Source organism: Juglans microcarpa x Juglans regia, chromosome 7S (genome assembly GCF_004785595.1).
Source record: "Juglans microcarpa x Juglans regia isolate MS1-56 chromosome 7S, Jm3101_v1.0, whole genome shotgun sequence".
NCBI classification, from domain to species: Eukaryota; Viridiplantae; Streptophyta; class Magnoliopsida; order Fagales; family Juglandaceae; genus Juglans; species Juglans microcarpa x Juglans regia.
This window is the reverse complement of record NC_054607.1, coordinates 5,565,315-5,693,271: the sequence shown is the minus strand read 5'-3', so window position 1 is coordinate 5,693,271 and position 127,957 is coordinate 5,565,315. Positions and strand designations below refer to the sequence as shown.

At 34.7% G+C, this 127,957-nt stretch overlaps 10 protein-coding genes across 16 annotated transcripts; 5 read left to right on the top strand and 5 right to left on the bottom strand.

The window, feature by feature from the left end:
• Positions 1 to 27,991: 27,991 nt before the first annotated feature.
• On the top strand, positions 27,992 to 58,330 carry LOC121240488 (uncharacterized protein At5g39865-like). Its single transcript, XM_041137947.1, has 2 exons — positions 27,992 to 29,317; positions 58,303 to 58,330. Exon 1 carries the CDS (start codon positions 28,480 to 28,482, stop codon positions 29,269 to 29,271), a length of 792 nt encoding a protein of 263 aa, XP_040993881.1. The 5' UTR covers positions 27,992 to 28,479; the 3' UTR covers positions 29,272 to 29,317; positions 58,303 to 58,330.
• Positions 30,418 to 37,094, bottom strand: LOC121240486 (ubiquitin-activating enzyme E1 1-like). 3 transcript variants are annotated; one of them, XM_041137945.1, is made up of 7 exons: positions 36,918 to 37,094; positions 36,296 to 36,681; positions 35,315 to 35,532; positions 33,031 to 33,825; positions 31,920 to 32,788; positions 31,373 to 31,805; positions 30,418 to 31,179 (listed from the first exon to the last, which is right to left on the bottom strand). In XM_041137945.1, the coding sequence occupies exons 2-7, from the start codon at positions 36,663 to 36,665 to the stop codon at positions 30,583 to 30,585; spliced, it is 3,282 nt and encodes a 1,093-aa protein (XP_040993879.1). In that variant the 5' UTR covers positions 36,666 to 36,681; positions 36,918 to 37,094; the 3' UTR covers positions 30,418 to 30,582. The 3 variants fall into 3 exon arrangements, with proteins under 3 accessions (XP_040993879.1, XP_040993878.1, XP_040993877.1); XM_041137944.1 differs by having other exon boundaries at positions 36,296 to 36,678; XM_041137943.1 differs by lacking the exon at positions 36,918 to 37,094 and having other exon boundaries at positions 36,296 to 36,877.
• LOC121240487 (probable serine/threonine-protein kinase DDB_G0282895) lies at positions 44,892 to 48,774 on the bottom strand. The gene is made up of 3 exons (XM_041137946.1): positions 48,167 to 48,774; positions 46,822 to 47,896; positions 44,892 to 45,334 (listed from the first exon to the last, which is right to left on the bottom strand). The coding sequence occupies exons 1-3, from the start codon at positions 48,562 to 48,564 to the stop codon at positions 45,038 to 45,040; spliced, it is 1,770 nt and encodes a 589-aa protein (XP_040993880.1). The 5' UTR covers positions 48,565 to 48,774; the 3' UTR covers positions 44,892 to 45,037.
• A 10,463-nt stretch (positions 58,331 to 68,793) lies between the features above and the next one.
• LOC121240484 (protein LIGHT-DEPENDENT SHORT HYPOCOTYLS 6-like) lies at positions 68,794 to 70,061 on the top strand. The gene has a single exon (XM_041137940.1). The coding sequence runs from the start codon at positions 69,302 to 69,304 to the stop codon at positions 69,950 to 69,952; it is 651 nt and encodes a 216-aa protein (XP_040993874.1). The 5' UTR covers positions 68,794 to 69,301; the 3' UTR covers positions 69,953 to 70,061.
• Positions 70,062 to 76,837: 6,776 nt separating this feature from the next.
• Positions 76,838 to 79,998, bottom strand: LOC121240483 (phenylacetaldehyde reductase). Its single transcript, XM_041137939.1, has 6 exons — positions 79,728 to 79,998; positions 79,445 to 79,617; positions 79,121 to 79,306; positions 78,792 to 78,954; positions 78,218 to 78,404; positions 76,838 to 77,304 (listed from the first exon to the last, which is right to left on the bottom strand). The coding sequence occupies exons 1-6, from the start codon at positions 79,843 to 79,845 to the stop codon at positions 77,160 to 77,162; spliced, it is 972 nt and encodes a 323-aa protein (XP_040993873.1). The 5' UTR covers positions 79,846 to 79,998; the 3' UTR covers positions 76,838 to 77,159.
• Positions 79,999 to 82,992: 2,994 nt separating this feature from the next.
• On the bottom strand, positions 82,993 to 88,755 carry LOC121240485 (mitochondrial import inner membrane translocase subunit TIM22-4-like). Its single transcript, XM_041137941.1, has 4 exons — positions 88,417 to 88,755; positions 87,545 to 87,735; positions 87,388 to 87,460; positions 82,993 to 83,381 (listed from the first exon to the last, which is right to left on the bottom strand). Exons 1-4 carry the CDS (start codon positions 88,577 to 88,579, stop codon positions 83,296 to 83,298), a joined length of 513 nt encoding a protein of 170 aa, XP_040993875.1. The 5' UTR covers positions 88,580 to 88,755; the 3' UTR covers positions 82,993 to 83,295.
• Positions 88,756 to 98,824: 10,069 nt separating this feature from the next.
• On the top strand, positions 98,825 to 101,440 carry LOC121240481 (40S ribosomal protein S4-3). Its single transcript, XM_041137938.1, has 5 exons — positions 98,825 to 98,978; positions 99,617 to 99,694; positions 99,773 to 99,953; positions 100,126 to 100,223; positions 100,791 to 101,440. The coding sequence occupies exons 1-5, from the start codon at positions 98,976 to 98,978 to the stop codon at positions 101,223 to 101,225; spliced, it is 795 nt and encodes a 264-aa protein (XP_040993872.1). The 5' UTR covers positions 98,825 to 98,975; the 3' UTR covers positions 101,226 to 101,440.
• Positions 101,441 to 102,833: 1,393 nt separating this feature from the next.
• On the bottom strand, positions 102,834 to 105,728 carry LOC121240480 (ferritin-4, chloroplastic-like). Its single transcript, XM_041137937.1, has 8 exons — positions 105,249 to 105,728; positions 104,440 to 104,523; positions 104,296 to 104,356; positions 104,080 to 104,167; positions 103,542 to 103,603; positions 103,329 to 103,394; positions 103,148 to 103,211; positions 102,834 to 103,031 (listed from the first exon to the last, which is right to left on the bottom strand). The coding sequence occupies exons 1-8, from the start codon at positions 105,584 to 105,586 to the stop codon at positions 102,982 to 102,984; spliced, it is 813 nt and encodes a 270-aa protein (XP_040993871.1). The 5' UTR covers positions 105,587 to 105,728; the 3' UTR covers positions 102,834 to 102,981.
• Positions 105,729 to 107,513: 1,785 nt separating this feature from the next.
• Positions 107,514 to 111,239, top strand: LOC121240479 (glucan endo-1,3-beta-glucosidase 9). The gene is made up of 2 exons (XM_041137936.1): positions 107,514 to 107,964; positions 109,971 to 111,239. The coding sequence occupies exons 1-2, from the start codon at positions 107,618 to 107,620 to the stop codon at positions 111,079 to 111,081; spliced, it is 1,458 nt and encodes a 485-aa protein (XP_040993870.1). The 5' UTR covers positions 107,514 to 107,617; the 3' UTR covers positions 111,082 to 111,239.
• Positions 111,240 to 118,267: 7,028 nt separating this feature from the next.
• Positions 118,268 to 127,374, top strand: LOC121240414 (transcription initiation factor TFIID subunit 15b). Of its 5 annotated transcripts, none has more exons than XR_005935537.1 (8): positions 118,268 to 118,625; positions 118,733 to 118,853; positions 118,994 to 119,684; positions 120,448 to 120,598; positions 120,673 to 120,754; positions 124,612 to 124,815; positions 124,937 to 124,973; positions 127,126 to 127,374. XR_005935537.1 is itself a non-coding variant. In XM_041137862.1 (6 exons), the coding sequence occupies exons 1-6, from the start codon at positions 118,373 to 118,375 to the stop codon at positions 124,718 to 124,720; spliced, it is 1,407 nt and encodes a 468-aa protein (XP_040993796.1). In that variant the 5' UTR covers positions 118,268 to 118,372; the 3' UTR covers positions 124,721 to 125,045. The 5 variants fall into 5 exon arrangements, 1 of the variants encoding a protein (XP_040993796.1); XR_005935536.1 differs by lacking the exon at positions 127,126 to 127,374 and adding an exon at positions 126,316 to 126,899; XR_005935534.1 differs by lacking the exon at positions 127,126 to 127,374 and adding an exon at positions 126,316 to 126,628 and having other exon boundaries at positions 124,937 to 124,991.
• Positions 127,375 to 127,957: the final 583 nt, after the last annotated feature.

Here is a 127,957-nt window from a genome sequence, read left to right as displayed (position 1 = left end):
AGATGGTATACTCATTATCCATACATCACATATTTGGTAAAATAAAAAAATAAAAAATTATATATAATATGTGATGAGTGAAGATGATGAGTAGAATTTTTCAATCATAATAGTATCCTCTTCAATGAAAAATGGGACGGGAGAGATCTAGACGTATTTGCCTTCAATCATCAACAGAAAATGATAGGGATCCCGTTGGAGCTCCCGCTCAAAATTTTTATTTTATTTTTTAGTTTTTTACTTAATAATTAAGAAAGTGTTATTTAATAATATTGTAAATTTTATTTTTTTAATAAATATTTTAAAATGTTAAAAAAATGATGTAAAAAAAAAAAAAAAACTTAAGTTTGAGCAGGAGCTCTAACAGGATCCCTAGCATTACCCATCATTAATTATACTCTTATCTTATCTAAATGAGTTCAGTCATTTGCTCTTATCTTAGAGCACTCCCAATGGATGTTGTATAATATATTTTTCTCAAAAAATATAAAGAAATGCTCTCAAAACACTTTCTATTGGATCTTCTATTTTAAAGCCATTTTTACATTTTGCTACATGACATTGCTAGATGTAGAAGATTCTATTCATCAATGTAAACATATTTAATTAATTTCTCACTCCTCCTCCTTAGTACATTAGCATGTTGGAAATATTTATGTCCACCCTTGCATTTGAAAGAGATCCAAAGGTTCTCATTGTGATATACGTAATTATCGAAGGGAATTCATTTTAGCCCTAATCCAAAAGAGAATCTCATAACAAACATTAGCAACATTAAGAGCTCGGCCCTAACCTCTTCATTATAGCGGAGGAAGCACTTAGCAGGGGTTTATCTTATCTCTTCCAAAAAGAAGGACTTGTGGGATTTTACAAATGTGGAAGATCATCTCTCTCTCTCTTCCCTTTCCTTTAACACTATACTTGTTGTGTAATAGGATCTTTCAAATGGGTTTGATTGCAAAACAAAATAAAACAAGAATATTTCATTATATAATCTTTTTTTTAAATCAATTTATATTTTAATTTAGCTTATAAATTTAGATTAATTTAAAATATAATATAATTATATGACATTGTATATGGGAAGATATTACAAATATCAAAAGATATAAAGATATTATTGATAGTTAGAAAAAATATTTGAAATGAATAAAAAATATTAAAAAGTATAATATTTAAATGATATAAAGAAAAAATAGATAAGCTAATGTATGGTATATTGTAAAAATCAGTATGTAAAATAGAAAAAATGAGTTTTGATGATGTATTTTAAAGGATAAGATAAAGAAACCATTAAGAGTGCTCTTAGCATTGCATTTAGGAGACATTATATATATATATATATATATATATAGTAATTAAGAATTTAAATATGGATAAATAATGTCAATTCAATACAATAAAATAAGAGTGAACTAAAAAATAATTTATATAAATATTTGCATAACTATTTGCACAACTCAGATTTTCAAATCTCTAACTTTTTTTCAAATTATTTGCACACCTACTTCGTTTGAATGATTGACTCATCTTTACTTCTTTTAACTTATTATTATAATTTTTTTAAAATTTTAATATAAAATATAATAAATAATTTATTTTTTTAAATTTTAAAATAATAATAATATTTTAATAATATTTTAATAATATTTTATTAACTTAATTCAGCTCAACATCTAAACTCAATTCAAATTTACGCGAATCATTTTCTTAAATGGAATGATCCCGTAGATCATCCAAATGGCAAAGTTGATTTATGATTCCAGCAGCTGCACGTGCATTCATTAACCAGGTCCACGTACGTCCTATCAATGTAGGAACAGCGAAACCTCTTGAGTTTGTTGGATCCCTGCCGGCCGGCACAAGATAACCCCATTATAATAGGCACTAACAAATTACAGTACTGGATCTTGGTTACATTCGTCGATGGGTTAAAATGATTTATAAATAATAAAATAAAAATTAAATTATTTATTATATTTTGTATAAGAATTTGAAAAAATTATTTTAAAATTTTAAATTATTTATTATATTTTATGTGAGAATTTAAAAAAATTGTAATGATGAGATAAGATAAATTGAGATGAATTAAAGTGAGTTTTAAATTCAAACAAGACCTAATGTCACTTAGAACACAATGATCAGACCAAATATTTTTATGTTGGTTGAAATGGTAACAATTTGTACGTATATATATATATAATTTGTACGTGTATATATATAAATATCATGATAATCATATATTTTTAAAAAGAGAAATGCTTTAACAAATCCTATAAACTAAACTCACAAATCGACGTGAATTGATGTGGTATGTTAATTGTAAAGTAACTTTTATTATAAAATTAATCTAATATATTATATTAAATCATATCAGTTTGTGAGATATTTTGTCAGTGTAGCACTTCTCTTCAAAAATACATATATATCTCAAAACCAACTAATATAAATATGTGCCATGTGGACCGACATAAAAGATGAAGTTGGAGTAAACCAGTACATGAAAGGGATGCCCTCACGTATATAATGATAACTCGTGCGGATAATGGGGTCATCATAGGAGAGAAAATCATGGCGTGGAAGATAAGTATACTAATTAGGCTGGAGATGGATAACTATATTTCATCTGTATATATATTTTATATATGACCAAAGTTTGGTGCATTATGCATGGTATCTTATACATCACATTTGAGCCTTTTTTTATTTCTTAGGAAAACATATAGTAAGTCCAAATATCACATGATTAGTTAGTTGTTCTTTCCCTAATAATAATGATTAGGACATAGATTAGTACATGTATGTTTTGCATGTTACAATGACTCTGCATGTGATTTGTAGGGGTGCTACCCGCCCCCCGCCCATGCACGGGCAGAGGTTGGGATTTTTTCCCCGGGCTTTACTTTCGTCTATGCAAGGCGGGGTACACCGTCCGTTGATAGGGGTGCGGGAGTGGACCTCTGACCATCCGCCCCCTACTCCTCCAATCTCCACAGCAATTCAATAATTCACAGCACATTGAGCACACTCAAACAATTCACAAAACCACATGCACAATCAAATCCTCTACAATTCACAATCTCATCCTCCAATCTCCAACTACAAATAATAATAAAAAATTAAAAAATTGGAGGAGATTCAAGAAGATATTCGGAAGTAAGCAATTGAGCCCTATTTAAATTCGCCCGGCGCTGAGGCTGAGACGGCGATGGCAATCTGCGACGACGACGACGACTCGAGATGACGATGGTGATTGGTGAGGCAAATGGCAAATTGGAGATTACTGAGAATCGCAGAGAGAGAAGGGAGAAGAGGAATCGTGAGGAAAAAGAGAAACATGAGTTCGGGGTCTTCAACCGGGTATTAACCCATAATCAAAAAGTTATGGGCAGGGGTATTGAAAAAAATACCCAGGCACAAAACGACGTGCCTAGGTATTTTTTTCTATATAATATATATGATATAATATATATATATATATATTACAAACATGCGGGGTATATACGGGGTGGGGTCCCCCGCACCCCACAGTGGCAGACGAGGTAATTCGCCCCGCCTCATTGGGGTGGGGCAGGGCGGATGGGGGACGAGGCAGTCTGGGCGGGCCCCACTGCCCACCCCTAGTGATTTGTGATTTGCATTAGTTTAACTAGTGATGAAAGAGCTCATTTGTGAAGGGATAATGTTTCTCATAAAGAAATATATTTTTATTTATCTCATATTTTTTGTCTTCTTTAATCATAACACACGTCAATATGACATATTTAGATAGTTGTCCATTTAAGTGATAGACCATATAAAGCCACATCAGCAAATATGATTGAAATGATAAAAGTTTGGGTGAAAAATAATGTCATTAATCTTCCCACAAAAGAATGTATTTAGTTTCTAATAATCTCATTATAAGATGTGCCTGATAATTCATTATGCACACGCTTGAAAATTACAAATTTTTTTGGGATAGAATTTCTTTTCTTCAAGCAGAAAATGTTAATCTTGATTTGAAGACCTACATTTGATTGGATGATGATAAGAATAAGTGAGTTGGAATTGGTATGAGTAGGAGTAGGACAGTAGAAGTGCCAAGAAATCGACAGTCCACCCTACTTTGAATATATAAATATAGAACACTTTGTTTGTTTAGGTATGGCCTTAATGTGTGTATTCTAATACTTAACCGAATGCGGGGGCTTACTTTAGAGGTCGGACCCATGATCGGGCCAGACCAGAGCAGCACCATGTCACGGTCTGGACCAAAATCACTTGCTCTTGAATTTTTGCAGGTGTTGTTTTTAGGGACGAGTCAGACTCAAGACATGAAGTGGGGCTTGTTTGGTCTGGCTCGACAAAAGACATGGCAACCCCCAGAATTCAATAGAAAATGTAGTACGACCTATTCTAGCAGTGACGTTCAATGGCTTGCATACTAGTTTTATAAAGATTGAGGTGATCGATCTCTGAATTAATGGTATAAACTAATCAATTTTGAATCATCAATGGTACATATATACTTCGTGGGTTATTTATAAAAGTTGAGGTGACCTAATATGACAGGACTAATCCATAGATGACTCTCAATATCCAATTTTGGTATGTTACCTTCACTGATACGATTCGGCCGTTAATGGCGCCCATTCGGAGTGGATATCTTATTTGAGCTTATTTCAGAGATCCATATCTCGTTGGGATACAGTTAGTGAGGTTTTCATATAGTTTACGCTCTTCGAGAGTTTATCTTTATGAACTGGTCCTGACGTTAGAGGGATACAAGCGGTTGACTTTGTCCTTGAACTCATACGGTACATTTGACATAGCTGATCTTTTAACCGCCATCTGTCACACAAATCTCACAAGACCATACTTTTAATCGCCTGACGACTCTTTCTTCGCCTACCAGACATATTTATACCTAACAACTCGCATACTTATTTTGCATTGTATGACTCGAGTATAGTGATAATGGAAACACAAAAATTTAGCATGGTTCGGCACAATAATCTACATTTATTGTGAATGTGTTTTGAATACAAACTCTTAGCTCACTCTTATATTCTGTTACAAGGAGGGGAGCAGGAAGAAGATAAAAATTATGATGGAGAAGCCAAATCCTGATCTAATGTGTTGTTCTTTAACTCTTTTCTATAACTCGTCTCAATTTTCTTGTATCCATGAGACTTGTGTAGCTTATCTCATCAAAACTTTAATTAGCTGGCTTTAATTGCTGTTGAGTTCAAAGATAGGTCTTGTCTCCAACATTTTTTTTTCAAGCATATAATCATATATAAGTTATTTTATTTATTTTCATCAGCTTAAACTTTTAAGACAAGTAATAATTTTACTTTTTTTTTTTTTTTTTTGAATGCTTGGATGAGCTTCCTAGAATCTACAATATTGTAAATGCAAATGTCATTTACTATAAATTTTGTACTTAACATGAATTCGTGTTGGACAGTTTTACAAGACCATCCCCTTGATAAGAACTGTAATGCAGAGAGAAATCAGATTTAAGTATAAAATACGAAACCAAAATTACATTCTTGCCAACAAATCAAAATTAATTTAGAATATAAATATAGGATAGAAATAAAGAAAAACTACGAATTGCAATTTAGTTTCAAGGATTAAATAGTTAATATGGGATCAAGATTCGGCCTCAAGTGAGAGAGATATACATATATATATATATATATATATATATATTTCTTTTCTTTTTTTTGAGTGGGGATGGAGTTTCGAACTCCCGACCTTCATTTTGAAAGTTGGAAGTTATGTCAATCAAGTCATAGGCCTTTGACAGTGAGAGAGATATAGGCATAAAATGAGTAAGAGTGTTCAACCGGGTTTTGGACCGGATTTCCGGGTATACCCGGCCCGGAACCCGTGCTTCAAAACCGGGCCGAGTTTCGGCCCGGGTACACCCGGGTTATGACCCGGGCCGAAATCCGGATGAATCCGGGTTTAAGCAACCCGAAAATCCGGGTTCCGGCTTCAACCCGGTTTTTTTTTTTTTTTTTTTTTTAATAAAAGCCTAAAGTATCTAATTTTTTTCAGGAAAAAAAAATAATGCTGTGAAGTTGAGCACTGATTTCAAAAGTTAAATGATAACAAGGATTAATAGATCCATAAATGATAACATCCCATTTTCAGCAAAAATAGCCTGCAAAGCATTCAATCTGATTTTATTTCTACATATAAGTCAAATTACCACAGATATCTAATTCATCATCAACAAACACGTCAAGAAACACAAAGAAATATACAAAATTCTTGAAATAAACACGAGCCCTTCCACATCAATCAAAAAAACCCAGAAGATGTAATTCGAGATCACCAAATCTTAAAATGACCTGTAAATTTACAGACCCGTATTCATTTAAAAAAGTTCAAAGAAAAGTTTACATCAACCACATATAATGTGTCAAACAAACAGATGATACTAAAAAAATTAAAAATGTTAAATTAAATTACATTACATTACATTACAAAACACAATTATAATATATGAAAATTGCAAAATGCTTCAATTGAAAGTTTAAAACTACCATCTATTCAGCTGCTTTTGTGTCCTTAAAGTGTTTATTAATTGCATCTGCACATCATGAGAAACTAGAGAACCTGAAAAAACAAAATTTTTACTACTTACAAAATATAAATTGCTATGAACATAGTTTGCTGATGAACTTGTGAAGCTGAACCCAACAAGTGACTATGCCCCTGGTCTTGAGGATACCCTTATCTTGACCATGAAGGGTATTGCTGCAGGCTTGCAGAACACTGGTTAGACTTGTGCAATTCAATGTTTTCTCAATATCTCTTGGGAAATTTATTTAGTTTCATTTATTTTCTAGCATTGGAATAAGCTTGTTTGGAATGACTTGTCAATGGATGAAAAAATCTGGTTTTTTCGCTTCTTCTCTTTCCATGATTAGGTCAATGGATCTGTCTCATTTGAATTATAACAATGAGGAACTCTGTAGACTGTGATAAAGCACTAGTTTCAGAACAAAAGGTTCGGAAACATCATAACAGAGATAATGGATTGATAGAAAATGGCAAAGAGCCTATAAACCCAAGTCCAAGACCTTCATTTGTTTGAAACCTATTTATTTGTTCAGCACTATGTGGTTCCATGTTGAGCTAGTTTCAAGCAAGGGTGCCCAAGTTTAAAAGTTTTACATTTGTATGAAGTATGAAGCCTACTTATTTGATTTTTGTTTTTTAATTCAAACTGAAGTGTAATTTATATAAGCTTTTTATGAATAAATTTACCCATTTTCGTCATTGCCAAAGTTCCAAAACCTTTATATATTTTAACTATGATCATGGGGACAGTATTATGACATTGCATGGGAGCAAAGTTTAAAGCTTAAAGCCACTAGAGGCTAATGCAACAAGCCGAGAAAAAGAGACCTCAAAATCAAACGAATGGAGGACAGAATTTCTATTTAAATCTACCGTATGCAACCTAGTGACTTAAAACTCATATTTTACAGGAATCATCATCCATTAGACAACAAAAGATACTCAAATAATTTTCAACCCAAACCCAGATCAAACTCACGGAGAAACCCAGAAATCCAAACCCAAACCCAGATCTATTCGATATTTTTCTCTCTTGGAAATCCAAACCAAGAAATCCGAGAGAGAGAGAGAGAGAGAGAGAGAGAGAGAGAGAGAGAGAGAGAGAGAGAGAGAGAGAGAGATAGAAATCCAATGTGGCGACGAAGATACTGCGAGGAAGATATGGCGACGAAGAGGTGGCGGCTGCAATGGGGTCGCGGTGAAGAGGCATGGACTTAGGGTTTTACTTTCTTGCAAGCGTAACAAGAGAGAGCAAGAGTGAGACAGATTCGGGGGGGGGGTTCCTTTGAGGCGAAAAAAGACCTGGATACCGAGTTTAAAACCCGTATCTGGGCCGGAAAAGTCTGGATTTTTCAACCTGGGTTCCGGCCTGGATTTAATCTAGGTCGGAACCCGGAATCGGATTCTGGTTTTCTGGATTTCGGACCGAGCTGGAAAAAAAACCCGACCCAATTGAACAGTCTTAAAAATAAGTCTTATAATATTTAAATTGAATAGTATTAAATAAGCAATAAATATATACACAAGGAGAACGAGATTAGAGAAGACACGAGTGCTCAAAAGATTTTAGATAGTGATATGCAAATATTGAGACTGAAAAGCTTATATTCACTGCAAAATGGCTCTAGATCATCATATTGAGCACCCTACACATACAAAAGTTTAAGATGGGTGGGGATAATAATAAAGATTTTATCTAATTTTTATCTAAATTTAACGATTTAATTTGAAAAAAACAGATAGACATAATATTAAATGTTTATGTCAAATCAAATTACTTGAAATTCTAATGCATATAATATTAAAAATCAAAATTATTCTCATTCGTTAGTATTTATTACTTCAACTCCGTAAGAAATATCCTAACACTCTATAGTTAAAAAAAAAATTATAAATATAAAATATAAAAAATAAATATTAATTAATACATAAAATTCTACTATTAAAAATAAGAGAGAAATTAGAATATATTGATCACTTTTCAGTCAAAACGTGCATTAATTGATCTATCTGTCAAGGGCATTGATAATTTACAACAACTAATTTGGTTAGGTGTAATAATGGATACGACGTGAACGAGAAGGAGCACACTTAAATAGTACTGGTAAAAGTCACAGCATTTATCACATATTTGGGCCTACTCCATGTAGATATGACAGTTCCTGTCGGAAAATCCATTCTACAAACTCAACTAAATTATAGTTCACTGTGAGAGTGCCGGCCCAACACATGCCATTGCTGCATGTAATTAAGAGACTACGTACTAATCAGCCTACCTAAAGGGCTCATCCTTATTCTGCGGAATGCTGTGTATAGGTTTGAAATAATAAAACCATTTTGTCGCTTTATTCTTACCGCTTCAATTATCGCTGGTCCAATTTTTTTTTTTTATATTTAATAAATAAGAAAATAATTTTAAGTATATTAATATATTTTTTTTATTTTTTAAAAACATTTAAATATATTAAAAAAATATAAAAAAAAAGGACGGCATAGTAACCCCACTCCCTACTTTATATTTTGTCGAGAGATAGTGATAGGGTTACTATTCATTTACTGCTCATAGTTCATTTTAAATTTTTTATTTTTTTATCATTTTCTTTTAAATATTTTTTTAACATCCTTAATCATTAAGAAAAAATTTAAAAAATATATAATTTTATTAATAGTCACTTCCTTAACTACTAAATAAAATTAAAAAAATAAATATAAAATGAATAGTAAATAAATAGCAAGAGAGTAATAACTCTATTATTTTCCTTTGTCGAGTGCTGTCGTAGAAAGAAAATTGTTACATATTTTCAGACTAGGGATGGTGTTATTCTTGAATCTTAACTCACAACATGCAATGTAATTAAACATGCTTATATAACCATTGGTTTTGTTGGGTTTGTGAAGCTTGGTATATTTTTGTGACGATCTAATTTGATGATTCGATCTTACAAGAATTTGTTTATATTTTTTGGTAGAGTTTAAATGAGACTTGAACCATAGAGTGTAAACTTGGACTGATAGGCCCAAGTCAAAGCGAATATGGATAAGCTTTGTTGGGGTTCAGGGGTCAAGAAAATTCTTTATTTTTACCTGGTTCGTGACTCGAGAAACACTAAATAGAAAGCTCGAGCGACATTTCACTCGATACTCATTCAACATGTCACTCGAGCGAACATCGGACAGAGAGTTCGCTTACGGCTCACTCAACACCTAACATGATAATTGAAAAGTTAGGATTTCCGCTGTGTAACTTTATATATATGTTTATTATGAATAGTATTGATGGACATAAGCACGTTGCCGAACCATGTAATTTTTTGTGTCATATGATTAATTTCTTATTTTACTTTACTTTCTTATATTGATTTTCACAACAGGTTTTAATTAGCATGATATCTTATGAGAAAACGAAAGCACCATATGTTCTATTCTGGAAGTATTTAATAATTACCCACCACTCTACAGAGGCTGCAATGACTTCTCGGCTGCATGGGAGATTTGTTTATCTAGAAAAGCTTTTCTTGTTCATGAAGGGCGCAAGCATGCCTGAAATCTTTGGTGTTGCTATTCTTTAAATGGACATCTCTTTCACTGTGCCAGAAAAGAAGTGTTTTCCAGCTTGCTGGGCCATCTGTCTGCTTTATTGCTGCAGATTGAGGAGATGAAAACTACAGAATGCAGAGAAATCATTTTATATATTGACCGTTTAAACTTGAGTCCATAGAGTTTGAGTCTGTTTATGATGTATCAAATGTATCTGCAGGTTGTTGCAGAACCGACCACATAATCGTAAACAACAAAATAAAAGAGAGAGTATTTACTATGATTCGATCTACGTCTAAGGATCTGACGATAAATTTATTAGAAGACGAAGAAATTACAGGACTTATGGACTCACATCTCTCATTTATCGAACGGTGTCTTACTCATTGCGTGTCTTACTCATTGCTACCAATTCTCTGTTATAACGCATCTATCTCTAATTTTGTCTAAAAAACCTCTAACCTTGTGTAAAAAGAGGTGCTTGGAATAAGACTAATTACGAAAGAGAAATTATATTTATAGTCATAGAGTGCGTACTACTTTTGAAAAAAGTAAGTAAATAAGAGATCTACATAAAAAAAAAAAATTAATGATAAATTAACCTCCTCTTTTTCAAAATGAGTGCACAACTTTTACACAACTCATGACTATATCTATCATTACTCTTTATATATTTTTGTCTAAATAAATTGTCCTCATATGCAAGTCTTTTTCCACGTAAACAGTGACCATAATCACTAGAACATGAATAGAAGATAGGACGAGGGATTAAGTTAAGTCTTGCTTGATTTATAGATTAATAACCTTTTACATCGAGTTCTAATTCCAACAATAATATCTTGGCCCACGACGTTGAAATACTTTAGCCGAGCTTATTTTTCCAATAAGAAAAAATGATTTAAAAAGCTCCATTCTCGGAGACGGTCCGCAGCAACCCGCCCCACAAAGGAGAGACCTTGCCGCGTGACCACGTGCACGAGACTGTAAGGGCATATCTTCTCCTCTACCCGGTCCTGCCACTGCACGACAGAGCTACAAGCGGCCACCCAGTGGACCGCCGGTATTTTATGTCCCCGCCTGAACGCCTCCTTCACGCCCGGTCACACGGTGGCCAGCAGCGGCTTGAAGCCATGCACCATTTCACTAATTCCCGACTCCTCATTATTAATTACTAGCAAGGTAATCATATTAGCGACCATAAACGAAGTAATTATTAGATGATTTAATTTGAATATAGACAAACTATATATATTAATATACCATAATATGAAAAACTTGTAATTTTAATAATGCTAACTGCATCTTTCTTGTGATAAGACGAGTGCTTGATTCCAAATAGAAGTTGTAAGAGGCATGCATGGACGAACAAAACGTTAAGGGTAGTAGTTGAAAAATAGACGTAGCAACCACCAAAATTAATTAAAACTCTGGCTGACCTCCACTTTATGCTACGATATATATGCCACATAATTGTTGTATATTTATTGCCTTTTTAAAAGGAAAAATACATAGAAATTAAAGCTCAAATTACCAAACAAGTTGTATTATCCTTCCTAACTTTTTAATTCCGAAAATCGTGTGCTCCCAAACCTACCAAAAAGTTGCAATCTACAATCCAAAAAAAAAAAAAACAAAAGCTTTCAAAATTAGTTAATATTACAGCTGTAGTTAATTTTCTAGTTTTTCTAGTTTGTAAGTAATAAGAGTACTACTGATATTTATCAAAATTTTATTCTTCGAATAAGCTGAAAAACGTGTATAGTTTTTGTAATAAGTCTTATCTTTTTTTTTAAAAAAAAAAAGAATTTGCAGGCTCTGAGTTTATATCTGGTATTATTCAATTTAAAAATATGTATATTATTTTTATTAACAAAAACGATATATATATTCATATACATTTCCATTTTTTAAGAAAAAAGAAATATATTTTAGTGATGAAAAGATATAAAAAAAAAAAAAAAAAAAAAAAACATTAGATATTTTAAGAGGCAAAACCTAAAACTCGAGAACATCTCAAAGTATAGCATGTGTTATTAATTATGTTACAGCAAAGAATTTGTGTGATTTTCATTACTTGAAAAATTGTTATTACATGAGATTCTTTTATAGACATAGGTTACAACGAATGGAATATTCTAGAGCTAACGCTACGGATTCATTGGCAGAGGTAAAGAGGCACAACGCATGCACTGCACATTTGTTGTAGAGTTTGTTACATGGAATTGCTCAAGTCCTTGTGCTATGATGGGTGCAGGCTGAAGATCTTTGCAAGGACAACTTTGTCCTTAACATACCCCTTCAAGTCGAGAGGCAAAGCTTGGAGACAAAGACTTGAACAAAGTGATGTAAATCAAGTTGCTGAAAGAGGTTTTGTAAGGAGGTCTGCCATCTGGTCTTTACCAGAGATGAAAGCAACACACAGGGATTTATTTTGAACTCGGTTACACACGAAATGAAAGTCAATTTCAAGATGTTTAGTTCGTGCATGAAAAATAGGATTAGATGAGAGGTATGTAAGAACCATATTATCACAGTAAAGAAGAGTAGCCTCGTGTAAATTGATCCCAAGATCTCTGCATAGATGCTGAAGCCAAATAACTTCAATTGTTGTATTTGCGACAGCTTTAATTCGGCCTCAATTGATGAACGTGCAATGGTTGGTTGTCTCTTGGAGGACCATGAAATGAGATTATAACCAAGAAATATACAGTAACCACTTGTTGATCTTCGATCATCTGGACACTCTGCCCAATCGGCGTCAGAAAATGCAGTGATTTTGGAACTGGGCGAGGATGACAGTTGCAGGCCAACAATAAAGGTATGTTTGAGATACCTGAGAATGCGCTTTACTGCTTGCCAATGAGGCACCTGAGGAGTATGCATGAATTGGCATACTTTTCCAACAGCAAAAACAAGATCCGATTGTGTGAATGAGAAATATTGCAAGGAACCAACGGTGCTGTAATACAAGGTGGGATCTTCAAAAAGATGCCCAGTAAAAGCACTAAGCTTTTCAAAAGTAGACATAAGAGATTTTACAGGCCTCACAAGCTGCATGTTGGTTCGATGGAGCAAGTCATTTATGTATGTATGCTATGTGAGGAACAATCCTTTAGAGTTGAAGGTGGCCTCGACACCCAACAAGTGGTACAAATTGCCCAGGTTAGTGATAGGGAAGTCACTGCGTAGAGCAGAAAGCAGCTAAGAAATGTACTGCATAGAAGAGCTCGTGACCAATAAGTCATCAACATAGACTAACACAAAGGTTGTGACTCCTGTAGATTTATTGATAAAAAGAGAAGGGTCTACAGAGGAGATGACAAAGCCCAGATCAAGTAAGCAAGAACTAAGGCGTGGATACCATGCATGGGGTGACTGCCAAAGCCCATAAATTGTTTTGTTTAACCTGCAAACTTGAGAAAGATATTGAGGACGTGAGAACCCAGGGGGTTGAGACATAAAAATAGTTTCATGAAGTGGTCCATGCAGAAATGTGTTTTGCATATCATATTGCCAAATGGTCCAGTGTTGAGACACAACAAGTGCAAGAACAGTGCGAACTGTTGTAGCCTTAACCACGGGGCTAAAAGTCTCTTCAAAATCAATCCCAGATTGCTAGAGGAACCCTCTGGCAACCAAGCGTGCTTTGCAACGTTCAATCAATCCGTCGGCAAGTAGTTTTGTCCGGAACACCCATTTGCAGGTGATAGTGTTCGGAGCTTGAAAAGCTGGTACTAAAGATCAAGTCTGGTTTGCAAGTAGAGCATGAAACTGCCACTCAGAGTACTGATTTGCAATTGTGAAACTTGCTAGAGTCTCAGGAACAAGGCTTAAATCAGTGGCAAAGGCACGGGATAAACGCCATTTGATGGTGCCATCATGAAACTTACTTGGGCGTAGGGAGTGGGTACGTGACCGAGTAACCATCTAGTGTGCATGTTGCTGAGAAGGTGGGGAAGGTGTGTTGTGTGTGGGTGACGATGAAAATCGTGGTGAAGATGGAGGAGGACCAATAATAGATGAAGAAGAAGAAGAAGTTGTTTGCTGAAGATGGGTTGGACTCAAAATGAGGTAAGATAACATGAGTGGGCTCTGTATTGGACGTGGACTTGGGAAGAGTTGAGTAAGGGAAGCTGGACTCATTGAAGCGGACATCTTTGGAGATGAAGTTTCGGCCTGTGGAAATTTGATGACAAATAAAACCTTTGTGAGATGGGCTTAAACCCAAAAACACACAAGATAGTGAATGGAAGGAAAATTTGTGAGGATTATAAGGAGTAGTTAAAGGCCAGCACTCAGAGCCAAAAACCCGTAAGGTAGAGTAATCAGGATGAGTGTTATAGAGTAAAAAATAAGATGAAGAGTTGTGTAATGTATAAGATAGAAGCATGTATATTAAATAAACTGTATGCAGAAATGCATTGGGCCAAAAATGGAATGGGATAGAGGAGTGTGCAAGGAAGACAAGGCCTGTGTCGACAATGTGACAGTGTTTTCATTCAACGATGTCGTTTTGCATGTGAGTTTAATGACATGTAATCCTATGGATATACCACACAAGTTTAAGTAGTTAGAAAATGGCCGAAATTCTTCCCCCCCCCCCCAATTGAATTCGAATTGCTTTATTTTTATGTTAAATTAAAGTTTAATATTGGTTTTAAATTTAACAAATGTATCGAAGGCTTGAGACTTTTTAAAGGAAATAACCAAGTGTACTGAGAATAGTCTACTACAAATGTAATATAAAATCTGTAATTATCAGTAGACACATGAAGGGAAGGACCCCATAAATACAAGAAAATAAGCTGAAAATGGATAGTAGATTTATGTAATCGTTTGTAAGCAGGAAATCTATGATATTTTGCCTGTGCACAAGCATTACAAAAAAGAATTATAGTATTCTCATAGGGAAGATTATGATGCTGAAGGATAGATTGCACAAGCTTGAGAGAGGGGTGGCCAAGTCTATTGTGCCATAAAGGAACCGAGAGATGAGTGTTGAGAGCAGATGGAGATGAAGCCGATTGTGGTGGGATGGAGTAGAGGTGGTTACTGATTGTCCCTTGAAGAAGAAGCTTCCTCGATTTGCATTCCTTAACAGAAAAATAGTCAGCAAAAAATTGAAAGAAAGCATCATTATCAATGCAGAATTGTCGTACTGATAGAAGGTTCTTTTGAAAAGAAGGAACACAAAGCATGTTATTGAGTATAAATTTAGATGAAGAAGATGAGAAAGAGGTTGAACCCAAGTGTGAGATAGGCACTGTGGAGCCATTGACTCGGTCTCAAATGTGCTTCCAGGTGTAGAAGTGTCAAGTTGTATCAAGGATAAGTCCAGGATCATATTCCACAGGGACAAAGGATTATCAAAGCATTGTGAAATTTAATTGGAAAGTATGATGATGTATGAGAAATGTGAAGAAGTAAAATGAGGTATAAAACTCTTTCTTTTTTTGTTTTTTATGTATGTATAAACAATGAGCAAAAAGGATTTTAATATATTTCTTTGAAAATGATTTAAGAAGATAAAAAAATATATATGAATTTAATTCCCGTAAAAATTAAATCAAAACTGAAATTAAAATTTCTAATCAAAAAGGCAAATTAACAAACACTTGAGTTAGGTATGGAACTCTCCTTGTTTCGGTTTCTAGAATATTTTCTCGATTAACAATCTAGTCAAGGCATTGATAAAACGAAGATAAAAAGTTATGCTCAAGTTTTTACAATATTTTCCTAAGGGATTCACAACTTTACTAACTAAACGCACATTAACAATCAACTGAGAGAAGCCTTGATAATTTTCAAGCATTTGTTGTGCCTTACGTCAACAACAAATCAAGCGCAAGAGCCGCACTGTATTTTCAATTCAAATCTAACTAGCAACAAGTGAAATTAATATTCATCAACAAAATATTGCATTAAACTAGAATCCAAAACAAGTCAAGTCTCATTCCACAACCCAAGCTTCAGAAATTAGCTACACATGATATTTCTAACAGTAAAAATTAATCTAAATAAAGTCATCACAAAATCTGAGAGCAAAATAAACCCAAATGAATTAAACCCTAGAATGCATAGATTAGCTTTTCCAAGAAAACGCTTGGCCAAAATGACCAAGAAAAACATAGATCCAAACCGTGAAAACCCACTGTCCGAAAAGAACCAAAAATAAAAACAACTGAAAATCAATACTAATGTGCTGAAGAAGAGACCAGAAAAATAAAAGTAAACTCAACCAATGCTATCCAAAAAAAAAAATTGAAAAAGGGAGGAGAACAAAAAGAACTGCCAAAAAAACCCCAAACATAAAACCAGCAAAATAAAAATAATGAGAAGAAGCTTTCCCCATTTTTCCTTTTTCCTTTTTCCTTTTGTGTCTCTCCTTCAACATTTGTGCGTTCCACTCCCAAATCCCCACTGTTGCAGGTCGGCATGCTCATTTTATTCGCTCCACTTCACTCGCGCACGTCCCACTTCATCAGCGCAGCAGCTCCATTTCACTCCAGCTACAGAATGCGTTCCTCTCCTACTGCACGTTCATTCCCAAAAAGCAGCCATCAGACCACGTGGTCTTCCCTTAGGCCTTAGTTTAATCTTCACTCTTCAAGTCTAGAGTCCCTCACGGACTTCACTCTCCAAACTCTCCAATGGGCCAAGATTGTACATGGGCCTCCTTGAGACCATTTATCATAAGCTAAAAAGCCGCCTGAACAATTGCAACATGCAAAAGAGTATTATCTTATTAAAATAATCATTTCACATGCCAAAACCCAATTAACTCATATTATCTTATTAATACTCTTATTTTAATAACTAAAACTCATTTAACCCAAGATATTAAGAGTATTAATAAAGCATAATTGACCATTTATCAGCCATCACCAACACGAAGCTGCTTACCACCACGATACTCATTAGCATGCAAATTGAGGTTACTCAGATCATTAGTTATATGGTTGGTTGCAATGGTGTCTGGATACCAGTTTATGTCCAAGGGATAACTTGAAGAAAAGAAGTTTGCAGTCATGGGTGAGGTAGTAGTATAGGCTTGATTGATAAAGGCAAGTGAGTGTCGAGTGGCCCCATTGATTGTAGACCTGACAAACCAAACTTTGGTCAGTAGGTGAAAAGGAATTGCTACCATTGTTTCTTGTGTAACTGCTGCGACCCCCGAGTAGAACAACCACCATTACGACCTCAATAGAAGTTGCAACCACCACCACGAGGCCCTCAGCCAAGTGAGTTAGCAGGAGATTTTGCTGTATAATTTACAAAATGTTCCATAGGAAAGGTGCTCACGTCAGAATGGCGAAGCAACCTTGCTTCATGGGCCAATAAGTGCCTGAGCAGCTCCTCATGAGAAATAGGTTCAAGGTTAGTGGAGATGGAAGTAACAATAGCATCATAATCAGAGCCAAGGCCGACAAGAATATAAGGAACAAATTCTACAAGTGATAAGGGACGACCAGCTGCTGCCATGGTGTCAACAAGAGTTTTAGCTTTGTGAAAGTAAGATGAAATGGGGTCTGAACCTTTCTTAAGGTAGGCTAATTGAAGCTGAGTTTGTAGAAGACGGGTTTGGGAAACTAAGGTTGATTCAAGAGAGAGCCATACAACTCTAGCAGAGGTACATCCAACAACATGTGCTATGAGTGGCTCAGAAAGAGAGGAGATAAGGGCGGACATGCTTAATTGATCTTGTTGATGCCAAAGGTCGTGGGCTAGATTTGGAGTGTTATCATCGAGTTTTGGTTTTGGTGGAGGGCAAGAGCCATCAACATACTTATACAAACATTGGCCACGAAGGTAAGGAACCAATTGAACCTTCCATAACAAGTAGTTATCGGGGGTGAGCTTGACAGAGATTGTATGAGAAATATTGGGTTGAGGGAGGGTGGGAGAATAAGAGGAATCAAGCGAGGAAGCCATGGACGTTTAGTCCTTTAGAGCTCTGGTACCATGTTACAATAAAGAATTTGTGTGACTTTCATTACTTGAAAAATTGTTATTACATGAGATCCTTTTATACAAATAGGTTACAATGAATGGAATATTCTAGAGCTAATGCTACAAATTCATTTGCAGAGGTAGAGAGGCACGATGCATGCACTGCACATTTGTTGCTGAGTTTGTTACATGGAATTGCTGAAGTCCTTGTGTTGTGAAGGTCTTTGCAAGGGAAACTTTGTCCTTAACAAATTCTCATAGTCGATAATCAAAATTAAAAGCCTAACCCAAGATTGCGTAAGGCTTAGAGGCTTTCAGGAATTTGAATTATTGATTCGTATATGATATTGTCTGAATGACTAAAAAAAAAAAAAGAAAATGGTCTTGAAGGCAATCAAATCCCTAGAGTTTTACTAATTTTTTTTAAAATATAAAAAAAAATTAATTTTGTGACAGCAACATTAACTGTATAGAGTTCACAACAATGTCTTTAAACATTTTTTTACATTTTATTTCTCTGTTCATATTTATCCCAACTAATTCTTTGGACACACAAACTGACATTTTACATTTGAGTTATACTAGATATTGAAAATTTTGTACACTCATTTTGAAAAATAGTAACTAAACTCTAAACATTTTCTTTTAAAACAAGTGAAGTCTATGATTAAAAAATTAATTTTTTTATAGATAAATTACAAATTTATTGTTTTTCAAAAACAAAAGCAAATTTAGACACCCTAATATTTTCTAAACAAAACTTTTATGTGCAGTTATCTTTACATTCTTTTTGTGAACATGATTGAATCCAAATTAAACCAACCAATTTAAGTAGGTAAAGAATACACATTTGTTTTGTAAATAGCAAAACTTTCTAATAGTAGGCAGAAGCACAGTGGATCCTTTAATGTCAGTATAATGACGTCAACAATAAAGATAAGAAAAGACAATGGTAATTTGATTCAACCAAGAAGGCCAACAACAGTTGGATAAAAAAAAAAATCCGTGCTAAGGGAAGTTGAAACACACAGGTTTCCTCTTGAGTCTGGAGAATTCTAGCAAGGTGGAAGAACTCCTTCACTTTCAGTGGAAGGTGCCTTTGCCTAAAGCAAGACTAACTAGTGTTTCCTATTTTGTTACTAAGTATTAAACAAGCTTGGTGAGAGTGCTTCTAGATACTACATTGCTGAAGAATTATCAAAATTGTGGAATAAATTCTCTCTAACTGAGGAGGAAATGTATGAGATAGTAATTACGGGTTCGGAAGTAAAAGAGACTATGGAAAGAGGGAAACTATGTCTAGTGGGGAAGGTGATAGCTGACAAGAGGACTAACAAAGATGTTTTTAAAAACACGATGCTTACGGTGTTGAAATTCTGTGTTGGTATCAAAATAATTGAAGTGGGAGAAAACCTTTATGTCTTTAAATTTCAATCTGAGACTGATTTAAATAGAATATGGAGGGACAACCTTGGTTGTTTGACATGAATCCGGTGTGCTTAAAAACTTTTGATGGCTTCACTCCTTCGACAGAATTGGGCTTTACTCATATCACTTTGTGGATTCAAATTCACAACTTACCTTTGGGATGCATGACTAAGAAAGTTGAAACAATGATTGGATCCTTTATTGGTATAGTTTTAGAGGTTGAAGCAGATTATAATGAAAATTGTTGGGGCAAATGGGTTAGAGCTCTCATAGAAGTAGACTTGATGAAAATTTTGGCAAGAGGAAAGGTTGTGGAAGTGTTAGGCCATAGAGGCTTTGTACAATTTAAATATGAAAGGCTCCCTAGATTTTGTTTTACCTGTGAGGTTATTAAGCATGGTCTATCTGGATGTGCTGGTCAGAACATTCAACTAGAATTGACTAAAGAGACTAGTACTCAATAGTATGGGTCATGGTTAAGGGTTCCTAGCACAACAACAGGTTCTAGTTATGGTAGTACTTCAAGGCATCTAAATGCAAGTATTTCTAAGTATGGGAGGTTTGAAGGGCAGGATAATAGTAATAGGACCCTCAATCAATCTGTCGAAAGTCTTGTGGTAGAAGGAGGGAAGTTGATGTTGCAGAATATAACAAAAGAAGACACAAAAGAAAGCAAGGTGGGAAATCAAGAAATAAGTGTTTTACCTTTGTTAACTTTGGAAGTAGAACCAAAAGAATTATCAAGGCACAAACCAAATGATTCATTGGACCAATCAGAGCTGAAATCAACAGCTGTCATAGAAAGCACTTCTCAGGATGAAAGGCATGTGCTATTGCAAGATCAATATACTACTAGCATACCACAGATTGCTCCTGAATCCAGTAGCAATAAATGGAAGAGGAGGGCAAGGGGACAAAACAATATTGAATTCATACCTTCTTCTCATTATGCTACAAGGAAAAGGAAGAATGAAGAAGATAATGTTCTGTTTGCTATGGAAAATAATCAAAAGGCTAGGGGTAAAAACAGGCAATGGCATCTGATTTGGATATATTGGCGGAGGCTGTTAACTAGCCCCGCCGGGAGAAATGAGGCTCCTAAGTTGAAACTGCTGAGAGCTTGGAAACTCTCGATCAGTTAGAGACCTTAGCCATTTGGTTGAGGTTCACAAGCCTAACATTTTGTTTCTTATAGAAACAAAAATGCATAAAAAACAATTAGATGCTATAAAACAAAGGTTGGGTTTTAATTGTATGTTTTCAGTTGAAGGAGTTGGTAAAGGTGGAGGACTGGCTTTGTTTTAGGAAGAGGACGTCAAGCTCAGAATTAATACTTACTCACATAGGCATATAAATTCATGGGTGGATCAGAAAAAGTCATCTTGGATGCTAACTTGCTTTTATGGAAATCCTGAAACTGAAAAAAAGCAGGAATGTTGGAGTATATTGAGACATCTTAAACTTCTTAATCCAAAAAGATGGCTTCGCATAGGAAATTTTAATGAGATATTACATCACAGTGAGAAGTATGGAAGGCTAGAAGGGATGAAAAACAAATGGAAAATTTCATAAATGTGTTACAATTCGGCAACCTAAAGGATCTGGGGTTCATCAAAGGCAAGTACACGTGGTCTAATCTAAAAAATGACCATTATTTTACTAAAGAAAAGCTAGATAGAGCCACAGCCACTTTTGAGTGGTGTGAAGAATTTGGTAGAGGAGAGGTCCAAGTACTGGCTTCCTCTACATCAGATCAATGCCCTATCTTACTGTTAGTAGGTCAAAAGAATGAATGGTCAAGAAAAACATCTTTTGTGTGCAGATATGAAGACAGGTGGTCACTTTTTACAGATTGTGAGGAAGTTATTGGCAAGGTTTAGCGTCAATCTGGAATCAATAATGCAGGACTAACAACTGTCAAGAGGAAATTTGCTTGAAGACTTTAAAACAATGGAGTTACAGAAAAGAATTTCAGTCTAGAGCCAATTTAGTTCAAAAAACAAGTATATTGCAAGATTTGCAACAGTCTGCTATAGCAGATTCAATGCAGCAACTCAAAGGTCTACAAATGAAAATTGATGACCTGCTTGAAAGGGATCATATGAAGTGGAAACAAATGGCTAAAGTAACATTGCTACAATAGGGAGACAGAAACACAAAATACTACCACTTATGTGCAAGTCAAAAAAGGAAGATGAATACTATCTCTAAGGTAATTGATGACACTAGGAATACCTTTTCAGAACCCAAACAGGTTGGGGAAGCTTTTACAAAATACTATAGAAGGTTATTTGCAACCTCAAAACCTTGTAATATGGAAGCTTCTCTCAATGCAATTGCTAAAAAGGTTACTCAGCAGATGAATGAGGTTCTTGTATCACCTTTCACAAGAAAGGAGATTAAGGAGGCTATCTTCCAAATGGGCCCACACAAAGCACCTGGTCCAGATAGGTATGGGGCCTGTTTCTATCAGAAATATTGGTCTGTAGTGGGAGATGAGGTAACTGATGCAATTCTGCCTTTTTTAAATTTTGACCAGGACATGGAACCTATCAACTTTACATATCTAGTGATGATTCCAAAATGCAATAATCCAGTGAACATTACTGAATATAGATCCATAAGTCTTTGTAATGTTCTATACAAGATTATCACTAAATTGTTGGCCAATCGACTAAAATAGATTCTTCCCTCTATTATTTTCCAAAATCGATGTGGCGTTGTTACAGGAAGGCTAATATCTGATAACATATTGGTTGCCTATGAAACTCTTCATACAATGAGAACTAAGATACATGGATGAAAGGGTTATATGGCATTGAAATTAGATATGAACAAGACTTATGATCAAATAGAATGGAATTTTCTCAAAGAAGGCATGTTAAAAATGGGGTTTGATACAAAGTGGACTGATCTAATTCTGAGATGCATAACATCCTATTTCTTTTCTGTCCTACTCAATGGGGTTCCTCAAGAGGTTTTCAAGCCTACAAGGGGACTTAGACAAGGCTGCCCATGATCACCCTTTTTATTCATTATTTGTTCTGAGATGTTAACAATAAACCTTCAGATGGCAGAACAAAGAGGGTTAATTTTAGGGGTTCCATTAGCAAATGGACATATTAGAATTAGTCATTTGTTGTTTACTGATGATAGCCTATTATTTTGTAGAGCAAATTTGAATGAATGGGTGTCCTTAAATCAAATCCTCAAATGTTATGAGCAGGCTTCAGAGTAAAGACTTAATAGGAAGAAGACTTCTTTGTTTTGCAGCAACAATACCAAGCAAGTTACAAAGGACTACATCATGCAAGTAGCTGGACTGAGAGCATCATCTAATATGGAAAAGTATTTGGGGCTACCATCTATTATAGGAAGGTCAAAAATCAGAGCTTTCCAAAGCATTGTCGAAAAGGTGAGCAAAAAGATTGAGAATTGGAAAACTAAGTTTACATCACAAGCTAGCAAGGACATTTTGATTAAAGCAGTTATTCAGGCCATCCCAACATATAGTATGAGTGTGTTCCAATTACCAAAACTCCTATGCAACAAGCTTAACTCAATGATGGCTAATTTTTGGTGGGGTTTTCAAGATAAATCAACTAAACTTCATTGGAAAGGTTGGGACAGCTTGAGCAATAGTAAATCAAATGGTGGACTTGGATTTAGAGATTTACTCAGTTTCAATTCTGCTTTCTTGGCAAAACAAGTTTGGAATATGCTTACTAATCCTACCACTCTTGCAGCAAGAATTCTCAAGGCCATTTACTTTCCTAATACTTCTATTTTACAAGCTAGAATTGGATCAAGGACTTCCTTCACATGGAGAAGTATTTGCTCAGCCATCAATATAGTTAAGGAAGGTATAATTTGGAGAATGGGCAATGAGGAAAATATAATGGTTTGGAAAACAAGTGGATGCCAACTAAGGGATCAGGCTTTATTCAGACTCCTGTGAAGATATTACCAGCAATGCTAAGCGAGCTAACTTGATTGATCCTCAATCTGGGTGGTGGAATTTACAGCTACTTAAAGATATTTTTTGGGAAGATGGGGTGAAAGAAATTATAAAACTACATGTTACACAGACTAATGCAGAGGATAAGTTGGTCTAGAAACATACTGTAAATGATAGTTTTTCAGTTAATAGTGCCTATCATCTTTGTAATCAAATGCATGATCACAATAAAGGGGAATCCTCATCAAAGGGAGAGGATTGTGAATTGTGGAAACAGATATGGCAAATGTAAACCATAAATCCAATGAAAGTTTTCATGTGGCGTGCATGAAATGATGCTCTACCTACTAGGTTGAATTTATACAAAAGGAAAATTCTCACAGACCCTTTATGTCCAATTTGCAAGCAAATAGAAGAAACATCAGGCCACATTTTATGGACTTGTCCATCTACATAGGATGTATAGCTTCTAGACAGTAGGCAGCTTCAAAAAGCTTCAGTTACTGAGGAAGACTTCGGCTGGATTTTCATGCAAATACTTCAAAGAATTGGCAAGTCAGATATTAGTCTATTTGTAGTGATTGCAAGATCACTATGAACTAGAAGAAATAAAATGTTATTTAAGGACAACTTTCTACCTCTATCAATATTGTTTAATTGAGCTATAGAGGCACATAAATAGTATCAACAAATTCAAAGAAGGCAGGTCAGCTCAAGACTAGTTTCTAACCAACAGGTCAGCACACTATGGGAAGCTCCACTTGCAAATTGGATCAAAATTAACTGGGACATAGCAGTTAGAGAAACATGTAACAGAATTGGTGTGGGAATGGCTTTTCGAGATAGTGGAGGTGAAATACTGGCTACTTTGATGCAGCCACTGTGTTTTTGTTCACAACCTACTATAGCAAAAGCAAGAATATTAGTATTTGCTACAATTTTGTATACAAAGCTAGGACTCAATGCAGGTTGTGAAGGCAATGAGACAACACACACAGAACCATGGGTTGCTGAGTTGCCTAGTGCAAGATGTCAAGACCATCTTGGCCGATACAAACTAGGCTATCAAACATGTCAAGAGGGATGCAAATAGAGTGGCACATCGATTGGCACAACAAGTTATTATTTTGAGTACCGAAATGATAAACATTGATAACATCAACCCATGTATTGAGCCTCTAGTTATGGCTGAATATAATAGATTTAGTATAGGGACTCATGTAATGGTTGAAAGCCATAGTACAGTTTAATACAATGAAGTACCAACTTCTCAACAACAACAAAAAAAACTGTTGGATAAAAAACAAAAAAGATTGCAGATTGCAGCCGTAATAAAAGTAAGGAAAATCGTAGCCTCTGTGCCTACTACACGTCACTATTCACTATTCATATTTTTTATTTTTTTATAATTAAAAAAGCGAGTATTAATACATTTATATATTTTGTTAATATTTTTTAAATGATTAGGAATGTTTAAAAAATGTTTAAAAGAAAAAAAAAAATATGGAGTGCACATTTGGAGTATATTTAGAGTGCACATTTGGTGTATACCATAACATTATCCTAAAAGTAAAGAGTCCAATTCTCTTGCTAGCTACTCCAACTCTCTTTTATGCAAAAGAGAAATGATCTATACGAATTTCAAATAAGCAAGTCTCGCGCCATCTTTTAGAGAAACAGTCATAAAACATCTTTCCTCATCTTGTGTAAATCACTCCTCAAGAGTCAAGTGTTTAATATCAAGAGCACACAGATCTGGTAATCTACTGAGTGCATATTACTTATTCAAGTCGTCTCTTCTTTTACCTTAAACTAGAAAAGCATGGGTCTCTAATTAGGAAGAGAAAGATCTACTGAACTTAAGAGCTTTAGTAGTGGACTCAATTTAGTCAAATTTTGGCCAAAGTTTAGCTAGGTTGTACAAAAATCTACTATAATGGACTCAATAAATTAGTAGTAATTTTAGCCCAAGATTTAGTCACTGGCAATGGGCTGGCTAAATATTATTTTCATCATAAACAATTATCTTTCCACTACCTGCTATTCCTCCCGCAAAAGTAGAAAAGATAAAGAAAAAATCATCTTACTCCCGCGCAAGAAAAGAAAGACGAAGGAACAACAACTTCAATTAATGTGCTTTATGCCAAGAGTTGAGAAAGACGAAGGAACATCAGCTTTAGACGAAGGAACAGCAATCGTTGACATCTCCCACAATTGAAAGAATATGACTGTTGTAAAAAAAAAAAAAATACCGATAGAAAATTATATCCGTTAGGAATAATATGAATGTTAGAAAATTAATATGTACTTTTTTAATAACTAATAAATATTCAAATAATTAAAATAAATGAAAAGGTTAAAATCAATACTTCAATAGAATAATGATAGATTTTGAGAGTCTATTATTCGGTGTTGTTGGAAAATAGCTAGCTAAATTTATAAAAGTGAATTCTCTAGCCAAATTTTAACCAAACTTTGTTGAGTCCACTACTAATGCTCGATTCCACAAGAATTTGGCACCTGAAACTAATGAGCTCAATACAGAGAATTTTAAGTTATTGGAAGATAAACTATTATTCTTTTAGATGGATGCATGCCACGTTTTTTTTCCCTGAATGTGAAAGATTGGGTTTGGTGGGAAAATATGCAAATTTGGTGAGTTGTAAACAATTGAAAAGTCACCATTTGCAACTGCATATATGATTGTTTGAGGAATGCATAGTTGGATAGCAGCCATAGATTGAGCTACATCAACGATTTATGGAGGGAGGCAAAGATGGAATCTTTGTAGGGCTTCGAATTGTCCACTGCTGCTGTAGCATTATAACCATTAATGTTACTGTTATAAATTAAATTAATTGTACGATTAGAGACTTATAATGGGATTTTAGAGGAAAGGTAGCCTGCCTTCTAATGTCCTGGTAGTACTAGGGAGATTCTTCATGGGATGAGCAAGAAACAACCTCTTTATGATTGTTTTGAGTTCTCATAGGATGGCTCAAGTCTTTTATTAACACACTTAATATACCACTTTACTTGTGTGAAAGGTGCTAGACTTTAAACTTTACCAAGAAATTACTCAAGGAACTAGGCATTTATTGGTCAAAGTCCAGTGATCTAGCCAAGACTTTTAATATTATTGAGCAGAAATTATATTTACAGTCTTAAAATATATAAATTTCACTCATTCTTTTTAAAAAAATAGATAAATTTGAGATCATATAAAAATAATAATTTTTTTAATGATAAATCTTATTTTTTTAAAAAAAATGGGCAGAAATTACGTATTTAATTTGAATCTAACATTGTCAAAAGGCCTATAACTTTATTCGCATAACTCTCAAATTTAAAAAAAGAGGTTGAAATTCGAAATTACCAATAAAAAAAAAAAAAACACCGTTGAATGTATCGTTACTCTACAAAAAGCAACAAAAATAACATTGCAGCTCCGGCCAGATGTCATGTGCAGGTCAACTAACATCCTGAGCCAATCTGTAATCCCAATAGAAGTTAGACTTTGTGAGTAGTGAGACACGCAGATTTTGACAGCGCTCAACTTAGACTCATAGGTGTCGACAGAGAAATATAACAATTGTGGTTCACACACATGAATGAATAATAAGATGCCAGACCTCTTCTATGTTCAATCAATCAGTCGAGCATGTGTATTTTATCACCATTTTAGTGTTTTTTTTACTCTTCAGTGCCTCCCTGTTAAACTTTCAGGATCCACCCACTTCGACTTTAACCTTTTAACTTTCGGAAATAGACAACTTATTCAGAACTACCACCCACGCCTTGTCTCATCCTCCTACAGTAATCATACATTAAAATGGTCCAAGAATACACATTTTGCAGCTCCCTCTCTCTCTCTCTCTCTCTCTCTCTCTCTCTTCCTTTTTCTTCACCTTTATTCTTTAATCTTCTTGCCATGGAGCTTAGGATGCCTAATTTGTTTTCCGTGTGGTAGTGAAAGCAGGTGAAAAGGGTTGAATACAGAAGTCAATGAGCCATTGATGGGAAGTTAGAAACCATCACATCCTCCATCCAATTTATGACCTGCGTGAATATAATAACAATCTGTCACATACAGGAGGAGCCCGAGCCCGAGCAGAATTGCAACTGAAGTACGAAGAATTGTGATTCAAGTTTGCCAAAAACAGAGATACTCACGAGTCACTTCCTTTTTCTTCATTTCACCATGAAAATGCACTTCCCTTGGGTTTGTTTGCTTTAAATTCACTAGTCTATGACCAGAGACCATTTTAATTTGGGTTGTTTTAAGGCATTTAAACCTATAAGATAGTTCTGCCAATGCAATAACAGCAGCATTGCACTTTCCTGCCAGCAGCAGCAAGCATTGCAGATATATTATGTCCTCATTGAAGACCAATGCAAATATATATAGATATATATAAATTATATCATGAGCCCCTCTCATAGGTAACATACAAAACTCTGCATTGACCTGGTCCAAATCCAACCCAAAAAAGAAACCCAACAAAAAAGAAATGAAAAAATAAAGAAGAAAAGAAGAATCCATGGTAATTTTAGGGTAAATCATCCCATCCATACACTAAACAGTAAACAGGACATGTCATCTATAATTAGGCTCAAATCATCCCATGCATCTGTGTAATCACAGCCTCTCTCACCCTTTTTCTCTCGTAAAACCCATTAAAGCGAAAACACAAAGACAACGTCAACTACCTTAACCAACCGACTTAGCCCCCAAACCTCCTCCCTAACCCTTTCCTTTCCCCCCACAATCTCAATTCTCACAGCTCAAAGGAAAATATATAAACGGATAAATAAATAAGGGAGAAAAGATTGAGCTTCCATTTCCAAACCCTGCAAGCCCAACCTTGCTTTCCTCCTCCTATCATCAAATCCTTCGCTTTTAAGCAGCAATCAAAACAGAAACGCAAACCCATTTTCTGTGTCTATTTTGTTTTTGTTTCGTTTCCCGGTTCGTTTCTCTTTGTTTCGAGGTCTTCGAATCCGAATTCCGATCCCTACCCTCGATGAGGCGGCAGTTGGGCAAATCAACCGTTCGGATTCACAACACGTCATCTCCGCCCACCCTCTTCTCTTTCAAGGACGTCCAAGAGCTCTGCGCCGAGGAGCCCCCTCAACACACCGCCAAGAAACCGTCTATATTCCACCGGGTACGAGTCGCCAACTCGATCATCCGTGCCTGGTCAACTCGCCCACCGACTCACCCACCCGCAGACTCACCCGAGTCCAGTCCAAATGTAGCCGCCGTCTCGGACCAATCGGGCAGCGACCCACTTGCGACAACGCAATCCAAACCGTCGATTCGGATCCCCGGCACCGAGAAGCGCATTGTGGTGTACTTCACGAGCCTCCGGGTAGTGAGGTCCACGTTCGAGGATTGCAGGGCCGTACAATCCATTCTACGTGGGTTTCGTGTCTCGCTCGACGAAAGAGATCTCTCCATGGACTCGGCGTTCCTAACCGAGCTGCAGGAGATCCTGGGCGGTCAAAACAAAAGCAAGTTAAGCTTGCCGAGGGTTTTCATTGGTGGGAGGTACGTGGGCGGGGCGGAAGAGATTCGGCAGCTGCACGAGGCTGGAGAGCTCAAGAAGCTTGTGGAAGGCTTGCCCGCAGCGGAACCGGGCGTGTGTGACTCGTGCGGCGGCTACAGATTCATTCTGTGCGGCGAGTGTTACGGTAGCCATAAACTGTTCACGGAAAAAAGCGGGTTCAAGAGCTGTACGTCGTGCAACGAGAACGGTATGATCAGGTGCCCTTCTTGTCACTCCGCGCCTCTCTCAGCCGTCCGATTAGACTAAAAGTAGATTTTTATTTTTACTTTTTACTTTTTACTTTTTACTTTTTCGAAAAAAAAGGTTTTGGATAAGTTAATGTTGTAGCTTTATTACGTTATAAAGTTTATTTGGGAGCGTGAACATAGGATGTGCCACTGCCACTTTCCTAAAAGAACAGAAAAATAATAACATTCTTCAGCTAAATTCATTCTATCAAAATTATGGCATCTTATTCTTACCTTTGTTTTTTCATCAGCTTAACCTTGCTAGGTGCAAACGGTTTAACGCACTGTATTAACATGACTTTTTTTATTAAAAAGAAAAATTTTAAGAAAAGAAAAAGTCATCTATTTTATAAAAATTATTTTGGATATCTTACGTATCATTATCGCTGCATGCTTTAGTGCCCCAATTCGCTTGTAAAAAGATTTTTCACTTGTAAAACTCAATTTTATCATTTTTGTGCTTCCAATCAGAATGGGACTTTCGGCAATTCTCACGAGGTCCAGGGGAGAGAGACCATATGAGAAAACAAGAGGTTACAAGGGGATTTGAGATGGACCATTAATTAGGTCCCAAACCATATGGTTAGATATGGTGACTGCAATAGTTCTTACCCTTTTTTGTAAAAGAAAAATACTTTAATTAATAAATAAATTTCCAAATTAACATAACTTGATATAAATATAATTCGTTAAATTGTAAACCTATTTTTATTATAAAATAACTATAACATATAATGTCAAAACATATCAATTTATAAATTTATTTTTGTAAATAAATCGTTGGGTGAATGATTGCTTCGGAGAATGCTGCAAAAGCCCTACATCACCCAGCCTATCAGGATGGTTCATCCCATCCTCTCCTAGTCGTGTTTAAAAAGGCATTTCACAATCATCAAGAGATATTGAAGAATTCATTGACAAAGTCCGACCATCATAATTAATTACTTTTACGATGGATTTAGAAAGAGCAGTAATGCCTTTCGAGTCACGAAATTATTCAACCCTGTAAGGAAGGAAGACCGGCAATGATAATGATATGGGAACACGATTCAAGCAAGAGCAACCACAGATACGAAATTTTGAGAGTACCTTCCTAGACATTGATGGTAAAAATAGAAATACCACTGGAATAAAGCAATCATAGGGAAAATTATTACAGCACATGGAATCAAAGTTACTCCCGACTTTATATATAAAATGTTGGTGAAAAATATCCATTTTCGTGTTCTCCTGTGTTAAATTAACAGTAGAGCCAAAGACAGGCATAAAAATATAGAGTTCTCAGCCTAAATTCACAATCCAATAGACTCGGCTTATCGGGAACAAGAACCTAACCGAAGTAAATGGATACTTGAGGGATGTCAACATCATTGTCCTCATCGTCTTCGCAAGCCACAACAACATCCAGGTGCCGACGGTATGTAGGTAGGTCTACCTTGGCCACTTCCCTTGCCAGATCCACCAATTTCTTGTCCATTCGATCTTTGTGCCGAGGGAACATACTGTTATAAAGCAGGCAACTTCCGCATGAAATGCTATAGGCATTCAACCCTTTCTCCTTGAGCCATTGGATGAGTTCCCTCAAAGTAGGGTTGCCTTTCAGGATCCACCTGTCCCATACAGTCCAACTCAAGTTCTCGTGTTTGATAACCTTGGGTGGAAGTGGCTCGGCAATGGAGAATAAAGGCAGTGCAAGGTTGGCAAACGTGTTCCGATAGTCCTCCACTTTGTGCCCTCCATCCAAAACCTTGTAGAGCTCCAGGCAGACAAGACCTGTGGCCATCGCAGTGGATGTTGCAATCGCAGGAATGATCCTTCCAGCAATAAACTTGGCTTTCAACTTGTCAACTTCCGGAATGCTGTAATTTCGTGCCCTCATGTTCGCAAGGCCAGCGATCAGGTCCATATGGAAGTTTGTATCATCATCCTAGACATTTATGGGATCAAATTCATGAAAATCAGAAAGCTGATTCAAATATTAGTTAGCAGAAGATTTCAGAGCAAACCATTACAGACTAATTTTAGATTAACAACAGATCAATCTAGGGGCAGGTGACAAGAGACAAGCATGGGAATAGTGCTAAAAATCGAATGAAAGAGATGGACGGTAGAAGGTATACCTTCTCAAACTGAATTGGTTTCATCCTAAATTCTGGTGCCAGGTACTTCTGGCATTGCTTTAACTTCATAATCAGTTCAGCAATGACTGCCGAATCATCTATGGAACCTGTAGACATACTGGTAGCCTTCTCATCTGTTACAATTTTCACATCTTTCTTGGGCTGAAATTCTGGGACCATCACTTTATCAACAGCTTCAGCCATCTTCTTAGGGTTCTTGACCCAGTCAGGAATTGGGATACCAAATGTCTCTGCACGTAGAATGGATCCTGCCATAACAAAATGGAGGTGACTAGGATCAGCAGCTGAGAACTGCAGCGGACGAGGGAACCGCTTAGGTGCGGACCAGAATGGAGCCCCAGTACTGGTTGCAGCATCCTCAGGGAAAGTATAAATCAACTGCTTCACACGGTTGGCAAAATAATCTTCAAACCTGAGTGAATTAAAAGACAATATCATTCTATTGAAGGGATAAACAAACATTTCTATCACAGCTTTTACAGAAGGAAAATGAAAAGCTACTAAAAGAACTATTCAAGGAGCATACTTCAAACGAGCCCAGGTAATGCAGTCCTGGAATGTCTCACATCGTTCAGTTTCAAGGCACTCCAGCACACGCTCCAAGTTATCCCGGGCCTGAGCATCACCTGCATTTATCATTGCAGTGCTATATTCACTTGGGTTGGATAAATAGGCATTCACTTCTGCTGGTGTTTTCTCAAGCAAACCCTCAAATTCAGATCGAGCCCATGTCAAGCAGTGGTCAATGTTGTGTGGAAATGAATGTACAGTGCACATAGGGGCTTGTTTCTCAGGAGGGTCTCTTGAGGCGCCATAGTTTTCTGTGAGATGAGGGATGACCATCTGAGTGTTGCATTTGGCACCAAGAGTTCCTGACTCAAGAAGTGGCTTTTGGAAATATAAGCATCTCTGATCAACATACAATCTGGCATTCACATTGTCTAGAGCGTTAATGACAACACTCAAATTCTCCCAGAAAGTATCATCAAATACATTCTCAGTTTCAGGACCAACTCGATTCTGCAAGGCTTCAATGTTGAAACGAGGGTTTATTGATGTAGCAGCAGAAGCAGCAACTGTGGATTTGGCCTGACCAATGTTCCAATCACGGAAGAGGAACTGCCTGCTGAGGTTACTCTTCTCAATCACATCATCATCGGTAATTGTAAGCTTCCCCTCATTGCCACATGAAACTCCCATCAAAGCTACATTCTTTAAGAACTCACAGCCTAGGGCACCAGATCCAACAATAAACACTTTGGCATCCTCCAGTTTCTTCTGAAGCTTAGAACCGAAGACAGAAATCTGAGCATCATAACGACTATTTAATGGTCTAAAATCAATAGAATCCACCGGCTCTGTAGGAAGGGACTCCACCGAGTCAAAGTAGAAGAACTGTAAAAACAAGTAAACCAACATTACATTATGAGAACAGCAATCAAGATAAGATATAAACTAACTCTCACCCCTCAAAAAGTGGTCAAGATCATATTGCAACCAAGAATAAACGATTAGAGACTATAACATCAAAAGCCTAGGTCAGAGGCCAGATAGAAAGGCTCCTTCAGGCATAATTTCAATATTAGAAAGCTTAACCAACTATCCAGAACATGATATAAGAAAAAATCAGTGGTAACCTGGAAAAGTGGATGGAACTTCCCAGAACATGCTTTCACAACCTCTTGTCCCACAATACCACCAAACATTGCAGCCATGGGATTCAGTACCGCCTTTGCACCAAAGGCAAAATGCCTGAGAAGTTTTGGATTAATATCTTCCTGTCTACCATCTCCCAAGCTCTCATTAATGTTCGTGACAATAGATATAAGTTTCTGAGCATCCTCTTCTGAACCAGCAACAGGGAACCGCCCCAACTCAGACACAAACTTATCCAGTGCTTGGAATGCCAAGTGCAGGAGAGGTGGGCGATCAAACTTGGAGAAATCACTGAGAAGAAAATCACCAGGCTCGGTTAGCGCTTCTCTCAATGGCTTGAAGTTCAACACCTTGGGCTGCTTCACCTGTGTAACAATACCACCCTTCACATAAGCTCCGTAATTTGTAGTATCCTCTTCGAGGGTGAATGAATAAGCCCTTGCATTTTTAATCTTCCTTGGTTTCCCGTCATTCAATTCTGTCATTCCGTGAACTTCCGAGAATACAACAAGATCCCCATCCTGAAACTCAAGCCTTTCATCGTCGACACAGGATACGAGGGCAGGATTGTCATTACTGATTGATGCAATTATACCTGTGTGTGGTTCCTCTCCATCAACATCAATAATAGTAAACTCAGGTCCAAAGTCACAAAACACAGAACCAAAAAGGCCTCTGACTTCAGTTTTGATGAATGCAATAGGAGGTTGATGATTATGACAGTAATCATTGAACTCAATGGCTTTCTCAAAACTGATATCAGTGAAGACCACAGCCTGCATCACCAAAGAATAAACATTAGCTTATCCAATCCAATAATCACGATACAAACACAAACCAGTGCATTGACACACACACACACACACACACACACACAGCAAATCTATCGTTGTATAAAAAAAAAATCAGCTTATATTCAGATAAAACAATCAAGATTTGAATTACGCTGCTGCAACCCCAAAACATCACCAGTATAGAGTTACTGCAAAACAAGCAAGCACTTCCTATCCTATTCGCAAGCATTTTATCCTGCTCCATGCTTTAAACAAACAATTTCCCTTTTCCAGTTCTTTCTGGTTGAGGATGGTGGGTTGCAATCAAATGGTGTAATGGAAGAAGGCAAATAAAATCATATTCCGCTAGTTCTGAAGAAACACAAGTCTCTGGTTACAGCATTACAGATGTTTCTAACTCTACATCTCCATAACATTGTTAAGAAATTCAGATTAACGGGAATATGATATATCATCATTATATTAAATGCAGAGATAAGGCCAAACTGACCCTAGAGCAAACTTTTTATGGACATTTGAGGAGTCTTCATCAGAAGTTCATCAAATAAAAAATTATATTCTAATCATTTACTCTTTACAGTTTCAAGTAAATTACTAGATTTAGAAACTACAATTTCAGTAATATCCATACTAAATTAGCTACTTAGGTGCTAGCTTATGTGCGAAAAATGAAAACCAGATTGGAACTTATAAAGAACACCGATTCAAAGATTTAGAAATTTGTTCCTCATCATTATTCGAATCCCTTATTCAACCAATTTGTGATATCAACTCAACTAGGAAGTAGAACCATAGCAACTACTAAAAATGGAAATTCACCATATGACAACTTACTCTTAAAACCCTAACTACAAATGAAAATATGATGAATATCTAGCAACAACAATAATTTAACCAACGCGATACCAAACGAAATCTAAACTCAATTTGCTATCATTAGGATAATATCCAATAAGTGAAACCTATCGTCAAGACAATATCTAATAATTGAAACCTAGAGAATTCCAATGAAATAAGAAATAGTAGAAGAAAGCTAGGGGGTGGCCCAATGAGAAGTGCTACAGCCACAAAGGAATTATACAAAAGTAATCCCACAAATTGACTTGGCTTTATGTGATCCGTTGGATCTACTTTATAATAAAAGTAACTTTACAACCTGACGAACCGCATCAAGCCACGTTAATTTGTGGGATTACTTTTGTGTTATCCCTTTGTGGTTAAAGTATTTCTCTTTCCTTAATTGTTACCATGTCCTAAATTTTTCATACCTTTATGATAAGTTAAATTGTTCATACCCAAATGGCACCCAAACAAAATCTAAGAACCATTATGCAGAGGTTTGATTTCGAATTGTCTCCAAGAACATCAAGATAGTTAACTTTTTTTGGGCTAAGTTAGAATCAATAAGTTCCATAATGAGATAACTAAACAATCAACAAATCAACAAAAAAAATAAGAGAAACAAAAGTACCTGGAAATCAGAAAGCTGTTCTTTTGTCAAATTTGTTGTTAAGGCACGAACAACCACAGCATTGTTGAGCTCCTGCAACTTTTGGACAGAAGCAAGTGCTCTGTTCTTACCAACATCATCTTCAGAGAAGATGAAATTACTGGAAAAATCCCACAACTCTACCATCCCTTCATCATGCAAGGTCACAGACTTGACACCAGCAAGAATGAGGTTCTTCGCTGCAGCAAACCAACAAAAAAGGAACATTGAACACACCAGCAAGAGTAAGGATCACAGAAGCAACATCAGAATTACTACGCTGGCAAGAACGAGAATCAAGTCACAGCTACATGGACAAGGAAAGAATATGAGGTAAAAGATATCTCTTAGAAATAAAATCAGGGGCCAGAAAAATATAAGAGAGAAAGGGGCAGCAGATGATCCCAACAAATACAGCGTGTACATGACAATAATGTATCAGATGATAGGTACGCTCTTGCATCATTTTCATATAGTTTGGTTCTCTCGGAGAATGAGAAAGAATAAAATGAACAACAAAAACTGTCCACCAACCTCCGAAGCTTTTTTGGCAGAGATGAAAAACCAAAACCAAATATGACAATGTTCAAGTGCAAAGAAGCCAGAGAAGGAAAGAATCGCCAACTGAACTGACATGACTGATACGTGAACGTGTATGCAAAAACTCCAAAATAAATAAACTAATCTAGGACAGTCTAACAACCAGATTATTTCATAATAAACAGCAATCAATACCCATCACTCATGAAACTAGATCATCATAGTGAATATTCAAAATCAATGTGAACCAGACCTTATAAGGAGAATGAAAGACATCTTTTTAACCTTTCCATCGGTGAAAAATGACATTTTTTTTTTTTATAAATGAGATTTATCGTTGAAAAAAGACATCTTGGTTAATAAAAGAGAGAACTGAAAATTATTGACAGAGAAATATATATATATATATATATAAAAATATACCAATCTCGGCGCCAAGACCCTGCATCCCTGAGACAAGGATGTTGGACGCAAAAAGCCGGCGCATCGTCTCACGGCCATACACCGCGAGCTGGCGGCTGTGGAGATCCTCGTCGATGTCCGTCGAATTGGCATCACCCAAAGCCATGATAGAAGCCTCCTCTTTTTCTTCTTCTTTAACTAAGCTACCGCTACCGTGGTTGTCGCTGCTGTTGCTGTTGCTGTTGCAGTTATTCTCACCACAAACGACGTCGCTACTGATCTTCACCGTTGGATCGGCAGCTTCGAGGATCCGAATCTTCTTTTTCTCGTTGTTGTTATCAGTATCTTCGTGTACAGCCACTCCTTCACAAGCTCGCTTTCTAGGAAGCATATAGTGCAGTAAGCTGCTGAATACGCCAGAAAACCCCATTATCGAAAGAATCACAACAACCAGAAAAGCAATCAAGAACTTGTAAGAACAATTAAGATAGTCTCCAAGCGCGAATCCAATAAAGATCGGAACCAGAAATGAAACGATAAACCCTAAGAACCCTAATTTCAACATGATTCAAAGGCTAAAACTCCACTCAAAGGAGATTAAAGACCTTAATCGTAGAGAGTTAAAAGTAAAAAAGAAACGTACCGATTAGGACGGTGAGGGATGGAAAGAAGAAAGGAATCTAGGAGATGGAGAGGGATGGACGGATTTGTTTTGGTTGGGGTGGAGGATTGTGCTTTTTTTTTTTTTTTTTTTTTAATGTTGTTTGTTGAGCAGAAATAAGAAATGCTTGAGGTGGCTCGTACACGGAATAGAAGCAGAAGGTAGGGCTAGGGGTATTTATAGATGGGCCTTGGGCCTCGTTGAGATCAAATATTTTTTAAATAAATTTTGTTATTCATCAGTTACTATTTATTCACACATCTCAAATAATTTTTTTTTTTTATAAAATGTGTAATGTGTACAGTAAATAATAACTAATAAAAAAAAAAATTCTTTCTAAATATAATAATTGAGTTGTTCTGACTAAAAGTGATAATATTTTTTATTTTAGAAAAATTATTTTTATCATTTTCATACATCATACACCATATTTTTTTCTTTTACTAAATATATAATATATAGATGATGAATAGAAGAATCCAATTAGTTCAAAAAAATTAAAACTAAAAAGTTTTAAAAAAAAAGTATAGTGTGTAGTGCGTGAAGATAATAAATAGCAAAACTTTTTTACTTTATTGACATAATAAAATTTAAATTTCTAAATTTCTTTAACAAAACAAATTTTTTCATATCAATAAAATGGAAGGTATATTTTTACACGCCAACTTTTAAATATAATTTTTCTTAATTAATTTGTTTAAATGACACAATTATTGTACATGTGTATAATAAAAGCTTATTAATTTATTTTCGTACCAATTTATAAATATAATTTTTCTCTTTTATAAATTATATCTAAGTTTTAGAATTTTAGAATATAGAGTGAGATATATACAGTTAATACTATCTTTTTTTTTTAATTTTATATTTGGTTTATTAAAAGGATTTTGTCTCCCTTTTTTCAACTTTAAGGGTATTTTTTTCTTTTTTAATTTTTTAAGGGTAGTTTTGTAAGATATTGGAAATCACATGTAAGTTTGAGAGACTTGTCCAAACTTTGGATTGAAATAATTTATAAGAGTATCGCATTGGGAGAACTTTTTTTTTAAAACTATCCAATATGCATTTACGCGAAACTTATTATCAGGGACTTGTGTATCCCGAAATTAATCAAGATTTTGTTTTGAACATCTTATGTCAATAGATAATAAAAATTGAGTGAGTTTATATATTTGTTATTTTTAAAATTTAAAGAAAAGTGACTAATTATTTCATACGATGGCCTAAAATAGATTTAAAATAAATGCTTTAACCACAAAAATATTATACAAAAATAAATTTATAATTTGATATGATATATTAAATTATAAAGTTACTTTTATTATAAGAATGTTATTACTGTGCCATCCCACTTATACCACTCATTTTACCCAATTGACATGGTGGTGACACGTGACTTACTAAAAAAATAAAAATATATATTCAAAATAAAATGGCATTTGAGAACACAAAAAGATGAATACTGAAACTCTAGATTTCCTCTATCCGTTTTATTTTAATTTTTACGTTAATGGAGTAAAGTGAGCAGTATAAATGAACTGATTTAGTAATATCTTTTTTTATTATAAAACGGATCTAATATAAATGCTACACAATCTCTCAATCTTCATATACCATATTTTTTTAAATTTTAAAATTTTTTAATATTTTTTTAAAAATATTTTGAATTTATTCTTTTAAATTAATTTAATTATTTTATTCATTATTCATATATTAAATATTTGATAAAAGAAAAAATAATAAAAAAAATATAGTGTACGGAGATTGTATAAATATTAAAAAGTTGTGTAGAATTTTTCTTTTGCAAACAAAACAAAGTGAGTCAAACATTCCGGCCCATAACCTGTCAGTGTCGTAACAAAGTCAGTTTCAATTTTCAAATCCGAGTCTTACTGCTCACAATATCTTTATATATAATGCTCGCTTAATATTATTATCAACATCATATCATTTATTTATAATTAATTAGAGTGCTTTTAATATCTTATTCTTTCTCTCATGTCTTTCTTCCTTTCGTTTTTAAGCAATTCCTAAACATATATAGACTCTACACCACTAAATTAGCTCAAAATAAAGTCGACTTCTGCACATAAAAGCATGTATTAAACGCGGAATTGAGATTTTCTCTAATTATCTAATTAAATTATATGATTTATAAGATAGATATAACATATGAGTCTTACGACATTTAATAATACCTAGCAATTTTTTTTCTTTAAGAACCTGTGTGTCGGTTCGCTCCCTTGACAAAGGAATCCTTTTAGCTTTTCTACATGAAGGAACCTGTTCTTCTTGCCCTTTTTTATCTTTACAGTAGTGCTGCAGGGCCACATTAAAGCCAGCAACAATTATTTAATTAAAAAAGACTAATGAACCAGGGAACATTGATTTTTTTTTTGAGTGGGTCGGTGGGTTTCCAACTCCAGACTTTCTTTTTAGAGATTAAGAATTACGCCAATCAGACTAAAGGCTTTGGCTGGAAAACATTAAGTTAAGCCATTGCTTTCTAGTCACTCTTTTGACGTGCGTGCATATTAAAGGACAACAATTGAAGTTGGATTACTATGTATCCATAACTATTTAGCTCATGGCTACAAATTTAAGGACATCAATATTGTTAGGTAAAATTAAAGCGATGAAAGATTAGAGCTCACTGTGCTAAGATGGAAGTGAGAAATAAATGACTAGCCAATAGTGTTGTACACCGATAGGTTCGGCGTCAGTTTCGACTCAAAATCGAGACACCATCGATGTCTACCATGGGTCTATTGAACTAGCCGAAACTGTGGGTTTGGGGAGAGAAAACCGATCATATCGGTCTCGATGTGCGTCGGTGCGGTCTTCGATCCATCGTCAGCGTCTTCTATGAAGAAGGAGGACCTGAGGAAGAAAGAAGAAGCGCCGCACCGTCATTGCCATGGAAGAAGAAGAAGGTTGCAGAGAGGAATAAGACACGAGGAAGAAGAAGAGCGGTCGGGGGGAGTTATTAATTCATTTTGAAATGGCACCTTTAAGCCAAACGACGTCATTCTATTATATTTTTTTTACAACTTTCAAGCTCTAAAAAGATATCGTTTCATTCATTTAAGTGAAACGGCCCTGTTTTATATAGATATATTCAAAATATATATATATATAAATAGATCGGATCAGTCGACTCAACGGTTTTCCATGGATTCAAACCGGCATCAAACGGCCGATATCGATTTTTTCTCAATTTCTCTCGATTGCCGATTGGTTCTTTGCCAGTTTGGTGCTCTAACAATCAATCTGATCAGTTAAAGGCTAGTTTCGACTGTTCATGTACACCCTTAGCAGCCAATGATAAGGGATTGGTTAGATATAAAACTAGAATTGAGACATGAAACTGAAGCGACATGACATAAAGTACGGAATTTGACTAGAGGAGGAGGGGTGTTCATTTAGGATGTGATCGACTTATAGAGGAGAATAAAAGAACCAGATAGCTCCTAGACCATTCAAGAGAAATCCATGTGAGCGATCGTAGAGAGCTTGGTGAGGCGGGAGAGCTTCTTTGGATAACGAGATATTTTTAAAATATTTTTAAAATTTTCATAATTTTCTTATCAAACATTATCTAAATATACAATACTTAATTTTTAATTTTTAATTTTTAATTTTTAATTTTTTTATCTAATCATTACATAATTATTATCCAGGCAAAAAGTCCAATAAAATTTTCTTAAACTTCTAAATAAAACATAAAAAGCAATAAATTTTTTTAAAATTCAAAACAAAAATATTTTTTAAATATTTCTTTTTACTTTATAATATTTTTTATTTATTTTTTTCTCTCATTTCCTAAAATTCAATAAAATATTTTAACTCAAACAATTTTATTACTATTTACAAACCTATTTCACTACTATTTATAAAATTATAAAATATTCTAAATATATAAACGTGTCCTTAAACTCTATTTATAATGGATTTTGCACTCAATATGTATGAACGTAGGCCTCAAAACTGAATCACCTAAATTTTTATCTTCTTTATTTTTAGTCATTTGTCATTAAGCAAGGATCCCCCAAGTACACTACCATAAAGAACCACCACATGAGAGAAATGAGTCATCCGAGCATACTGTTTTACACCCGTAATCGAAAAATACATCAATAAATGTTAATTAAGGTTGTCGTTTATTGTCATTCAAAAATAGTTGAACTAAAGGCACAAGCTATTCAAGGAGTTTGGGAAGAAATGAGTGAGTGATAATCTTATTTGAGTTGTACTTAATCCTAGATGTAAAAGAGTTTGCTAGACTTTTGGTTCAAGGAAATATATGAACAAGCTCAGGTAGAGCTGGCAATGGCAATAACAAGGCAGTAGTTTGAATGTATTTGGAGAAAATAATGTCACGTGTGGACTTCAGCATTGACCATCAACACAATCAGCCTCCTCCTCGAGTGATGTTAAGACAACTTACTCATAGGTTGAATAACCTTTGTCAGATTATTGTGAGGCACATACTTCGTCTATGAAGAGAATCTTATAAATTGATATAATTTCATATGATATAATAGATCTATTTTATAATAAAATTAACTTTACAATCAAACGTATTATATCAAGCCACATCAATTTTTAAGTTTATTTTTGTGAAATCTCTTTGTGACTAAAATATTTCTTAACTTTAAGGTCTAGTTTAGATAGTGAGTTGAAACAAGATGAGATGAAAGTTAAATAAAATATTGTTAGAATATTTTTTTTAATATTTTTTTTTTTAGATTTGAAAAAATTAAAATTGTTTATTGTATTTTGTTTGAAAGTTTGAAAAAATTGTAATTACTAGATGATATGTGTGAAGATAGTTTTGTTATCCAAACCAGGCCTAAATGTTTGTTTTTTGGCTTAGAGGAAGATTAAGGAAATCAAATACTATTTTTGTCATTATATTTGTAGATATAAAAGTTTGGTTAGGACTAAGTGACTAAATTGATAAGTATGGATAAGATTAAGTGACTAAAATGATAGAATTTATCTTATTATTAAGTTGGTAATTTTGGATGAATATAAATTATTTATTGATTTTTCCTATAACAATATTAAGTTTATCTAAGAGGTATTAGAAATTGTTTATATAAATCATAAGTGAGAAAATTGAGTTCCAATAAATCTGCACTTATCCAGAGAAGAAACTGATCTGAAATATGTTATTGTAATGAAGAGTTATTGCGAAATCTCAGCATTCCGTCAGGAGACGACTTCGCAACCGTCAGCAGAATTCTACTAACACTAAAATTGCTTTCAGATTGTTTATTTAAGGGATCTTACTGGTTAGGATATGTATAGATTCAAATCTAGATATTTTTTAAGAACATTTTTCAGTGCATATTTTGGTGAGATAATTTCTTAGAGAATTTTCATATTGTTTCTCTCAAAGAGTGTGATTGTGCTCCATATTGGAGAATTGATTGGTCGAGTTTCAGCTACTAGAGTTTCAGGAGAAAGCCAATGTTTGAATATCGTCAGAGGTTTTAACTGCTACTATGGTAGAAGACAAATGGGTCATTTGTCTAGTCAAGTAAGAGTGTCAATCGATAAAAGTTTTGTAATTGAGCTTTACTTGTAATTGATTTTCAAATAATAAAATTGATTTTTTTGGGTTTTGTTGTCCCATAAGATTTTACATTTAAAGAATTCTTTCAAAGGTTTCCATTCGATACCAATCTTTATGTTATGTAATTTATTTACTTTACGTTATTGCTTAATTATTAAATTAATTGCATGCTTGACGACTGAGTAATTTGTTAAGTGAATTGGTAGATATTTTCGCTGCGTTACAGGAATACTTTGGTAATTTCAATATTAATTCTTATATAGTCATGAAATAATTTATTTTGATATTTAGGTTTTGTTTGGAAAAAGCTTTCATCCTAAAATTCTCATTTCATCTCATATATTTCTCAAACATCACTCAAATACAAATACTTTCAAACTAATTATTATAACTTTTTCAAATGAATCATTACAACTTTCCTAAACTTGCAAACAAAAAAAAAAAATCAACTTTTTCAATTTCTCAAACAAAAATAATATTAAAAATTATATTCTAAAAATATTTTAACTTTACAATTTTTTTTTTTTCAACTTTTTCTCTCTTTTCCCAAAACCCAAAAAATAATTAACTCAAATGATCTCATTATTATTTACAAGCCATTTTATTATTATATCATCTCATCTCATTTCATCTCATTTTTCAAGCATCTTTATCTTTTGTTGACTAATAATATTTCTGTGTTTATGTTTGTCTGTTGACTTATCAAAATGTTTGTTTAGAGTTGGATGGGAAGGACCTGGTTTCATATGCTTTGGTTTGTTAAGAAAACGATCTAGATAAAGATATTGGTAGCCCGATATCATGTCCATTCTAATTGAAACTAAAGCCCGATCCAGGCCCACACTCGTTTCTCGGTATCTCTAAACATTTATTCAGACCTACAAAATGCAAAAGGCCACTCTTTCTGTAACAAGACCCTAATGTACCTTGGAATTAGTTTGAGATACAACTTGCAATTCACTCATTCCTTCAAAATCCAACCATTAAGATTATGGGCTCATTTAGATAGTGAAATGAAATGAAATAATTTTATATAAGTTGAATAAAATATTGTTAAAATATTATTTTTTAATATTATTATTGTTTTAAAATTTAAAAAAATTGAATTGTTTATTATATTTTATATGAAAATTTGATAAAATTGTAATGATGAAATGATATGAAATAAGATAGATTGAGAATGTTTCTATATCCAAACAGGACGAAAATAATGAGCTTTTCTATGTACAAGCAGATTCCCAATGTTGACGTGAATTATTTTGTCAAATGTTCATTTTCAGATCCGTACCATTTCATTAAAGTTTACATTTTCACCTTAGCATTGGTGTGCATATTGGGTGCAAATCCGCTTACAACCAGATTTTTCCATAAATAATAGACTCCCAAGTATGTTCTAGGGCACAGGATTCATTTGATTAAGACAAGCTAATCTCTCCACTAATCTCTCCCTAGCTTAATTATTGTAGGCATCCAAATAGGTTTCTCGAGGCAGTTTCTCTGTTCACAGGTTGGCTAGAGTGTTGTAGGCATCAACGGAAATTGCATCAACATGAACAAATTATAATTTATGTTTCGAATTTAGGGGCTTGAAAAGTAACTTGTGATATTGTTCAGAAAGTGAGAGTTCGAGAGTGAAATATTTTACCCCAAAAATAAACAGTATACCCTTTTACTTTCATCTTTGAGATGTACACAGCAATTAAAGTAAGATAACGAGCTTTTTCATCAGTCAAGTTTGGAATCAAGATTCAAAACATCATTTCTTCCTACCACTTACCAATCGACTTTTTTTTTCCCCTACCGCCGCTTGGGTACAATGTTGGGTAGCACAGCGAACAAACAATTTCCTTGGTTGACTGAGAAAGTTCCGAGCGATCAATTTCTAGGTTTCGTTGTAAACCTAATTGATTACTTCCAATTACGTAAATCAATAGTTCAAACCGCGCACTCAAAGGTAGAGCATTTTCTATTTTTATAGGAATTTCCATAACTCATTGAGACCAAAGCCATCTAAAAAAAAAACCAGGGGTACACCTCTTGGGCCCCTTAAGATAGCCACTGGACGAACAAAGAGGAGAACTATATACAAAGTTCCCGGTAACCATAAAAAAAATTGTAGGGCCTTGAGGCCACAAATGTGCCACTTTTTAATCAGATGATCCTACTATTTTGCAAGGAAACGGGGGATGCCTAGTCAATCATAAGAACACGAATGGCAAACATGTTTTAATGTTACCACCACCACTCATCACCACCTGAATCATTAGATTGAAAAAAATATTTGAAAGAAAACAATTTTGACCTAGGCTTTCTTCTTCTTCCTTTTTTCCTGTTAAGAATATGATAAAGATGTAGATCTGCATCGGCAACAGAAATGATAATTGTATCTTCATTTCTTCTGCATAAGCTTCATGGATCTATATTCGTGCATGGCAACTCCTAAACCAGGGCCAGGGTTTGTTTTACCTGAACTAGCACCCAACAGATGAGGTCCCACAGAAAATATAAAGATGTTTACCTCTTATTGTTTGCTGCTGTTGCAGTTTGGCCTCAACAGTATCGATAGAATATCAGAAAATTGAAGGCGCTTTGAAGGGATACCGTTCCAGCATTTTGTCATCAAAGATCTCAGAACTTGTGGGCAGTCCTTGGGGATCTCTGGTCTAAGACCACAAGCAGCAATCCCAACCGCTGCTTGCACCGGTGAATATGCAGCATAAGCTGCCTCACCAGACACCATCTCCCAAATTACCATCCCAAAACTATATGCATTACTCATCCAGGTCTCAGAAACGCTCTCTGGGTCACCTGCAATTATCTGTTCTCGTCCAAAAAGGGGCAAAAAAATACCATTTTCAGCTTTGGAATACTCACTGAATGGAATGTGCTAAAGGAAAAGAAAAGACGAACTTTTATAGACATAGTTGGTGTGTTGAAATGAACTTTAAAGAAGAATTTCCAACTTAAATTCTATTTATGAAGTTTTACGTAACTCCTACGATGTTCCACTTCGAAATAAACAGACTAAAGATGTCCAAGTGGATTACCATTCAGAAAGAGATAATTAAATTGAACTTTCAATATACACCTGTACCAGCATTACTTTCATAATATAGAACATACACATTAGCCACCCATCTACAATAGGAATTTGTCAGTTCTTAAATAGTTTCCAATGGTATCGGCAACATAAAGATTAGGCAGCCAAAGAAATTAGGAAGAAACAGTGCCCAGACAATGGCTCACAGATAGTAGATTTTTTTTCATCTTTGACTTTTGTTTTTAGTCTTTTTTTTTTCCTCCTTTTTGTTGGGGGGGAGGGGGGGGGGGGGTTTGTTTACAAAGCAGGTAATAACTTATAACCTTGGGACTAAAATCATGCTATAATATTAAAAGTTCCCTTACGTGGGCTCCACTAGTTGGGCTGGGAATACATAGGAGTGCTTAGATAAAGGTAAACACAATATTGAAGCTTAAAGCAAATACAATTATGAAGACATGTTCGGCATGCTCAAACAATGATGTTTCGATAAGTGACATAGTCTCTTGAAAAGTGTGTAGTGGTCCTGAGAACTCACATACAATGGACCAAGATAATGTTTTGTACACGATAACATTTATATTTTGTGCAATTAAAGAAGAAGAAAATCCTATAGTTGGATACCCAAAAGGTTTATCTAGGTAAAGTTGCAATTTTTTCCTAGGTAGGCAAATAATATAAGGATAGCGCAAATCTTTTACACCTATAATTGACCCACATAGTTTGATTCGAATCCATTGTAAAAGTTATATACCAAGCATTCGTCAACAATTGCAAACTCTAAAAAGTTAAAATAGCAAGCATCCACCAGTGGACCATTTCTTCCCCGAGCACATTCCAGAAAATCACAGTAAACAATCAAATGTGTAACACGGATGGATTTGAAGTAATTCGATCATAGCAGATGGTGTAAGAACCTCAAACAATCAAGTTCATCGAAACCTTAAGGAGTATAGTGAAACATGGTTACAAATGCCCAAATGGGAAAGGAATGATAGCATTTTGTTTCCACGGCAATCAGAATTCAAAGACACAATTACCATTCATGCATTTTACGACTAACTCAAGTCGTACACTAATTCTAAACGCTTAGTCATATAAAGTAGTAGTGATACCAGTACGCGTCATCCGAAATTATTCAACTAATTAGCTTCATTGATTTGATTTTTTTTTTTTTTTTTTTGAAAAAAACCGATTATATAGTTGAATTTGTATAGCTATCCGATGAATTTGGTAAACTTAAACTAATGTCACAGGGAACAAACCTCTGGAGCTAGCCACCGATAACCATCAGTTTCGTAGTCCATTGCCTCACCAACACTCTTGCAAACAGCAACAACACCCATGTCCCCCAAGCAAGCATTTCCATGCCGGTCCAACAAGATCCTGTGTGTGTTGAGGTCTCTATATGCAATGCCATGATCATTCATGAACTTCATCCCCTCCGCTACGTCAACAGCAATTCTTATAATTTCCTTAGTCTGAAGTTTCTTGTTCTTCAGCAATAAGTTATGAACTGAGCCACCTTCCATCAACTTCGTCACGATACACAACCCATGATTCTCATCGATGCAAACACCATAGAGTTGCAGAATATTTCTGTGCCCACAGGTCATCAACTCCAACAGATCCTTTCGGAGCTCAAACCCATAAGAATTCCCCTTGTCACACCCCTTGAGCTTTTCAATTCCAACCTTTTTGCCCCCGTAGACCCCCTTATACGAACTGGGTCCAATCTGTTCGATAAATTCAAGATTTTCTGAGTTCAACAGCCATTTCCCAATCTCATCCCCACCCGACTGAATCGTCTGCCATTCATCAACCGATGCATAGAAAGAAGAAGTGGGCAATGGCATCTGAAGCTGAAAGTTCGTGTTCAAATATTCATCCCCATTTCTATCATTTTGGTCAACCGGTTCTTCTTCAATCTCTGCAAAGTCTCTCCCGTTAGTGCTCTCTTCCTGACACCCACAAAGCCCAAAAGTGAGCTTCACTGCATTGGCCTTTGGCTTCCTTGTAGCCGATTTAAGTGCATTTTCAATCCGGGTTTTGAACGATCTCTCCTTCCCGGCATGAACCAGAAGAATCCCAAGAGTGAACCCCTTCTTCTCAAAGATCTGTATCTTCTTGCAACAAATGGACGCGCTGTCCAGTGCCCCGGACATCACCGGCCAAGAAATCAAAGAGTTACATGCAAATGTGAGCTTGAATACAGACCCCTGAACTTCATCATCTGACACTTCTTGAATAACTACCGCAGGGTGGTCATCCCCCGATGCCTCCTCTATCAACTTAATATGAAGAAACACTTCTTTCATATCAAATCCCGCTTGAGCGTAACTGTAAGCATCAGTTTAACAAATTAATAAATAGATGAGAAAATTAATTTAGATCAATTCTCTGTAACTGAAGAAAATTAAAAGGGTCGAAGAGACACCTAAATGCTCTGTTTGGCTCCTGAGAAACAAAATCCATACCTCCACTGAACTTATAGATCAGGAGAGTTTAGTTTTTATTCATTTTTTGTTCATTCTTGGAGCCTCATTGTCTTTCATTTTCCAACATTTTCTCAGCAACCAAACAGAGTCCAGGCTCAGAAAATGAGTCAACCTGAGCGGCAACGAATCATAATGCTTGCGGAGGTTGGAGACGAGCTTCTCCGGGAGCTGGCTACCGGGATAGAGCTGCGTAAGGTTCCGCACAACGCTGCCCCACATGACCTTCCTACAGCACTCGGTCTTTGGCGAGGAGGGAGACGGTGAGTCACGTGCCGAGTCGAGATTCAGAGTGTTCTTGAGGGAGGCGAGCGCCTCCGACACGTTCCGGCTCAGCCTCTGGAGCCTCTTCTGCATCGCCGAAGACTCCTTCGCCCCATATGCCCCTCCGGAACCACCGGAGCTGGCCGTAGGTGACCCTTCCGACCGGTCCTGTGTTCTCATCAGCACCTGCTCGACCATGTCCTCGTCCGTGCTGGCTCGGCTGGACCAGCACTCCAGCGCCGCAGCCATGAGCTCGGTCAAACGTATGCAATCCAAATGTTGGTGTTCACAAGGCTGAATACCGGAGCCCAAACTTTCGCTCAGATTTTCCGAGCTGTGTTTGTCATCATTTTCTCTTTCTGAGAGGAATTTGTGACAGAACAGAGGAATAGGAGATGGCGGTGGTTCGTTTGTTCCGAGGGTGAGATGAGTCTGCCATTGCGTTGCCGCAGTAATAAATAAGAGAAATACCAGCCGTGTGTCATGATGCAAAACTTATTTTCTTCGTTAAAAAAAATGTTTTAGATATAAATAGATATTCTTAAAAATAAATGAGTAAATAAATTCATTAATATGATTAATGTAACAAAAAATACTTTAATTATAAAATGATTATATAAAAGTAATCTTATAAATTGATATAATTTATCAGATTATAAAGTTACTTTTATTATAAAACTTATCTGAGGTCAATTTGTGCGATGACTTTTACATAATCTATTTGTAGTTATAGCACTACTCTAATGTAATATGTTAGATTATAAAATTATTTTTATTATAAATAAATTTAATATATTATATAAAATTATTTTAATTTGTGAGTTTATTTTTATAAAATTTTTTTAAATATATAACAATATTTTTATTATAAAATAAATCAAAGAAAAGTTATATTAATTTATAAATTTATTTTTATATAATTTTTTATATTCATAATACTTTTCAATAATTAAACAAGGTTACTATTGAAAACACTTGCTTTTACGATTGATCCAAGTTGTATCTCAAAATAATTTTAGAAATTTTCTTTTAAAAAATATCTTACAAAATTCTCTCAAACAACATTTTAAAGATCAAAGGCTTAATACATGAGATTATCAAGAAAGAAAAAAAAAATAACGGAGTAAACAACAGACAATGTTTATTTTACGAGAAATACTATGTATTAGCTACTATTTACTTTCACACTCAATACCTATAATTTTTTCATAGAATGTGGAAATATTTTTCATAAAGTGTGAGAGTGCTTTTCATAAGGTATGTTGATTGGTGAATAATAACTGATGAAAATAAATTTTTTTTTATTTTACACGGTTACAAACAGTACATGAACAATTAAATTGTTTGTTTGTCTTTAAGATTAGTCTCTCTCTCATGTTGTTTATGGACACTTCAATCTTCCAACTGAATTATTATTAATTAACTGAGATTCGAATCTCTTAACTAATTAATTAATTGTTTAATTAAATAGTTTGTATTAAATTCATGTTCGAGTTAATCAGAGAACTTTAGACATCTACAAGTAAATTGTCGTCTGATTCAAACCAACAAGACTTTTAAATTCGATGAAAAAAAATACTTTGATATATTATATTAAATTAAATAGAAGAAATATATATATATATATATTTATAATTATACTTATATTACTGAAAACAAATTGATGGAAGTTATTCATTTAATAAATTTTAATGGATTTTGTTCATTTATTTATTCCTTGATGGGCGGTGACAATTAAGGGGGACGCGGGACGCGGGACCCGGTGAAAGTGGGTCCGGTTGTTCGTTCGTGGTCTGCCATGTGAGTCATGTGGCCCAAATTTGGAAACAAATAGTCTTTAAATGACAATATCTGGGCCGTGATTGAGGGAAAAATATATTTTTAGGATATTACTTTACTATTACTCATTTATTATTTTTTTATTTAATAATTTTTTTATTTTACTTAATAATTAAAGAAGTGTTTATTATATATATTTTTTAAATTTTTTTTTAATAATTAAAGATGTTAAAAAAATACTTAAAAGAAAATAATTAAAAAATTAAAATACCTTTTGGTAATAGATGGGTCGTATCACTACCCGGTAGGCTTGGGAATGATATGTTTGGGTTTCATAAATTTTTTTTTTTAATAAAATATATAAAATTATATCGTGCTTCTCGTAATATATATTTACTATGGGACTCATTGTATTATGAAAAAATTAAAAAATTAATATATTTTTTAGATAAATTGATGCAACAAATTTTCGCATTAAATATACGTTTAGTGTATTAAAAAAATAAACTTATAAATAGATTTATTCTAGATTTTTAATTTTTATTTATTTGATTGGATCCTCTTATTAAAAACCTCGTTCGAGTTATAATATCGTATCATCCAAAATACCATACTTTTATTTATTTGATTGAATAATTATCTCTTGTAGAACCAGTTTTATCAGATGAATTAGACCCATGAATTTTTTCATGAAATCATAGTCTATCACAGTACGAATGGGAGTCTACACTACTTATTCCGTGATAAAAATCTGAAAAAATACTAGCCTGTATGTGAGGAAGGGTGTTGATGAATAATCTCATATTACCTATAAACAAAGTTTTAGGCATGTTTATAAAAAATGAGCAATACTTTTTTATAGAATCGATTTTATGAGATGAGTTAAACCTCATGAATTACTTAAAAAATGTGTTGTTTGTGAATGATCTAAAGCTTTCAGACGATAGGGTCTAAAACACTTCTGAAGTCAAATCAAAGATTGCATGTCCCATTCACTCAGATGGCTGTAAAAAATTATCAGACTACTTACAATCTTGTTACTCAGTTTTTTCTATTTTAAGTTAAGTTTGTTTTCCCATGATTTTGTAAAGAGCACAGCAATTTATTGTTTTCTTCTCGTCATTGTCGGATGCACCACTCATGACAGAAGACATGCATGAAGAGCGGCTTCGGGCTTTTAAAGCCTTTGGAAATTCTTTAGGTATTCATCAATGTCTGAATTCACAGGATCGACAGAAGAATGAATCATCGCCTGTCATTAATCCCATTGAAGAGCTTCTCTGCTCAGACTCGGTTGGAGAGAGATGTCTCATCTTCAGGTTATTATAAGCTTCAAATTGTATTATTTTACTAGGTCCTGTTGGGCCTATATGTGTGTAATCCGGTTCTGTTTGTGGATTTTCAAATGATTTTTTTTTTACCCATTTTTAGTTCTTAATCCATCCCTACCTGCTAATCAAGGATTACCATATATTGTATTAAACTATTGTGCGGGAGCTGTATTGTATATATAATTGTCATCTGAATAAAATCTTCTACAGCTCCATAGATATAGACATGTTTCTGAACTACGCAAATCTTATTTTATGTATAATTGATTCCACTTTTTGTTTTACTTTTTTTGTCATGTCATTCTAACATGTCTGTGTAACCATGTTACCGGAGAGCAATCTGATTCATGAGTTAAAGCTTGGGAATTGGAACCAATTCTTCGGTGCCCTGATTCATATAGTGATAATTTTGTATTTTTGATGTACCTTTGTAAAATGTTCTGATTGCAAGCTGTTTGGAAAGTTTTTCTCACTCAGCGTTTGTGCCCTTTAATGAAAATCAATCATCTTTGTATTCTCATTGACTTGAAAATATTCGTATAAATGTTAAATTAGTAATATGACAATCCTATGATAGAATAGGAGCATGTGGTAACAATACTCTTGACAGACAAGGTTATCACCCGAATTATTTCTAGATTAATTCGGTTGTCCGCTCGAATTATTTTCAGATTAATCCGGATAAATAACCATCCAATTTTAGAATCCGGATCTGGATCCGTTGCACACTACTGACCAGACAAGGTGTGGGTCTTTATCCACCATATAGGACCTAAACTTTCCACAATGACAGTATGGGCTCTGGAGCCCAACTTTTTTGGTTAAGATTTACTAGTGTTACACTTTTCCAATCCATTATCAGTTCATTTCCCAGCAGATTAGACCAGCTTCTAAAATGGCTAATTCACCGATCAGAGCCCCTTTATCCTATACGGTCAGGTGTGAGCATGTGATTCACCAAGGTTAGGCAGGCTTTACATGGACAAGGATGAGGTAAAGAAGAAGTGTCGCATCGTTTAAAACGTTAAAAAGGGAGATGAAATGAGATAATTTATAAATAATAATAAAATAGTTTGAATTAATATATTTTATGAAGTTTTAGAAAATAAGAGAGAAAATATTAGATAAAAATATTATAAAGTAAAAATATTATTAAAATATTACCTTTTTTTTAGATTTAAAAAAGTCGAATTATTTTTTGTTTAGAAATTTAGAAATTTGTAATGATTAGATGAAAAAGTTAAAAATTTGAAATTGAAAAGTGTTTATGTCTGTATTTGTGGTGTTTGGATATTGAGATAAGATGAAATGAGATGAGATTGAATGAGTTCGGAGGATTTTGCTATCCAAACCAGGACTCTGTGGATGTTTGGTAATGTTTCTCATCTCATCTCATTTCCTTTCCAAACATAGTACTCAAACACATTATTTCAAATTAATCATTACAATTTTTCTAAACTTTCAAAATATAAAAAATAATTCAAAATTTTCAAATTACAAAACAAATATAATATTAAAAAACTATATTCTAACAATATTTTAACTTTATAATATTTTTATTCAATATTTTCTTTCTCATTTTTCAAAATCCCATCAAATATCATAATTCAAATAATTTTACAATTATTCATAAATAATTTCATTAATATTTACAGATTTCTCATCTTTCATTCCCCAAGTGTCCAGTTAAAAAAAGAAAGAAAGAAAAACTCAAATAAGTTTCAAATCCGGGTAAGCATTTGCCCACATCCATGCTTTTATTTTCCCATGCCCTCTTAATTAAAATTTCTTTTATGGGTTCTAAGTTTTTATGGACAATAATAGGTGAGGATCACAAGGAAATTGACCCTACGTCCGAATGAGAACGCAGATTTATGAGAGGTGGGTGAAGAGAAGACAATAAATAAAACAAGGACATGTGTACTGTACTACGTACAATATGAGATACCCAATACCCATTCAAACATCAATGCTTTGAACAATGCATGATTATACACCACCAATATGGTACTTACACATGATGTGTATGTTTTTACATCCAAATTTCTTGTCCTGATTTGAAAGTTTGAAAATACTAAGCCCAAAGCCAACAAGAATGGCCATAAGAAAACCAACTTTTTTTTCAAAATAATTGATTATTTATGATCAGTTATTTTTAATAAAAATAATTATTAATTATCAAAATGAGTTTATTTTTATCGTAAATAATCTGTTATAAATACTTATTTTTTTGTAGTGAATTAATTAATTAATTAAACCATTTGATCAATATTAATATAGGAATCAAATCTCTTATATTTGAACAAATCATATTATATTTTCTTCCACTAACATCTTTCACTTTTCTTTTCTCATTTTCACTCCTTTTTATTTATTCTCACTCATATATTTTTACTGTTTTCGGATGATGGTCAGGGTTCCACCCCATTATTCCAGCTGATATTTATCATTTTTTTAATTAAAAAAAAAACATATGAGTGGTGTCAAAAACTCATGCATGCCATCTGAGTGTAACATATTCATACAAATATTTATAATCTACAATCTATAGCCTTTCACATGCATGATATCAGTACTTTTTCAACCAAAACAATCTTTGAAAGTTGGAGGACGACCACATGAAGTTTGTGGAAAAACCGCCTTCAAGTAGGTAAATGTTCCTTCATTGTTCTTGAATGAATTTAAAGGAAAAATCCCACATGACAATTTCAAGAAAGTCCAACCCTACTCACTTCAACTAGACACTGTTCTTGACTTTAATTAAACAAAAGACAAAAAGAATAGAAAAATTCTAGTCATAAGTGGGTGTATAAGTAAATTAACATATTCTCCATGCCGTTGACATGACAAGACTTAGGCTCCGTTAGGATAGTAAAAGCATTTTATTTCATTTCATCTCATCCTTACAACTTTTTTAAATTCTCACATAAAATATAATAAATAATTCAACTTTTTCAAATCTCAAAACAATAATAATATTAAAAAAAATTAACAATATTTTATTCAACTTTCATCTCAACTCACTATTCAAACGACTCCTTAATTTATATGAAAATTTTAAAATTTAAATCTCTTACAAACAAATAAATTAAATCTTGTCACGTCAACGGTATAGAATGTGTATTTTACATACCGATTTATAAGTAGTAGAATTCAAAATAATAAGTATTCTCATTCAATGGCAATCTATGTTCTCACTTTCTCAGTATAACTGTTGATTGTTTGAGATTGTGAATGATTAAAAAGAACCGTTGATGGTGGGAGCATTGCTTCCTACGAAAAACACTTAGAAATAGGTATAAGATAATGCTAAATAACTAAAAAATTGTGGGGTCTTTGATATTAACACTTGTCTTGAACCCTAGGGTCCAAGAAGAAATTGTGAATAAAGGCATTGGATGCATAATCAATTTGATTTTTAAAAAACGAAAAGATTTCAAAGACGGCACGTCAAAACCACTATCTAATCCTTGATTCCCTTACGCTAACCTTTGCATATCATTGTGTTTTATTCAATTTATTTGAATAAAAAGATATAGAGATTTATGTCCTATGTTGCAGGTCATCTTTCTAAGATCAGTTGCTTTCATTTGGGTGTAGCAGCAAAGTTGATTGAATATGGATAAGCATCTATCAAAATGGATATGCATCCAAGGAAAGGAGGCACCAAAGATTGTACTTATATTTTTATCTACGCACTAGCTATATAACTTATTATAATTATAAAAAAGTTCAACTTTTATTATTGTGAACCCACTTCAATAATGTATTGAGCGTGTTAAAAACGAGAAATGTTATTTGTAGTTAGAGTACGTAAGTGTCGCATATTCATTTTTAAAAAATGAATAAATATGAAACGGGCCACAAGAAAAAATTAATTTTTTAATTATAGATCACATTCTTTTTTCAAGATGATACGCGACACTTACACAACTCATAAATATATCTAACATTACTTTGTTAAAAAACACGTCTGCGAGTGAATTTCTTTCAAATATATATTCCTATTGTATAACATTTGGTCCGAGGAATAAGTTCATTATTGGCATGCTCAATACATCATTGAAGTATTGACTTTATATATTACATGTTGATTTTCCTTAATGATTATTCACTTTTATATACAGATTCACAAATTGTCACAAACAAAGAAATTAAAAGAACCATTAAAAAGATAACCATGATATGTCCCATAAAGTTTCTTGCCTAACCATAATAGTATCCAATAAAAAAAAATGTAAAAGTTATCACTGTCATTTTTATTAGCTGCAAGGGAAAAGGAATTTTCTAAAGTGGAAGGAATCTAAATTACCATTTTCTTAGAAGGGAATTCACAATTTTTAATAAAAGAGTAATACTAGGTATAAGTCTCAAATATATAAGTATTTTATAAAAATATAGGTATCATCAAGAAAAAGTGAGTTTTTCATATTTTTTTATGTTGGGGTCCATTTTTTATATAGAGTTTGCGTGAAACTTGTGTATTTAGAATTTGTATATATCATTTCTCATTCACATTCTCAACAAAATGAAGTTGAGAGGGAATTCAAATCTCTTTGGATATCCGGACTTTTTTTTATACTCAAATATGATCATTATATATATAAAAAAAAAAGTAATGTCAAATTTAGTCTTAGGATGTGAAGTCTTACGTACTCCCTTTAAAAAAGAGTAGTGTTCATTATTAAAAAATTAATTTTCTCATGTGAATCTCATAATTATTCATTTCTTTCAAAAAGAGTGCACTAGTCTTGCAAACTATAAGACTATAAATATCATTTCTCTTATAAAAATCAAACAGTATTAAAAATATGGGGATGAGTAATGTTAGATACAATCTTGGGGTGTGCAAATTTTGTGCACTCCCTTTAAAAAATGTGAAGTCCACAATTAAAAAATATTTTTTTATATAGATCTCATATTTATCTACTTTTTCAAAACTAGTAGCAAGAGTTCACGCTATAAGACTACAAAAAGTGTTGTGTTGCACACCAAATTTCTTTATAGTAAAACTCAATCATGTATCATTACCATATCTTCTATTACTCTCTAACAACCATCAAATTAATCATTACTATTCTTAACTCATCTTAATTAATCATTACAATTTTCTTAAATTTTCACACAAAATAAAATAAATAATTTAATTTTTTTAAATTCTAAAATAAAAATAATATTAAAAAAATATATTCTAACAATATTTTATTCAACTTTTAACTTTTATCTCAACTCGTCTTATCTAATCTCATCTGTAAAAACAAACGGGGCCTAAATACTATCTCACTGTCTATGTAACAAATTGATCGAAGACAGGTTTGGTAAGCTTATCAACACACCTAGTCATGGCCTGAATCCTAAAAGATCATTACTCTAACCATATGTCATATTAAGATCTTGTCTGGATATAGAAACAGTTTCATCTCATCTCATTATTATAATTTTTTTAAATTTTCAGATAAAATATAATAAATAATTTAATATTTTTAAATCTTAAAACAATAATAAGATTAAAAAATAATATTATAATAATATTTTATTCAACTTTTAATTTTTATCTAAATTCATCTTATCTTATCTCACTATCCAAACGGATTTAAGAATAATTATTCACAATTTTGAGCTTATCGTTATAAATGTAGGAGACTTGTACATTTATTTTATGATTGTGTAAAACATTTTCCAAATTTTATAACTAAGGTTGTAAGAGATGGTTCACAAATCCTGACTGATTAAGACTATGAGTTCAGTCAAATCTTATATGAATGAAAAATTATATTTATATTCATAAGATATGCAAATACAAATATTAGAGTCGCTCCGTGAGCAGCCCGCTCAAGTTTACTATTTTTGGTTTTTGGTTTTTTTTACATTTTTTTATATATTTAAATATTTTAAAAAAATTTCAATATATTTAAAATCACTTTTTTAATCACTAAATAAAAAAATTTACCAAACGATCACGGTATAATTTGAAAGACAAAGTAATTTTTTTCCAAATATTATATAATTTTTTTTAATAATGTTTATATTATATTATATTATATTATATGTATCATTACTCCACATGATGAAGATTTATAGCAGAAAGCTGTGTAGTCGTCGTATTTATTCCCTTCGGTTCCTTCACTCAACACACCGCTTTTAATCAGAATCACACGTAACACCTCATTCCCCACCTATCACATTAACTCCTTTTTTTTTATTAATTTTTTTTTTTTCTTTCTTTTGCTGACAAACTGAATCCCACTTTCAAAAACTATCAGGGTACGACTGTCCCCCCAATTTGACCATCATCACCAAGCAACGTAATATTAATTAAGAGTAGCTCACTGAGTGGTCCTAATTTTCAAGAATAATAATGCCTCGTTTGTTTTCAGTTTTTATAATTATTCTTATTCTTATTTTATTTTATTATTATAATTTTTTTAAATTTTTATATAAAATAAAATAAAATAAATAATTTAAAATTTTTAAATCTCAAAATAAAAATAATATTTTATTTAATTTTCAACTTTTATCTCGACTCATCTCATTTTAACTATAAAAATAAACGAGAGTTAATTCATTTCTTACTTTTTTAAAAGAATTTTAAAAATATATATTTAAAATAAAAAAAGTATTTAAAAGTACAAAAAGATAAATACTAAAATATAAGATTCTCTCTATCTTTTATATTTATGTTTTTAATTTTTTTAATAAGTCATGTGGCATCACGTTATAGTGCCACATCAAGAGAAAAAATGAATGGAATAAATTATGGGCATAATAACATTAGTCTAATGGAAAATAATTCGTATATTTTTAGAATGTTTAAATTTAGCTAATTTTTTAAAACAAATGGATAAATACCGGTATGAAATAACTTATTTTTTAATAATAAATCTTATTTTTTTTTAAAAAAAATGAATGCAATCTAAAATTGCATTTAATATTATTTATAATTGAAGATATTAATGTTGTGTATGTTTTGTCTGCGTATCTTTGTTAAGATATAAATTAAATAATAAAATCTATCTCTTCTTATCAATTTAAACTTTTAAAATAAATAATAATTTTATAAAATATTAAAACAGAGATCTTGAATTCATATCGAACTCTACACTTTTTAAATTTTTTTTTATAGTACTCTATTCGTACCATTACAAATATATCTATGAAAGAAATATATACACTCAAAAATCTTTGGTGACAGAGATATTGGGGTTTTGGTACGTGCATATTTGGGTCCACAAAAAATCCCGGGGCACCTTTGTTATTAACATCATGATCCAGACATTTGTGATTTTCTTTCAATATTCTTCAGCTACTTGAAGGTCTTCCAATATTGCCAATAAAACGACTCCACCCGTTTTTCTATATTATTTCATTAAAAAAATAAAAAATAAAATAAAATAAGTACTCGTGATCTTGTCAAAGAGGAATGTTTTAAACACAAAAAAAATCTATAAAAGTAAACTTATATACTGATTGTGGCTTAATGCGGTACATTAAATTTCAAAACTATTATGTGAATTTTCTTTTATAAAATTTGTTGCGCTTCTACTTGTATCATTTTTGCTCAGAAAATTTATCGGATCAAGATTTTCTGGCACATATATGATATAGCAGATCTATCCTGCCAAGGACATCATGTCCAAATCACTCCATATTTATCAGAGAAAACCTAGAGACTAGTCCGCTGGTCTTCCTCAATAACCAGCCCTCCAATAGCAGTTCGACACATAAACATTTAATATTAATTATCATGCATTTGCCTACACCAAAACAAATCAACAAACTGTGCTTCCCTGTCTTCGTATTCCAACCCAAACCCATCCCCACCCCAAACTCATCCCCACCCCCACACATTCCCGACGGCAGAGAGCACGACGAGCACGCCGACCCAATAATGTCTATAATTTGCCTTTTGAATAGACTTGTTTTATACATCACTTTTGAAATTTTTATTCTTGAAATTATAAGTAATCTGTTAAGTAAACCAAGTTAGCACCAATATGGACCCAATAATTTCTTTTTGCCAATTTCAATGCTTCAAACAATCATGACTCAAATGTAAAGACAACCCTAGTTTGTTTTCTTTCTTCTAAACTGAGCTAGCCAACATCACAAACAGACCAATAAATTCAATTATAAAGTGCAAAAATAAACCATTGGCCAGTGTAGTGGACGACGGCAAGATCTAGCTTTGGTGGGTGACTAGAAGTGTGATGGGCGACGGAAAAATCTCGAAGATGGTGACGGCAAGATCTCGAAGGGGTGACTGCAATTGTGGGGTCTCTGTTTGGTGGCCGCTATAGCAAGATTTCAGTGCATGGTCAATGGCGATGACGAGTTGCAGTGTAGTGGGAAAGGATTTCAGTGGGGGAAGGATTTCGAGAAAGAGAAAATCTAGAGGTAGAGCAAATTCGGTTTTAATCACTTGTATTGTTGTGTATTGTCTTCATTCACCACTTTTTTATGTGACTTATACTTATTGAGAAGTTATTTTTCTCTTGTAAATAGCAAGACTATCTAGAAGCATTTCCTTATTTATTAACACATACAAAAATTATATAAGGAATTATATATTAAATGTTGCTACTGCTAGCTTTTACTACCCCGTCCATTAGCGCTCTCTCTTTCCTTCCCCTAATTAGTAGAATCTACTCATTAATTGATGTCCAAATATGTAACAAATTAATGTTATGGGCCATGGTTCTTTTCTGTGAAAAGCTAGAACAGAGATCTCCCGGTACAAAAGATTTCAGAGGCATTTGGGTGAGTAGGTTTGGAGATTGAGATGATAATTTTTAATTTTAAATATTATTATTGTTTTAAGATTTAGAAAAAGTTAAATTATTTATTATATTTTATATAAAAATTTAAAAAAAATATAATGATAAGATGACTACGTTAATACACGTTATAAATTTTTAATAAATATTTTGTGAACACGAGGAGGTGGCTATAAGTCATGATCAGTTTAGTGCAGAATCTTTCTAGGGTTCTACTAACTTTGGCTGGACTCGAAGGTGGGAAATTATCATCAGCATATTTTTTAATAATATATTATATTATAAAATATTATTGATAAGTTGGATATGGTACTATTGAAGAAATATTAATGTGTGTGACATATATATAAATGTATACATGCAAGTTGCATGCGACATATATTATTCGCGACAATGCATCACGGGTCGACGCATCTAATTATGATATTATATTTAATAAAATAGAATCGTAAAAATATATACTTTATTAATTAATTGAATATTAATAGTAATCTGAAGCCGTAAAATAGAGTCGAGAATCCTAAACCCGCATTAGTCAAGTTGGTACTGATCAAGGCATATAATATATATATATATATAATAATTAATACATATATATTTTTAGAATAAGATCTGCGTGCAATTTCAAAACATGATGATGCTGAGAATCCATGCCATGAACAGTACTACATGGATCTCAAAAAATGGTATATATCATGATGATCAGAACAATAATCAAATCCCCGACCAACTTTCACGAGATTATATTTGATAAAACCACTGAGATCGAAGTAAATTAAAACATGATCATGTGAAGAGATTATGTCATTATTTCAAGGGTACGTGGACTTACGTACGTACGTGTCAAGCTGGTTAAGGTTATAATTGGAGTAGCTAGCTAGGATGATCGAGTTGTCCTGTAGTAGTAGTAGTAGTACTGGTAAGTTAGTAGTACAGCATGCATGCATGCATGTTTCTGAAAAATGAAGTGTGTATATATATATATATATATATATATATATATATATATATTATAGCATTGATTTAAATTGGGAAGAACGTCAATTGATCTGAAAGGGAAGCACCATCCTCTACGGACCATTTCAAATCAACTCCACCAACTTTATCTTTTATTTTGGCCATAATCATATATAAGCTTTAAAAATCTATAAGATGCCAAATTCAAAAAGAAAATATATATATATATATATATATATATATATAGCTGAAACGGGAATTTCCGTATAATATAATATATATCCATCATGCATGCGTGCTCCATTTAAAGTATCAAACGTATAACAACTACTCACTTGTTTGAATATTTAAGTTTTAAACTATCCAATTATTTGCGAATTACTTCTTTAATTCTGAAAATACTTGCACTATATGTATATTACAGCTACAAAATGTGTATGTATATATATATATTACAAAAAAACGAGTATTTATATATGATAAGTTATTTACAACGTAAATGACTATTTATGACCACGATGTAACATTTATTTTATCAATAAGTAATTTTCTTATAGTAATTAGATAATATTTGAAGAATTACGATGGTATGCGCGTGGCCCATATAACATTTTATCAATATTAATTATATTTGCACAGTTTTAATTTTGTCAATATTAAATATTATATATGCAGTGTCCATACGTCCGTAGATTATATATTAATCCAAATTTATCCCATAAAAAGTACAAAAAATTTTAGTGAATCCTAAATAACAAAGAAAAACCATATTTATACAGCTTTTGAAATTGTGAATTAAATGTTGCGATCGATGACACCATTTCTCTATCATTATATTATGGCAGGGGAAAAAAAAAAAAAAAAGTCATGTGGATACGTGTCAAAATTCATTTTCATTACCTACTTTCTTTTTTCAATTTCTAACATTTCTTGTTAGTTATTATTAGTGCATAGAGATTTATCTTGAGGTAAAAAAATATTTGGTATAACTGTGGGATCGATTCTAATATATAAAATCCTTTTTACTTGGAACCACACTCAATGAAAACGCACATAGAATATGCTGAAATGCTCGTCTATCTATTATTGAAGAAGGGAGAAACCTGCAAGCTAGCTAGAGATCGTGTTTAGCAATCTTGGTACATCCCAAGTCCCAAGAATATATATGCATATATGCAATCGATCCTCTGCGTGATGTTCACGAATAAGTGCGAGAAAAACATTCATGAACTGCCGTATATAGGGTTTTCCACTTGCTTTAATTTCCTATTATTTTTGGATGGAGCAGGAACACGTGCAGATAGAGGTTAGATAGGAAATAAGTGCCCAATTAGCAAGAGTTCCTTATTCTAGTATCGCCAGACAAGAGAGCATCATTCGAGCTATTTCTTTTGTGTTAATGGCAATAAAGGGATTTCGTGGGGCTGCAGAATGCTGATTTCGATCTGCATGATGCATGAGAACATAGAAGATGGAGATCGAATATATAGAAAATTATTAGAAATATATATATATATATATATATATATATATATATATATACCGAGTTTTTGTTGGATATATGGAAATACAAAAGAAAAGGGTGCTGCTTAATTCACTGCATGCTTTTTTGGTTTTATTGCCTCATGTAAATTAAATGTATTTTATATTTTACATGCATGAGGCAATAAAATATATTTTATATTTATAATCGTTTACTTATCAAAAAGAAAAATTTATATTTATCATGCGCAGTGTATTTCTTAGCTCAGAATAAAAAACAAGTGTATTGTCATTATTGGGTTGCATGTAGAGATTGGTCTGTGAGCAAAAAATTGAGGAACAATGAGTTCACTATACATGCACTTGACAGTAGGCTCGAGTGAAGTTCAACCCCTGTGTTCGCTCGACATGCGCTCGAGCAAAACTCAACCCTTGAGTTTGCTAAAGCCACACTCAAGCCAATGTTCATTGGTTGTTCACTCGAAGTGCGCTTGACATGTTGCTCTACCAAAGAACGTAGTTTTTGTCAGATTAGGATTTCCAATACTGTTTACTATAAATATATTATATTTGACTTGTTTTGTATGACTTTTCAGCATATTTTGAGAAATAACAATTTTCAAGTGAGTGCATATTGAGTGAAAGAGAATGGTGGCTAGAGATAAAGTGAAAGCACCCAAGATCAAGAAGTTCAACGGCATTAATTTTTGGTACTAGAAGATGTAGATCGAGGACCACCTCTATGGAAAGAGACTCCACCTTCCAGTGTTGGGAAAAAAGCTAGAACATATGGATGATGCTGAGTGGATTCTGTTAGATCGACAGGTTCTGAGGATTGTTCGATTGACCTTGTCCAGAATAGTGGCACACAATGTTAGTAAGAAGAGAACCACGTCGGATGTCATGAAGACTTTGTCAGGTATGTTTGAAAAGCTGTCGGAAAATAACAAAATGCACTTGACGAAGAAATTGTTTCAATCTGAAGATGTCAGAAGATTTGTTTGTGGCCCAACACTTGAATGAATTCAATACGATCACAAATCAACTGTCTTCTGTAGAGATTGAGTTTGATGATGGGATCAGAGCATTGATTCTGTTGGTAATGCTGTCAAATAGTTGGGAAGCCATGAGGATGACTGTGAGTAGTTCAGTCGGCAAGATGAAACTGGACTAGGATAACATACATGACATGATCCTTACTAAAGAGGTACGTAAAAGAGACTAGGGTGAGTTCTCAAGATCAGGATTAGTCCTGAATATTGACAATCGGGGCAGAATACATGACAGGTCAAACTTCAAGAGCAAAGGGAAGAGTAAGACGAGATTTGGGCAGCATATCATTTCTGGAGTTGTGGCAAGCCGGGCCACATTAAGAAAAACTGTAATGAATGTAGTGGAAGAAGAAATTTATGATGTCCTAATTCTTGCAGTGCACAATCCGATTGATGATTGGGTGTTGGATTCAGGGGCGTCGTTACATAGCACCTCACATTAAGAGATCATACAAAATTATATTGCTAGTGATTTTGGGAAGATGTATGTGGCTAATAAAGATGCACTAGATGTAGTGGGAGTGAGTGATGTGTACATCACACTTCCAAATAGGGGTGTGTGGACTTCACAGCGAGTCAAACATGTTCTAGATCTGAAGAAAAACCTGATTTCTGTGAGGCAGCTTGATGACAGAGGTTATGCAGTAGCGTTCTTTAGAGAAGCTTGGAAGATCATTAAGGGTGCGCTGGTCTTAGCGCATGGTAAGAGATCTAACTTTTTGTATTTAACATCAGGGTGACCAATGATGTGCAGGAAAATACAAGAGTGTAAAAAGACAGGCTTGATCGCTCGAAACATATAAGAAAGCCAAAGGGAGTCAGCTTTGTCACTCCTCATGTAAGCCTGGGAACGTTGGCTAAGGTTTCCAAGATCGACTCGAGATCGAATACTCCTAGTGTAGTCGGAGTTATGAGTCGCCCAATAGATGTGCTGACTAAGGGTGATGTATGTGGAAAACTAAAGTCAGACTTGAATTCAGTGCATCTTCTAGCATGAAGACAAGAGTTGTGAACTGCAGAGATGATAGGGCTTGGCTGGAAACAATGGCTGGCATGTGGAGACCCAGTCTCTAAGTGGACGATTGTTGGGTTACATGTGGAGACTAGCCTGTGAGTAGAAAATTGAGGAACAGTGAGTTCACTCGACATGCACTCGATAGTAGTAGCTCAAGGTGCGCTCGACAGTGGACTCGAGCAAGACATAAACCCTAGTATTCCCTGGAACCACGCCCGACACCCCACTCGAGCCAATGTTCATTAGTTATTCGCTCGAGGCGCGCTCGATTGAAGAATGTAGTTCTTGCTAGATTAGGGTTTCCAGCGCCATTTACTATAAATATATTATATTTGACTTGTTTTGTACAACTTTTCAGCATATTTAGAGAGAGAACAATTGTAAAGTGAGTGCATATTGAGTGAGAGAGCAAAAAGGCCCTAGAGAGTGTGAGTTGAGATTGAGTGATTGTAATTTCTTCTGGTTAATAAGATTTCTACAGCTCTGTGGACGTAGGCAATTTGCCGAACCAAGTATATTATTTGTCATGTGTTTCATCGTGCTTACTTTTACTTTAGTTTATCATCATTGGTGTGTGTGTTTTGCACAACAATCATGTGTTTCCTTATTTTGTTGGATAGCTTGGGGGCTCTGATCAGTTAATATGATCCTTACTAATTTATTGCATGCTACTAAATCTACAATATTATATACACGTGATAAATGAATTAATGGATCCACTCCATTTAATAGTTTTAGACTATAAAATATGAGAGAGAGAAAATTAATAACACTAATCATAAAAAAAAATTTATATAGATAAAAAATCGAAAGAAATAATTACTATATATGAAAAAATAACACATGACGATCATGCTAATCTCCCTTTAATTTGCAATAGCTAGCTAGCAAAGAGAGAGAAACTTTATATTATGCATTGGTTGATTGAAGTAATCTACTCCTAATCTACTGAGTTTCTTACTTCTTTCCCCATTCTCCATAACCCATGCATCCTCTCACATCATCGATCTTCCAACTATATATCATTCCATTTTACCCCGACCACCCGTTCCGGCCTTGGTGCACAGGCCACACATGCATGCATGCTGCAATTGTTGATAAATATCATGTAGCCAGCTTGACATGACCTTCCCTTTTTTTTTTCCCTCTTGTTCTAATGCTTATTGACAAAATTATGTATTTACTGTTAGTTATTTGCGATAAGAATATACTTATTTTCTCATTGCGAAAATAAGTATATTCAATTTGCTGTAAAAAAAAGTATATTCTCATCGCAAATAACTCATAACAAATATTCAATTTTCTTGTAATGACGTATGTACTTTCCCTGTTGATCTACTCTTTTTTCCTCTCCTCCTAATTTGCTCGAACTTCCTTTTCTCATTTGGAAAACTTTACAAACTATATACCCTCATCTTATTTTCATCGTATTATAATGATGTGACATTGTCTATCACCCTTTGAGTCTATACTTTTAAAAAAATAATGATCTAAGGGTGATAAAAGTGTCATATTTTACCTAGGGGATAAAAGTGGCCGCTAAGTGTGTGATTAATTTGTAGCATTACTCTTCTCATTTTTCTTTCCCTTTTGTTTTGGTTTTATGCGCTCAAGTAAGCATTATTTTGGCATATCTCTAACTGTATTCGGGCATTATTCTATTACCCTTGACCACATCTTTTGTCCCAACAATCTCACAAAAGGAAAATGATACACATATAACTATTTTACAACTCTTTATACAACCATGTTTTACATTAGGAGCATTTTCATAAAATTAACTTATAAAATCAATATCGTTTTACAAAATTACCTTCATTTTAAAACATGACTGTATAAAAAAGTTAAAAAAAGGGTCGAACATATGCATCACCCCCACTAGTACTTAAAGCATCGTCTTTCTCGCTCTAATTTCCACGAAAAACTCACAAAAACCCTAAAACACTTCTCATTGCTTGGAGTAATGCATGCACCGTAACCCTTTTAGCCTAAATCAGTTTTACCAAATGAAAATTTAAAAAAGAATGAAGAATGCCTTAAACTCATTTAATTAGGAGAAATATTTTAGCCACAAATATATTTCACAAAAGTAAACTCACAAACTGACATAATTTGATGTGGTACGTTAGATTGTAAAACTATTTTTATTGTAAAATAAATATAATGTATCATATAAAGCGATATCATTTTATAGGTTTACTTTTATAGATCAATCTCATTATAGTTATAATTGATACTTTTCTTTAATTAATTAGATCCAACTTGGGCGTAATTAATTAGATCCAACTGATTCTCTTCTTTTTACAAAGTTTAGACGTTTGAGACTCATTTTGGATGTTGAAGAACATGAAGGCCATCTCGAATATATAGAAGCAAAGGCATATTAATGCGCTCAAATAAATTAATTAGCTATACAAGGTGGAAAAAGAACCCTACAAATAACACCTAATCAAGGTCATGTTATTACGATACGTACACTAATGATAGAGATATTGTAGACCTAAGATGTTTATTTTTGTCCAATCACATGATGCATGTTTCCTCATGACAAGTATTTATTTATATTTACATTTGCCATTTCCCTTTACTAAAATTACTACTCCAATATATTGAAATCTCGTCTTCTTGTCCTCACAAGATCACGTCTCCTTATATTAATCTTTATCATCGTTTTCTGGAAATACAACGAAAATTAAGCTATAATCATGTCACAACTAAAGACTTAGGCCTTATAATTTGTCATGAAGAAAATTATTCAGAAAATTTAACTTCATTTGCATTCAAAACCCACGTCAACTTATTTCAAATCTCGAAACAATTTTTTCAAATTTTCATACGAAATATAATAAATAATTTAACTTTTATTTTACTATTCATAAACTATCTCAACTCATTTCTGAATACAAACCAGTAAAAATTAATTCTTAAATTATTAATTAATACTGCTTTTCCGAACAATATCATTTTAATGGACTCTAGCTATTTTCTCAAACTTCAATGAAAACGCATGATTTTGTAAATTATTTCAATTCAATATATTTTTATGTATTCCATAAATTTCACAAAAAAATATAGAAATTTATCTCTAAAATGTTCATATTAATTTTCATGATTATTTTTAAGAAAAAATCTTACGTACATTTATCCCACGGAGCTCTCGGGTACTATAATACAACCTCTTTCCCTAAGTAGCCTCGAAACTTTTGACTTCCAAGAGACCCAAAATGCCACCCGATCCACTATCCTTATTTAAGTCCACGTTCCACCGTGGCTGAAGCAAACCACGCACTGAATTATTAAGAGAAAGAAAAATGGATATATATAATTAATATTATTTGTATTAAATTAAGAATATATATTTAAGTGATCTTTGATAATTAAATTATGATAAATTTTGAGAGTTTCTTATTTCATTTTATTGTCCAAACATTTCCTTAAAAGTTGCATTAAGAATTTCAAAGTTAAATTTTTAAAATTATGTAAAAATTATTATAAACAACAAAAAAGTTCCTGGAAAATTAAAAAAATCTGTCTTTCTCGTAGTTTAAATCACCAAATTCAAACAAAAATTTGAAAAATTTTAATTGCATAACATCTATCAAATTTTATAAAATATTAATACCAACAGGTAATGCTCTTAAGTTATTCATATTTTAAAATTAATTTATAATTCTCTTAACTTTCGAGCATATTAACTAACCGTTTAGATAGTAGAAATATTTCATCTTATCTTATTATAATTTTTTTAAATTTTTATATAAAATATAATAAATAATTTAATTTTTTAAATCTTAAAATAATAATAAAATTTAAAAATAATATTTTATTTAATTTTTAATTTTTATTTAAAACTATCTTCTCTAATCTCACGGTCCAAATCGTAGCGGAGTTAAAAGGCAAGTGAAAGTGTGAAACTTAAATGTAGTGAGAGAGTGGGATAGGAGCTGAGGGCTCCGCCGGGTTGAATAGTAAGCATGTCATGTCCGATAGGGCCACCACGTGAATTGTGAATTCTTCCACCATTCTTTCCCTCTCTCACCACAACTAAAAAGAAAAGAAAACTCTCTCTCTCTCTCTCTCTCTACACGTAGTTTTTGTTTTTCTTTACACAGATTATTGCTCCTTTTTTAAAAAATAAATTAAAAATTAAAAAATAAATCTATCTCTATAGGCTATATAGCAGCACTCGTCTTCTCTATCCATCTCTAAAAAAGTGAGAGGAGAGAGTCTAGTCCGTATTCATTCATTTACACATCTTACGTCCCATCACCAAGCTATAGCTCTTCCTCCCACCTCCCCCGCTTAGATTACCTTCACTTTCTCGGGAAAGAGGCGATACCAGACTCCAAAAGAAGCTCTTTCAAGTGAAGAGATCACCGATCCAAACGGAGCAGTTAATACAGAAAACTGTACTGAAAGGGTCATGGTGTTTGTTTTTGTTAGCTGGAGAGAGAAAGACGCGGGGAGGAAACTCACCTATAGATATTGAGGTTTCTTTTCAAGGCAGAAGAGACAAAAGTTAAACCATCAATTCCCAGTTGTCGAAAATATTAGGTAAAATTGTTGCTTGTACAGACCCATAGCTAGCTCTTGTTTATGGATTTAGCTTCAGGTGCTGGTACATCCGACCCGAATAGCGGAGAGGGTCCATCCGCAACAGGTTCGGCGCCGGCTGCGGAGGGTTCATCGCCCTTGCCACTGAGTCGGTACGAGTCACAGAAGCGGCGAGACTGGCACACCTTTTTGCAGTACCTGAAGAACCACAAGCCTCCGTTAACTCTATCCCGGTGCAGTGGTGCGCACGTGATCGAGTTCTTGAAGTACTTGGACCAGTTTGGGAAGACGAAGGTGCACATCTCCGGTTGCCCCTACTTCGGGCACCCGAACCCTCCGGCCCCCTGTGCTTGCCCGCTAAAGCAAGCGTGGGGGAGCCTGGACGCGCTGATCGGACGCCTGAGAGCAGCTTACGAGGAGAACGGCGGACGGCCGGAGTCGAACCCGTTCGGAGCGAGGGCGGTGAGGATTTACTTGAGGGAGGTGAGGGAAGGGCAGGCGAAAGCCAGAGGGATTCCTTACGAAAAGAAGAAGCGGAAACGACACACAGTCACGGCAACCACATCAGTGGTGGCAGCTTCTGCGGCGCCGGAAAATGTGCCAGCGAAGGTGATTCAAGGAGGTGATGCTGGGGGTTCTGGTGAGGGAAGTGGAAGTGGTGTTGCTCAAACGACGACGACGACCACCGTATAGTTTCTTTATTTTAGAAACTTAATTTTCCATTTTCGTCTGTTTTTTATAACGTTTAATATATATATATTTACAAGTACTAGTGATTCTCTCATAATTGAGGGTTTTTTTTTTTTTTATCTCTTGGCTATATAAAACTTATAGTGCTATCTCGTACTCATTCCTTCAGCTTGTTAACCTTTATTCTCCTTCTGTAATGGCTGGTATTCATGATTCCATGATCTAAGTTTCCAACTGCGTACAAGAAGAAACAGCATTTATATAATTCACTGTTCAGTTTCTTTTATCTTTTTTCTCTTGACCTGATCAACTGAAATCAGAATCAGAAGAAGTAAACATGGAATAGAAGTTCGAAAATGGAGATATCAGAGAAATCTACAGTAATATGACTTTTGTTTAGTACATTAATTTCTCCTTCCACAATATATATATATATATATCATTATGAGCAAATTGCAGATCAGGTTGACTCTAGAAGGATACAATAAGCAAGGTCTTAATTTTTTTCTATTATTCTGTCAGTTCTCTTTTCATTTGTATTTGTTCTTCCATATCTGCAAAACTGTTTGCTTGTGTGGATTCTAGTACCCAACTCAGACTGTGGAGGCCACAGCTTATAATATTATGAAGAAGGGCAGGCAAAGCAAAAAATAGCAGTCACTATAGCCAAATGTTTGAAGTCAGGAGCAACTGTTCATCTGGTCCCCGGCATCTCGATTTTCTGGGCTCAAAGATCTCTGTTATGATGATGCACACGTGCGCCTCTGATGTATGGATTTCCACTCTCTGATCAGGTGCTCTTGATCCCTTTTATCTGTTTGTTTTAATTCTTACATTTTAAAATATATCTGGGGTTCATAATTTTTGGTGTTTGGATTGAGACGATCGATCTCAACCATGGCCAACCCCTGATCGTGATCTTCTCCATCATCTTCCATAGCTAGGAAAACAACATTTCTTTCTGTGATAACAACTGCTACTAGAGGATATAGGCTAAAGCCTGCAAGCATCCATGAAAAGAAAAAACTAATCCCTTTCTTTTCTGATTGCTGATCTTATTTTATTAAGGTAAACACCAGCTCAGTGTGAAAACGACTTGCAGCCAACCCTTTCTTAAACCATTCTAGATGGTATTATCTTATTTTATCTTTTACAACTATTATATGTATATATATATTCAACTTTTGTCATGATAACATAGAGACCCACCAAGGCACTCCCAAACAAAAAAACCCCATTTCTGATCCTCAGTTTTAGATCTACATCATGTCATAGAATGATGCAACATTTATTGCCCCGTCCTTCTTTTTCCTTTAGAACGTTTATACCCTTTTTTTTACGCATTTGTTTCTTTCACCATTTTTATCTCTGCAACGTCAAAAAGGAAACCACGGTTAAATTGCCTTCAGTTTTGTCTTGTTGCTTAAAAGGTGTACGTTCTTCTCTGCATCTTCCCTCTGATCTCCTAATGTTTAGTAATTCCATTCATTAGGGAACAAAAAGGAGAGAGAGAGAAGGAGAAACCACTGATCTAGAGTAATGCAAAGCTTGTGTAGAAATTATAGATACTCGGCCCTGGATGTCTGAAAGGAATGACATAAGTGTCGAATTAGGATAAACAAAATATTATGGATGTCTGTACTTCTAGTGTTTGATGTGAATCTTGCATGCAACAGTACTGCGTACGTGGGGCAGTGAATTCTGGGCATAGGGAGTGCAAAACGAAGCATTCAGATCATGTATGATCATATTAATATTATATAGTCCTCATTTAGGGAGAGATCGATGGAAACGGCTTTGCTTTGAGTGGGGTTGTTTTTTTGTTTGTCTAATAAAGCGCCTGCACTGCACTGAGTGGTCTAGCTTGTCTAATGCCATTGGTGGGCATTGATATAGTTCACTCATTTGCAGGCTGGTTTGAGCTCAGAATGGAATATATGCTTAATTTATATACCCTTTCCCTTCTCCATTCGCGTCCAGGGAAGGACAGCACTCACATTCTGGATAAAAAAAAAAAAAAAAAAAAAAAAAAAAAAAAAAAAAAAAAAAAAAATTATATTAGAAGTCGGCATAAAAATACATTGACTATGTCGTAGATACCCCAGTACATAATTTGATTTGTAAATCTATATTTTAAATTGAAGTACTTTTATCATGTTAATAGTGTACTGTCTTGTATACTGAATATTTACAAAGAGAAACTGCTACATACACAAAATAAATCCACAAATCGATATAGTTTTAAAGAATTCCTTAGATCTATTTTATAATAAAAATAACTTTACAATTTGACGTACTACATCAAACCACATCAGTTTGTAGATTTATTTTTGTGTGATCACTTTTATGGCTAAAATATTTTCCACTAATTTGCATCTTATGTACTGTACACGCCTTTCTATATATAGATCCTTTGTAAACATTAGTATTATAAATGACATTTCGACATTGAATTTTTTACTGTTATTATTTGCAAGTAGGTGAGGAGGAGGCACTTTTTACTGTTGTTTATGTCAATTTATAAATAGGATTTTTCTTGAACCTTTAATTTCTGGGAGATTATAATTTCTGGACCTCACATAGAAGATTACTAGCGAGTTAAGTTAAGATAATAAAATATTATTATTATTTTAGAATTTGAAAAAGTTGAATTGTTTATTATATTTTATATTGAAATTTGAAAAAATTATAATAATAAGTTAAGATGATTTAAGATGAGTTGAGGATCCAAATGTACCTAATATTGTTGTACCTTCGAATTTTATTGCTCTACCGTAAAGAAATAAGGACGACATTAATACAAATAAAAATAAAAATCTCAAAAAACAAGCATAAAATCATATTCTATATATCTATATAATATGTATATCGATACATGAAAAACAAAATGAAAAGAACTAAATCTAACTATACTGCAGTTTGCTAGTATGAAAAATTAGGGAGATCGACATGCTCTATCTTATCAAGAATCAAGCAATATCCAACCCGCCATTTGGAATTGCTGAGAAGGGTTTGTAAAGAAACCATTAATAATGCCATGCCATGCCATGCATGCATGTCATTGGCCAAGCCAACTGCAAGCTGGCTATTATTCCCTCCCTATATATATGTATTAATTAATTATTGTACATCACTATATATTTTTCAATAATGTAATTCTTTGTTATCTTGGACATTAATTATTATAATTTTCAAGGGAAAGAATACATGTATTTCCAAGCTGTTTTCACATTTCTTTTTATAATTTTCCGCACCTTAAATTATCAAAATCAGTGTGACTTACAGCTAATTATTAATGCTTAATTATCATTTGTAAAAATATTGTATGAAAGTTATAAAAATTAATTTTAAGTTAAAAACAAAAATACATATATATATATAAATAGCTTTAAATTGTCCTTTTAATTTCAAAGACCGCTGATCTTTTGCCATACGTACGGAGAATTAGTACCATATAACAGAAAAAATACTTCAATATATATGACGTGAGGTCATTAATGAAAGAATTACAGGGAGGCAAATCAGTGTGCATGTTGGATTAATTGGATGGTCCTGATTTTGCAACTAATGATTGCAAAGCTAGCTAGCTACCTAGTGCTGAAGAGCGGTACTCCCCGCGACGGCTGGATGTCAAGATGACTACAGTTCATCTCTAATTAATTATTAATTTTTTTTTATAAAAAACTAAACATTTAACTTATTTTATATATTCAAATACATATTTTAATCTATTTATATTTCAATATATTTCAAAAAAAATTTATAAAATATTACTATTCACTGATTAATTATCTAAGATTGTTTAATTTAATAGCTAAACAGTAAATCCTAAATGACATTGAAAATCTTCATTACCCAACAACTCCGTACCTAGTGGATTAACCCTACAACGTACGTGTACGTACCAGCCACTGAAACCCACTGAGCTGGGTCTTGGAAATTTAGTAAACACATCAACTCTCATAATTAGCAATGGTCCATGTGGTTGATTTTAGACGAAATATAAGTAAAAATTTATAAATATGTATCTTAAATCTACTACGTACCATATTTATTCTTTTTATAAAATTTTTTTTATTTTTTAATGAAAATAAACTTGTTTCATTAATAAATCAAAATTATAACTATAACTTATCATTATATAAAAAATTTAGACTATAAACTAAACTACACATCAACTCTAGAGTTCCAAACACAAATTATAACTAAGCATTATTTCAACGTCAAATAGCTTAATTCACTGTTCGTTTATCTTTTTTTTCTTTTTCTTTTTTTACACAATAATTTCGTGTATCAAGCATTAACTTTTTGTAAATTATTTAGCATGACATCGAGTGTCTATCGGGATAACGGATGCATCAGGGGTCTACCTGGTTTTGTAAGATATTGACAAAGGGGATGAATGTTGGGAGTGAAGTATAAATCAAGTTTTATGGACAACGTCAACTTGGGCAGGCAGCTAGCTGCTCCCACAGGACAGGGTCGTGGGAAACAGTCGGTGGCCCTAAGTGATGGACGAAAAGAAAACCTAGAGGAGCGGGTAAAGTCAAGAAGAGAGCCAAAGTTATATGGGAGGGAAGTGATGCAAATACTGCAGAGATATGATTATTACGTACGTCCCGGCCCCACTGATATGCATGCATGGGTCCCAATTGAATAGTTTGACAAACTGTAGTTTCGGTCACCGACAACATATCTAAGACCGTAGATTTCCTGACAGATGATCTTGGGCTGTCAGCTGTGCAATGCATGATGATTATGTTCATACTACTGATCTGCAAGTTAGGGTTAATTTCCCAGATCAAGATAAACCATCATTTTCTCCATGGCTGCTACGATAGCTAGCTTACCTTAACTTTTGTTTTTGCTGAAACTCGCTAGCTGCAGAAAAAGATAGATCTATATGATGCGATCATTGACCACGTTTTCTTTGAGAGACATCATCGAAACGCAATCATCAGCCTGTTATCTTTGTTGTGGTGATCAATCGCTTTTATCGACTGTCTTGCGTGCACGCCTTTGTGTGTGTGTGTGTGTGTGTGGGGGGGGGGGGGGCGGGGGGGTGGTGGGTGACTTAGTTCCCAAGCCAGACAGACATGTTTATATGCATGAATATGCGCTTGCATCGAGCTAAAAGTGATTGAGAAGAGTGGGTGCAGTGGGCTAGCTGGGCTGTTTCGGTAGAATTTGGTGATCAGCATAAGTTCCCAAGTTTAGGCTTCTTTTGGTGGGATATTGCTATGCCCAATTGATCATATTATAATTGTATAAGTAGAATAAGATAAGTGTATCTTGGATTCGTCTCAACTGGCAAGTACTCTTGATCATGAACTTATTTAAGTAAATTTCATATAGAAATATTTGGTTAAAAAAACACTTTTAAACAAACGTAATTTGCAATAGTAGATCAGATTGTAAAACTCTTTTTCATATAAAATATATCTAACATATCACATCTAACTACATCAATTTGTGAATTTTACTTTCATAGAATATTTTTAGATAAGGGCTACAATCACAAAGGAATTTTATAAAAGCAAATTCATAAACTATCATTACTTCATATGATATATTAGATTTATAATCTCACAAATATCGTGACATCATATAATACATTAGATCTTCACGTCAATTTATGAATTTATTTTTATAAAACTCTTTTATGTCTAAAACATTTATTTATTTATCTATTTGAACGAATCACTTTTCAATTGGGCCTACTTGTCTAAACTCAGACAAAGCTTAGATGAGCTTGAAGTGGAAAGGTCAATAATGGGCTCAAGAGTCTGGCTGCAGTTAGGAGTAACCTTTAACATTTGGAACTCGGTATGCATGAAATCCAAAATCCAAAGACTACCTCTAGGACCAGAACAAGGTCACTAAATTGATAAGCTAGTTAGAAAATCTTTATTGACCAATCTGAAGGATGGGATACTATGCTGTGTCTTCGCTATGGATTCTTGAAAGCGTATGTCAGGTTAATCAGAAGAGATTGAGCTTCCTCAGCAACATATATAGACGCTTGTAAAACCATTTATATTGACCACTTAAAAATTCTCTCTTTCAAATCATATGGGTTGCCATATTTTACTACCTTTCTATACTCGATCCGTAGTAGTATTATTAGTATTTGAGACGTCTTCACTCTAAGGCTATGCTTGGATGTTCGAGTTGAATTGTCAATCGTAATATTTTGTAGGTCCCATTGAGATAAGTTTAACTTTTTAAGGTTGAGATGAGATTTAACTTTTTTTTATAGAAAATTATAAAAGTAGTGGGCGGGTCTCATCAATAATTGGTTTGTGATGAGTTGAGTTTGGTTCAACAATAAAAAATTGAAAACTTGTTTGATCAGGATGCCCTGAGCAAAGTCGATATAATAGCTCATGTTCTTCTCGAGGAGAACCTGCGGTTCTTTGAATCGACCCCGCTTAATGTGCTAAACCCAACTAGAAATTCAGATTGTTGTGATATTTGTTTGTGTCTAGTTGAGGTTCTCATTCAAGTAAAAGTACAAAATCAAAGCCGTATTATCTTATTCACTCAGCAAAGTGAGATGAATATCGGGTTTGACAGAAGTTAGAGAGAGATCAAAATGAGAGGAAATGGTTTGTCTTTTCTTAATATGCTAAAACCAGTATGTATATCACTGTTATATAGAAAAAGCAGAGTTGTTAGTACGTATCTACTGCGGGGTGATTACCAAATCAATATACAGAGAACACAAGGCCGTTTTTCATGGGGCTTTTGGAAAAGGTGTATATGCATCAAATAGGCAAAATTAACGTAACAGCAGTGAAAAGGCTTAAGAATCCGACATCAAGGCAGAGAGTGCAGAGCCAGCCATTTTGAATGTTAACAAATATCATTTTTTTACACATTTGCAACTTACCAAGTACCTCCGTTTTTACTACAAAAATTCTTACAAATTCGACTCTTTCGAGAAGCAACTTGGAAGAAATACCGGACAGAACTTCTTGAAACAGACAACAATCTAGTTTTTTCTCGATTACATACCAGGAAAAGATTGCAAGAGTCAAGGACATACTAGCTGAAGTAAATAAGCTTACTTTATTGTCTAGAATTATTCATACATACTTGTCTTCACCACCCAATCAATTTACAAGATAGATAGGTCACCGGGTGTTCGTGAGCATATGCAGCTAGTAATTGGGCCCTTGAAGTTCTTTAGTGATGCCTGGAGCTGAATTCAAGAAATAAAACCCTTGCTCTTTAAACTCTCAACAGCCTCCTTGATAATTTGCTCCATGGGTATGAATTGTAGGCCCAAGTCCATCAGCTTCTTTGATCCATCCTTCGCCCTTAACAACCCAGGTTGGGTATCCTTTGGCAACCTACATATACAGGGACATCATAGCATCAACAATTTATAAGACCATTTCTACTGCATTTAAGTTAGAATAATTCCATCAAATGGATACGACAGAGCTGGAGAAACAGAAACAAACATTTGGGAATTGAAGCAGATATATCTACGGGGCATTCAGTTTCTTGACAGGAAATTCTAAAATCAATAGAACGCATACAAGCCAGTAGACATCATTAAGAAGCAAGAACAGAAGTTGCATACTGGACCTCTACAGATCCACCCCACTATTTTTTCTATAGAAGAGGACGACACCCCGTAATTTATTTATGAACCCTCACTTATGGCGGAGAAATACTGTGGTTACAACTTAGGACTCCTTGGCAGTGACAATATCAAAAAGCAAAACCGACGGAGTCATAAAACCTTAACTCTAAAGACACCTTGGCGGTTACAATTAATAAAAAACAAGGCATCATAAAAACTTATTTCTGTCCTATAGCAATCAGAAATTAAGAAAAAGGTTACAAAAAGATCCAGAATTTTGCGAACTCAAAGTGCCGGAAACCCAGCCTGATCACCCCACTTAGTCCAAGGATCGGAGTGAGATTGGGTGGGGTGAACTCAAACACAAAAAGTAGTTAAAACCAAACCAAATGTGATGATAAACTTCAGTGGTACTTGTAGCAGACACTACAATATCAATGTAAACTCAATAAAGCTCATTTGGCAAATGGTAGTCGGATATATCCATCATCATCAAGCATCATAATCTCTAGAAAATAACTATCATTGGAATGTAAATTCAATCCACCATATTCAGAATTTATAGTTCTGGTGCTGTTTGGAAGGTTCAGATGTTCATTTTTTAAAAAAAAAGACGTGTAAGTAGCTATTACTTCCAAACCCACATGCAGAAGCAGGAAGTCAAATTATATTACCTTGGCACCTCATATTCAGGGTAAATTTCAGCAACCTTTGCTACAAAATCACCATAATGAGATATAGCTTCAAGACAACAGTGCCTTCCAGTTGCTGATTTGTTCTCATACACCAATATATGTGCTAGAGCTACATCTTTGAAATGCACAGATCCCATAAAAAAGTTCTCATATGTTTCAGTGCATCCTGAAGTAAGAATAAAATGGCACCATCAGTGCATCTATTAGCTCCAGACATAGGAAAATTAGAATTAATACAACTATGGTCTTCATTAGAGGTTAGAAATCCAATGAGTAATAACTAGAATAAGAAGTCAAAGAGCAGCTGATGTGTCCTCACAGATCACGGACTACATGATCTGCTAAACCGCCCAAAACTCCCGAGTATTAATTTGCTATTTCAAGTTGAAGTTATGAAACGCTCCGATTAAATTAAAAACAATAGTACATCAATTCAATTGACATAAACCCACACCTACGATGGTGGAAAAATCAAGATTTTATTTCCGATGAAAGAATCCCCCAATAACAACAATATAATCAAAAAAGACATGCTGCGAGGATAGATCCTTACCCTGGAGAAGGCGAACAAGCATTAACATGCTTGCATTGAGCCTAGGAGGGATCACAGGGCCCATTACTGTCCCAGGATTCACCACCACCACATCCAAACCCTTCTCTTTGGCAAAATCCCAAGCAGCTTTCTCAGCTAGGGTTTTAGAAAGCGGATACCATAACTACACCACAAAACAACAAACAAACAAACACACACCTAACCGTAAGACCCAATGTAAACTGAACACACAACTATGCAATGCCTTCATAATCCAATCTGGGAACCACAATTATAGTCCGAGCTAAATTTATGAAAAACTATCCAAATTCAGGTGCAGGGGCACTCACTCCTTTCTGCTTGCAGTACTCAATGTCGGTCCAGCAATCCTCGGACTTGACCATATCGGCCGGCCAATTAGGGCTCGGAGTAATAGCTGAGATGGATGAAGTCACCACCACGCGACTCACCCCTGCTTCCTTTGCCGCCGTCAATACGTTTAGCGTTCCCTTGATCGCCGGGTCCAGAAGTTGTTTCTGTAGAATATACCACAACAAAACGATGTATAATAAAAGGGAAAAAAAAAAAAGTTGAATTTGCTGGAATATAGGGTTCTATGTCAAGGCCCGGCTTTTGATCATTCTAACAGAGTTTCAGGTCAATATATCAAGAACCTCGGGATCTAGAACTTCATCGACGATGCAGGGAGAGGCAAGGTGGAAGACTCCGGCGCAGCCACTGACGGCAGTGAGGATAGAGCCGGAGTTAAGGAGATCGATTTGGAAGAGACGGAGACGGGCCTCTGCTCCTTCCAGAGCTTCTAGATGTTTCGTTTCACTCTCATCCTCTGCAAATTGGAATATTAAGCAGGAGATGACAATTCCGCAGATAAACGAATGTGCATTTACGAAAGCAGAAACTAGAAACGAGAGAGAGTGAGAGTGAGAGAGAGTAAACTGAGATCCTGAACGGTGGCGTGGACGTAGTAGCCACGGTCGAGAAGGAGACGGACGAGCCAGGACCCAATGCAGCCGCTGCCGCCGGTGACGCAAACCACTTCACCCTCTCTCGCCATTTTCTCACCGGTCAGTGAGGTGTGTAGTCAAGGGACGGCAGCTTTATAAGCTTTCCGATTTTTGCTACGTGGCAAGTTATCGATGAGTGCAGTCTGCCGTTTGAAAAAGAAATATTCTAGCCAAATCATGAAATTCATGATGCGAAGATGATAAGAATGACAAGATGATAGAGTAAAAAAATGTTTTATATCTTTTTGTTGTCTAACGTTTATTCGAGGAATTAAGTTCTCCACTAATTTTTGAGTGCATAGGTGTTTGCCTCTCTTGCATTGTGTATTCGGATAATTTTAAAAAAAAATCGTATTTAGAAATGATTTTATCTAATTTCATTTCATCATTCTAATTTTTACATAAAATATACTAAATAATTTAATTTTTTTAAATTTAAAAATAATAATAATATTTAAAAATAATATTCTAATAATATTTTACTTAATTTATCTAAAATCATCTCATCTCATCTTATCTAACTATCCAAATCAGGCCTAATTATTCACGTTAGTGCAAGTGTAGAGATTTAAGAGTATAAAGAGTATTTCAGGTACTCTCAGAATATCTCACTACTATTTATTATTTTATTATTAATTTTTATTACTATTTACTATTATTCAATATTCTATAATTATTTTTTTATTACTTTTTTATTACTATTAACAAAATACCCTTAATCTCACTACCCAAACGTAGATGATCATGAGACTTATCACTAAGAGTATTAGAATTGGATTCATAATTTTCATCTTTAAAATTTAATAAAAAGTATATATTTTTCATAAATTCAAAATCTCTCTATCATAATCCCACATTGGATTAAACATAAAATTCATCAAAATATTATATTTTTAATTTATTTTTTTATATTTTACAATTACACTAACTATATGTTAATTAAAAATCTAATTTGATACTTAAATTATTATTTTTCAACTTAAATATATTGTGACTCAAAATTAGGAAACAATAATTTAAGTAAATAAAATAATAGTTAGAATGTGAATAGTGAGTTTTTAAATTTGAATATAAATTGAAATGCATTCTAGTTCAAAGTTTTAAATTTTAGTATTTAGTAAATTCAATACAGTAATTTTAAATATAAATTCATCAAAATTTGAAAAGTACAATGACAATGCTCTTTAGATGAAAGCCGACATAAGTGAAAGGAAAATATAGCTCAGAAACTCATTTGTTTTGTATATGTGACTATGAACCTGTGAGCCTCGTGGCAAGAATCTAGACCGCCGTCGGACACCAAATTCCGTCACCGTCACTACTGGACAAAGGTGTCATAAACGAGCTCCGCTGCCACCCACCATTATTTTTTTTTTTAACAACTGAAAATTCTCGGTAGATTGCCCTAATTATTGCAATTGTGTTGATATTCTCGGTCATTTAGGTAGATAATTGTTTGGGGCACTAACACTGAGAATTGGTCAGAATTGTTTGGGCGTCAACATCCAGAGTGATCACTTGGGGATAATATTGAAAATTTTCTCAGTATATCGATTGGCGTATCATAAAGCCATCACTCATTTTCTGGAAGAGAGAAACAATACCCAAGTGATCCAACACTTTGATCTTATTTTCAACATAACAAAGATTCAAAGCAAAGAACAGAAAAGAAAAAAGATAAAAAAAAATGTTGTAATTTAAGAACAAAGAAGATCGATGGAGATCTTGTCGGTTTCCAGAGTCACACGGCTTCGTCGTCCCAGACAATGAGTCACGGTAATGGCGCCGGCTCTACCTTCTTTGTTCGAGGGTCACGACAACAGCTATGCGGGATTCAATCGAAGAGGTTCACGGCACCAAATCCCGTCATCGGCTTCGGGGGTCATGGAAGAGAAAGTCGACCGGTTAGAAGAGACCACTTTGGTTGAGGCTCTAGAAGAGAGAGTTTGAGTTTATGGGAGAGAGGGTCTTGGGCAAGGGCCAGGAAGAGGAGACAGAGCAATCAATCCTGTATCATGCAGTTCAATCTAAGTTCCATGGGAGGACGACGTGGCAACTCTTAATTGGACAGTGATTTTTGGTCTTGAACAAGACAACCGGTTAGAGGATATTCTCTATATGATGGTAGACTTGGGCTTCGTTTGGCTTCTGCTGAGTTCAGCTGAATTCAGTCTAATTTTAAACTGAATTTAATATTTAAACACTCAACTCTCAAATTATTAAATTCATCTCAACTCAAAACTTTCTTATACATGAGACCTACAACATTTTTTCAACTTAAAACATCTTTATACGTGGAATCCATAAACTATTTTAATTTCTCATAAAAAGTACTAAACTCATATTAACATCTAAACATATTTTAAACTCAGTTTAGATGGATCTCATATAATTCTCTTTACTACTCAACTCACTATTATTCATAAAAAAATCAACTCAACTGAGCTCAGTTCAATATCCAAATGCAGCCTTAATCAACCGATTATTATGTTCTTCAGTCGGTGTATAGAGCAGTGTTTTAAATTTCGTACCGTACCGGCCGGTACGGCCGGTACAGGTACTATACCTGTTCCGTACCGGCCAAAATACCGGCTGACCGGCCTAAATTTCGGCCTGTATTTTTTTTTTTTTTTTCGTTTTTTCAAACTACAAGCTTATTTTTTAATCTCCAATTCAGACTAGACTATTTATAATTTATATATATATATGTATTTATATATAATTTATTTATATATAGACTATTATTTTGGAATATAATTTTTATATATATTTATATATATAATTTATTCATATATCGACTATCCTGAAACGTTATCCCGAAACGCTATTTCGAAACGGTACTGGTACCGAAATATTTCGTTCCAGTACCTTGACCGGTACGGCGTCCAGTACGGTATTCAAAACATTGGTATATAGTACACAATCTACATAACTTAAATGATAAGAATTGATTTATAACATTCAAAATTTAAAATTTATCTTTTAAATTAAATTATAGAATTTTTTTTTATAAATATAAATCAAAATTATACTACGTAAACAAAACTTCCCAACCTTTTCCGCGGGTATTATGACAGCAGCCTCTGAGATGACTGTCACAAGCTTACTGTCCGACACAAGATATGCTAATAAAAAAAAAACAGTAAAGTTGGTATCAAGGAGTTGTTAACATTCAGAACTTTAAATATAAGCACAAGTAAATGAAAACTCCTTTTCATTGATTTATTTGGATGTGAAAGTCAGTGGATATAACATCTAACAAACCACTAAAACTCTCTCAGATTGACGAATACATCCGCAAATCGTAACTAGCGTATAAGGAATACACAAAATGGTACAAAATTCATAAAAACTTCAATCAATTTTCCCTAATGCATTCCTTCGGTAACGGGGATTCTTGCTACTCAAGTAAGGTTGAAAATAAGGTATCATGAATGAGCCCTAATTTCTTTTTTAATAATAACGCTTGCAAAAATGGGGCAGTATAGCAATGCACCAAATCAATCATGTCTATCCAGAAACTTCTCTATCAGAACCGAAAACGCTGCGAAGCCGGCACAACCAGCACACGCTGCTTGTGGACCACCTAGAACCACATTTAAGAAGGCGAGTAAGGCATAACATGGAAAGAAAAAAGGGAAAAAGAAAACAAGAACACAATATGGAAAGAATCACAATAATGAGAACAAAGTAAAATTGCTTTAATATGGTAACTATGCAGATTCGGTGGTGGTCATGACTTCTTCAAAAACAAAAGGAAAAACAAAGCCACTCCATACAAAGAATGATAGAGGATCTAGTAATGAATCCGACCTGAGTCTAAAACATTATACATCAACCGCAAGGTTCATAACAAGACACAATGGAACCTTACATGATCACGGGAGATACAAGGAGATCAGATCCTTCACGAGCGTAGACTGACCAAAGGACTCTATTTACATGATTACTCAAACCAAACTAATTTATCTGTAATTAATACTAAACAAGTAAAATGTAGCAAAAGCCACCATAAGGTTGATAACAAAGCTTAAAAATAAAGCGGTTCTGCAATAATTTTTAGGAGGGGTCCTAAAACGTCCAGAAATAGGCACCTCTGGCTTGGAGTTTGCTACAGTATGTTACTTCTGACCTACGTTCTTGAGGCTATTTGAAAGTGCATTCCCTTTATATTTCCCCATCCATACATCCGTATAACTCAACTTTATCAACAACCCAAATAAGCAAAGATTTTGAAACACAGGCAAAACAAAAATAAAATTTCACAATTCATTACTATCAACAAAATTGAGAAAAACTAATAACAATTAGGCTGTGATTGAGAAGATCGAGAGGAGGTTGGCTGGTTGGGAGAAGTTATACTTGTCGAAAGGGGGAAGAGTTACTTTGATAAAGAGTATGTTGTTTAATCTTCCTACATATTTTCAAACTTCTCACTTATCAAAAAAATCTTCCTACATATTTCCTTTCTCTTTTCCCTTACTGCAGGGGGGGCAAATAGAATTGAGAGGATATTTATGAATTTCTTGTGGGGTGCTAGTGTGGAGGAAAGAAAGTTTCACTTGGTTAGTTGGAATAAGGTTTGTTCTCCAGTTTCTTGTGGAGGTTTGGGGGTGCAAAATTTGACTCTTTAACAAAGCTCTTCTTGGGAAATGGTTTTGGAGGGTATCATATTGAGAGGGATTCATTATGGAGAAATATTGTGGACGTTAAATATGGGAGGATGTGGTGGAGTTGGTGTTCTAATGAAGTAAGAGGAGCACATGGGGTGGGTTTGTGGAAGTCCATTCGAATGGGTTGGGGGGAATTTGCCGATCATATTAAATACAAAGCGGGGGATGCGACAATGATTAATTTTTGGCATAATATTTGGTGTGGGGATTCAGCTCTTAAGAATGTTTTTCCCATCCTTTTTAGCATTGCTAGGGATCAAGATGCTGCAGTGGCTGATTCCTTTCCTTTTGTAAATAATAATCTTCAACTGTGGATTTTACTAAAGATGTGCAAGATTGGGAAGTGAATGTAGTTTAGGATTTTTTTGGAAGATTATGGCCCCGTTTGGATAGTGAAAATGTTTCGTTTCATCTCATCTCATCATTACAACTTTTCCAAATTCCCACACAAAATATAATAAACAATTCAACTTTGTCAAATTCCAAAAAAATAATAATATTAAAAAATAATATTCTAACAATATTTTATTCAACTTCACTTTCATCTCAACTCATTATCCAAACGGCACCTATATGATATGAAGATTGTTCAGGGAAGAGAGGATAGTCTCTTGTGGTTTCAAGCTGGAAATTCCAAATTTTAGGTTAGTTCTTTTTTTTTATATAAGTAATAATATTATATATATATATATATATCAATAAGAGCAACCAAGTACACTGGACGTATACAAAAAAAACCTAGCCCATACAAGAGAGCCCTAATGACCTAAAAATCCCATGAAACCTACCCAAAATACAACAAGCCCCAATTTTAATATAACACACCTCCCCAACCCCAACCCCTTGTTTCCATAAAACTAATCCTCTACCCGAACATCCCACTACGAGATCATCTTCACAATGCCAGGTTAGTTCCTTTTATAAGGCTCTAACCTGTCATTGTGTCAATGATTAACCCTGGAAATGCATTTGGAGATCTAAGGTGCCCAGTAAGGTGGCTTTTTATGTTGGTTGGTGTCTCTTGGAAAAATTTTTACTACAGTAACTTGAGCAAGCGAGGACTATTTGTCGTAGAATGGTGCTTTATGTGTAAGAAAGATGGTGAATCTATTGACCATCATTTTCATCATTGTGAGGTGGCTAAGACTTTGTGGAATGAGATTTTGGTAGGACGGGTATTGCTTGGGTGATGCCTAAGCAAGTGGTGGACCTTTTTGCATGTTGGCAAAGTTTTGAGGGGAGACAAGTGTTGTAGCCATGTGGAAGATGACCTCTTTGTGGTTAATGTGGTGCTTATGATTGGAAAGGAATGGGTAGTGCTTTGAAGAGAGAGGACGTTCGATGGGAGAACTTAGGGAGTTTTTCTTTAGTACTTTGTGTTTTTGGGCTAAGGCTCATGTATTGAATGGAGATAATCTTCATGATTTGCTTTAGACATTTCTAGTTCTGGCTTGTATTTAGGTGTTTTCTCTTGTATACTTCTTGTATACTTGGGTTATGCCTATTTACTTGGTAATAACATTCTCTTATTAATTATATATATAAAAAAAAAAAATTAGGCTGTGCTTTTCAGATTGTGTTTAACTAATCACTTTGTAAGGATAAGGATAAGGATATGTGGTGTGGGATCCCGCATTGCTTGGGAATGAGAAGTTCTTGTTCTTTATAAGGTTCCAATGGGGCTCCAATTGTATCATTGACTAGTCATTTTGGAGTATAAGCCAAGTAGTTTGGGCTTTCCATTGGGGCATTACAACCTTGTCTTTAGATTCAACATATTTGCAATCACCTTTGTTGTGCACATATCATCACTCAACAATTTTGTTCCCAAGATCCCTACCTATTCTTATTTTGGACTTTATTTAGGGTTAACCAAATGTAGATACGAACAGGTAGAAACACTCCAAAATAAAGTCAATTCCTCCAAACTCATCTTGAGATCTTGGAACAAGGCAATGGTTGGATCTAGGATAAGATGGAAGGAAAGTGGCTAGAGAATGAAAATAGGTTTTTCTGCCTATATATATATAAAGGTTTTTCTATTTATACAGTTTCTGTTGCTTACATTTGCCATTACCAGAAATCACAAATGTTTTTCTCAATGGATTCTGTTTGGGTTACCGGATGAAGTAGTGTAATAATCAAATGATAAACAGTAGACTTAAACATCCTGTATTCAATTCTGTACTTGGATTTTCCTTGGATTACCATATAGGTGGGCTCATGTATTTAAAAGGCTACATTGGTGAGGTTTAATGACGTAGAAAAAGATTCTGTTCGAGTTGGTCATCCCCTATAATTACGCCAAACCTCTTCGAAAGTTCACTAGATTCTTCCTAATTATGCTGCAATAAGAAAAGAGAAGCCAACTTTCAAATCCATGCTGCTAATTTTGAGCATCCAATGAACTTCAGAAAGAGGGAAGATCAAAAACTTGTCTCCTTTGCAGTTCAACTTTCTGTACTTGTGTTCATAGAGACTAGCTTCATTGAAATTGTTCTTAACAATAATCATTAGACCATACAGGACAAGATGTATTCGTACAAATTTATATATATATATATATATACAAAAAAAGAGATAGAGAGAGAGAGGGGGGGGGGGGGGGGGGGGAGGGAGGGAGGGAGAGAGAGTGCCATAGGTTTTCCCCAGATGGATGGGGAAAATACAAATCAAAGCAACCTACCATATTTTTTTTCATGACCACTAAAGTTCAATCCATATATGCTATAAACTTAAAGCTGAGCACACAAGCAATATGATATAATCCCAAATATTCAAGACCTTGGACTTCAATAACATCAACCTAAGTGTGGGACTTTATGGTGACACGTCATAAAATCTTCCATGACTGCAATTCATAAGTTTATGTGCACTGGAACCTAGAAAGAAGGCTCAGGTGATGGAGAGAGATTTTACCTTTTGCCGAGATTACACCTCCAGTTACACACCCAGCCACAACTGTATTTGTAACATCATGCTTTGCCCGTGCCTGAAATCACATAATCCATAATTGTTTTTAATTCAATATAAAGTAGATCAGAACCATATCTTTAGACTTGATTTCTGACAATACCTTCTCAACAACACATTCAGCTGCGGAAAAAACCAAGCCCATAACTGCAAATGCTTTAGCAGAACTCCAGCTCCTCCGCCCCATCTGCTTGGCTGTATAAATGAACTGCTGCCTACCAGTCATTTCCTCCTGCATTAGAGGGTTGTCCAATGCCCCAAGAAACATACCCATGAACAGCCCAAGCCCACCTCCTAGAAACATTTCCACAGCATACTTAGTAGCAATTTTTTTTTTTTTTTTTTTTTTTATAAGTAACTTGGTAGCAATTTGTTAGTAACGTACTATAAACTCCACACGTAGATGAAGACACAAGCCTCGAAAAAACAGAGCAAGATCCATCTGGTTGCTTACAAAGAACATAATTTCGTCTTTTGAAAGTAGAGTTTTCAATTCTCTTGGACATGAAAGAATTCAAATTTAACGTTCTTCATGCCTTATCTTTTGGGGGCGAGGGAGGGTCATACTCAATGACCTGAGGTCTGAACTATCCTAAAACTAAATTAGGAATATAATTCAAGCTACAAGGCAAACAACCAGCTCTTAGAGAGCATTACATCATTATCAGAAAAATCCTAAGAATCGTTTGCTTGGTTGCTGACAAAACGTGAGTGAAGGGGAAAAAAAAATTTGAGAGTAGTTAAATATTTCCCATTTACAAAAAAGAAACAAAAAAAAAAAAAAAAAAACATATTTCCGAACCCAATAATACTACAATGATAAAAACCAAATGAATAAATTCAGCAAAAGGAGGCTTTTCCTGCATTTTCTCCTCAACCAAAGGCGACACAAGAATGAAATTTGCAAAAAATAAAATCAAACCCAAGTGCGGAAATTCTTTAAAGAAAAAACTACAGAAGGGTAATTGGTCGTACCCGTGACTCCGCTAACCACACTGCGCACAGCGCAGTTGTTCCAAATATCTTGGCCGCGTATTTCCTCGGCCGTGGGCAATCTTAGAGGCTCAATCGGAAGCCTCTCAGCCTCTTTTGAGCCCGATGAACCGTTAGCAGATTCGTTTCCCGCAACGGAAGCCATGAACGCAGCTCGATTCCAAAACCAAAAACAAGCATAACAATAAATAAACGGAATCACCCGAGAGAGAGAGAGAGAGAGAGCAGTGATGGAAATTGGTGATCACGGAGGCTTTTGTGGCCTCGCCGCCAGGCTCCAACGTAGAGTACCGAGTTGGGGCTGTCTATGCAACTCTTTTAGGTGCGTTTGGTTACCAAACTCACTTCAACTCATCTTAACTTATCATTACAATTTTTTCAAATCTCAATATAAAATATGATAAATAATTCAACTTTTTCAAATTTTAAAATAATAATAATAATATTAAAAAATAATATTCTAATAATATTTTATCATCACAATTCAACTCAACTCAACTCACTTTAACCTCCACACACACCCTTAAAGAAGCTCATTTTTGCGTAGAACAGAAAGACCTCAGAAAAAGGAGTCAAGGGCTGCCGAGGTTTTTGGAATCTTGGGATGCAAGAAAGAATTATCCCCTGCGGTTCTCCCCTGGACCGTTGCGTGGAACGATTTAAATATGTATGATGTGAATAGATAATTTTAGATAAAAATTAAAAATTAAATAAGATATTATTTTTTAATATTATTATTTTCAAATTTGAAAAAATTGAATTTTTTATTATATTTTATGTTGAAATTTAAAAAAATTATAATAATGAGATAAAATAAGATGAGATAAAATGAAACGTTTATGTATTCAAACAGAGCCTAAGGTGCGGTTTGGATTGGAAGGTCACTTGAGGAGATCTCAGCGAATTTCGTACGGAAATGTTTTCTTGGTTTATCTTTGAAGATGACTTCAGGAATTTGAACTCATTTCATACCGAGAAGAATAATAATATTTTGATGTGTTCTCGTATAAGACAAAATGCTTACTCATCGTTACTTTTTTCTTTTTGACTATTTCCATTACACAGGTGTCATGAAGGCTCCGAAAGCCCTCACCCACCCCTTCACCCAAGCCCTTCACGTACGCAGAGCTCGAAGGCCCTCACCCACCCCTTTCATGCACCCCTCGTCTTGACGTAGACCTCCTCACTCTGGGCAGACCCATCTCCTGCCGTCATCGACTCCAAACCTCACCAGTTCAACCCACTTCACGGCATAGGCGAGGGGGCCATCTCATCTGCAATCTGTTGGAAACGCACGAATTGGAAGGCAGCTCGAGGTATTGGAAGCATCTCAAGACCCACGGCGAAGGCAACCCAGGTCCGCAGATCGCGTGAGAGATACCATCCCCACCAATCGAGCTCGATTTCATCTATTGCATGGTAAGCGTACCACATCATGTCCCCCTTCCTTTTACAGAGATTCCCCTGCCCCTAACCCCCTCGGCTGGGAACACAAGTCTAGGGTTTTGATCGTGAGATTCGCGTTTAACACTGTAGAACTATTTTATTTCCGTTGCCCTTGCATGAGAAATTCACAAATCGCCTACACAAATGAAACTCACCCTTTCAAAAATCTGCAAACACCGCACCTCAAGAACTCGATCCTACCATAAACACCCACGTGGTATTTCTATCACTACCACGGCTCCAAGAACATGGTCCTTCCAAGTATGTGAATCTAACTCATCTCAAAGCATTTTTAGTTGTTATTTATGCAAGGCACAAATTTCAGTTGGCGTGACTCTAGTTGGGAGATGAATTTGCTGGGAAAATGTTTTGGGTAGTGGTTACTGATCGAGATAAATGTGTATCCATATTATGCAAACTGTGCTCATGAGCACGACAATGCTAAGTTTCATGTTATTTTCATTTCCATTTGCAATGGCCAGCTGTTTAGAAAATATTTATGCTGTTTACCCATTTCATTTCTTTAGATGTTATGGTTTGAAATTGCATAATGATGATGCATAATGAGATTATTTAGCAATGCATAATCTTGTGATGTTTATGGTTTGCCGTGCATGTTATTTTTTTTTTTTGTATGCATACTTGAATGTGGTAGTGGGATGTTTTGATTTATAATTTTTGTTCTGCTACTGCCGTGCATGTGGTTTTATTTTTGGGTTTGCATACTTGAATGTGGTAGTTTGCTTGGGGCCTCATTTCATTGTTTGAAAAATTAAATTCTTGTTCTGTTTTGTTTTTGTTTTTAGTATGCATACTTGAATGTGGTAGTAGGTTGTTTTGATTTATTATCATTGTTCTGCTACTGCCGTGCATGTGGTTTTATTTTTGGGTTTGCATACTTGAATGTGGGCCTCATTTGAACTCAGTTAAAAAAATTAGTATTGTGTTGTGTTTTGTTTTTATTTTTGGTATGCATACTTGAATGTGGTAGTAGGGTGTTTTGATTTTTCTGTTATTTGTTCTTCTACTGCCGTGCATGTGGTTTTTTTTTGGGTTTGCATACTTGAATGTGGTAGTTTGTTTGGGGTCTCATTTGAACTCACTTAAAAAAATTATTATTGTGGTGTGTTTTGTTTTTGTTTTTAGTATGCATACTTGAATGTGCTAGTGGGGTGTTTTGATTTATGATTTTTGTTTTTTTGTTTTTGTAGTGTATTTATATATAACAAAGTTTACTTTTGTTAATAAACTTCCGTCTTCCCTCATCTTCTAGCGATACTCCTTACGCTCATCTGCTAGACATCGTCCATATCAACAGGTATGAGTCATATTTTAATTTCGGGTCATTACTCATATTAAGGCATATTGCCTGTAATATTGCATATTTGACAACCAATGTCTTTTTCTGTGTTATATTACCAATTTCTTAGCTATTCGAAATGGATTATCCGGAAAACATGATCCGGGATCGTGAGATTTGGGGCGATGGCATGGAGAATATATTCATTGACATGCTATACCAGGATGCCCTTCAGGGTAGATTAAAGGGTGAAAAGATCACGTTTAGAGAGCATTCAATTTATGCTCAGCGACTAACCGCTGTTGGTGTAAAAGTGTTTGATGCGAACCAGGTTCGAGGCAAACTTACAAGGCTTAAGGGTTTATAACGTTTGTTTACCGATTTATTGAGCCAAACCGGGATGAGTTGGGATCCCGACACGAAGACAGTAGTCGCGAGCGACGACTGCTGGGAAAATTCTATCAGGGTAAAACTTAACTTTCCCACCATCTTTCTTTAACCAAAAAGCAAGTTTGCTCACTACTCATCTGATTATTAACATGTATGTATAATATGTAATTGTTAGGTTAAATCCAAATGGGGGAGGTTTTGTACTTTTGGCTGCCCAAAGTACGAGGAGCTGTGCACCATATTTGGCGCTTCTGTTGCATATGGGACTATGCAACATGTGTCAACACAGTTGCCCGCAGATAGTGACGAGGAGCGCCGGCTTGATGAGGAGATGCGAGTTCGGCGCCCTCCCGCATTTGGCAATCGACAGGGATTGCCCATTGACAATGATGACTTTATTGACTTGATGGGGATCGGGTCACCTTCAATCGATGCACCGACACAATCATCATGTAGGCCGAAGAAGAAAAAGAGCGAGTTTGAGGTACAACTTTCTGAGGTCGTGGAGGAGGTGAAACGCACGCAGATCGCGCGTCGTAGGAAGTATGAGGATCAGGAAGCTGTGGATTCATCAAAGCGTAGCAAAGGATCACAGCCTAGTGATCGCACCAATGGCGGTTACGATCCGATTAGTCATTGTGCGACATTGTTCAGCGAGCTTTCCCCAAGGCTGGAATCTCAACAACTTGTTCATGCAATTAAGGAATTACTAAACCCAGATATGCGGCAGTTCTTCTTGTTAATAGATGCCGCCGGGAGGGACGATTGAGCCCGTAATTGTTAAATTAGCATTTGTAATGAGTTGTATTTTATTCTTTAGGCCATTGTGACTCTATTTATATTCTCATACCTTTCATGAGATGATTTATTGGTTTGATGAGTTTATGTACTGCTAATTTTTCGACCATCGTTGTCTGGACCATTCATTTAGATGAAGTAGATGAGGGCCTGATTTTAAGGGTTAAGGCAGTGTTTGGATTATGTATGATTGTTCACCTTAATGCATAATAATTATATGGTTATAATAATGCATGATTATTTTGTAAACTTGGGAGATTACTTAAAATTGTTGTCAAGACAAAAGTGCGAATTAACTCACTGTGTACCATGCGAATTGGTCAGCAGGAAGCTACTCGATGAACGTGAACCTTGATGCAGATGACATCTTCCCATATATGGGTTCGATTGATAGTAGTGGAGATGAACTTGCAACTGATGATCTTAAGACACTCGCATTTCTTGAGAGGGCCGGTAGACAAGCGCAACAGAATCTTAGACGGCCATAACATAATATCGGTCTGCGGGGACATCAATATATTTTGGTAGTTTTGAATGGAAATCCAATGAATTCTTGCGAGTTATTCCGAATGGAGGTTGATGCTTTCCGCGCATTATGCAGCTTGTTACGTTCAAATAGATTTTTTAAGGATGCTAGAAAAGGGGTGACCGTCGAGGAACAATTAGGCATGTTCACATCGGTAGTGGCGGCTGGAGAAGAACAACGGGGAGTGGGGCAGCGATTTCAACATTCAACAGAAACTGTTAACTCCCACGTAACGAAAGTTATGCAGTCCTTGTGTAGGCTTGGGACATATCTTATTTACCCAACTCACACATCCGGGGTGCACCCAATAATCGCAGCTAATCCGAGAAATTATCCTTGGTTTGAGGTAAGTTGTTTATGGTAGATAATAAATTATAATTTTGATTATATTAGGTCATTGTTTAATAAATTATTTGAACCGTATGCAATCATATCTAGATGGGTTCTTCGTTTGCAGGGATGCATTGGTGCAATTGATGGGACCATGATCGACGTCATTGTACCTGCAGAGGTGCGCAAGGCATATCGCAACAGGCATGGGCGAGTTGCCCAAAACGTCTTGTGTGTATGTGACTTGGACATGAAGTTTACATTCCTGTACACTGGTTGGGAGGGAAGTTCGCATGATGCACGCGTATTCATCGATGCATTGAGTCAGGACCGTAACCAATTTCCAATGCCTCTCGATGGTAAAAATATTTAATATTATTATAATTATTTTTGTCTTCAAATTCTTTCTCTTTATATGTATTTTGTTACATCTGTGGGAATGGTTGGTAAGGGCCTGATTTTTTTCCCGTTAATGGGTAACAGGTCATTATTATCTAGTCGATTCGGCGTACCCATGTACTCGGGGATTTATGCCCCTATCCCAGAGAGAGATATCATAAAAGTGATCGTTAGGGTCAGCGGGGATTTAGGGGGTATAAAGATTATTTTAAATCATCGTCATTTATGCATTCGTAACGTAATAGAACGTACATTTGAGATCTTAAAATCACGATTTAGAATTTTAAGACTCATGACTGCGTATAAAGTTGGGAGGCAAGGGGATCTGATCATTGCATGTTGTACATTACACAATTTTATTAGAATAACGACGCCGAATGACTAGTTGTTCGAGGACTGGAGAAATAGGGAGCTCAGTCCAAGCGGTCATGCATATAGTGACGCCGCAGTTTTAGCACATCATCCTGACATGACCGTCGAATCAGCCCGAGCTATGGCTGGAATTAGGGATGACATTGTCATTTGTATGTGGGAAGCTAGGGGTGGTCATTGATATGTATGTAATAAATATTGGGATTATAAGGGTGTAGTTAAAGATTCAAATGTATTACAAACTTGATTTTGATGTGGCAGTATATTACTTATTTACATACATGGGGAAGTTTGTACCAAATTTCTTTAGAAAATATGGTTGCTAATTTTATGAGCTATATACGTAAATTTAGTTTAATGTAATGATTGGTCGATATGTAAATTTTATACCGCTAACATTATAAAAAAAAAAAAAAAGTGATTTTATAATTTAATGATGTTATTTTTTTAATTTATTATCATTTACCATAATTGAAACTAACCAGAGCTAGGCAAAATGACCATTAGTAGTTGAATATGGAAAAAAAATTTAAGCACAATTATTTATAAAAAATTATTTTATATATATTAGTATTATTTAGCGATTTTGGAAACAATTAAAAATCATTTTTAAAACATTTTTTATTAATAAATTTTTATTTGATATTTTACAAAAAAATTGTAATCCGGAATATATTATTATTCACTATATTAAAAAAAATAAAAATTAGGTAGTTAATTAATAATTTATTATTACTTATTATAAATTTATTTATAAATAACATCTATCTCATTTCAAAAAAAGTTAAAACCATATCAACTAACAACTCATCTCACTATTATTCATAACTTATCTCAACTCATCTCACTACTTTCACAATTCATCTCCACTCATCTCAACTCATCTTCGAATCCAACGACACCTAAATCACCGCTTGTGTACTCTAGCACGATAATTTTACCACTTTGGTGCAACTAAGTAAGAAAAAAATCAGTTTATATTTCTTTGAAAGAAAAATCTTTGAAAATGGATAATTCTAAGAATAGAAATGATTTATACAAACTCTAAATAGAAAAGACTCATATAAATCTTGGTAAAAAAGTGGACTCCGCTTAAAAAAGTGTAAAAGAACTATTTTTTATTAGTGAGACTCACTTTTTTACAAAGAGTTTGTATAAAATTTATCTATTTAAAATTTGTACCTAATATTTCTCTTCTAAAAAGTCATATTAGAATAGCAAATATAATTGTTAATATTCTTTTCTATCTTATTCATATATAAGTAATTTTTAGTTTCTTATTCTTAGTGAGAAAAAACCATTTGAGAAATGCTTTACACGAAATAACATGAAATTCTAGATAAATATATTTTAAAAACTAATATCGCAAATGAATTATTAAGATAAAAAAAATACTAATAACTTGTCATTAAATAAATATTTATTAATCAATTATTAAGTATTTTCAAAATATTGCTCATGTTTTATTAGATAATACTGACGATTATTTTGTGATTTAATGGAAAATTAAGATTTATTACTTTAACAATAACTATATTTAAAAGTCTTTACACCACATATCATTCACATACAGGGGTGAGTACAGACCTAGTTGGAGTCAAAATTCTCTAAATCTGATTCCAACTCTGACTTGTGTTGGCTCCAATTTGATTTCGATTCGACTTGTCAGAGCCCCTAATAATATTATATATATATATATATATTATTAATTATATATATATATATCAATATGAGTAACCAAATACACTTGATGTATACAAGAAAAGTACACATAGCCTATACAAGAAAGCCTCGAATGACCCAAAAATCCCCTAAAACCTACCCAAAATACAACAACTGAATTGGAATGTAACACTCCCCAACCCTAACCTTTTGTTTCCGTAAAACAAATCCTCTACCTGAACATCCCACTACGAGATCGTCTTCACAATACCCTCCCTTTAGTCTTCCCTCAACTTGAGCTACCTCTATGAGCATCGTAGTTGATTGGCCATGAAAGACGCTTTAACTCCCTGCTTTTCTTAAAATGTGATTTGGTTTCAAGTGCGTGACTCACCTCAATTGTAGTGAGTAGAGCTTTAAATTGGTCTTTATATTCTTCATGTTCTCCATATGAAAGCCCCAGGGTTTGCCCAATCTGATGGTGAACCCGCTATATCGTTTAACAGAGGAAGAGAAACCAAGGGAACGACATTATCCCCAGCCACAGTACCCAACTGCACTCCCGATTCTAAACCTTATCTCACATGAGGCACCAACGACAAACCGCTAATTTCTTTCCCGCCATATTGTTGCTCGACAGTTATATGGTTGTTGTCCATTTTTCCTGTCACCATTGCAGGTTCCTCCCTTCCATCAACATTGCTTGACTTTGCACCACCCCCCGATGATCATTGTTGTGTCACTTTGTCTGACCCTACTGCTCCATTCATAGAACAGGTAGGAGAAACACTACATTTTGTAACCTTGTTTGCATCTTCTAAAAGTGGCTTGATTGTTTCTTCTAAAGTACTCGAGACCTTGGAGGGACCACCGTCTTCAACTAAATATGAGCCCTGGACAGAAGTACCAACCCCATTTGCATCTGGTGCCTGAAGCCCTACAACTCCCTCATAAGGCATAGTAACACTAGCATAGACAAAGATGCCAGCGTCCAACAACCCTATTTGTGACGCATTGAGACGCCCTTTGCTGCACACTTTTGGCCTTCAAACCCAAAAGATCTACCCCCTGCCCTCCTACATCCATACTCGACCCACCACCAATACCCATGACTAAGTCAAGCCCCTTATCCACTTTAATCATTAGATCTCTCACATACTCTATAACTCCATTCAATTGAGTTTTGACATCCCACAATATCCCATCCACCTCTCCCAATGTCACCTAACTACCTTTGTCTCCTACAAGTGCCTTACTCTTTCTTTCTGCCGCTGAGTTGACCTCGGCCGGACTACCCACCATTGATCTCAACTTCGTAGCGTATGAAGCACCTTTGACTGATGATGGCATTCCCACTATTTTTCCATCAACAAACTCCCTGCTTCGAATAGTGGTTTTGGACTCAGTAGCACTTCGAATAGACTGAGGAAAACCTTTCCATCCAATGCCATTTGTGCCATCCGGAATCACCAACAAACCTTTCCTCCTTCCATTCTGGAATTTTAAGAGTTGCAGAAAGCTACCCCTTGCGTTAGCATGACGTTGAATGATAAAAACTCCATTACCTATTATTAGCTTTTTGAAGAAACTTTCATGACAAATAAGTTCTAAACAATCCTCAATCCCCTTAGCCACCCACGAAGTTGTCATCCCCCATAGACACATGAACTTAGCTATCATTTTACTACGTTCATAAATACGAAAATTATTTCCTCCATCTTTCATAAAAACAAAAGTTTTTTATTCCACTTTCAACCACCTCTTACCTTCTAACTGAGACGAATCCACATCGTGTGTCGTCATTGTCAAATCTCACTGCAAATCTGTGCCCACTGCTCTCTACTGCTTCTGCTTCATCCTCTTAAGGTAAAAAAACATATATGTGCCCACATAATGGACTCTCAATTGCCAGATTCCGTTGATCAAGTCAAAAGCAGGTCGCAGGCAAAGGCTCAATGCAATTAAAAAAAAAACTAGTACTGTGCCAACTCAAAGCAACTCAAAAAACCCAGACACTGGAGGGGCATCAACGTCGGAGGGCCCTCAAAAAAGGATCCCAGCAACTTTTTGAAGTTTACTAAAAATATAACTAAAACTTATTGAACAAGATGCCCTTGTTAATGGTCATTCCACATTAGCGTTTACAGTAAATATTTAATTATAAGAAAATATTAACAGTAAATCTAATAGGAGCCCAACAATAAAGTATTACATGTTATTATATTATAGTATTACATGTTATTATATTATACTAGTGTCTAATTTATTTATAACTTATTTTATACTAGACATACATCTAATGTTAATTACATCTTATTATATTTTAGTAAATTAGTATTATGTGCTATTAACTTATTATATTAGACTTATTTCAATACTAGTATCTAACTTATTTTTATATTTGATTATGTATGATAATAATACTATAATGTTTACATATACTATACTATTATTAGTTTTTTTATATTATAGTATAAATATATTATTTTATAATAATTAGCTCACATTAGTATATTATTGAATTTAATTATATAACTATACTAGTATGTATGATCAATTTATAGATAAATACATATTTTTATAACATATGTATCAGAGTCGATCCGGCAAGACCTCCAACTCCAACTTTGACTCTGATTGAAAAAGTTAAAAAAAAAAAGAAAAAACCGATTCCAACTCTGTTTTGTTGAGTCAGTGCATAATCAGATTTTTAGATATTTGCTCAGTCGTATCTACAAAACATAACTTAGTTTGGAAGAAAAATTTTAAAATCTAAATCTTACAAATCAAATTATCTTATGTGAATAATGGGTATTTATATCTTTGAATTTAAAACAATAATTTTAAGGGAGGTTTTGATAGTGAGTTGAGTTTAGATGAAATGAAAGTTGAATAATATATAGTTAGAATATAATTTTTATTTTGAGTTTTAAAAAAATTGAATTATTTATTATTTTTTTTTTTTAAATTTTAAAAAACTATGATAATTATATAAAATGAGATTGAAATAATTTTTGAATCCAAACATTACTCCTAGTGAACAAATTCGCAGACCGTGAGCACTTCTGTGATTTAGCGGCAAACCAGCTGTTCTTGTTTGCATTACGAGTGATACAAAACGATGTCGTAGTGTACCTCGTTCCTCATAATGGCACTCCGGTAATTTGTATCACAGACTACACCAGCTTCGAGCCGCATATATAATCTGAATCTCAGCTAGGGTTTACGAATAACCCTAGCATTTGTACTCTGCAGGTTTAGCCGAGCGAGGACTAGCTTCGCCGTCAGCCCAGAGATCTACGTTCCGACGACTCCAAGATGGTTCGTTTTCCACTCGCTCTGTATTCTTTATAATTCTATCTGTCAACTCAAGTATTAACTTTATTTGGGAATATGCTATATTACATACACATGACGGATAGTTTGTTTCCTAATCTTTGTATTTGATCCGTAATGGGGTTCTTTTTATGTAAATGCTCGATTGCAAATTCTGGAATTTTCCTCTGGTGATTTCTTTCACCAGAAAACCCATAATATGTGGCTTTTGAGTTCCATTCGGGTGACAAAAGCTTTTCCACGGTATTCGATTTGAATGAATCTGAATAGTCGTGTTTGTTTTTTTTTTTCCCCCTCTAATTTCCTGATGAGTCTATTAGCTTGTCAAGTAGGAATTTTATGATCTGGTTCATTCAGATCTGGATATGGGGTTGTTAGATTGTGGAATGGTTATTTTAGTCCAACCCCAGGTGCTTTTTGGTTTTGCATATCTATATTGACGAAGGAATTCTGAGGTTAAGTGTAGAGAGAATATTCAATGAATTTTGTATGATTCTTGCTTTGAGCTTCTAGGTTAATATTAGGTAGTGAATTGTAGGTTTTTAGTGTGCTATAATGCATTCTGGACACTTTATTTTGCATTCTTATGGTTCTAAGTTTTCATTTACTATGTTATGGTACAGGCGAGGGGTTTGAAGAAACATCTGAAGAGGCTTAATGCTCCAAAACATTGGATGCTTGACAAACTTGGGGGTGCATTTGTGAGTGAACCTCATAAACTTAAGTCGTTTGGAACTTGCTTTCTTCAGTGTATGATGTTCTCTAATTTTTCTATGCAGGCTCCCAAGCCATCATCTGGGCCCCACAAATCTCGAGAATGCTTGCCTTTGATCCTTATTCTGCGGAACAGGTTGAAGTATGCACTCACATACCGCGAGGTCATTGCCATTCTGATGCAGCGACATGTATTGGTTGATGGGAAGGTTAGGACTGATAAGACCTACCCTGCAGGATTCATGGGTATGCACACTTGCAACTGATTTGTTAATAGCTTTATGTAGTATTAATAGTAGTATTGCCTTGCGAAGTTAGACCCCATGGCAATAGTAAGCTTTAATAGTGATACGATTATATAAATCATATTGTTTGGTTATTAGGAAAATCGTGTTAATTCCTGCTTTCTTCATTTCAGATGTTGTATCAATTCCCAAAACAAATGAAAACTTCCGTCTCCTTTATGATACCAAGGGTCGGTTCCGTCTCCACTCAATTAGGGATGAAGAGGCAAAGGTTAGTCTAACCAAACTCCTCGGTTGAGTACTGTTATTTGCTTGTTTTTAAGTTGTTAGTTATATACAGTTGTCCTGGATATTACTTTTAAAACCTGGTGCCATCATTTAAAGCATTACACGAAGGGGCATTTTCCGCAGCTACCAAGAATAATAATGCATTCCTAGAAAATCAATTTTATTGCTGTAGTATATTTTGTATGTGCTTTTATGGGATGTGTATACTCGTAATTTATGATAAATGTGAAATAAATCATTCAAAATGTCCTTGGGATGAAAAGTCAAGATATAAGCATCGGTAGTACGTGAAAATACTTGGATATTTTGATCATCCTCATTGGAAGTCTAAATTTAGAGTTCGATCTTAAGACCTTGATGATGAAAGAAGATGGGATTGATAGCTTTTGTTTTTTTGTCATGCTGTCAAAATTTAGGGGAGCCCCTTGGTCTCTCAAAATTTCTGTGCTTCATTTACTTGACCCTTGGTTTGTTAAGGTAATGTTCATGGAGGGAATCATGCAGGTTTCAATGATACTTTTTTGGCTGACTTCTTCTAACTCTGTTGCAGTTTAAGCTCTGCAAGGTTCGGTCTGTGCAGTTTGGGCAGAAGGGAATTCCCTTTCTCAACACCTATGATGGGCGAACTATCCGATACCCAGACCCAGTTATCAAGGCCAATGACACCATCAAGCTGGACTTGGAAGCCAACAAAATTGTCGATTTCATCAAGTTTGATGTTGGGAATGTTGTCATGGTGACTGGTGGAAGAAACAGGGGTCGTGTTGGAATAATTAAGAACAGGGAGAAGCAAAAGGGAAGCTTTGAAACAGTTCACATACAGGATGCCCTTGGTCATGAGTTTGCAACCCGTCTTGGAAATGTTTATACCATCGGCAAGGGTACGAAGCCATGGGTCTCTCTTCCCAAGGGCAAGGGTATCAAGTTGTCCATCATTGAAGAGGCAAGGAAGAGGCTTCAAGGCCAACCGATCACTGCTGCTTAAACAGTATTGTTTATCAATTATAGTTTTAGAGCATTACCTAGGTGGAGTTCACTTTTGCTATTTGATCACCCTTTCATGTGGTCGTGCCTGGGATTCATGTTTTTGCTTTAATTTTGCAGTACCAGGATTTAGACAATTTTGAGTTGCAATACCCTTGATTTTCTAACGAGGGATATCGGACATGTTTACGTGAATTTGAGATTTCTGTTTTGGCATATCTTCTTAAAGGTACCATGCAATTCTAGTTGCAATTTGAGGCAGTTATTGATCTCAATTACAAGATATTTTGCAGTCCCATATTTTCTTCACATTCCATCTGGACAGTGGACACTTTCAGGCTTGAGAACGACACAGGCCGCCCCTATTGAATTCCTAGGTCATCCGTCCACGCACTTTATACTACTGATTGGACTTTCACGAACTATCTTGTTACTTGTGCAACACGAGTTGGTACAGAATATTGCGTGTCATAACCTTCGGCTATATTCTAAGGGATTGGAGGTTGAGATGAGACGGAGAATCTGTAATAAAATAATTTGTGAATAGTAATGATTTAAGTTAAAATATTTTATGGAAGTTTTAAAAAATAGAGAAAAAGTTGAATAATAATTATTATAAAATTAAGATATTATTAAAAATTTAATTATTTTTTATGTTTTGTTTGGAAGTTTAGAAAAATTGTAATAAGTTTGATGAAAAAATTGAAAATTGAAAATTAAAAAATATTTGTATTTGAATGATATTTAGATGTTGAAATTGTTTGAAAGGTTTGTGAAATTAAATAAGGCATAAATCTAACATTGATCTATTTAAATATCTATTTATAATTTTCATTTATACATTTTAATTATAATGGTAATTCAAATATTTATTTCTTATTAAAAAAGTGTATATTAATTTTCTAACATTCATATTATTCTAATAGATATTATTCTAATGGTCATATTATTTTAACGGTCATATTATTCCTATGTATATTTTTTTAATCATCGATTATATTCTTTCGCTACAAAAGACAATATTTTCTCAATAATTTTATTAACTTCAACTCAACTTTTTTTGTAAAATCATTTTTTTTCCTCCTAATAGATCGTTGACTTTTTCAGAAAATGACATTTCTTAATCATTTTGACAAAAAATTTGGGATAGAGAGTGGCATCCTGACGCCTTTCTTGAAATTTGAAAATTTTATATTTTATTTGAAAGTTTAAAATATTATATTTTATTATTATTATTATTTTAAAATTTGAAAAAATTAGAATTAAAATTTAAAAAAATTGAATTATTCATTATATTTTATATAGAGATTTGAAAAAGATGTAATGATGAGATTATATGAGATGAGATTTTTGTGTTGTCTTGTGCTCCAAACCAGCCTCAAAGTTGAGCTCCTCAATAAATTCTCCAAAACATCCCTCAAAAGCGCATCTTCTCTGGTCGTGGTCAAATCAGTAACTACCAACATTCGAAACCATTGTAACTAGATTTTCGCCATTATTAATATATATGGAAGGGTTTTGAAACCTTAATTAGGCTATCAAGTTTGAGTGAAGATCCAATTTTGATGTTTCCACAACCTTATTAAGTAGTCATATAATCAGAAAACTATAATCAGAAAACCTTGGTGTTTTTCTTGCTCAACATTCTAGCCATGGCCACTGTCAAGTACTCATAATCAGAAAACTGAAAACTCGAGAAAACTAAAAGGTCACACATTCAGCACTGGTACCCAGAAAGAATGGCGTGTATAGTTTCATCATGCAGTGACCACATCATGGAGAAGCATTTGATCGAAGTGCCAAACACCTGCAAATCCACCAAGAAACCCATTTGTCTGTCAAAGAAGTATTGAATATTTGACACATCAATACAGATGATATATTGTGAGGTTTAAGGTAGTATGAACTAGTCTATAAAATTACCAACTCCTTTGCCCACCCTTCTTAGCTGAGCTACATATTCTGAGATTTTCTTAATAGCTTCCGCCTAAATAAGAAACAAATGACATTAATCAGACACTCCGGCTATGTATATTATTGATGTCTGAATTAACACTAATCAACAACAACAGTAGCAGAAACAGAACATGAAATGAGGCTTCACCTGTTCAGTCAGGAACTCGCTTTCAACAAAATCCACCAGATTCACATCATTGTTTTCATTAGCTATCTGTACATGATGAGTAAAGCACTCAAACATTAAGAATCCCATCAAAAGATGCTAGTTTAATGTAGTTGATATAATGTTACTCCACCAAAAAATCAAACAGAATAGGACAAAGGGGGAAGATAGAAGGAGAATGGTTGAGCTACTTACTCTGTGTAAATTTAGAAGTTTCTCGTTGTTCAGCTTTTCCAGAGACAATGCTAGCTCCATTGCTGAACAAAAAATACAAGTCATCAACGACAAGGAAAAGATAACATAGCTATTAAATGTGTGACTTAGCAGGGGTAGAACGGAACTAAAACAATGGAGTCCCCACAACTGATAAAAACAAATCAAGCCAAACTTTGCTGGCCCCAGGTAAATGAAGTTTAAAGTTCCAGTTCCACAACATTGCAGAGAATTTCCTTAAAATGATGATATATGAGAAAAACTTGATGGAATTAAAAGGCCAGAAGATGAAATGTCTTTCATTACTCCCCTGCAGTTCAGATGTTGACATCGGGAATTAAGATAATAATATCCGCACAAACCATCCCCTTTGAAATTATACTGGTTCATGCAAGGAACAGTTAAATGACCAAACAAACCGATCTAGAAATGCTATAGAGGGTAAAATTCCATATGAAATTGATTATGGAGTTGCTATTATCTCTATTAACACCCAAATAAGTAACCAAAGCAAACTTACAATGCAATGCATCGCCTCTTTCCGCATGATCAAATTCTGACAAAGGCATCATCATTGATTGTAGTATAACCTTTCCTCCTCGCTTATTCTGATGATGACAAAAACATAATAGGGTTCGTGAGGTATAAATTAACTAGTCTAAACCACGAGAAGATAAATAGCAAGGAAACACAATTGAATATCAAGTATCACAAACGAAAATGACCCAACAAACACCTGATATTCCATCAGTTTCTCAGCATGCTGCCTTTCTTCTTTACTTGAATCCTTGAAAAATCTACACGTACTTAATCAATGATCAATCTGAGCACGCTACCAATTCAACAGGATTAGGAAGATTTTGGATTTACGAGGGATTACTTGGCGAAGCCCTTGAGAGCCACATTGTCTCTGTCAAAGTAGGCATATATGGCATGATACACATAGGAAACGTTGTATTCCACACTGAAAAAAAGTACAAAGTTGATAATGAAAAAGAGAGAAGACCGTACGTATGGTTGAAGTGCAAATATATAGAGTCAAGTAACCCTTTCCTATAATTATCAAGGAAATACTCTAACAACAAAGGGATTATATAAAAAGCAATCTCATAAACTGACATGGCCTTATGTGATTCGTTAGATTGTAAAATTACTTTTATTATAAAGTAGATTTAACAGATCAGATGAAGCCACATCAATTTGTAAGATTATTTTTATGTAATTCCTTTGTGGATGTAGCAATTCTCATCAAAGAGTCATCCTAGGCTGTGGCGAGCAATAATCGCTGGGCATGCGCACAAATTTACATTTTTATTTTTTTCTTCTTTTTATTTTTATATTTTTTAACATATTAAATATTTTTAAAAAATTAAAAAAATTCATCAATACACCAAAAGCAACTTCTTTAATGAAAAAAAAAAAAAACGGTGAAAGTGAGAGGCAAACTCATACCACGTACTAGCATTTTCCAATTATAAAAACCAAAGGAAAATAGAAATGAAATTGAGTATATATATATTGAGAAGCTCAAATATAAATGTCTGTTGAAAGGATATGGAAGACCAGAAGACCGATCCACGACAATTAAAGCGCTAAACGAAAACAAAATCAACGAAATATGTATGAAACATGTATAAACATATATGCGTGTGCATGTATGTATGTACAAATAGATAATGTAAAGCCAACTTGATCTGCTCATTGACGATTGCTTCACACTGGTCGGTGTACTTTTGGCGAGCGAGAGATGCCTGAGGATTATCGGGGACCAAGAGGAGCTCCTTCTTCACCTCTTCAAAAGGTTCAAAGACCATGTCCAATGTGAGAGAGTGGTTATCCTCGTTTGAAGCAGAAACCAGAGCCCCATTACCCACGCTTCTCTTTGGATATAGCCCTCGGACAAAGGACGAAGTCCTCCACTTCTTGCTCTTCAACGAAGCATTGAACATGGAGGTAGAGGACGAGAGCGAGAAGCCATGGCCGCTCGCTTTCTGTGAGATTGCAGAAGCAGACAGGCTTACGAGCATTTTGAAAGAGGCACAGAGAGGGAGAGAAACAACGGATCAGGAAGATGGATGCAATGGATGTGTAGGGAGGAATGCCTGAGCGGGGTTAGAGAATAGAGGCATATGTAGCCGTTGATGATGCAAGGCATGGATGGCTGGGATTGATTTAAGGGAGAGGAGCGCGTGGAATGCTCATGGTCCCCGTGAAAATAATTTACTCAGAGTAATGATATTTATAACATAAATGCTTTGGTCCCGAGTTCAAATAGCGTCTCAAATGAGTTTTCTTCTTTCTTAAGAAAATATTTTTTAATAATATTATGAATTTCTTATTTTCTAAAAAAATATTTATAAAAAATACATAAAAAAAATAAAATGTACTATTCTGTAAACTCATTCGGACCACTGTTTTGAAGGTTGTAGCGGGGCTGTATTTATAAGCTTTAGGTGTACAGTGTATTTTAGTGACGAGAAATAGTGAAATTATATAAAAATAAATAGTTTGAAGTTGTACGTAGATTATAAAATTATTTTTATAGTAAAATAGAATCAATAAATTTATATAAAATAGAATCAATAAATTATATAAATTTACTTAAATTATATAAATTTATTTCAATTTATAAATTTATTTGTAAATAATTTTTTTAATATCTATAGCACTTCTATTTTAAGATGCGCTTGTTTAAAATTGCAAGAAATATAATTTTTTGAATAGTATTTTTAACTATAAATTTTTATTTAAAAGAATTATGTTATATACAATCATTTTTATGTATTTTTTATGCACTCCACTGATGTGATTGGTCAAAACAGTTATTTTATATTAAAAAAGTGACGTAACAAATCACATTAGTGAAGTAAGTAAAAAATACGTAAAATTGACTGCATATAAAATTTTTGTATTTAAAATTTCTATTATTAAAATATTGTTTAATGTATGGTTAACTTGTATCTAAAATACTTTTAAAATTAATTATAGTAGTATTTTAAAATGTAGAATTATCTGTGAGTTATTCTAAAATGGCCCTTATGATAACCCTTATATAAGAGCATCCTTAATGGATTAGTCAAAGTTAAATGATATTTTTTATAAAGATAAGATAAATTTAACTTTTGGCTATTCCATTTACATAAATCTTCATATTGAAATATCTATTTTTTCATTATATAACAATAAAATAATATAGGATGAATTTGGTTTTGACAATTCACATCAAATCTTCACATTGGATTACAATTTATTCATTATATAGTAATGAGTAATTAATAATTTTAAAAATATTTAATTTTTTAATTATTAATTTATTTAATTTTATCATATTTTACTATTCTACCTATTATATATTAATTAGTAATCAGAATAATCATATTCTAATTAAATTAATATATCACTAACTCAAATTAATATAACAATGCATGAACCCAGCCCCTCAACACATGAACCTGTGCACATGAACTCAGTCATTGTGATAAAATATGTGATAGAAAGAAAGAGAGAGAGAAATAATTGATAAAATATATATTTGGTGTATGTACAATAATCTTCAAATTTGAAAATTCTTTTGAAAATAACTGTAACTAAATTATAATTATTTGGAATTTGGCTAATTCATTGTTATCACATTTTATACTTTAATAACTAAATACTCAATAAATTTAGTTTTTAGCTAATCCATTAAGGATGCTCTTTAAAAGTTTCAATTTAATAATTTTTAAAAAAATTAAACTTTTAGTTTTTTTTTCAAGTGATTAAAACATTGCTTACAAATTTAACATGCATATAATTTTTTTCTTTAAAAAGGTGGTTAAAAGCACTTCTCAAACTCAAACCCAAACAGTTACCAATTATATGAATTTTGATTTAATTTATAATACATCAATTAAAAAATTGGTTAGAATCAGCAATATGCATACGTTGGAATCTATAGCTCCAAATAATTTTGAACATAAACAAACAGTAACTGCAAAAGGTCCACCTTTTTGCTGTTTTTAGTCCAAAACCCTCGACGCACTCGCTCCTACCAGAGTCCAGAGTCCAGACTCGCGCAAATGCCTCCGAATATTTGCCCAAGCATCCTCCTCTTTTTCTTCGCCATTCTGAGCTTGGCCTCTGGGGCTGGAGCCATAGGAGTGAACTGGGGCACCACGGCCTCGCACCCTCTACCACCGCCCAAGGTAGTGGAGCTCTTGAAGTCCAACAACATCACCAGGGTGAAGCTCTTCGATGCTGATCCACTTGTTCTCCAAGCGCTATCTGGTTCAAACATTGGTGTCACTGTGGGCATTCCGAATAGCATGCTCAGAAGCCTGAACTCTTCCAAGAAGGCTGCGGAGAGTTGGGTACACGATAATGTCACCCGCTACCTCTCTACTGGAGGCAGTGGTGCTCGGATTGAGTATGTTCTGCGTTTTTTTTTTTTTTTTTGGCTTTTGCGTGATGGGTTTAATTAGATATTTCAATGAGATTTCTGGGTCACGATTAGTTTCTCCTATTATTTTTGAATATGAAAATGCAGCTTTATATATGAGCGGTGGGTATCTGAGTTTTCTTCTGTTTTTATTTCCATTGCTTTTCTTTCATCTTACATATGCTCTTTCGTATCTCTTTTATCATTATTTCTTTTTGCGACTTGGGTTCGTTATCTTTTGAGTTAATGCATCAATATACTTAGTTGCTGCTTGTGGGTTTAGTTCCTTGGACTATAGGTTTCTGGTCAATGGAAAACGTGGATAGATAATCTTTTGGTTTTCTCACTTGGTCGATTAAGAAGAGGCTATGGAAGTTAAATTTCACATTAATGTAGTTTCTGCAAATGAAATAGTTGATGAATTCAAAGCACCCTTCATCACGCCATTACCCTAGCTGATAGGTCGAGTGATGCACTGTAATACAAAAAGAAAGAGCAATGGTCAAATAATAGATGCTACCGTTATGGTACATTTAAGAAGTGAATGGTTAGCAATACTAGTTTCTAACACACCATTGAATATGCTGAGTAGTCTATGTGATAGACTAATTTGCACAGAGACTAATGTGGTAGTTGATCCTGGTCATATCTTAGACATTGCAAGCAAACTATATGGATCAAAACATTGTGCAATATGGAAGTAGGGAATCCAACTGGAAAATCTAGTGCATGGATGAAAATCTGTCGCTACTATCTTCTAGCTCATTTACTATTCTAGGGGAACCTTCTCTGTGAAAGTATAATTCATTCCGTCAATCTCTGGTAAGGGTGATAATCTGGCATATTAGAAATTATCTGCTTCTTGCAGCTGTAATATGTTTAGAATGAAGCAGTGATTGTGTTAGGGCCTATATTGATTGAGTGAGGGACAATAGGAGGAGAGGAAATTCAATTTGTTAACGCAGAATTGCATTCATCTGCGTAATTAGGTTTGCGATGGATGCTTTAACATATATGGTCATGCATGATTCGTCACAAGAACCACATACATGGGCATATGCAATAAAGTATAATAGGAGAAGAAGGAGCTATGCCGAGATCATGAAGAAAATACATATCCATAGAAGCTCAGAGGAAATTTATTAAACAATGTTTGCCCTTCGCGTACTAGGAGCATGAAAATGTAGGGCTTTGTCGATTTCCTGTAGCCGAAGCATTTAGAAATAATCGATGAAAGTTTATGCTTGGTGCTAGTGGCAGATTAACCCATGTTGCTGGTCTTGGTTTCTGGCACTCTGCAAGGCTAGTTTGATCCAGTTGTACCATCATCTTTTTAAGAAGTGTGCTTTCCTTTTTAAGAGGCTTTAAGATTGATTGGTTGGAAAACCAACTTACAACTACTGCCTTAATTTCCCCACCTCACTCTTTTTGTTGATGGGTTTTAAGTTGATTATGTTGTGACTTACTTTTGAATTAAGATTCCACCATGAAATTGCATAGGTTCTCCTCTTTTTTGTCACAATCTTCTTGGTGGACTATTATTTCACAAAGCTTGTTTCCAGCTGAAAGTGTGCCCCTTAAACAGATAAGAATGAGCTCCTAGCAGACTGCCTAGGCAGAACCGGATGCTATCAGCTCCTGAGAAGGCACAATTCTGAATGAGTTGGTGTTTATTAGGGTAGTAAGCTTCAAGAGCAGGTAGAAAGTTGCACCTCTCACGTATTGCATGTTTTGTCAGAAATGCAAGTGAAAGGCAAACCATTAAAGGCATGTGTGATTTGTCTGAAATTTGAATGGTTCTATTTGTGTTCTGTATGGAATCTAATGAACAATCATTATCTTGAATTGGGCCATTTTGAGCCTATTATATATATGCCCTCAGTAACTAATTATTTTGTTTTATTTGGCTTGTCAAAAGTCAAATTGATTTTGCATACCCATAAGGGGGTGGGGTGGGCTCATTCTATGCATACAACTAATCAGATTATCTTCAGGTATGTTGCTGTTGGAGATGAGCCATTTCTGCAAAGTTATGGGGAACAGTTCCATCCCTTCGTCATTGGAGCAGCCACAAACATCCAGGCAGCTTTGATAAGAGCAAAGTTGGAAAGTAAGGTGAACGTTGTGGTCCCTTGCAGTTTTGATAGCTTCCAGTCAGAATCCAGCCTGCCATCAAAAGGACACTTCAGGTCTGATCTCAACAAAACCATGATCCAACTCCTTGCATTCCTTACCAAGCATGGCTCACCATTCTTTGTGACCATCTCTCCATTCGTAACTCTCCACCAAAACAAGAACATTTCTCTTGACTTTACTCTCTTCAAAGAAACTGCACGCCCTCATAATGACAGCCACATAACATACAAAAACAGCTTTGACTTAAGCTATGATACCCTGGTTAATGCATTATCAACAGCGGGATTTCCCAAAATAGATATTGTTGTGGCACAGATTGGTTGGCCTACGGATGGAGGAACTAATGCGACCTCATCCATTGCAGAGACCTTCATGAAAGGCCTGATGAACCATCTTCATGGCAAATCGGGTACCCCACTTAGACCTCGGAATCCACCAATTCAAACATACATATTTAGCCTTTTAGACGAGGATCAAAGAAGCATAACCGCTGGAAATTTTGAGAGACATTGGGGTGTTTTTACTTTTGATGGCCAAGCCAAGTATCGTGTTGAGTTTGGCCAGGGTTCAAAAAACCTGGTGAATGCACAAAATGTGGAGTATCTTCCATCCAAGTGGTGTGTTGTGAACAACAATAAAGACATGTTTAATGCAACTGCAAGTGCTTTAGAGGCATGTTCTGTTGCTGATTGCACTGCACTCTCTCCTGGTGGGTCTTGTTTCAATATTACCTGGCCTGGGAATATATCATATGCATTTAATAGCTACTATCAGCAGCATGATCAAAGGGCAGACAGTTGTGACTTTGGTGGTTTGGGTTTAATCACAACCGTTGATCCATCAGTGGCTACTTGCAGATTTTCAGTTGAACTTCTAACATCGCAATCAGAATCACTTCATGTGACCCTTTTTATCCAGTGGACTACCTCGCTAATAACTATTTTATTATGTCTGTTTAGTTTTACATAATAGATTAGATATGTGTGGGGGAATTTTTGCGGCTCTTATCTCCTCTGGCTTATTGTTGTTATTTGTTGTTGTAAGAGGTTTGTTCTGAAACTTCCTCTACTTCTTGGTTTGTTCATGAATCCTCTTATTGTTTATCTCGCTTTTGAGATTGGCTGATCTTCCTCAGATGACACGAAATTGCCTATTTTGTCATTCTTTAATTACACTTGCTAATATGATTCATTTTAAGTGATCAATCACTCACTTTTGCTAATGTTTGTTACCTTAATGCGGCCATCACATTCCTCCCTAACAATAATCTTGAGAATTCATGGGGTTGAGAAAAAAAGTGATCGGATTATGTAATTTAAATTATTCATCATCTTCTTAATCATTATTTATTTATTAACTCCTAACGTACTATTAGATTATTAAAAAAAAATTATTATTTACTTATGGATCATTCATTGGCCTGTTTGTTTTCACAAATCATCTCATCTCATCTAAAATTATAATTTTCCAAACTCCTAAACAGAATATAAAAAACAATTCAATTTTTTTTAAATCTCAAAATAAAAAATAATATTTTATTTAACATTCATCTCATTTGTGTAACCAAATGAGACCTGATTTAATAATAATAGAATCTCGAATGGATAATGATAAACTTATTACCTCTTATTACTTATTTACTATTTTATAGTGTATTTGAAAATTTTCTTTTATTTATTATTTTTTAAGTATTTTTTAAAAATCATTAATCATTATGCAAAAATTAAAAAAATATATGTAACTTTACTAATAGTCATTTCTTTAATCATCAAGTAAAAATAATAATAAAAAAAATTAAAAATAATAAAAAATAGTAAATTAGTGGCAGGAGGTAGGACACATGTCAATATTCGAATAAAACTTGCTTATACCCCCTGCCAATTCAGGGTGGTGTTTTCTCGTTCAACTCCTCTGTATCGTTGGTTCGAGATGTTTGCGGTCCTCGTTCTTTATTTCTTTTACTTTTTATTTTTTATTTTTAAATTTTCATTGATCAATTAATCCACATTTATTTGGAGGGTGAGGATTTGCACTAGTTAAAGCATTGATATTGGACTAATTAAATGCCAATAAAATCTAAAATATAGATATTTTTGCCAAAATGAATTGTATTGGACTCGTAAAAAACGTTTAGCATCAATGATTCTTAAGTTGGATCCATATTTGGAGATGCACTATTTATTCATCAACTCATATTTTATTCCTAAATAATCAACAATAGTAAATCAATTTCCCACGCTCTCTCTTCCACCTTCTCTCTTTTTTCTCCTCTCCTATTCCCACCCTTCCTCTCGAGCTCGACACCCTTTCTCTCTGTTTGTCTCGAGCCCGACAACAACTTCCTCTCCCTTTCTCTCGTAAAGCTTCATACATCAGTGAGTTTCTCTTCTTTTCTTTGCTTTTTTTTTTTTTTTTTTTCGTTTCGTTGTCCCTTTCTCTATCCATCTAGCCATTGTCCTTTCGTTGGCCTGGGTGAAGGACCAAACAACAACCTTTTGTGTTTGTTCTACACCAACAATCGAAAGCTAGCTTCCTTTCGACCTGTGCTACGATGCCTTTTGAGGAACTTTGATCCAAAGCTCTAGACCATCTCTCCAAGACTGTGTTTTTCGGTTTGAATAAATGCAAGGGTAAAAGTTTCTGAAATTTCTCTTTGATCTTACTTGATTTTGTGCTGTCGTTGGTTGTATTTTGCTGAGTTTAGTGGTTGTATTTTAGTGAGTTTCTTTTAGGTTTTGATTTTATGATCAGAACACAAAATTTGTCCTGAACATGTCCATATTTTTGTGATCATGTCCATGTTTTAGGTTCTATTTTTTTTTTATCATGTCCATGTTTTTCTACAGAGATTTGTTCTAAACATGTCATGTCCATATATGCAAAATCTAATTTTCTACCAAAGAGAACAAGAATGTAATTACTATCCTAATTGGTTTTTATATTAATAGCCGTGAGGTACAAGTGATTTGAATTTGTACGTTTGAAGAACATATTAGTTTATAGTATATTTCCAAAACAAATCTTTCTTGGATTTGTCAAAGTTCAAAATAAGAGGAAGTTTTTAGATTGCAAGAGAAGTGAATATCAGTGCAAGAGAATGTTGAGATGGTTCTTATTATGATTAACTTGTCAAGTAAAAAATCATGAGTTCGGATGGTTTGTTTCATATCTCAGATTTTGTAAACTTCTTGTTGGGTGACTTGGGGCAGGTTGCTACTAGATGTAATTTGTCGCCAAAATATGCCATTAGGCCCCTTACTACTACTTTGATGCACTTGATTTGCACTTTGGGAAAAATATGTTGGATACATTTGCTTATTATCTAAAAGAACTACAACTTTAGGTCATGCATGTTGAAGTGTCAATGAAATATCAACTGTGGTTTTCTCTTACTTGTATATGAGATGAGAGAAGTATATAAAGAACTCCAAGTGCAGTATTTTTCAAAGAAAACACTAGAAGAGAATAATTGTAAAATTTTTGAAGAGAAAGAGGTTACATGATACCAGAGTGAATACGATGGGATTAAAGGTCATATAATGTTGTATTATGTTTCATTAGACAGTTACTATAGATGAGATGATATGCCCACAAGGGCAAAAATGGACCTAGAACGGTTCCAATCAAATGGTTTGGGGTTGGGACTAGGCAGGTTCATGATTGTCACAGCTAAAATATTAAACCAACAGTAGATTAAGACAAAAAATATGCCTATACTTTTAGAACAAGAAAGCTTTACCTAGAATGCTCCTTTTGACTAACTTGATAAAGTACATTAGTATGTATTTCTTCAAACACTGTCTATTTCTTCATAAGACCCATGAACTTACTAATTTTGCAACTTCATTTGGCTTAAATCTAAGCCTTTGAATGGTCTTCACATCATTTATTTGGGCACCATCCATAAATTCCATGGTTAACAATTTTGAGGTACTTAAATTCCAATATACCTTTGGTGCATATACATAGTCTGCAATATGAGCAGACAACTTCCTAAAGTTATCCAAGTATTTCTCACTATTCTTCCCCTCAACCAAAAAATCCATTTCTTGATGGCCATGGCATCAAAGACCCAATAACAATACATATAGAAAAGAATATATAGAACACAAACTTACCAATTAATATGTAAATATATATATATATATATATATATATATATATAGGTTTTGTTAAAGTGTTCTTGCTTTAAATCTGTGATGGTTTACTGATTTTAGGTTTTGATTTACTGGTTTGCTTATTTGCTGGCATGTATAGTGGGTTGGATTTATGTTCTCTATTGTTTTATATTTGCACTAATTTGGAAATGGCATGTATAAGTTTGGTTTGGTTTTTTATACTGAAATAGGCATATATTTGCACTGGGTTAAGTTTGCACTAGTTCGGATTGGAAATGACATGTATTTGCACTGAGTTAAGTTTGTTTTTTTGTTTTTATACTGAACGTGGCTTGGATTTTTGTATACTCATTGTCTATAACTCAGAAATTTTACTGATCCTCATTGGTCATGATCTAGTTGGACAGTGTTTATTACTTGTGTATATGCTTATGGCTGGACAATTTTAATGATGTGTATATGCTCATGGCTGGACAATTTTTATTACTTGGTTTGGTTTTTTATTTTTATATATATATATTGAACTAGGCATATATTTGCACTGAGTTAGATGTGCTGAATTTGAATACTTGGAGTTATAGATCATGTCCTTTCATTTTCAACATTAACATTCACAAAATGTTTGTGTGCTGCATATTTGAAATAGCTTTTTCAATTGCTATCTTTCACTGTGGTTGCATACCTACTACATTTGTTTTTTTCAAAAAATAAATATTCAAGGCTGACTCTTTAAAATTTTAATATTTTTCAAGGATGGATACACCATTCTATAATAACCCATTCTTCACCACTCTCTTACAAAGTGGAGGAGAAGGTTGTAATAGCACCATAACGCAACATTTTAATGTTGTGGTACAAGCAACCTCTATTGACGGTGAAAAGAGGCCTCGTACAAAAAAAGCTCAAAGAGGTGCATCTTTCACTGTAGAGGAGGATAACTTCCTTGTCTCAGTTTGGCTCAACATTAACATTGATGCTATAAGGGGTACTGATAAAAAATCCACTCAAATGTGGGACAAAGTTTTAGATTTTTATCATGAATATAAAAAACCAAACACAGTGAACCGTTCTGTAGGCTCTTTGATGAATCGGTGGTCCTCGATTCAGAAATGCACAAATAAATTTTGTGCATTTTTAGCACAGGTAGAATCATTGCACTTGAGTGGTGCAACGAAGCAAGATAATGTATGTAGCCTTTTCCTTTAAGTATGCAATTATGTAGGGCTAATTTATGAACTAACAATATTCATTCACCTTTCTAGATAGAGAAGGCAAGATTTATGTACAAAGAAATCGAGAAGGTGAGTTTCACAATGGAGCATTGTTGGTGTCTTTTGAGACGCCAACCAAAATGGCAGCATCACATTTCCACCCTTGGTACAAGGAGAATGCCACATGATAAACATCCAGCCATTGAGTAGGAAAGTGAAGTTGTGGTCGCCATTGTGAAGGAGAACGTGGAGGTCCTTCGTGAGAGACCTCCAGGCAAAAAAACTGAGAAAGAAAGGGAGAGGAATCGAAAGTCTTGAGAAGGCCATGATGTCGAGATCAACATGGCCTTAGCTCGAATGACTGACGATAGACACCGGTGTGTGGTAGAGCAAAGAGCAACTGTGTTGAAGGCAGATCGCAATAGATATTCTGAACTTGAACTAAAGAAGAAAAAGTCTAGGCGAAGATGATGAGATTGGATCTTGCTTGCATGAATGCCATGCAGAAAGAATACTTCCTTAATATTCAGAGGGAAATTTTTGAGACATCGAAGTCTTATTTTGGAGGTATATCTGCATCTCCATTGACACCTTATGGAGGTGTGTAACTAGATGTAGAGGTTATTTTTGTTTTGATTTTAGTAGCTGCTCAGCCACATGTAGGTTGGAGAAACATGTGGCTAGGTAGCAACTAGGTGTCAAATGTTTTATGGAAATGTTTTTATGTCCAATAGATGTTTTGTATAGACTGAAATGTATAGTCTGAAGTTGGTGGAAACTGTGGGCAGAAATGTTGCTACTAGTATATTGGGTACTGCTACTGCTAGGATATAAACGACATGATCTTTGATCTTTGGTGGAAATCTGTACATTGGGTACTGCTACTTCTAGCAATTTGACTAGGTACTGCTACCGAATTGGTGGAAATCTGTAGAGATGCTTTGTTTTGTTGCTAGAAAGAGATGCTTTGTTTTGTTGGTAGAAATGTTTGGTAGCAACTGGTTTATGAGCTGTTTTGTTGGTGGAAATGTTGCTGAATGTGTATTTGCAAAAATTAGATCAAAGGTTGCTAAATGTTGGTGCAAATATATTGTGTATTTGCTGAATGTTGGTGGAAATGTTGCTGAATGGTTTATGGCAGGCATTTTGTGGAGATTAAATGTGTATTTGTAAATTATTAAAAAAATTAAAAAAATTATTATTAAAATATATAATATTATATTATTATTTTAACTTTGGAATGACTAGTCCAATGTGGATCTATATCTTTATTGATTTGGACTTTAGCCAAAAGCTCTAGTTTTAATCAAAATTTGGATTTGACCATTGCCAATGCTCTTATATGTTTGCTACGTGTTTCTTGTATCCTATTACGTGACCGACATGTATTTCACATTTAACAGATCTAATTTCACCAAAATTAGACTTAAATTAAAGGAAAATTCTTCTTGCAAGCGAGTTCATGCATTAAATTGCGCACCAATATTGACATGTAAGGCATCTATTTAATGAAACGGTGCGAATTGAAGACAAAAATGATTTTCATGTATCAAATCGCACACCAATGCGCCAAACTGCTTGTACCTAACAAGACTTTAAATTAAAAAGCCTTACTAGGTACAAGCAAGTTTACGTATCAAACCGCGTATCTTTTTTTATTGAAAATAAAAACAAAAGGAGAAAAATTTTAAAAGAAAAAAAGTGTCCTTTATCTCAAGAAAATTATTTCCGTTTTCAATTCGTTCTGTTTCATTAAACGGATGTATTATATGTCAATATTGATACGTAATTTGGTGTATAAACTTGCTTCTAAGAAGACTTTTCCATTTTTAAATTCCATGACCATAAATACACGCTGTCGAGTACATAGTCAACTAATTACTTTAAACAAAGTTTAAAAATAATATGAAAAATAATATATTTTTTATAAAATTACAACATATGCAGCCTAACCTATTAAAAAATGATAAATTACATCATAAATATACGTAGCATAACCTATTTAAAATAATAAGAGATATTATAACACAATTCTTTTATAACTATTTTATAACTCATTTTCAAACCACCAATAAAATATACAACTTTATTACAAATAAATCTTAATATTATAAAACTACGTTTTATTTCATGTAGAGTTGTAAATTAATTGTAAAAAAATTGTGAAGTTATCATTTTCTAATTATTAAATAGAAAATGATGAACTTATAACTCTTTTTCTAATTTTTATACAAGCATGTGTTAAAAAATAGATATTTTTATAAAACAACTTATAAAAATAACATCAATTTACATAAATACCTTCAATTTAACACATGATTATATAAAAATTGTAAAAAATAGTTGTAAGTTCATCATTACTTAAATCTACCACTTCCACCATTATTTAATATCTTATTATCAAGATTTTGACACGTATTTTCCAATTAAAAAAAATTAGTAGGTTAGGGTATTATTATCAGTTTTGATAGTTTAAAGTGTAATTCATTAAGGGTATGTTTGGTTAGGGAGGTAATTTGAGACTATTTCATTACTATTTATAAATTATTTATTATTTTTTTTATTATTTATTATTTCTAATTATTATTTATAGATTATCTGAAATTACCTCAAGATCGGAATGTAACCTAAATCAATTCAAAAAATTGTAATTCAAAGTATCTTAATATTTATCTTTTGCTCTGTACCCAAAAAAATATTTTTAGAAAAAAAATTATAGACAGAAATTAAAATAGACAAAATGCATAGTAGATAGATAAGTCGGCCAAAATGAAAATAAATAAATAAATAAAGACCGCAAGGAGAGGTATCTCTCTAGTCCTTCAAGTTGCGATATATAAACCATAGTCTGCGTTTATATAGCCTAATCCCTTCTGCGCTCTCTCTCTCTCTCTCTCTCTCTCTCTGACAAACCCTAGATCTCTGTAGAACATGTCTGGTATGTACGGACAAGAAGCCGGCGAGTCCGGCCCCCCTCCGCACTACGGAGCTACCGGCGGTGCTGGAGGATACGATGGGGGAGGCTATGGCGGTAGTGGCGGAGGATATGGTGGAAGTGGCGGCTCTGGTGGATACGGTGGGGGCGGTGCTGGTGGTGGTGCGGGAGGCTATGGAGGAGGAAATAGCGACGGTGGTTATGGCGGCCGTGGCGGCCGAGGGGGTGGAGGCGGATATGGTGGTCGAGGTACCTAAGTTGCCGTATCTTAGTCGCCTTTGTCTTTTTCTGATCGATTTGCTAGGGTAAGATTGTTTGCTTAAATTATTTATTGTCCGATTGGATCTTTGTTGCAGGCTATCCTGGAGGAGATCGTGGTGGCCGAGGCGGTGGAGGTGGTGGCCGAGGAGGAGGAGGTGGTGGTGGTGGACGTGGTGGGAGTGGCAGAGACGGAGATTGGCTTTGCCCTAATCCAGGGTGAGTTCTGTCTTTATCGGATTTGCTCTTCGTCTGTTCTCTCTTCCCGCGTGCTTTTTCTTGTTATTTTCGGTGTTAACGTTTGAACACTTGAACTTAAAACTGATTGTTACTGAAACTGGTTTACAATTTGTATATAGATGTGGGAACTTGAACTTTGCCAGAAGAACTGAATGTAACAAATGCGGTGCACCATCACCTGCGGGTGCAGGTGATCGTGGGGGTAGCGGAGGCGGTTACAATAGAGGTGGAAGTGGTGGTGGATATGGTGGTAGTCGAGGTGGTAATTATGGTGGTAGAAGCAGTGAATATAATGGAGGTAGAGGCGGTAATAATGATGGTAGAGGTGGGGGAGGCAATAGGGGTGGTTCATATGGAAAAGAAGAAGGTGTATATGGTCAGGCTCCTTCAGCAGCACCACAACCTTTTTATGGTGGGGCTGGTGGCAACCAGCCGCCACCTTACAATTCATATGGTGAGAACGCAAATTATGGAATGGATGCTGTTCCTCCGCCTACAAACTATGCTGGAGGGCCTACATCGTATGCACCATCTTATGGCGGCCCTCCTGTGGGTGGTTATGGTGGTGATGGTCCTGGAAATGTAAGAGGTGGCAGCCGTGGTGGCGCACCCGGTGGATACGATAGTGGACGTGGTGCTGGTGGTCGAGGTGGATATGGTGGTGCTCCTGCTGAGGCCCCTGCTGCTAAGGTGAAGCAGTGTGACGAGAATTGTGACGATACTTGTGACAATGCAAGAATCTACATATCAAATTTGCCACCAGACGTGACGACTGAAGAACTAAGGGAGCTCTTCGGAGGCATTGGACAAGTAATATCCCCATCCTTTCTTTTGAACTCCTTGAATTTAAGATTTTACTGTTTGTAAGTGGTGGATGATTCGGATCGTTCACCCTTTGCAAAAAAGGTTCAGGCAGCATTTCTTTTTGTCTACTTTTGGTGGTGTTTTAGGTTTTATATATTGTTTTTTATAAGTAGGTTTTATATATTGTTTTCAAAAAGCATAATTTACTCGAGTTTAATTAACTTTGTTGATATAGGGAATAAGAATAATAGTCCTTTTTTTGGGCAAAGGAAAAAAAATGCCAGGAAAGTTTTTCTTGTTAGGGTGCTGCTGCTTGGGTATAGCCATTAATCTCATAAAGCAAGGTAGCGCCCCAACACACGAGTTTAGTGAGATTCAGGCCTCGTTTGGGTACACAGATGAGATGAGATGAGAAATTTGTGAATAATAGTGAGATTGCTTGTGAATAGTAGTAAATTAAAATTGAAAAAGTGTTTGTGTTGAATGATGTTTGGATGTTGAGATGAGATGAGATAGGTTGAAACCATCTGTGGAACCAAATGGGGCCTCAAAGAAAATAATCTAGTAAACTTCCAAAAGAGTTCCATTCTTATTAAAAAAACATTTAAAACACTTACCTTCTTGGTGAACTTCCCCATATTACCTCCTCTGCATCAAACTGTAATGGAGATGGCAGGGCGAAGGAGTTTGTGTGACAGTTTGGTTAATTTCCTATTGATGGTAATGTTGGACTGGGATTGTAATGAATGATGATACATGCACTGTTTAGGTTGGAAGAATCAAGCAAAAACGGGGATATAAGGATCAATGGCCCTGGAATATAAAAATATATACAGATGAGACGGGAAATAACAAAGGTGATGCATGTTTGGCCTTTGAAGATCCATCCGCTGCACATTCAGCTGGAGGCTTTTTCAACGGTACTTACCATCTTCCATATTTAGCTTGTTCTTATAATTTTTTTAGAGTGTACTTCATGGAACTTGGTTGGCAGATTACGATATGAGGGGATATAAAATCAATGTTGTGATGGCAGAGAAGTCTGCACCAAAAGCTCCACCTAGCTTTGACCACCGGTATTTCCCTGGCCAATGTCCTCATTTTCTTTTAATTGTATATGTTGGTATTAGTGGTATTAGATGTCTTATGCAGTGACATGTTGCTTTTGAATCATCTACTTGCTGCTTGAGAAGTGTGTTGTTATATTTGCGTTTCAGTTTTTCTAATTCATTCTCCGCATTTTTTTGTAAATCTGTTGATGAGTCTTGGATTCCTTTTGTGATGAATGATGTGTATGGGTCTGTGAGTCTGTTTGTTGATTGTTGTGTTTGTCTTGCTAAGTTTATGTTGCTTTGTATGCATGCTTTTTCTCTGGGCTGGATTGCCAAACTTCCTATTGCTCAGCTAGTTTCATTTACTCTTTCTTGGAGAAGTGTTTATGTGGATGTTGGGATGTAAAAACTTGGGAAGTTTTTGGGGAGTGGTGAAGAAATGAAGTTGAGATGAAGTTTTATAGATTTTTGTGAAAGTTGCGGATCTCACCTTAAAAATATGTTTGAATAATGAATTTATGAGAAATACTTTATAAAAATTATTATTCAAATGAAAATTTAAAATTAAAAGCAAATAATAATAATAATAATAATTTAAGAGATTGAGGTGACCAATTGTGACCACCTACGGTCACCCAGAGGGTGGCCAGTTGTGGCACCCACATGGCCAGATTTGGGCCACTCATGAGGTGGCCACTGTCAGCCACACATTTTTTTTAATGCTATTTTAATTGAATAAGTGTGAATATTTTGAGATGAGGGGAGTGATTTTTTTTAGATATTTTTTAGTTTTGTATGTTTGCGGAAGTTGGGAAAAAGCTTCAACTGTATATGGAAAATGATTGTTGCCGAACATGGCCAATATTGCAATACTTGCTTGTTTTACTGAAGTTCTTGTTGTATGTCATTGTTAAGACTAAGGTTGCATTTGGATGTTGAGATGATCTCAGATTATTTGAGTTGATCTGTGAATATTAGTGTTTTGTGGGTCTCATTGAGATGTGTTTGAATGTAAATAGGTTGAGATATGTGTTTGAATGTATGAAGTCGGTTGAGATGGGTTTAACTTTTTTATGGGAAGTTGAAAAAGTAATGGGTTCCATTAATGGATTTCAACAACCAAACACACCCTAAGACTTTATACAGTTCCTTGTTGAACTCGCATGCTCCCAAGATTGGGCTCCACCGTTTTTATTTTTATTTTATAAGTAAGAGATCAATATTATATATATGAACGAAAGAGGCATAGCTTATGTACACGGGAAGTATACATAAGAACACCTAAATACATTCTAAGAGTGATAAATTAAAGACAAAAAATCATGAACATTGTCCCCATGCAATGCAATAGCGGAAAACCAGCGCATTAAAGTGTTTAACAAAAAATTCTTCATCTCGGCCATTGTGCATTCCTTGTCTTCAAAGTAACGCGCATTCATTTCCGTCCAAATGCACCACATGATGCACAATGGAATCATCTTCTAGAGTGCTGCCACTTGATGACAGCCTTGCATCTTTCTCCAACAACCCAACAAATCCACCACCCTCATAGGCATAACCCAAGCAACATCAACCGTTTGAAAGATCTCATCCCACAACACCCTTGTCACCCCACAATGTAGTAGTAGATGGTCCACAGGTTCTCCATTCTTTTTACACATGTAGTACCAATCCATCACTACACATCCTCTCTTCCTCAAGTTGTCCGTAGTCAATATCTTCCCGAGAGCTGCATTCCAAACAAAAAAGGCTACTTTAGAAGGCACACGGGACCTCCAAATCTTCTTCCAAGGGAATGGAGTATGCTCGTGATGTCAAGATGTTATAATACGCCTTAATTGTACATATCTTGTGATCATTAGACCTCCACTTCAATCTATCTCGCTGTGCTATAGGAGTCCCCATGGAATATAGTAGGCTGAAAAAGTCTGAAAATTTCCAATCATGAAAATCCCTAATAAAAAGAATATTCCATTGGTGCAAGCCATGAGAAAGTAGCTGCACATCCGCCACGGAAACCTCCCTGTTAAGTTGTTAACAGCAATACGATATAGGCCCGGAAAGCCCTTTCCAATGCTCGATCTCTACACCACACTTCCCGCTAGAAATTGATTTGACTGCCCTCACCAACTACAAAGCGTATGTGATTTGCAAAGCATGGCCACCCTTTCCTTATAAACTTCCATAAACCCACACCATAGCCCCCTCTCACTTCGCTGGAACACCAACCAACCCCAGCGACACCATATCTAGCGTCAATAATTTCCTTCCACAATGATCCCCCTTCTAAGTGATATCTCCAAAGCTATTCCCCAAAAGAGCTCTATTAAAAGTTATCAAGTTACACACTCCCAACCCCCCATTCACAATTGAGGCACAAACTGTCCTCCATCTAACTAGATGAAGGTTCTTTTCCTCCCCCAAGCCTCCCCAAAAGAACGCCCTAGAGAGTTTTTCCATTCTGTTCATTACCCCTGCAGGCATATGAAACAAGGATAAAAAATATTTGGGGAGGTTAGTGAGAGTACTCTTAATAAGAGTGAGGCGGCCCCCTTTTGATAAATACACCCATTTCCAACTAGCCAACCTTTTCTCTACCTTTTCCACCACTCCATCCTATATAGCTCTATTCTTGAAAGTTGCACCCAGCGGAAGCCCCAAATATTTCATTGGAAAAGAGGACACCTTACAATCCAGAAGGCTTGCTAAACTATGGATGTTAGAAACCGCATCCACAGGAACCATCTCAGACTTGCCAAGGTTCACCTTAAGCCCTGGCACTGCTTCAAAGCAAAGTAACAGTGCTCGCAAAGTTTGTGATATATACCACTTGAAGATTGTGATTTTTAAGCATGCAACTATATACGGGGCACATTGGAAAAAAAGACATATTAAGCTATAACTTATATGTTTTATAGAATGCTTTTTTTTTCATGTGGTCAATCAAGGAATAGAAGGTAGTGGCTCAGAATGTTTGTGAAACATACTAATAGATGAAAAATGGTCTTGGAATATATTTATTGTTGGAGAAACTCTAATAGAATCTTTGGCATTTTAGATTAGGGGTGATAGATGGTCTGGTCGGACCGACAGGACCGGACCGAGACTTAGACTGGTTGGTCCACATTTTAGAGGACCAAAAAGTTTTGGTCCGGTCCACGGTTTTTCCGGACCGGACCGGACCGAATGAAAAAAAAAAAAAATTTTATATATAATAATTGTACAATTAACAATATAAAATTTTAAATATATTATTAATACTTGTTAATATTCTATAAATTAACAATATTTTATATATATCTTCATCTAGCCTATCACTATTAACAATATAAATTTTAAATATGTTAGTAACACTTGTTAATATTCTATGAATTAAATAATATATAATATCAATTAGTTAATTATATAGTAATTATATAAATTAATAATATAATTTTCATCTAATTTATTGTCATTGACCATATAAAATATTTTTTTATTGAGTTTGTTACATAATTCACATTAATAAGTAACTTAATTTATTTAGTATTTTAAATAATTTTTTGTATTAATTATTTAAAAAAATAAAAAAATTAGGCCGGACCGATAAGCATTCGGTCTGGTCCGGAAAAATGATGGGTCCATCGCCGGACCGGACCGGACCATTTGCAGCCCTTTTTTAGATGAACAGAGTTTTTTTTCATTTGTCTTTTGTTGATTATGCTTATCTATATACCTTTATAGGCCACTCACCATGTACCTCTTTACTTATACATTTACGTATGCCCGTAGTATGCAAACTAAGTACCATGCTTCAAGTATTCAGATTTGTTGGTTGGTTTAGCATTCAAAGTTTGCTGTTTCTGTGTAGTGCTATCACTGACTTATCATATTTGCAACAGGGGTGGAGGTAGAGGTGGATATGGAGGAGATAGGCGCAGGGATAATTATAGAGACGGATCTGGACCTGACAGACATCAGCATGGTGGGAATCGATCGCGTCCTTATTAAGGAACCTCAGCATAAAGCATGTTTTGTAACTATGAATTATGGTCTGAGATTTTATTGTGTTCCTATGGCGGGATACTTGAACTGGAGACTAAGAGGTAGGTTGTTCACTTACTCTGAGCAAGACCTCTTCTCTCCTTTAACCCTCGTTCGCCGCTAACAGGAGGGGCTTTTATTTTTAGGCATGGGATTGATTTTAATTATGTGAATTTTTTATAGAGGCAAGTGGATAATCTCCAAATTGCTTGCTGCTAAGGTAGGTTGATATTTTCAGGTGAGTGCTGTTATTTAAAAATTGTGCTTTCATCATTTATTGGAATTTGAACGATGTGTCATGGATTTGCTTGCATCTAAGGGCATCGGTACAGGCATGTGAATGCATGGATATGTTGTTTATGCATGTCCTGCCTGGGTGAATAGTCATATATAAGTATGTTCTAGCTAAGAGAGAGTACTGGAATATAGATTTGTAGTTTGGGTGGGATTTGTCGTCTGCCCTTGCCCAGCTGGCTTGCTAAATGTGGCTCACGTTCCGTAGTTTTATGTTCAGTCGTAAAACTTGATCCATTAGTTTGAATTTTGGATCTGTTGGACTGTTTGAGTAAGAAGATTAATCACTTGCATTGTGGGGCATGTAGGTTTGGGGTTTTGCTTTTTTAGGGCAGATTCTTTAAAGGTTGTATTGCTTAACACACCTTTTTGTTCGCTCTATGGTTTTGGTTTGAAACCAGTATCGAATTTTTTTAGAGTGTTTAGATGGGATAGCCTGACAATGATAAAAGAAAGATGTATCTGTAATGAAGATGAACTAAAACGGAGCAATAATCCAATGACACTAGTATTGGTTAATGCAAACTTAAGAAGTGCAAAGTGCCAAAGGTTGAAGCGCTTCTCCTATCAAAAGCAAAGCACATTTACAAAAATGAAAATTAAGTTCGGTTTTCTGTAGCTTAATCAAGTTCGCTTTCTGTAGCTTTTTCCAGTGAGCTTAATTGCAAAAAAAGTGCTTTTGTAACTTTTTGAAAAAAAAAAATAAAATGAGTTCTAACTATTACCGTTTGCCTGTCCAATTAATTTTAGATTAAGTAGATGAGGAAGATGATGAGTGTTCAAATCTTTTGATGACTGATGATGATAGTCCTATGCTTTAATAATGAGGATGATTAGCTTAAAAAAAAAAAAAAATTTATGAAGGACCATTATATACTTCAGGATTGCATTCTATATTGGCACAGAAGTCAATATCTGCAATTTTTGTGCTTTTGTGGTCATTGCCTTGTGGGTATATTTTGATTCAAGCATGTACACGACTTTGATTATGGCTACCAAATCTCTTGAGTCCTTGATTTTGTATGTTTTATAAAGTTCTTATCTAAAAAAAAGTGTATGTTTTGTAAAGCATTGGAGATTTCTAAAATAAGCCGAGTTTAAACTGTATAATCAGTCAATCACTTGATTTTCATGTTGCAAATACTCTTTAACTAATTGAGTTAGCTAAATATATTACTATCTTAACTTTTTATTGTATTTATTAATATTTTGTTATAATATATGTTTTAAAGTGTATGCTTTAACTTCAATCATGCACGTGCTTGCAGTTTGTGTTTTGCGTCCATGTTCTAGGCAGTGTCTGGAATAATCTCCTTGAAAAGGTTGGATGGTTTATAGCATGACAGAGTGGCCTTGATGAAATTTTGACCGTTTATGGAAGCGTTAGTGGGTTCGTCTTGATTGTAGTTCGCCCGTCAGATTCTAGTTTTTATGCTTGTTATGTGCCTCGAGTGTCTTACACCGAACCTATTGACATCTTCAACTGTCCAATGATTTGCCTTGTCTTTATATAAACGTGTGAATCCATGAGATTACACTGAACCTAATGACATCTTCAACTGTTCAATGATTTGTCGTGCTCTTGAGGATTTGTTGTGCGCTTGAGGGTTTATGTTTTGATTGTCAGTTTGTCTGAACACAGAATGTCAATATTTAGGGATGTAGTTGGTATGCCCTTTTAAGTTATTGGTGAGGCTGCAGATCTTGATGCACCTCTCGAGTGGGGCTTTGGAGCTGTAAACTTAGAGATATTCTGGATTACCTGACAACGTTTTGGTGGATGGGGTGGTGTATCTGAGGTCTACTCTCCCAATGGTAGGCCAAAGGATCAATCTTTGGCTCTATTTGTGCATTGTTTTCATTGAAGTTACTTTTGCAAATATTCAAAATTACAATCTCCCTCTTCCAGGTTCCATATTTGTTCTATCTGAATGAGTTACCAGTTGTGTTATGGATCTTACTTCTTTAATTTCACCTTTTGATCCTGGAGTAATTACAAGTGTGGGAGGTTGTCATAGTGAAGGATAGTTGGAAGTAATGCTTGTTCTTTCGATTAAACAAGAAATTTAACTTTCTAGTTGCTGTCGGGGAGGTGATGCTGCCGATTGCGGTTTGGAATAGTGTAGTCAATCTGCTACCCACTTGATTTCACTTAGAAGCGTTTCTACTCGTAGATACATCTGTGGGGGAGGCTGAAGGACGTGCTCCAGGGAGCTGTATTTGTTGATTACTGCAACTTGCAGTTATTCCTTAGGAAAGAAATGTAATCAAGTAATGTACTTTTTGACATATTCTTGATTTGCTTCGAAAGTAGAGTATTCTTTCCATTTATAAGGTCGTAAATATCTTTCAGGAAAATATTCTTTCAAATGGCTTGTTCTGACGCCAATATCGGATGGGCTTTTAGGGGCTTAGATTTAGATGTCTCGAAAAACACCAAAAAAAAGAAAAAAGAAAAAAAGAAAAAAGAAGAAGCTGAAGACGCTATTGGGAAATGGACTGAGATGAGCGCTCATTTTGCTTCAGAGCCGAATAATTCTGCTATTCATGTATCGAGTACTTCTTCAAATGTTCTCTCTTCGGTAGGACTGAGCCGCTGAACCAAGTAAACTCATGTATGACAATTATGTCAATAAAATCCTCCATTTTTCAGTTTTGGTCTGGAACAAGTGTTCACACCATTTAGAACTTTGAAGGTCATGTAATAAGATTTAGACTCGTAGTATTTATTCTCTTCTTTGTTGACAATGACATTACGAACTTGTGATATTTGATTTTAAAAGTGAGATGGTGTGTGTGGCTGTGTAGCATGCTGAAAAAAACGACGTCGTGCTCATGTAGATTGTAGGCCCGAGTGTCGTCCCGGGCTGTGGTTGTACTCTACTGTTCTCTCGCTCGTCCATATCTCAG

Coding starts and splice junctions, on each gene's coding strand:
- LOC121240488 (XM_041137947.1), top strand. CDS start 28,480: ATGAGGCGGCAGTTGGGCAAATCAACCGTTCGGATTCACAACACGTCA.
- LOC121240486 (XM_041137943.1), bottom strand. CDS start 36,839: ATGTTGAAATTAGGGTTCTTAGGGTTTATCGTTTCATTTCTGGTTCCG. Junction 32,789..33,030: donor AGTTCCATCCACTTTTCCAG/GTTACCACTGAT, acceptor TTGTTTTTACAG/TTCTTCTACTTTGACTCGGT. Junction 31,806..31,919: donor ATTACCTGGGCTCGTTTGAA/GTATGCTCCTTG, acceptor TAATTCACTCAG/GTTTGAAGATTATTTTGCCA.
- LOC121240487 (XM_041137946.1), bottom strand. CDS start 48,564: ATGGCTGCGGCGCTGGAGTGCTGGTCCAGCCGAGCCAGCACGGACGAG. Junction 47,897..48,166: donor TATGATTCGTTGCCGCTCAG/GTTGACTCATTT, acceptor TGATGCTTACAG/TTACGCTCAAGCGGGATTTG. Junction 45,335..46,821: donor ATCGGTGGCTAGCTCCAGAG/GTTTGTTCCCTG, acceptor GGACGAGAACAG/ATAATTGCAGGTGACCCAGA.
- LOC121240484 (XM_041137940.1), top strand. CDS start 69,302: ATGGATTTAGCTTCAGGTGCTGGTACATCCGACCCGAATAGCGGAGAG.
- LOC121240483 (XM_041137939.1), bottom strand. CDS start 79,845: ATGGCGAGAGAGGGTGAAGTGGTTTGCGTCACCGGCGGCAGCGGCTGC. Junction 79,618..79,727: donor CGCCACCGTTCAGGATCTCA/GTTTACTCTCTC, acceptor TCCAATTTGCAG/AGGATGAGAGTGAAACGAAA. Junction 77,305..78,217: donor CCTGAATATGAGGTGCCAAG/GTAATATAATTT, acceptor CTGTATATGTAG/GTTGCCAAAGGATACCCAAC.
- LOC121240485 (XM_041137941.1), bottom strand. CDS start 88,579: ATGGCTTCCGTTGCGGGAAACGAATCTGCTAACGGTTCATCGGGCTCA. Junction 87,461..87,544: donor CTGAATGTGTTGTTGAGAAG/GTATTGTCAGAA, acceptor ATGTGATTTCAG/GCACGGGCAAAGCATGATGT. Junction 83,382..87,387: donor AGGTGTAATCTCGGCAAAAG/GTAAAATCTCTC, acceptor ATGTGGTTCTAG/GTGGTCCACAAGCAGCGTGT.
- LOC121240481 (XM_041137938.1), top strand. Junction 99,695..99,772: donor ACAAACTTGGGGGTGCATTT/GTGAGTGAACCT, acceptor TTTTCTATGCAG/GCTCCCAAGCCATCATCTGG. Junction 100,224..100,790: donor TTAGGGATGAAGAGGCAAAG/GTTAGTCTAACC, acceptor ACTCTGTTGCAG/TTTAAGCTCTGCAAGGTTCG.
- LOC121240480 (XM_041137937.1), bottom strand. CDS start 105,586: ATGCTCGTAAGCCTGTCTGCTTCTGCAATCTCACAGAAAGCGAGCGGC. Junction 104,168..104,295: donor AGAAACTGATGGAATATCAG/GTGTTTGTTGGG, acceptor TGTCATCATCAG/AATAAGCGAGGAGGAAAGGT. Junction 103,604..104,079: donor AAGAGGCGATGCATTGCATT/GTAAGTTTGCTT, acceptor TTTTTTGTTCAG/CAATGGAGCTAGCATTGTCT.
- LOC121240479 (XM_041137936.1), top strand. CDS start 107,618: ATGCCTCCGAATATTTGCCCAAGCATCCTCCTCTTTTTCTTCGCCATT. Junction 107,965..109,970: donor GGCAGTGGTGCTCGGATTGA/GTATGTTCTGCG, acceptor GATTATCTTCAG/GTATGTTGCTGTTGGAGATG.
- LOC121240414 (XM_041137862.1), top strand. CDS start 118,373: ATGTCTGGTATGTACGGACAAGAAGCCGGCGAGTCCGGCCCCCCTCCG. Junction 119,685..120,447: donor TCTTCGGAGGCATTGGACAA/GTAATATCCCCA, acceptor TGCACTGTTTAG/GTTGGAAGAATCAAGCAAAA. Junction 120,599..120,672: donor AGCTGGAGGCTTTTTCAACG/GTACTTACCATC, acceptor CTTGGTTGGCAG/ATTACGATATGAGGGGATAT.